The 118333-nt window shown below is 57.2% G+C and overlaps 11 protein-coding genes across 37 annotated transcripts; 9 read left to right on the forward strand and 2 right to left on the reverse strand.

The window, feature by feature from the left end:
- Positions 1-556: 556 nt before the first annotated feature.
- On the reverse strand, positions 557-1671 carry TMEM256 (transmembrane protein 256). The gene is made up of 4 exons (XM_032321426.1): positions 1535-1671; positions 1208-1239; positions 880-960; positions 557-781 (listed from the first exon to the last, which is right to left on the reverse strand). Exons 1-4 carry the CDS (start codon positions 1617-1619, stop codon positions 638-640), a joined length of 342 nt encoding a protein of 113 aa, XP_032177317.1. The 5' UTR covers positions 1620-1671; the 3' UTR covers positions 557-637.
- A 514-nt stretch (positions 1672-2185) lies between these two features.
- NLGN2 (neuroligin 2) lies at positions 2186-17372 on the forward strand. Of its 2 annotated transcripts, XM_032321421.1 has the most exons (8): positions 2186-3157; positions 5558-6259; positions 9720-9770; positions 11886-12035; positions 12208-12393; positions 12520-12712; positions 13047-13643; positions 14388-15261. In XM_032321421.1, exons 2-8 carry the CDS (start codon positions 5803-5805, stop codon positions 15259-15261), a joined length of 2508 nt encoding a protein of 835 aa, XP_032177312.1. In that variant the 5' UTR covers positions 2186-3157; positions 5558-5802. The 2 variants fall into 2 exon arrangements, with proteins under 2 accessions (XP_032177312.1, XP_032177313.1); XM_032321422.1 differs by lacking the exon at positions 2186-3157 and having other exon boundaries at positions 5803-6259; positions 14388-17372.
- Positions 17373-17813: 441 nt separating this feature from the next.
- Positions 17814-19163, forward strand: SPEM1 (spermatid maturation 1). Of its 2 annotated transcripts, none has more exons than XM_032321424.1 (3): positions 17814-18043; positions 18145-18202; positions 18397-19163. In XM_032321424.1, the coding sequence occupies exons 1-3, from the start codon at positions 17900-17902 to the stop codon at positions 19134-19136; spliced, it is 942 nt and encodes a 313-aa protein (XP_032177315.1). In that variant the 5' UTR covers positions 17814-17899; the 3' UTR covers positions 19137-19163. The 2 variants fall into 2 exon arrangements, with proteins under 2 accessions (XP_032177315.1, XP_032177316.1); XM_032321425.1 differs by having other exon boundaries at positions 17814-18034.
- Positions 19164-20972: 1809 nt separating this feature from the next.
- On the forward strand, positions 20973-23031 carry SPEM2 (SPEM family member 2). The gene is made up of 3 exons (XM_032321423.1): positions 20973-21223; positions 21390-21447; positions 21600-23031. Exons 1-3 carry the CDS (start codon positions 21086-21088, stop codon positions 22943-22945), a joined length of 1542 nt encoding a protein of 513 aa, XP_032177314.1. The 5' UTR covers positions 20973-21085; the 3' UTR covers positions 22946-23031.
- Positions 23032-23569: 538 nt separating this feature from the next.
- SPEM3 (SPEM family member 3) lies at positions 23570-28113 on the forward strand. Of its 8 annotated transcripts, none has more exons than XM_032321416.1 (5): positions 23570-23791; positions 23934-23991; positions 24090-24808; positions 24905-25128; positions 25174-28113. In XM_032321416.1, the coding sequence occupies exons 1-5, from the start codon at positions 23654-23656 to the stop codon at positions 27953-27955; spliced, it is 3921 nt and encodes a 1306-aa protein (XP_032177307.1). In that variant the 5' UTR covers positions 23570-23653; the 3' UTR covers positions 27956-28113. The 8 variants fall into 8 exon arrangements, with proteins under 8 accessions (XP_032177307.1, XP_032177306.1, XP_032177308.1 ...); XM_032321415.1 differs by having other exon boundaries at positions 24905-25044; positions 25090-28112; XM_032321417.1 differs by having other exon boundaries at positions 24090-24667; positions 24716-24787; positions 24884-28112.
- Positions 28114-29866: 1753 nt separating this feature from the next.
- Positions 29867-32707, forward strand: TMEM102 (transmembrane protein 102). Its single transcript, XM_032321372.1, has 2 exons — positions 29867-30638; positions 30741-32707. The coding sequence occupies exons 1-2, from the start codon at positions 30425-30427 to the stop codon at positions 32054-32056; spliced, it is 1530 nt and encodes a 509-aa protein (XP_032177263.1). The 5' UTR covers positions 29867-30424; the 3' UTR covers positions 32057-32707.
- Positions 32708-32997: 290 nt separating this feature from the next.
- FGF11 (fibroblast growth factor 11) lies at positions 32998-38949 on the forward strand. 3 transcript variants are annotated; one of them, XM_032321373.1, is made up of 5 exons: positions 32998-34301; positions 35983-36093; positions 36295-36398; positions 36668-36866; positions 37152-38949. In XM_032321373.1, exons 1-5 carry the CDS (start codon positions 34109-34111, stop codon positions 37220-37222), a joined length of 678 nt encoding a protein of 225 aa, XP_032177264.1. In that variant the 5' UTR covers positions 32998-34108; the 3' UTR covers positions 37223-38949. The 3 variants fall into 3 exon arrangements, with proteins under 3 accessions (XP_032177264.1, XP_032177265.1, XP_032177266.1); XM_032321374.1 differs by lacking the exon at positions 32998-34301 and adding an exon at positions 34315-35049; XM_032321375.1 differs by lacking the exon at positions 32998-34301 and adding an exon at positions 35224-35434.
- A 110-nt stretch (positions 38950-39059) lies between these two features.
- Positions 39060-48436, forward strand: CHRNB1 (cholinergic receptor nicotinic beta 1 subunit). 9 transcript variants are annotated; one of them, XM_032321367.1, is made up of 11 exons: positions 39060-39195; positions 39284-39423; positions 40054-40098; positions 40584-40726; positions 40843-40951; positions 41249-41396; positions 41720-41929; positions 44989-45146; positions 45576-45757; positions 46079-46226; positions 46517-48436. In XM_032321367.1, the coding sequence occupies exons 1-11, from the start codon at positions 39135-39137 to the stop codon at positions 46655-46657; spliced, it is 1485 nt and encodes a 494-aa protein (XP_032177258.1). In that variant the 5' UTR covers positions 39060-39134; the 3' UTR covers positions 46658-48436. The 9 variants fall into 9 exon arrangements, with proteins under 9 accessions (XP_032177258.1, XP_032177256.1, XP_032177254.1 ...); XM_032321365.1 differs by having other exon boundaries at positions 41276-41396; positions 44923-45146; XM_032321363.1 differs by having other exon boundaries at positions 39061-39195; positions 44923-45146.
- Positions 48129-66982, reverse strand: ZBTB4 (zinc finger and BTB domain containing 4). Of its 8 annotated transcripts, XM_032321357.1 has the most exons (6): positions 63041-63167; positions 60613-60661; positions 55241-55331; positions 54922-54991; positions 53391-54478; positions 48129-52727 (listed from the first exon to the last, which is right to left on the reverse strand). In XM_032321357.1, the coding sequence occupies exons 5-6, from the start codon at positions 54467-54469 to the stop codon at positions 50768-50770; spliced, it is 3039 nt and encodes a 1012-aa protein (XP_032177248.1). In that variant the 5' UTR covers positions 54470-54478; positions 54922-54991; positions 55241-55331; positions 60613-60661; positions 63041-63167; the 3' UTR covers positions 48129-50767. The 8 variants fall into 8 exon arrangements, with proteins under 8 accessions (XP_032177248.1, XP_032177250.1, XP_032177249.1 ...); XM_032321359.1 differs by lacking the exons at positions 60613-60661; positions 63041-63167 and adding an exon at positions 66874-66982; XM_032321358.1 differs by lacking the exons at positions 60613-60661; positions 63041-63167 and adding an exon at positions 66682-66769.
- On the forward strand, positions 61278-68166 carry SLC35G6 (solute carrier family 35 member G6). Its single transcript, XM_032321674.1, has 4 exons — positions 61278-61309; positions 64170-64335; positions 64819-67741; positions 68047-68166. The coding sequence occupies exons 1-3, from the start codon at positions 61278-61280 to the stop codon at positions 65830-65832; spliced, it is 1212 nt and encodes a 403-aa protein (XP_032177565.1). The 3' UTR covers positions 65833-67741; positions 68047-68166.
- POLR2A (RNA polymerase II subunit A) lies at positions 67629-89869 on the forward strand. Its single transcript, XM_032321353.1, has 29 exons — positions 67629-67741; positions 75479-75611; positions 75752-75888; positions 75981-76154; positions 76244-76525; positions 76752-76913; positions 77009-77229; positions 77387-77519; positions 77938-78062; positions 78156-78366; positions 79294-79503; positions 79590-79758; positions 79943-80037; positions 80172-80375; positions 80492-80714; positions 81084-81267; positions 81668-81839; positions 81928-82033; positions 82127-82332; positions 84968-85192; positions 85336-85582; positions 85783-85883; positions 86546-86650; positions 86735-86917; positions 87161-87364; positions 87509-87695; positions 87803-87916; positions 88065-88214; positions 88313-89869. The coding sequence occupies exons 1-29, from the start codon at positions 67649-67651 to the stop codon at positions 89467-89469; spliced, it is 5913 nt and encodes a 1970-aa protein (XP_032177244.1). The 5' UTR covers positions 67629-67648; the 3' UTR covers positions 89470-89869.
- The last annotated feature ends 28464 nt before the right edge of the window (positions 89870-118333 follow it).

A 118333-nucleotide genomic window follows, 5' to 3' on the forward strand; every position in this document is an offset into this window, starting at 1 on the left:
TCCCTACCTACCGTGGGTGCCGCGACAGCCTGCCTGGCCACCTTTTCTCACTCTCCTGCCTCAGAAATTCCGCCCACCCACAATGAGAGCGGAGAAGCTCGTTACTCTTCCCTTCCCCACCTCTGCTTGGGCACCGTGAAGCATTTCCCGACTGCCCCCCCAGACATGATGATCTGCCCCTGTGGTGAACCCCAAAGTATTTTATAACTAATGGCCGTCCACCTGTGTGTCCTGACTGCTAGAGTGAGGGCTCCATAAATCTGTGGGCTGCCAGGGCTGAAAACCACCACCCTAAAGTCATCTTCAAGTTCCCGTGAGCATCGGAACCACAGGATGAGCTTATCGGAACACAGAATCCCAGGTGCCAGAGAACACTCCAGTAAGACTCTGCATAGCTTCTAGCACTTTACAGCTCCGATGCCCTCCGGTCTAAGAACCTTGTAACAAGTCAACTTGAACAGAAGCCCCAGACCCAAGACTCAGTCTTAGGAAAGGGAGTGAGTCCAGAGGCCGACAATCCCTACCCTTCTTCCTCCAAGATGAACCAAGACTCAAGTGACTTTATTTGCCTTTCTCTTTTAATCCCCTCCCTACTCCAACTCTCAGAGAAGGACCCAGAAAGCAAACACACGGAAGCTCAAAGAGCCAAGGCAAGCCAGCCCAAGATAAGCAGGCTCCCTCCCACCGGGGCCAAAGTCTGGATGCCGGGGTCTCCACTCAGGGCCTGGTAGTAAAAGCTGGTGCAGAATAAGGCGGTTCCCGAGGCCAGCAGTAACCCGGCCTGAAGGAGATAAAAGAAGAACACAGGCCAGTAAGAGATGGTCAGACCGAGCGGGAGCAGGTGGGGTTTGGTCGAGGTTAGGCGCGGGGTCAGATTACCCAGAGGGGTTTTCTGCAGTGGGGCACCCCTAACAGGGCCAGGCTGTGTATGAAGTGGTGTTTGTTGGCCTTGTCAAACAGCTGTAAGGAAAAGAGGAAGGTGGTTGGGGGTGGGTGCCATTTCCCCAGCAACGCGGGAGCCTGGATCCCATTCGGCCCCCAACTCGAGTCGGGCTGGCCTCCCGCGCAGGCACCCACGGCTCAGGCCGGCCGCCCTCTGCGCTCCAGGACCCCGCGCCCCGCCCCTCCGCGGCCCCCCCGCGGCGGCTCCCGACTCTGGGCGCCCGGAGACCCGGAGGCGGGGAGTCCTAGCGCGCGGGTGCTTCACCTCCTTTCCGTAGGCATCCGGAAACTGGGCGCCTGTAGAGAGAGAGGCAGAGGTTACCCGTCGGAGCGCCGGCCTCGCCCGCCCCAGCTCCCGGCAGGACCCAGGGGTACCCTGGCGACAAGGAGTGTCTCCAGGACGCCTCTGATTGGTGGAAGCACGCACGGGCACTGCTGGGAACCAAACCGGGCCCGGCTGGAGGGGCTGTAAAAGGGTCGGGGCTCCGAGGGCTGTCTGGCACTTCCCCCAGGCCCCTCCCCTGCACTAGACGCCCCCACATCCCCCCCCGCAACGGGCGTCACAGTGTGTGCTGCGTCCCCAGCCCCTGACCGTGCGCCCCGTAGGAGGCCAAGCCCAAGGCCCCGGCTCCGGACAAGGCGCCCAAGCGGCGGAAAGCAACACCCGGCCCGGCCATGGCAGTGGACGGTCACGCGCCGGACGAACACCGCCCAGGCCACCCGAGATGCCAGCCAATCCCGGTCTCCCATGCAAATGAGGCCCATAGGTGCCCAATCCAAGCCGTGTTCATTTCAGCGCCCGGGTCCTCACCCGGGTACTTGAGCCTTTGTAAAACCTCTGCTGAGTGGCGAAGCCGTCTGGCGGGCGGAGAAACGGGAACCAATTAGCGGCGGAGGAGCCGAGCGCTGAGGGGCGGGGCTGGAAGGCGGGACTAGAGGATTTGCGTCACGGATTGGCCCACTTTCAAAGTTGATCGCTTCTTCTAACATCTACCCCCCAGCCTCCGGCCAATTTCCAAAGATCCCGGTCCCCACGCAAAGTTCCGCCCCTTTCCCCACTGGCTCCTCCTTTCCAGCTTTAAACCAGACCCACTCCCAAAAAGAGGCGGTGGCTCGGATAGCCAAGCCCCACCCATCGCCGTCAAACCCCGCCCACTGTCGAGATGGTTCCTCCCACAGATGCAAGGCTCCGCCTTCTTCACATGATGCTCCGCCCCCTATAGTCTACCTCCCCACCCCCGCGTCCCCAACCCACCAACCCCCAGAGCCCCGAGGGTGGGAGACCTAGGGAGGGGGGATGTCTCCACCCTGCCTTGGCCCGTTTCGTCCATCCGTCGGTCTGTCCGCTCCCGCCCCCTTCCACCGTCTCCAATCCCCCCACACTCTGGAAGGCGGGCGGGCGGGCAGGCGGGTGCGAGCGAGGGGTGTGCGCCGCTCTCTCCGCAGGGGGCGGGGGAGGCGGCCGCGCGGTGACGCGCGGGGCTGCTGCGGCTGCTCCGCCGGCGGATCATCACTCTCGGGCTGGGATGGACGCGGGGCGGGTGGGCCCTGGCGCGCGGAGCCAGGAGTCCGGGCCTCCTGGCTGCTGAGCGTCCCCCGAAGCCTCCCCCTTACCCCCGCTTCCCTTCCTAGGAGCCCTGTCGACCCCCACCCTGGGGCTTCAGACTCGACTCCCGCCCTCCTCTGACTCCCTGGACCTCCCCCTCCCGCCCGCCCTCGGGATCGACTAGATCCCTCCCCCTCCCCGAGGATTCCGGCTGGATCCCGGCCCCTGCACCGCAGATCCTGAGCTCCTGGGTTCCGGGCCCCTGGGGATTGCCCTGGACACCTCCTCCCGCACCCGATCCCTTAGGATCTTCCGCCTATACCAGCTTCTGGTCCCTCGAAGACGGCCCACGGAGCCAGTGGATCCCCAATCCAGTCCTTTCTTGTTGCCCCTTCTTCGCTCCTCCGGCCCCACTGCGGGGTTCCCTGTTCTAAGGTTCCTCCTGACCCCATCCCCTACCTCTCCTTTCCCCGGGGATCGACTGGATCCCGGCCCCGCCCCCCGGGGCTGGGGCGATCCCCCTCCCCCGCCCGGTGAGGCGCTGCGGGCGGGGGCTGGGCCTGCGGGGCCGCGGGGGCTCAGAGGCCGCCGCCCCCCTCCCGAAGCCCGTCCGTCCGCCCCCTACTCGGAGCCCTGGATGGAGGCACCACGGCCCCAGGGCTGAGCCAGGTAGGAGCTAAGCCGGGCCGGGAGGAGGGGGATGCGTGGCGGTCCACTGGGGTCTCCTTTTCCCCATCTCTCTCCCTGCGCCTGGTTTCCCCCCAGCCTGCTCTGTCTGCGTGTCTCCGCCTAGGGATGCTCTCGCCGTGTCTCTGCGTCTCGGTCTCTTTGTCTCTGCCTCTCTCCAGCCCATGAATGATCCTTTGAATGGGCCCACAGACCCCGTGTGTTCCCATCTCCCCCTCCCCCTCCTTCTCCCCTTCCCGGCCAAGCCATTTTCCCCACTGCAGGAAGGGGGGGGGGCTGCGGCCTGAGCCCCCCTCCCTCAATTCTGCCTGGCTGGGGGAGTCAGGCCCGGGCAGGAATGGAGAGAGCAAGGCAGAGAGGGATAGGGAGAAGGAGGGGGAGTAAGATGTGGCAGACAGAGATGGGGAGAGAAAATGGGGGAGACAGAGGTAGGAAAGAGGGGAGAGGGAGAGAGAGAAGGGGCTTCAGGGAGAAACGTGGGGAAGAGGTTTGAAGGAGAGAGATGAGAAACGGGCGAGGAGGGAGATGTAGAGGAGAGAGATGGAAAAAGACTGAAGGGAGAAGCCAGAGCAAGCTGGAAGAGGCCGGGAAAGATGCTCTCAGGGAGCGCTATGGAGGGGAGCGATGGGGGGAGGGCTCCAGTGGGAGGGAAGAAGGGAAAGAAGCTGGAAGCCAAGAGGCCCGGGGCCCAAAGTACCTGAAGTGGTGGGGGGGACACAGAGTCAGACCGTGTTAGTAGGAGGGGGTGGGAGGGTTGGGCTATGGAAGCACAACCCAGCCCTGCACGGACAGAGGAGATCCTGAGGGAGCCAGCCCCAAGCCCCCTCCTGCTGATGGGAGACTGGAGCTTAAGAGGACCTGGAGAGGGGGAGGGCATGACTGGGTGTGTGTGGTAAGGATTCCTGTGTCCTCATCCCTGGAATAAATTGACACCTGCAGAGAGCCTGGCTCCGAAAAGCCCGCGTCAGCAAACAGCTCTGGCGGCTGCGGGGGGGGGGGGCAGGGGGGGCTTGCTGAAATGACCTGGGAGTCTGCCCCTTCGGTGGGATCTTGTCTCTCTTCCTGCCCCTGCTGTCCTGAGCATCCAGGCATCAGAACAGCAACTGTGGGGGGGCCGGCAAGGGGAAGGGGAGGTAAAGAGCTGGGATGGGACGAGAAGAAAGCCGAGGTTTGCCCCCAGGACGTGGGTCAGAATGCCCTGCGTGGAAGAGGCATCTGGGCTCCAGAGCTGTTCGAGACTGTGGCCGGGGGGAGGGGTGGAGGGGGGTCGGTGGCTGCATCTGATGCCCTCCAAACCCACCTCAGCACCCCTTCTCCCCAGCCAGAGGCCTGGTCACTAGGGCTAGGCTCTGATTGGCCGACAAGGGGCAAGAGGCGGGTCTTTAGCGTTCTCTATGCCCCAATCTCCCGCTCCCCTGAACATATACACTTCTTTCTCTCTGCTAAGGTTGGGGAAAACTCTAGCATTCTTACTCACGCCTCTGCCCTCCTGCCCTGAACGGACCCCATAACCAAGCCAGCCCCTTCCCCTCTTCCTCCAGATCCCCCTCCAGGGTTAAAGCTGCAGCCGGTTGCCGAGGTAACATTGCGGGGCAGCATCCCGTCGCCCAGCAACCGGCTGCAGGATCACGCATCTGTCCCTGGATTTGCCCCTCCAGCATCATCCCCTCCCTGCTCCAGCCCCTGCCTCCAGGCACCTTAACTTCTGATGGAAGAAATGAGGAAGACCTGGGGGGAAAGGGATCCGTCCCCTCCTCTGGTGCACAGATCCTTAGGGAACGGGGCTGTTGAAGGGAGGAGAAGGTTCTGGGACTGTGTGGCCCCAAGAATGGCCTGGAGTGGGAGTTCAGTGCCCTGAAATTACAGCTCAGGAGTAATTAACACATATAAACAAACCTGCTACTTCCTGCTAATTAATGACTTGGTATTTTTATTTTCTCTTCCTTGTCTATCTCATCCCTCCCAGGGAGGTGGGAACTGGGACTCCTGAGTCCCCGAGGAGAGCCTGCCTGGGAGGGATAAAGCAGCTGGAAAAGGGCGGGGGGGCGTGCGGGGTCCAGGGAGCTGGCCCTCCTCCTCCTCTGGTTCTGTCCTGGGCATCTATCACATCCTGACCCCATCCCCAGCCTTAGACTTTTCTATCTGGGTCCCTGCTTTGGGGATGGGGGTTGCTGGGGTTGGTGGGTGCGGCAGGGGACCTGAGGGTGGCAGAAGGGGGGCAACTTGGTCTGAATTCCAAGTCACTAACCACTTGTCTCTTGTTTCCCTGTTCCCTTCTGTCTGCCCTGTCCGATTTCCCTTCCCTTCTTCCACTTCTCTGTATTTTTCTGTCTGTCTGTCTGTCTGTCTGTCTCTTGCACACCCCGTCCCTCTGCCCTGCAGTCGGGGCCTGCCTTCACCTTCTCCCACTTCCTTCCCCTTCCCCACCCCTTGCCCCCTCCATGGAGAGGAACAGACCCTTTCTCTGTCCAGTCTAACCCAGGTCCCTCCCCACCCCCCTCCTCCCTCCTTTCCCCCGCCCCCTCCTCCCTACTGGGGCGAGGGGGGGCCTCCCTCCCTCTCCCCCCCCTTCTCTCTCTCTCCGAGGGGGGGGGTCCCGGGGAGGGAGGGGGGGTCCCCCAATCAGCATGTGGCTCCTGGCGCTGTGTCTGGTGGGGCTGGCAGGGGCTCAACGGGGGGGAGGGGGTCCCAGCAGCGGCTCCCCAGGCAGCCCAGGCCTGGGCCTCAGCAGCCTCGGGGAGGAGCGCTTCCCAGTGGTGAACACGGCCTATGGGCGAGTGCGCGGTGTGCGGCGCGAGCTCAACAACGAGATCCTGGGCCCCGTCGTGCAGTTTTTGGGCGTGCCCTACGCCACGCCACCCCTGGGTGCCCGCCGCTTCCAGCCGCCCGAGGCCCCCGCCTCGTGGCCCGGCGTGCGCAACGCCACCACCCTGCCGCCCGCCTGCCCGCAGAACCTGCACGGGGCGCTGCCCGCCATCATGCTGCCCGTGTGGTTCACCGACAACTTGGAGGCGGCCGCCACCTACGTGCAGAACCAGAGCGAAGACTGCCTGTACCTCAACCTCTACGTGCCCACCGAGGACGGTAAGGGCGCAGGCACCAGGCTGGGCACCCCGCGGACGCAGCCCACACGCATGCACGCAGACCCCCCAGCCTCGCGCCACTGGCCGAGCCCCTGCGAGAGGCCTCGGGTCCCTGCAGGCTGCGCGGGCCCTCCCAGGGTGGGGCGGGGGGCTGCCAGGCAGTCGCAGGAACGCTCCTGCAGACAGCCACCCTGGAAGGTCCTGGTGCCTGCAGGGCGATCCGCAGGTACCAAGCTGGGCTTAAAGACCCCATCCCTACCAAGGCACACACACACTGTCTCTCCACGGGAAGCGGGCATTGGAAGCATCTCGCCCTGCCTAGTCGCCCACTTTGGCCACTGCCCCACCTCCCACCCCAGGTCTGGGCTTGTCCCTGAGCAGTACCCCCTTTGGTTCCTTCTACAGCTCAGAGAGTCTCCTTTTTCCTCCCCAGGTGCACAGGCACCCTTCCATATGTTGCACCATTGCACGCCCAGCGCCACACGGAGCTTAGTCCCCTTTCCTTCCAAAGCTCTGTCCCCTGATCCCTACGCACCCCCCTCATTCACAGCACAGCCTACCCATCCTCATGAGAACATCTTTCCCTCCGGGCGCCCCCCACTCAAACCGACCAGCTCTCCTGGGGAAGGAGCTGTCCCATTCACCTCCTGCCCCCTCAGGGCTCCCAGGCCCCAGCACAACGTCCTGGAAGGTCTCCACCAGCCAACCTTCAGCCCCGGGACTGCCCACAGTACCTGCCTGTCTCCTGCCAAGGTGCTCAGCCCGACTTCAGCCGGCCCCAAGCCGAGCCTCATGAACAGTCCCATGTTATCCTTCCGACTCTCTGTATCACTACTCCAGAACACCCCAGCACCACCACAGGGACCCCCCATTCCTACAGCATCCCCCGCAGGCCGTTTTCTGCCAACTGTATGTACACACAGGCCTGGTACCCAGGAACCCCTGTATGGACACCGTAGGCCCCCACTATCCGCATGTCAGGTGCGCACATACCACAATACCCTGGGAACCGCAACTCGTCAGCACACGGGATCAGGAACCCCACCAGCCTGCACACTGACCACATGCTCCAACACCCATGTAGCCAGATGCCCAGTGCCCGCACGCAGCACACACCCCAGCGCCTCTCGGAAGCTGTGGACCCTATTGCCTGCTTAGACCCATGCTCACCAGTATCCCCCAATACAGGTCATGTGTCCTAGTAACACCCCTACAGAGACCTTGGCCCTAGTAACCTTCCATGTGGCCACTCACACCACAGCCCCAAAAGCCCTCAAGACTTCCTAAGCATCGCTTACCCCAGCTCTGCCTAGAGACCCCCTGTGTCCCAGCTCGGGCTGGGACAGCACACCCAGCAAGCTTACACCCTTCCCGCAGATCGAGCACTCAAACACCTCACTCCCAGCTCCTGGGGTATCGCCATCCACCCCCTGTTCCCCCTATCAACCGTGCACCCTAACCCAATCCCACCCCTCCCGTGGTAACCATGCCTCCACAACCCAGGCCCGCAATACACACAAGGAACCCCCTGCTCCAACCTCGTCCCCATTCCAGGCACCCTGATCCACTCTTCATCCCAATACACTCCAGACGCCCTCTCCAACACCATCATGCCCTCCACGGGAGAGCCATCCACTCCACATCCCCCTGCCCTCTCGTGGGCCCCCTGCCCCAGCAGCCTGCCCTCCACAATGGCCTCTGAATCATTTGCCCCAGGACCTCCGCACAGCCTGTCCATCTCCGTGCTCTCCACTCGAGGGCTCTCCCCACCCCGCTCCTGCCTCCTCGTAGGCTGTCCATGCCTGTGTCCCCCTCCATGGGTTATCCCTTCGCCCCTCACATGGACCATCCAGCCCAGACTTCCCACCAATGGGCTGTCCAGCCCAGCACCTCCAGACAAAATGTCCACCCTGCCCCCACACCACCTATGCCCACACCTTCTGTATTTTTAACCATCGCTTATCACAGACCTGCCTGGGTCCTGACACATGCAGGTGATCTCACTGAATCTTCACACCAGCTCTGCAAGGAAGAGGTTGACTCAGGCATGAGTGCGCGCGCACACACACACACACACACACACAGACACTCACACATTAATCTCATGCTCACACATGCCCTGCTGACTTCATCCCCATCCCCATCCTGTTGTAGAGAACAGACCCCAACCCTAATGGGTCCCTATGGGGCCCTCATCACCAGTTGAGAGAAGCCTTCCAGAGGCTGGCCTGGACCTCACTGACCCATCCCTCCCCATGCCAATGAGGAGAAGCCAATCAGCGAGGGGAACCCCCTCTGCTTTCTGGCTCCCAGCTTTTTGCCCCAACCGATTCCCCCTCCTGCAAGGAGCCTGGAACCAAACTCTGAGCCCCGCCTAGGGTCTTTCCGTGACCAGGGGCATACTTCATACCTCCCAGCACCTCCTGGCCCCTTGTGTGTCAGGGTGGCTCAGGGTGCTGTGTTTCCTGTTCCCTATTTGTGGACTGAACCACGAATTGGGGAGGGGGGCTTTCTGGCATTAGAGCAGTGATGGGCTGGGGGCTGGGTGGGCCGGGGGGGGCAGGAGGTGCTCCTGTCCCCGGTGGGGAGTTGACTGTTCTCGGTGCGGGGAGAATAGGCCTGGGTGAGGGGTGGGGTTGTGGGGTGCAGAGGGTAGAGGTGGAGAGGAGGGCAAGACCTGATGACCCCTTTCCCTGCTTTGCCACACATCGGGGAGGTGGGGTGAGAAGCCAGATCCCCGAGTGCGGATGGGAGAGGAATGCTGGCCAGGTGAGAGGCTGCGCAGGCAGACAGGCAGCCCTTGCTGACCTGGCCCCAGCACTCCAGTGGGAAGCTGAGGGCTTGAAGGGCTGTGAGCTGCAGGGGCAGGCGGCCCCCAGTCCCACCCTACGCTCTGCCTTCCAGATCTTCCAGATGGGCCCTTTCTGCTGCCGCCCCTCCCTCGCAGCCTGGGGGAGCAGGCAGGTGCTGGGCTGGCCCTGGAGAGGGCCCGGCGTGAGTGGAGGCGCTGGTGGCAAAGCTGGCCATGGCCTCCCCGGCTTGGGGCTTGGGGCTTGGGGCTTGGGGCTTGGGGCGGGCCTCCCCTCCCCACCCCACCCCCACCTCTAACACCATTTCGTTTCCAGCAATTAGCAAACACGTCTCCAAGCCAAGTCGCTATGTCTTAAAACAGGCCTCAGCCCACTCAGGCAGCCCACCCCACCCCCCAAACCCAGCCTTTTCTTTGGGGCATGACTTTTTCCGGGGAGGGGAAACAAATTTGGGTTGTAGAAAACGTTTTTCTCTTTTCTTGGTTTCTTTTTCTTGCAAACGAATTTTGCTTTTTTTGGCTTATTTTTTCTGCCCTCCACCCTCCCCTTTTCTGCTTTCTGTCCTCCCCTCCCCATCCACCACCTCCCCCCGACCCCCATCTTTCCCCACAAAATTGTCCTTTTTTCTCTGTTTTGTGTTCCCGGTCTTAGGTCCGCTCACAAAAAAACGTGACGAGGCGACGCTCAATCCGCCAGACACAGGTAGATTTAAAAACCCCGCTGCTGCATGTGGTTGCTGATTAGAGGACGCTCAAGGCCCCGCCCCTAACTAAATGCCCCTCCCACCCCCGCGGCCCTCAAGGCCCCCCCAAGTCGTTTCTCCCAACTAAAAACGAAAAAGAAAAGAAAAGAAAAATTTGTAATAATTGGAAAAAAGAATTACGAAAACCTCAAACGAAATTTGAACAATGTTGGACCCACTAGTGAACCTGCAAGCAAAGCCAAACACGGCCAAAATTTAAGTGAAAAAAGAAATTGGAATGTCAGAGGGGGAAAAAAAAAAACCACCAAAGAATTGGATAAAACGTTTAGAGTTCGGCAGCAATTCGGACTGTATGGAAATTTGCGACATGTAACATTTGAAAAAACAAAACAAAACCAACTTTAATTTGGAGTAAAACTACATTTGAAAAAAAAAATTAAGTTGGCAAATTGATGGCACAACTGAAACGTAAGAAACAAACCTAAAATTTTCAAAAGCCTGTCAGATGCAGAAAACGCAAACATTTGAAGCGCATTAAAGAATCTGGAAATTTTTGAAAACAGGGCCCAATATCTTGAAGTTTCACCACAAAATTTTGAAAAAAAAAAATGCAAAGAACTTTTTTCTTTTTTTCTTTTTTTCCAAAAAAAAAAAAAAGTGGATCTTTTTGGTTTTTTGGTTTTGGTTTTTTGGTTTTGGTTTTTTTTTCTTTTCTTGTTGAATCTGCCCCCCCGAGAGCTTCTCGCTTTTTGGTTGTTGTTGTTTTTTTCTTTCTTTCTTCTTTCTTGATCCTGTTTTTTTGTTGTTGGTTTTGAATTTCTTGTTGCCCCGGCCCCCCTCCCTGCTCCTTCCCTTTCCGACCCCCTCCTCCCCCCACACTGGGAGTGGAGGTGCAGGGTGGGGAGGAGGGGGGGAACTGAGGACTTGAAGAGAAAGGGCCTTTCAGGGAGGAGGCTCCCGCCAGAGTCTGGCTGGAAAGTCACTGAAGGTTCCAGAAGGAGGGCAAGAGCAGGGTTTGGGGAGGACACGGAGAGGGCAGAGCCCACCAGGTAGAGGGAGGTGGCAGAGAAGGTCTTAAGAGACTGGAGGCCACAAGCTGTCTGCAGGGGTGGGGGGAACCTCTCAGTGTCCTGTGGGCTCACCTTCTGGCAGGAGAAAGTTTCTATCAGGAGGACGGAGGCGAGCAGAGCTGCTGGGGACTTGGAGGCCCGGGCTAGTCAGGGATTGAGAGTGTCACGAGGGAGGAGGGCCTGTGGGCCATGGGGGACCCCAGCCGGGCGCTGTGGTGGAATCATGGGGGGCTGCTAAGAAGGGTACTTGGTATTGCCTTGGGGGCCATGGCAAGCCCTCCCAGACTCCCCCCTCTTCTGGAATCCGTCATGCCTCAGCCCAGTGATTCATGGGATCCTTTAGGGACAGGGCAAGAGAGGCGTCCAGTGCAGAAGCCAGGGTCAGGCCAGTGTTGGGGGGGGGACTAAAGAGCTGTACCCTGGCTTTATCAAGCAGGCTTTTTCCCACCCTGCCTCCTCCTGCCACGGTAATTAGGCTGGGGGTTGCCATGGTAACTGGGGAGGTGACCTAGAAAGGAATTAGGGCGGGGAGGAGACCAGGCCCCCAGGGACCCTAGGTTGGCACCCCTCACCCACAGACCGGGCTGCCACGTGGACCTGAGACCCAAGGCCTGAGTCGGAGGAACCGCCGGGACCCTCCCAGCATCTCTAGCGCTAGAGTCAGTCTCGGGAGTTTTTGCTCTTCCTCAGAGCAGGAAGGAGATTTGCTGTGTGTGTGTGGGGAGGGGGTCCCCTGCATCCAGCAGATGCCCTGGGGAGGGTCCCCCCCCACCACCTCTTAGGCTTCTTGGCAGGTCTGTCTGGCATTTGGAGAAGTGCCGTGGGGCAGGCCGGCAGGAGGTGGGGTGGGACCTTAGGCCAGGGCTCCTGGGGAGGGAGGGAGGGGAATCCGGTCTTGCCCCCCCGCAGGGACGGGAGAGACATGTCCCCTGAGCTCCGGGCTGGTCCTCTGCAGGCCCAGGAGCTGGGTAGTGTTGGGGCCGGTCTGACTGTATTCTTGTCCCCCAACCCTGGCCCACCACTGCCCGCCCCCTCCCCACGCAGATATCCGGGACTCCGGGAAGAAGCCGGTGATGCTGTTTCTGCATGGTGGCTCCTACATGGAGGGGACCGGGAACATGTTCGATGGCTCCGTCCTGGCCGCCTACGGCAACGTCATTGTAGCCACACTCAACTACCGGCTTGGGGTCCTCGGTGAGGGCGGGCAGCCCACTCGAGGGCCTGGAGTCTGGGCGGGGCGGGGGTGGGCGGTGCTCCTCTAGACCGGGCGGAAGCAGAATGGCTTCTGGGCTGGACCGAGCTTCCCAGAAAGGGGGCGAGGGTGCTCTGACACCCCCAGGAAGCCCCTTTCCTCCTGTGCTTCCAGGCTTTCTCAGCACCGGGGACCAGGCCGCCAAAGGCAACTACGGACTCCTGGACCAGATCCAGGCCCTGCGCTGGCTCAGTGAGAACATCGCCCACTTTGGGGGTGACCCTGAGCGCATCACCATCTTCGGATCAGGGGCAGGGGCCTCCTGTGTCAACCTTCTGATCCTGTCTCACCATTCAGAAGGTACGCAGCCCCCCACTACTGTGGCCTGCCCCTCCCATCCCCATTCCCACACACCCACCCCACCAGGTTCCCCGTTCCCACCCTCGGCAGAGGCAGCCCAGCCTGAAGCCCGCCCTGTCCTGCCAGGGTTGTTCCAGAAGGCCATCGCCCAGAGCGGCACGGCCATCTCCAGCTGGTCGGTCAACTACCAGCCGCTCAAGTACACGCGGCTGCTGGCGGCCAAAGTGGGCTGTGACCGGGAGGACAGCGCGGAGGCTGTGGAGTGCCTGCGCCGGAAGCCCTCAAGGGAGCTGGTGGACCAGGATGTGCAGCCCGCCCGGTATGGGGGTGGGAGCGGGCAGGGCTGGGCCTCCGTTTTCCTTGCTGGTTCCCAGGACCTTGTGGGTGAGAGGTGCCCGCGGGCGTTCGGATCAGCTTCAGGCCCCTCTGCCAGCCCAGCCTACTTCCCTCGGGAGCCCGCCCTGAGTGCAGGCGCCCAAACAGAGCGAGGGTGCATGAGGGGCCATGAGGCGCATCAGGGAAGACTCCCCGAGAGGCCACGTGCCCCGAAGGACTCAGGAGATTTCACCCGGGGCAGAAAGAAAGGCTCGGCAGGCTAGGAGCTGAGAGGAGGCCAGGGAGCAGGTGACGAGACCCTGACCGCTTCTCCCCAGCTACCACATCGCCTTTGGGCCCGTGGTGGACGGTGACGTCGTCCCCGATGACCCTGAGATCCTCATGCAGCAGGGGGAGTTCCTCAACTACGACATGCTCATTGGCGTCAACCAAGGAGAGGGTCTCAAGTTCGTAGAGGACTCCGCAGAGAGCGAGGACGGCGTGTCTGCCAGCGCCTTTGACTTCACCGTCTCCAACTTTGTGGACAACCTGTACGGCTACCCGGAGGGCAAGGATGTGCTTCGGGAGACCATCAAGTTCATGTACACGGACTGGGCCGACCGGGACAATGGCGAGATGCGGAGAAAGACCCTGCTGGCGCTCTTTACAGACCACCAGTGGGTGGCACCGGCTGTGGCCACCGCCAAGCTACATGCTGACTACCAGTCCCCTGTCTACTTTTATACCTTCTACCACCACTGCCAGGCCGAGGGCCGGCCCGAGTGGGCAGATGCAGCGCATGGGGACGAGCTGCCCTACGTCTTTGGTGTGCCCATGGTTGGTGCCACCGACCTCTTCCCCTGCAACTTCTCCAAGAATGACGTCATGCTCAGCGCTGTGGTCATGACCTACTGGACCAACTTCGCCAAGACTGGGTGAGGGCCGGTGGGGCTGGGGGGCCCCCCCTGCAGGCCAAGGCTCGCACACACCCCTGCCATCCTTAGCGTCCCGCCCCCCCCACTCCATACACAGTCATTCCTCCATCATTGCCTGGGCTTCCTTGCTGGCTTCGGCTCCGGGTTTGTCTCTCTGGGCCTCTTCCTCCCTCTCCGGGCATTCTGCTCTCCTTCTGATGCCCAGGCTTGTGTCTCTGTGTGAGAGTTTGTGTCTGTCACTATCTACCTCTCTCTCTCTTTGAATCCACTGACTCAAGCTTTTTGCTTGCTGCTCTCATCCTGGCGGGCTGTCCCCTGCCTCTGTCTCTCCATTCCTAACTGTGTCTCTCTCCCTCAGTCTCAGATTCTGCCTCTCTCGCCAGATAACTCCCTGCCCGTCTCTGGCCCTCCGTTCTCATCTCTGCCTGCCTCTGCCCCTCCAACCTCATCTCTGTCTCTGCCCCTCCAACCTCATCTCTGCCTGTCTCTGCCCCTCCGTCCTCATCTCTGTCTCTGCCCCTCTCACCTCACCTCTGCCGGTCTTCCCCTCCCACCTCACCTCTGCCTGTCTCTGGCAGTTTCTCTCTCTTCTGCCTCTGGCTTCTTGCTTCTTGGCCTTTCCTTCTGTCTCAGGGCCCTCTTGCCCCCCCTTGTCTCTGTCGGTCTCCCTGCCCACCCCTCCCCCATAGGTGCGCCCGGGCCTCCCCCTCACTCCTCCTTCGCCCTGCCCTCCTGTGCCCGCAGCGACCCCAACCAGCCTGTGCCGCAGGACACCAAGTTCATCCACACCAAGCCCAACCGCTTCGAGGAGGTGGTGTGGAGCAAGTTCAACAGCAAGGAGAAGCAGTACCTGCACATCGGCCTGAAGCCGCGCGTGCGCGACAACTACCGCGCCAACAAGGTGGCCTTCTGGCTGGAGCTCGTGCCGCACCTGCACAACCTGCACACGGAGCTCTTCACCACCACCACGCGCCTGCCCCCCTACGCCACGCGCTGGCCGCCGCGCCCGCCCCCCGGCGCCCCGGGCACGCGCCGCCCGCCGCCGCCCGCCACGCTGCCGCCCGAGCCTGAGCCTGAGCCGGGCCCCCGCGCCTACGACCGCTTCCCTGGGGACTCCCGAGACTACTCCACCGAGCTCAGCGTCACGGTGGCCGTGGGCGCCTCGCTCCTCTTCCTCAACATCCTGGCCTTCGCCGCGCTCTACTACAAGCGGGACCGGCGGCAGGAGCTGCGGTGCCGGCGGCTCAGCCCCCCCGGCGGCTCGGGCTCCGGGGTGCCGGGCGGGGGCCCCCTGCTCCCCGCCGCCGGCCGCGAGCTGCCGCCCGAGGAGGAGCTGGTGTCCCTGCAGCTGAAGCGGGCCGGGGGCGTCGGGGCGGACCCCGCCGAGGCCCTGCGCCCCGCCTGCCCGCCCGACTACACCCTAGCCCTGCGACGGGCCCCGGACGACGTACCTCTGCTGGCCCCCGGGGCCCTGACCCTGCTGCCCAGCGGCCTGGGGCCCCCGCCGCCCCCGCCGCCCCCCTCCCTGCACCCCTTCGGGCCCTTCCCACCGCCGCCCCCCACCGCTACCAGCCACAACAACACGCTACCGCACCCCCACTCCACCACTCGGGTATAGGGGGAGGCTGGCGGGGGAGGCCCCCCTCCCTAGCCCTCCCCGCCGCTGCTGCTGCCAGCGCCGCCAGCACCGTGGCCGTGGCCATGGCCGCCGCCGTCGGGGGGCAATGCGGCCAGAAGGCAGGGAAGAGGACTGGCCACAGGCTTCTCGCGCGCCGGAGATGCCCCGCGGCGGGAGCACCAGGTGGACATGGGTTTCCGCACCGGGATGCGTGTCTTTCCCATGCCGAGAGGCCCGTCCTCTTCTCTGGACCAGGGCCTCGGAACAGCCGGGGAGTTCCGGCCCCTCCATTGGGACACCAGTCTTGGGTGTGTGGAAACGTGGACATGTTTTCCCACGTGGAGGCGTGCTTTCTCACGAGGGGGTGTGTTTTCCCATGTGCAGGGTGAGGTGTTTTTTTTTTGCCGCCCTGGACACATGTTGGCCCCCTCAAAAGAATTCCTGCGGGGATTTGTACCCCAGAATCCCATTCCCTCCTGCCTTCTCCCCCCCACCCCACCTCCCTACCCAATGGAGACCCTGGAAGTGGTGTGTTCCCGGACAGTGACCCTTGGGAAGGAACCGAGGAAATCAAGTCATTCCCCCCTCAACTCCCACTGTGTGCCCCCCCCACCCGCCCCAGCGAAGCATGTTTATCCCCCGTGGCCGATGTCAGATGAAGCCCGTGCTCTGGTGGGATTCCCTGCGGGGGGAAGGGAGGAGATCCGTTCGTCCATGGGCTGCCTGGGAACTTTTCCCATGGGTCCAGGACGCATCTCTCTGAGTGGAAACATGTTCTTGCATGTGGATGTGTGTTTTCCCATGCAGACAGCCCCTTTCCCGCCAGCTTTCCCCCTGCGGCCCCCCAGACCTGAGGCCTAGCACTTAGCTCCTCCCCACCCAGTAGGTGGGAACAGACTTCAGACTGACCGAAGTGGAGTGGGGAGGCCGTACAAATCCTGGGGGCAGACCACGGCCTGTCTCCCCCACCCAAGAGCTGCCAAGTCGGGGGGGGGGGGGTGGCATGCCACCCACGGAGGCCATGCATGTTTGACCAAAGCCCTCACTGTGGTCTGAGAACAGCCTTTCCCTCAGTTCTCAGACCACTGCTCATCCGTGCCAAACTGGATTAGGTGGGTTTGTGGGGGGGAGACCCCCAAAATGTTCCAAGGATTCCCCAGGCCTGGGCCAGGGCAGGTAAATTTGGGGACAAATGGGATATGGGGGACGGAAGTGGCAGCAAAAGGGGTCTTGCCTGTGTCTCTCCTCCTTTCCTGTGTCATCCCTCCCTCTCTGCCTCAGTGTCCCTCCTCCCTTCTCCGTCTCCCTCCTTGAAGCCACCCAGTGTCAGTGTCAGAACACCTTCTCCCCTCAGCCGCCCACCCCCTTCTTTGACGAGGCCCCCTTCCCTCAGCCGGGGCTGAAGGAAAGGAGCCGCGGAAGAGGGCGCAGGGGGAAAGGCTTCATGGGACAGGCTGGGGAGAGAATGAGGTCAGCAGTGCTGAGAACAGATGGAGGGGGCCATGGGGGACGGGGCTTGGGCAGATAGCAGCAGGGCGAATCTGAAAGGTCATGTGCAGTGACCGCCCCGGAGAGGAACTGCCTGGGGAGAAAGGGTTTGGGCCTCTGGGAGAGAAGAATGGTGTCAAGTAGGGTTTTAAGGGACACCAGTGGAGGAAAGTCCTTGTCTGCTGGGGGCGGGTTCGTTAGTGCCAAACTTGAATAGGAGGTGGGGGGCTGTCTTCCACTGACACTCAAATCCGGAATCCCTGGTCTTGGCTCCCCAGAACTCTGCCTCCTGACTGTCCCTTCTCCCACCTCCCGCCATGGAAACTTAGTTCTTTTCTGACCCCTCCCCTTGCCTGGTCTAGCTCCTCTCGAAATGGCCATGCCCTCTAAATGCTAGGGACCTGGGCCCTGAACCTTGTAGACAGATGCCCCCCCAGACTGGGGCATGGGAGGGGGGCTGGGGGACCCCATGATTCAGCCACGGACTCCAATGCCCAGCCCCTCTCCCCAGAACGACCCCCAGACAATCCCACATCCCTGCCCCAACCCTTTGCGGCTCTGTACACATTTTTAAACCTGGCAAAAGATGAAGAGAATATTGTAAATATAAAAATTTAACTGTTGGTTGTGCCTGCTGTGGTGGGGTGGGGGTGCACTTCGAGGAACTAAGCCTCAGGGCTTCCACTTGCCGGTGAGGGAGAAGGAGGTGGTCTGAGCCCACAGCCCATTTCCGGGAGCAGCTCAGAGCGCAGAAAAGGGGGAGTAGGTGCTGGGGTACGGTTGCCATGGTAGTGGGGTTGTGCGGAAAGTTCCGATCGGGGCCCAGGTGTGTGCAGAGGCCTGAGGCAGGTATAGAGAAGAAAGGGTCTGGGCTCGTGGGGGCAGACCCAGACAGGCCAGGGGGCACACGGGCTGGTCCAGGCGACAGGCATGCCAGGTGAAGGGTTCGGCTTCTGCCAAGGCCTGGGCCCCGGCTGGAGGGCCACCCACGAGCCCAAGACTCTGCCTCTTGGCATATTGTGAGGGAGTGCCCCGGCATCATTGTGACCCGCTTGCCCCCAGGAGCCCCTGGGGCAGGCAGGCAGGCTGGTGGCTACTGTGGGCACAGTGGGCTGGGGGCCTAGGGGCCCCGGTGGCCCTAGGGACCCCCATGGCCATGGCTGAGCGGCCACGGCCCGGGTGGGCGTCGTATCACAGCTCCAACAGCAACAACTGTCAGGACCTGGGCAACTCCATCCTGTTGCTACTGGGTCTCGTCATCTGCATTAACATTAGCATCAACATGGTGACGCTGGTCAGGGTGGGGCCAGGCGGGTGGGTGCTGGCAGGAGGGCAGCGGCAGGAGGCCTGGTGGCCCCGGGCCCGCCCGGGGTCATTGTGTCCTCCCTCACCCAGCTCTGGCGCAGACTCCGTGGCTTCTTACACCAAGTGTTCCATATTGTTTATGAGAAAGGTAAGCGGGGGGCCAGGGGTTGGGGACGGGGGAGGGGTGGGGGGCACAGGAGAGGCAGGAACCTGGTGAGCCAGCCCTGAGCTAGAGCTGGCCCCTTCCCCTCCCACTCTCCCCTCTCAGCGGTGGAGCCTCCCCCCTGCTCCAGCATACCCGCCAGCCTCTCCACCAGCCTCCCGCCTCTCCTTGATCTACAGAAGCTTCTAAGCCATCCTCCCCGGGGAAGCCGCCCCAGCCTCCGAAGCAGAGCGCCCCTGCAGTCCACCTCCGATGTACCATGGACCCTGTGAAAATGACCGTGACCCCCCCGCCCACTCGCCGCCACCGCCACCGCCGCTCTTCAGGCCGCCGTGCCCACCGCCCGGCAGCCTGGGTCCCCGACACGGACGACGAGGAGAAGCCCCCACACCAGCACCCAGCAGTCTGCTCCCACCACTGGGATCAGCCCGCAGACTGGCAGGGCTTTCAGTCCACGCAGGGGTTCTGGGCTCCCTGGCCCCAGGACGCCGCGGAGCCCCCTCCCCAGACCATTCGCTTCCAGCAGGCCGTGGAAGGCGGGCCCCTCAAAGCGGAGATGCGCTCAGAGCTAGGTCTTGAGGCGTATGTGTACCCGGTGAACCCCCCGCCCCCCAGCCCACAGGCCCTGAGCCACAGGAACAGCGGGGTGGGGCCAGGGGCCCAGGCTGAGCCGGAGCCCTGTGCCCCTGCCCCTGCGGCCCCACCACCAGTCCTGGGCCCTGCCCATGTCCCCGACATCCCCCGGCGCCGCTCCTCGGGCCGCGTAGTATATGACGCCCGAGACGTGCGGCGGCGGCTCCGGGAGCTGACCCGTGAGGTGGAGGCCCTGTCCCACTGCTACCCCCTGGGCTCCCCGTCCAGCAACGCCGTGGAGGGGACAAACAAGGGCTGGGTGTACCGTTCTGTGACAGAGGGGTGACTGGGACGAAAATAAAAGGAAAAGAGGTGGTCCGCGGTGGTGTTGGGGAAGCCAGGGCCCCCACAGAGGCCCTGGTGACTCAGAGAAGGGTCTCCCTGGCCACAGGGGCCTCAGGAGCCCCAAGGACCCCCGTCAACCTCCTGGCTTCCCTGGGCCCTGCCCGCAGCTCTCTCTTAGCCCCTGATGAGGCAGGTTCCCACCTGCCACTCCCCTGTTTGCTTTCGTGCCCAGAGCAGCCCCCCAGGTCCCGGCCCAGATCCTTAAGCTGACCTGCACTAGAGGAGAGACCCCCATCCCTGTGGCCCTAGCCCCTCAGCAGCCTGGTTTCGGCCGGAGCCAGGGCTGGGCTGTAGCCCCCAGGTGTGATGTGTGCCCCCCCACCCCAAGCCCTAGTTTCTTTGAGTGGGGCTGCTGGGAAGGAGGGCGTCCAGGCCTCCCCACGCCCCAGTCAGGACCAGAAGCTCCTGTAGCCGCGAGCAGGCTTGGAGCCGAGGACCACACAAGGGGGACATTCTTGAGGGCTGCCCTCTGAGACCTCACTGCTGCGGTTAGCACCTGCCTGTCACCAAAGAGGAGACCGAGCCTCAGGGAGAAAAAGTGACTTATTCACGGTCACACAGAGTCAGCCTGGACCCTCAGGCTCCCACCTGCCTCAGTCAACCACAGGAACTCGTCAGAGCATCCCAACCACACGCAGCAGGGAAACGCAGGCCCTGCCCTGCTCCTAGATGGCCCGCGTTGCACACACACATGCACACGCATGCGGACATGCGGACACGCACATGGCCGCCGGTGCGCCTGGGAACCGAAGCCATGTGAGTGCTCCCCTGCCAAAGGCCGCGGACCCCACCTTCCGTAGCAGATGCGTGCGCGGAATGTGGACAGACAGGCCTTCTGAGCAACAGAGCAACAGGCCTGTTGCTCTGTTCGCTTTCAGCCGACATCATTGATCACTTTGATCCCGTTCAGTGAGTGAGTATCGAGCACCCACTACGTGTTTAGGGGCTCGAAGGGGAACGCCCACTGGATGTTGCCTTATTCCGTTCGAGTTGTTCACCCATCGTGCAGACAAATGACTCAAGGACCCCAGGGCGCCACTTCCAGGGGCCCCAGTCATGAACCTGCTTCTGAACAAGTCTCCTTTGTCAACAATGACATCTCTTTGTGCTTTGTGAATTTCGGGAGGTTTTCTTAAGGGGGCATCTAACAGTTCTCCGGCTGGGAGGTCTAGGTCAGTGGGAGGGCAATTGGTTAGGAAGCAAAAAGAGCATGGTCGGGGGGTGGTCCCTGGCAGATGAAAGCAACCGGGGCGAGTGGGAAGTCAGTCTTGCTCCGAAGCGAGGGGACCAGTGGGCTTGGTGACCACACTATGTCGGCTGCAATCCTTGGCCAGAAGGGGTGGGGGAGGGTAGGTGCTAGACGAATCATCGCAGTGAAACAGGAAGGACGGGGAGGGAACAGCACAGTGGAGTGACCCCGGGGGGACCCTTGCTGTCACCCTAGCTGCTAGCCCCAAGTAGGCATGGGTCGAGGGGACAAACTCCACAAGCTGCCATGATGTCTCATGAGGACGACGACTTGGAGGAAATTCTTTATGGACCGTTCGAGCCCTGTGAAAACCGTCTTACAACTATAGCGACCCTATTTTCAACTCACGAATCCGGTGGCGACTTAAGCAGGCCCCTGTGGGAGACAGAGACAGACTGAGCTCTGGGATATCCGGGGACAGGGGCCCCATCAAGTGGCAGCCAAGGGCGGCCATGGCCATCTAAGGGCGAGCCGTGTGGATAAGAGTGGCCACCTCTGCATTGTGACTCCCCACAATGTGCCTCATTATGACCCAGACCCCTCACCAGCTGGTAGCTGTCCCCAGGTCCCAGCATGAGTACAGTGTGGTTGGGGCTTGGGGGGGGGGGCGGTGGCCCAGGTGGCCCTAGGGCCCCCCCACCATGGAAAACCAGCTCTGGTATGACAACGTGGGGTGCTGTAATCAGTATCAGGAACATCCGCAGGATCCCGAAGATGTGCTGCTTCTGCTGGTGGGCCTTGTCATCCTGGTGAACATTGCGATCAACGTGGTGACCATGGTCAGTGCTGGCGGCGGGCCGCCCCCACAGGCAAAGAGGGTGGGGGGGGGGGGCACCTGCACCTGCAGGAGTGTGCTCTTGGCTGGGAGCCAGGTAGGAGTGTGGCAGGGCGGGGTGCGGGTAGAGAGACGCTCGGTCCTCATTCCCGCCCTCCCCCCACCCCCAGATGTGGCATGGACTCCAGAATGTCTTAGACAAGATGATCTCTTGGACTAATCAGAAAAGTAAGTATGGCAGTAAGAGAGGTCGGGGACATGGCCCCCTTCCTCCCACCCCATCGTCACCAGCCACAACCCGAGAAACCTATGCCGTCCTGTTCCCAACCCCGAGCTCTTTTGACAGTCGTCCCGACCTCACGGACTCTTGTCACCCCCAGATGAAACCTCCCAGCCTTGTGAAAGTCCCACCAAGGATCCCCCTGCCAAGCCCCAAGACGTCCACGTCCACTGCACCCTGGAGCCCATGGAAGTGAAGCTGGCCCGGCCGGTGTGCTACCCGTCCTCCTCTTACCACCATCTCCGCAGCTCCCGCTCCTGCCGCCGCCGCCCCCGCCGCCACCGCCACCGCCACCGCCCCCGCAGCCGCGGCCCTCGCCAACGCCACGGCCACGGTCACCGCCACCACCACCACCACCACCACGACTCTTGCAGCCACCAGTGGGGGCTGAAGAACCAGAAGCATTTCTGCCACAACCGCTCAGCCTTCCGCAGCCACCATCAAGGCCGCAAGATGTCCCAGCTGCGGGTGGTGCCCTCCTTCGGGGGCGACCTGGACTCCTACCTGGAGGAGGAGGACCTGGCCTTCCCACACCCCAAGTACCCACGGGGCGGCTGGGGAGGGCTTTACCCGCAGAGGGGCCTGCCCTCCAACGTGGGGCTGTGGGGCCGCCGGGGCGGGATCCTGGCCAGTCTGCCCCCGCCCTCCCTCTACCTCTCGCCCGAGCTGCGCCGCATGCCCAAGCGTGTGGAGGCCAAGTCGGAGCTGCGGCTGCAGTCCTGCGGGCCCCACTGCTCCCAGTCCCGAGTCTGGGGCAGCATGGAGGTAGAGCAGTGGGCCTCACCTCCACCGCCCCTCCGCCGGCTGCCCCCCAATCCCTCCTGGGTCCCCGCAGGGTTCAGCCCTTACCCCTCGAGCGGCCAGCTCCTCTATGACTCCTGGGACCAGCGGCGGCGGGGTCTGGAGGGCTCTGAGCCGCCGCCCGCCCTGGTGCCCCGGGGCTCCCGGCCCGAGGCCCGTGAGCACTGCTCCCCCCAGGCGCACCGGCGGAGCGTCCCCGGCCACACTTACAGCCAGCCCAGCCGCAGCCCGCACCCGTCCACGGGCCACCTGAGCTACAATGCCCGCGAGCCCCACGAGGTCCGGCGTCGGGCGGCCGAGTGGGCTGAGGCACTGCCGGCTCGGCACCCTCTGACGACTTCCACCTCCCTCACCATGCTGGGCGAGACCACCTACCAACGGGCCCCAGCCCCCTGCTCGGCCCTGCTCCCCCATTCCTCCCAGCCCCTGCCTGAAGCCCAGGTCCCCGAGCCCCCCCAGCCCCAGCCCACCTTCCTGCCGCTCAGCAGGAACCCGGGGGGCACTGCCAGCTGCCAGGTCTACGACAGCCTGGAGCTAAAGCGGCAGGTGCAGGAGAGCCGAGCGCGGGCCAACTCGCTGCCCCCGCCCTCCGCCTCGGCCTCGAGGCCATCGCTGCACCGGAGCCGGACCGGGAAGCTTCACTGACCCGCAGCAACAGGGGGGGTGCCACACAGAGAGGCAGGAATAAAGAGCAACAGAGTTCGGAAAGCACTGTGGTGTGTTCTGCGGCTGGGAAGGGTCCCTCCTCCTGTCAGCCTGCGTCCCCGTGGCTGTGGCCTCCGTCCCCCCTGGTAGGACCCTGGTTCCACCCCGTGCTGCCCTACGGGGCCCTTGCAGCCAGGAGACTGGGAGACCTCCACCAGCTCTGGGCGGCTGCTCTCCCTGGTCCGTAAGTGGGCTCTGCGGCTCAGCCCCACACGACACCCAGAAGGTCAGATTCCAGGCCCGTGCGTCCTACGTCCGCTTAGATCCAGGGCCACTGCCCCATGGAGGGCAGGGAGAAGGCCAAGGCTCTGAAGCCAAGGTCTTCCCAGCCTCGAGAGTGGCCGAGGGGACGGATTGCGTGAGTGTTCGAGGGAGCAAGGTAGGGCAGTGAGGGAACAGAGGAGGAATGAGGGCCCCAGGGCAGGGCGCTGGCTTTCAGTCCCGCTGGACTTTGGGGACTCAGGTGAGGAGAACCTGGTACCAGAGCAGGCCGTCCTAGGCCCTCCATTTCCTCACCTCCCTCATTGTGACCCAACACCTGCCCCATTGTGACCCAGTCCCTCACCCCCTCCCCCAAGACAGGAGTCTGGCTCCTAGTGAGTATGTGGGGGCCACGGGGGGGCCCAGGTAGTCCTGGGACCCCCGGCCATGGGTGAGCGAGCCCACCACGGAGCTCAAGTGTGCTCTGGCACCAACCCCAGGAAGTGCCAGGACCTCGGAGACTCTATTCTTCTGATTCTGGGCAGTGTCATTTTGCTCAACGTGGGGATCAACGTGGTGACTCTGGTCAGGGCGGGGACAACAGGGTTGGGGGAGCCCCGTGGTGGGAAGGGGCCGAGGTGGGTGGGCTGCCGGGATGGGGCTGAGCACGGGCTGGGCGGCAGGGCTCACCGCATGTCCGGGCTCCCCCCTCCCCTGCTCCCCTCAGCTCTGGAGGCATTTGAAGAGCTCCCTGCGGATCCTTTTCCATCATTTTTTCCCCAAAGGTGAGTGGACCTCAGCAGGGCCTCAAGGAATGTGGGGCAATCCCCTCTCTCAGCCCCTCAGGAGCCCTGGCCTTGCCCCCTCCCCACTGTGCCCGCAGACAAGCATCCCAGCTCTGCAGGCGGCCATCCCATGTGTACCCGCTGCTCCATGGACCCCAAGAACCTGTGTTCGAGAGTCTCCTCCCGCTTCCACCGTCGCCCCGGCTTCCTGGCCGGGCACCCTAACCATCTCAACTCCTGGATTCCAGACATGAACGACGAGAAAGCTTCTGGGTGCTGCTGGGTGCCGCCTCCATGTGGACACACCGGGGCTCCTGTGGACGCTCCCTGGGGACCGTGGAAGGAGGGGGTGATGGGAGCTGGGGAAGCCTCCCAGGTCACAGCCTTAAAGGCCCAGGCCCCCTTTATCTCCAGGCACCAGACACCTTCCCAGTTCCCCAGGATGAGCACGATGGACGTGGTTCCCCTCCTCTTGCCCCATGAGAGCAAGACCAACACCCCAGACTATGACCCACCCCGTGTCCCCGCCCAGACCCACACCCACTCCCCTGCCCATACCCCTGAGCACACCACAGCCCAGACCCAGACCTCCTTCCCAGCCCATGGACCTGAGCACACCAACCCCAGGGCTCAGGCCTCCTTCCCAGCCCATGGACCTGAGCACACCACCCCCAGGGCCCAGGCCTCCTTCCCAGCCCATACCCTGGAGCACACCACCCCCAAGGCCCGTGCCTCCTCCTTAGCCCATGCCCCCGAGCACACCACCCCCCAGGCCCAGACCCTCCAAGCCCATGGACCTGAGCACACCACCCCCAGGGCCCAGACCTCCTTCCCAGCCCACACCCTGGAGCACACCACACCCAGGGCCCGTGCCTCCTCCATAGCCCATGCCCCTGAGCACACCACCCCCCAGACCCAGACCTTCCCAGCCCACAGACCTGAGCACACCACCCCCAGGGCCCAGACCTCCTTCCCAGCCCGCACTCCGGAGCACACCACCCCCAGGGCCCGTGCCTCCTCCTTAGCCCATGCCCCTGAGCACACCACCCCCCAGGCCCAGACCTTCCCAACCCATAGACCTGAGCACACCACCCCCAGGGCCCAGACCTCCTTCCCAGCCCACACCCCTGACCACACCACCCCTGGGGCCCACTCTTCCTCCCTAGCCCATGCCCCTGACCACACCCCCCAGGCACAGACCTCCTTCCCAACTCACACCCCTGAGCACACCACCCCCCAGGCCGACCCAGCTCACACCCTTGAGTATAACCCACCGCAGGCCCAGATCCATTCCCCAGCCCAAGCCCTCGAATACCACTCCCTTCAGGCCCATACCTACTCCGTAGCCCTCACCCCTGAGCACATCACCCCCCAAGCCCATGCCGCTGAACACACCCCAGCCCCAGTCCATGGCCCCGAGCACACCGCAGTCCAGGCCCATACCTACTCCCCAGGCTTTACCCCTGAGCACACACAGCCCACTCCTGCCCAGGCCCAGAACCCTGAGCACCCCTCAGCCCATCCCCTGGGTCACACCCCTGAGCATGTAATAGCCCACAGCCCAGCCTGCACTCCAGCCCATGCTCATCTAACCCACACCCATGCACCTCACCCCCTGGTGCCCTCTCCCGCCTCTGCCCCAGCCCCTCCCCCAACGACCCTTGTCGCAGCCCCTCTCCCAACCCCTGGCCCAATCTCTGTCCCAGCGCCTGGCCCAACTCTGGTCATGACCCTGACGACCACTCCTGTCCCCACTCCAGTCTCTGTCACCACCCGTACCCCCATCCTAACTCCTATTCCGTCTACACTGACTGCCTTTGGCCAAGACCTCTCCACTGGCCACGTGGTCTACGATGCCCGCAGGGTGAAGCAGAGCGTACACCATATGTGCCCCCCTCCGCCCTCTGGGTATTCCAGAAAGGACATGGGCACCCTCCGCAGGCCCCAAGAGGGGCAGGATCTGGACAGCTCTGGTACAGCGGAGCCAACAACAAAGCAACCCAACAGGGACAGTGCCAAGCACTCCACAGGCTCCGTCCTGGGCTACCTGGAGTTGGGAAATGTGGAATGGAAGATCTCGAATGATGCCAAAGACAAGTTCTTGCAGCCCAAGATCTTCCCTTATCTTAGCTTCCATCCCTGCAGTTCAGAGAGGAGACGCACAGACTCTCAGACTCCGGTCTACCCCAAATTCCTCGTCTACTCCAAGGAGGCCACACCTTCTCAGCGTTGCTTTCATTCTCCGACCACTACCCAGAGCTCAGTGAGCACCATCTCTCCCCCGTGCACTCTTTCTCTGCCCCTTATGTCCCCCAGATCCTTTGTCCCTCATCAAGCCTCCAACCACCAGCAGCTCTCCGACTCAGTGCGACCCCCCACCTTTCCCCCGACCTCCAAATCTTCTCAGTCCGTCTCCTCTTCCCAGTTCCCCATCCCTCCGCACTTCTCCAAGACTTTCCAACCTCCAATTCCACCCCAGCCCCCTAAACTTCAGGGGAGTCTGGGCCTCAACCAAGATTCTGGCCTCCAAAGGACTTCAAGCCTTTCAAAGGACTTGAGAGTTCCAAGGAACCCAGGCCTTGCTGAAGATCCAGGCCTAAACAAGCCCCCAGGCCCTACTCTAGACTCTTCTCTCTGCAAGAGTCCGAGCCCTTCTCAAGATTCTGGACTTCACAAGAATCTGGTCATTACCCAAGATTCTGGCCCCCAAAAGAGCCTAGGTCCTACTCAAAATGCAGCTATCTTTAGAAGCCCATGTCTCACCCAACCTTGTAACCTCCACAAGGACATACCATTTCCCCAAACTTCCGACACTCAGAGGAGTTCAGGCTTTATGCAAAACTCTGGCGTCTATAGGAATCTAGAACAAAACCAAGAGACTATACACCATAAAAGGCAAGATCTCTCCCAGACAACAGGCCTCCATAATAGTGCGGGACCCTCTCAAGATTCTGGAATTTACAAGAGCACAGGTCATGCTCATGAGCTGGAAGTCTCCAGGAGCCTAGGCCTTCCCCAAGATCCTTGCCCACAGAAGAGCCTATACCAAGAATCTGAAGTCAACAGGTGCTCAGGCTTGATCCAAACCTCTGGTCTCCTTAAGGGCTCAGGCCTTACCCAAGACTCCGGAGACTACAAGAGTCCAGGCCTGACACAAGCCATTGAAGTCGAAAGGAGATGTGGCCGGACACAAGACGTTGGAATTTACAGGAGCCCAGAATATACCCAAGACCCTAACTTCCACCAGTACCCAGGAATTAATCAAGATCCTGGCCCCCATAGGGGCCCAGCCTTTACGCAAGACCATATTCTCCCCAAGACTCAAAGTCTTATTAGGGAATCCAGCCTCCACAAGGATTCACCCCTTATCTCACATCCCAACCACCCCAAGAACCCAGGCCTTGCTCTAAGTACCGACTCAGAACAAGTCTTGGGCCTCCCTCAGACCCCAAAGTCCTCACTGTGCCCGAAGTCATGTGCATCCGAGCAGGCTCCCCAGAAGGAAGACCCACAACAGCGCCTTCCATGGCCGCCTGTCCCACCTAGTCAGAACTCCAGCTCACCCAAGCCCCCGGCGGTGATCTACAATGACCTGCAAACCTTCTCAGAGGTCCCTTTGCTAATTGAGCTGCAGCCATCCTCCCGGCGAGCAGGTGGCCAAGACTGGGCATACCGTCCCGTGGATCCGGTGCCTTCAGCCTCCCAGAGCTATCGCCAGATGTCTATGCCTCCCAAAGTCAACTGGAAGCCCTACTGCCCTGGGTCAGGCACCCGAGTCGGGCATGTGGTCTTCGATGCCCGCCAGAGACAGTTTGGGGTGGGCAGGGACAAGTGTGAAGCTCTGTCTCCCAGACGCAGTCGCCAAGAGGCATGCAGCAACCCCCCGGAGACCACCAAGGAGTGGGGATATCAGAGTGTGATGAGAACCTTGGAGAAAGAGGGGGCAAAGGTGCATCAGGAATAAAGAGGCAAGAGAACGATTGTGTGGTTGTTTGGGGACATCCCACCCTAGCCCTGTTCCTGATGCTGTGGCCCCCCACAGGGCCCAATGAGGGCTGCTACTCTATCCCTGCCCCTGTTTCTCCTGCATCCCTGTGTGGTGGAACCCCAAGGCCCAGAGCTGCCTCGTCCAATACAGTGGCCATGAGCCAAATATGGCTGTTAAAACATAAATTAATTAAAATTAAAAATTTAGGGGCGCCTGGGTGGCTCAGTGGGTTAAGCCGCTGCCTTTGGCTCAGGTCATGATCTCAGGGTCCTGGGATCGAGTCCCGCATCGGGCTCTCTGCTCAGCAGGGAGCCTGCTTCCCTCTCTCTCTCTGCCTGCCTCTCCATCTACTTGTGATTTCTCTCTGTCAAATAAATAAATAAATAAATAAAATTAAGAATTTAGGGGCGCCTGGCTGGCTCAGTCAGTAGAACACGTGACTCTCGATCTCAGGGTCGGGAGTTCAAGCCCCATGTTGGGCATGCATGGAGCCTACTTAAAAAAAGGAAAGAAAAAAAATTTAAAATTCCGTTCTGTCTCATTACCTACATTTTAAGTGCCTGGTAGCCATATGTGGCTACTGTATTGGATGGCACAGATTTAGAACCTTTCCACTGTCACAGAAAAACCTATCGGACAGCAATGCTTTACAGTTTACAGAAACTTTCCTTTCCCTTGTCACTCAAACCCAGCATCTTCAAAGCTTGCACAGAACCCAGAGAACTTAGTTGTTTTCAATGTGATGACAGGCCACCCTCTGGGGAGGAGGGAAGGAGTAGGGACACCCTATACCCGATTGCCCCTCAGACTGTGACAAAGACCCTAGCCTTTAGTCTTCCCCCATCTGGTCTCTCAGGTCACAACCAGGTATATGGAAACCTGCCTCCCCCATTCTGAGCTGTGTTTTGGGCCTCAAGGTTGCTGAGGGCGAAGAGATTTCTTTGTCAGGGACTCAGAACCCCTGAGATCGGGGCTCCCCAAATCAAGCTTGATTCTGAGTCCCCTTCTACGCAGCTCTTTGCTGCAGACATGGGCCGACCTCACCTTGGACATGGTCCTTCCAGGGAGGGGTGCAAAGGGAATGTCAGAAATCCTGGTCTGGTGGTGGACTGGTCTGGTCTGCGGGCCTGTCCCTGGTTCCCTGTGGTTCTGTCTTCTCATTCTGGGTCCCAGGCTCATCCTGGGCTAGAGCTGTATCTCTGGTGGCCATGGTCACTGAAAGTGATTTCCTCCGGAGAGCGTTCCACTGCCCTGCCCCAGCCTGGCTGGGATTTTCCTCTGGACTTGATTTTCAGTGCTGATAACACTTCTGTGTGGGCGCATGAGCTGGCCGATGGGAGGTGTGTTCCCTGCCAGCACTTATGGGTCCGAGGTGGGCATCGCCAATACCTATGTCCCTTCCCTGAGCCAGATGTTTTTTCCTGGGTCACCACCTGTGTGTGCTTGACTGACACTGACCCGGAAGGGATGGCTTGGCACCCAGCTGGGAGCCCCTCTCCAACACCTCTCTGGCCGCTCCCTACCACGTGCAGCCTTTATAGGCTGCAGTCTCATCTCTCAAATGAAGGTTATGATTGCGTGGACGACCCCTCCTAGATTTAAGCGACCAGGACTCCTGTACTCCCACAAGAGATGCAGAGGCCCCTATTACCCCCCAGACCCCTGGGGTACGTCCCCCTTTATTATTTGCTCTTCGGAGCCATCCTGTTCCAACCCCACGGAATGTTCACGTGGGCCTGACCTGGGCTTGAAAGTCACAGGAGTTGATCTCCACAGAAACTACAACTTCCATCAGACACTACTTCAGCGGAACAGGAAAGGATGCAGGGGCGTGGCCTCAGCGCCCGGGCAGCTCGGGAGACAAACTACAACCCCCAGCACAGCGCGAGAGCTCAGCGGCGCGGAGCGCGACTGATCTCCGGCAGGAGCCGGGGCCGGGCCGGAACTGCCCGGACGGCCTCCAGAAGGGGGCGTGGCCCCAGCTTGGGGGCGTGGCCTCGGGCTCCAGGAAGAAGATACCTGTTGAATCCTTACGTCTGCTGCCTGCCCACCCCTTGCAGCTATCCCGAAGAGGGCAGCCGCAGACCACAAGCGGCTTCCGAAAGAGAGGTAAGGGGAGGCGGACCAGGGGCGGCGGCGGCGACTATCAACATCCCGTCGGAGGGCCCAACAGCTACTTTTTACCTGCTGAGTCAGGTGAGCCTTTCCATGGGGGCGGGGACCAGCATTTGAGAAAAGGGCAACGGCGTTGGAGGTATTTATTTGTTCGGTTTCAAGACTAAATTTAGAGCCCTTCAGCTGCAAACCCTTTGACTAACTGTGTCTGGGGCACTCCGGCGGCCTCGGGAGGAGAGAAGAACGCGGGCGGCTTTTTGGCCGCAGAGGAGCGGCCCGTCTAAGCGTCCTCCCGTCCGTGTTTTCCCTGGCCCCAAACGGCTGAGCCACATGGCTTCGGCGGTCTGGGGGAGTGCGCCCTGGTGGGGCCCGCCGCCCCCAGCCCCAGCCCGGCCGCTCACCGACATAGACTTCTGCTCCGGGGCGCAGCTGCAGGAACTAACGCAGCTGATCCAGGAGCTCGGTGTGCAGGAGAGCTGGAGTGACGCGCCCAAGCCGGGACCCGATCTCCTCCGGGCCAAGGACTTCGTCTTCTCCTTGCTGGGTAAGTCACTCTCCCCGCCTCCGGCCGTTCGCAGCCTTGAGCCCCGCCCCACCCCGCCCGGGGCTTTGGGCCTTGCCCTCCCCAACCCGTCTCTTCCCGTAGGTCTCGTTCACCGTCGGGACCCCCGGTTTCCTCCCCAAGCAGAGCTCTTGCTGCTTCGTGGTGGGATTCGCGAGGGCTCCCTGGATCTGGGACCTGCACCCCTAGGTCCTTACATCCGGGGACCTCATTACGACGCCGGCTTTACACTTCTAGTGCCCGTGTTTTCGCTAGACGGCACTGGGCAGGAGTTCCAACTGGATGCGGAGTCCTGTTCCGCGTGGCTTTGCCTCCCAGAGCAGGTCCGCGGAACCTCGATCCGGGAGGCTTGGCGGGATTGCCTAGGACCTCCAGTCCCAGGAGGACGTGACTCCATCCGCCGAACCAAAAGTGAAGGAGGTCCCGAGGGCCCCCAAACCTCCATGGACCAGCACGGTTATGTCACTGAACCTGAGCCAAAGATGTCTTTGGAAAAACTCTCTAGTAACGTTTCCCAGCCCGAGCCGCCTGAGCAAAACAGAATCGATCATGGCTTTTCCACCCCACTGAAAAACCTGAATGGTGATGTCAGGAAAGCAGCCATCCTCAGCCCAGTCCCACCGCCGTCGGAGGACTGGGAGACTTGGCCCACACTTTGCCCCATCCAGGTATCTGCGTGGTTCTTTGCTTCACTGGCCGCGGTGGCTGAGTCCCTGTTCCCCGTCCCGGGTGCCCCACGCTTGGTTCACGCCGCCCGCCACGCGGGGTTCACCACCGTCCTCCTGGCCACGCCGGGGCCGCCGCGCCGCGTCCTGCTCTTCGACCTGATTCCCGTGGTGTCCGTGGCCGGCTGGCCCGATGGTGCTCGGAGCCACTCGTGGGCCGGCCCGCTGGCCCCCGAGTCGTCATCCTTCTACCTGGTGCCCGGCGGCCACACCGAGGGGCTGGGCGCCTCCGGCTGGCAGCTCTGCTTCGCCCGCCAGGAGCTGGCGCTCAAGGCGCGCATACCCGCTCCGCTGCTGCAAGCGCACGCGGCGGCCCAGGCGCTGCTGCGCCCGCTGGTGGCCGGGACTCGGGCCGCGGCGCCCTACCTCCTGCGGACGCTGCTCTACTGGGCGTGCGAGCGGCTACCCGCGCTCTATCTCGCGCGGCCCGAGAACGCGGGCGCCTGCTGCCTCGGGCTGCTGGATGAGCTGGGCCGCGTGCTCGAGGCCGGGACGCTGCCCCACTATTTTCTGAGCGGCCAGAAGCTCCGCGCGGGGGATGGCGCCGCTGTGCTGCTCGGGGCGTTGGCCCGGCTCCGCGGGGACCCAGCCCAGGCCCTGCGCGCCGCGGTGGAGGAGGCGAAGGCTGCACGCAAGGGGGGCGGCTTAGCTGGCGTGGGAGGCGGGGCCCATTAAAGACGCTGTTCCTACCCGCGTGGAAAGGTGCTTCTGTTGGCCATGGGGATGTGGCGGGGGCTGCTAGCCCCTCGCCGAGGAGAGACACTTGAGCGTCCTGAGTCCAAAGAGCACCGCAGAGAAGGCCTCGCGGTTTCCTCCCCATCCTCCTGCCCCGTCCCTGGCACCGGTCGTCCCATTTCTAGCCCAGATCTGTGGCCAGCACCCCTCCCGGCTCAGCGCATCCTCCGGCCACCATCTTCCCAATTTTTATGGTCTTTTGGGAGTCAGTAGGGAAGGAGTGGAGGTGCACATTTGCTGACAAAACGCAGCAGGAAGGTGTGGAGACCAGGGACTGACCAGTTTGGCTCCCACAAAATCGGAGAGATTAAGAAGACCAGGCCAGGTTATGCCCCGGGCTGGATCTCACCACCACCCCTCCCCTCTGCAGTTAGACCCCACTTTCCTCATTCAGTTCTGCCCTCCCAGGCTGGGCAGTAGGGTCCCTTTTTCCATTCTCCCAGCGTCCGCCATTCCATCCATCTTAAGCTGAACCTCTCCTCCCCATCCAGGGTTCCGTTCAGTGCAGTCACCTCCTTGTCTCTCCTCCTCTGAACCCCAAGACGTGCAGCCTTGCCTTGGCTCCGCCTGCCTCTAAGACCGTCCCCACTCCCTGCCTCCAAGGAACCCCAGGGTTCCGCCCGCCCGGCTGCACCCCCCTCTTTCCCGGCGTCTCCGCCCCCTGCCCCGCCCCCGGGCCGGCTCTCAGAGGAGGGGGAGCTGCTGTCGCCGCCGCCGCCGCCTCAGCTCCCCACTGCCGCTGCCGCTGCTGCCGCCGCCGCCGCCGCCGCTCTGCTTGGTCCAGCCGCCCGGCCCGGTGCTCTGACTTCGCCGGACCAGGGCGCTCTGCGGAGACACCCTTACCCCTTCCTGGGGTCCGGGGCGCCTAGCCCGGCGTGGGGGGAAGCTCCGCTGGCGAGGGACAGGGAGGGAGGAGCCTGGAACCGGAGCCAGCGCCACCCGTCGCCGGATCAACAAGACAGGACAGGTTGAGGGGCGTCGGGGAAGGAAGAGGGGTGCTGTAGGCTGTCCCGGGGAAGACGAGAAGCCCTGTCGCAGAAAGCCCTGATGCACTCTGACTTGTAGGGGGCCTGTTCACAGTTGGGAACCGGTGTTAACGTGGGTGCACTCCTCTCGGGGGGCTGATTGGATTGGAGGGCGTGGGATCTAAACAGCACCAGCTGTCCCCGAGGAAATTAAGGGGCAGCCCGGGGTGGGGGGGGGGGGAAACAAAACCGGATGCTCCTTATCTCGAGGTGACAGAAGCCCTCCAGACAAGCCCTAGGAAGGGCGGATTTGGAGGTGACTTCAAAAGGGGTGGAGGGTGACAAGGTGAGGAAAGGGGCACAGCAGCTGGAACCATGTACCATTAGAAATGGAGGTGACTTGGTGAAAAAAAGGTATGGCCCAGAGATAGGGTCCGGGAACCCCTAATCGCTGAACAGGGACAGCCTGGGTTTTCCCAGACAGTTTTGGGGGACTCCATTGAAAAAGTGGGGGATCCTTTCCACTTAGAGGGTGGCAAAGACACCAAGGTTGAGTTCCTCCCTGACATTGGCAGTGCCCCAGCAGGGATGGGGTTGAGTTAATACATCAACGCTAATGACCCGCACCCTTTAGGTTACAAGAGTGGATTTGGGAGGAGTGCGGGTCCCCAGAAAGGGTGGACTATTGGAAACACATCTTGCAAATTTTGAGGGTCTTGACTTTGGCCTAAGGGAAGTGAGGACAGGGACAGTGAAGAACAGGGTAGTTTCCAGTAGGGGACAAAAGTCGAGGGTGGGGTCAACAGATACACAGGGCGCTGGGGCCAGTGGAGCTAACACGGGGCCCAAGGGTGGGAGCTGGCGGCTGGGGGTTGGGGGTGCCTGGGGCTTATCCTCAGGTCCCCTGGGTGAGGCGGTGAGTTGGGACCCCAGCGTGGAGAGGATGCCCTGGTGAGCGGGCTTCTCTTGAGGAGCCCAGCGCGCTCCGGGCCCCTGCCAGTTTGGGGGTGTCTCCTCCCGGGGCGCCATGGCGGCTCTGGCCAGTAGCCTGATTCGGCAGAAGCGGGAGGTCCGTGAGCCCGGGGGCAGCCGGCCCGTGTCGGCGCAGCGGCGCGTGTGTCCCCGCGGCACCAAGTCCCTTTGCCAGAAGCAGCTCCTCATCCTGCTGTCCAAGGTGCGACTGTGCGGGGGGCGGCCCGCGCGGCCGGACCGTGGCCCTGGTGAGTGGCTAGAGCGGGGTCTCCCGGCCTGGGGTCTCTCCGCCTGGGAGGTTGAGGCCAGGGACTCCGAAGGATGGGGCCCGACTGAGGGGGGGTTCCCCGAAAGTGGAAGGGGGTGGGCCAGGACCTCAGAGTCTCTGCCAGACGATGCCTCAGTTTCCCTTCTCTTTTGCCCATAACCCGGAGTCTCCTTGCTGTCGAGGGCAAGGGGAAGGCTTGGGGGGCTAGGTCTGGCGCTCCCAAGCCTCGGGGCTCCGGCCTGCCGCCCCCCACCCCCCACCCAACGCAGGAGTCTCCACCCCCACCGTCCACCGCCTACGTGCCGGCTCTCGCGATTCTTTCCATGCCGGGTGGAGGGGCCTGGGGGTTCCGGACGCCTGGGTCACCCCGAGGGTTTCTGCAGTTCTGGCAGCCCCGCCCCCGCCCCGGTTCTCCCGCTCCTCCACGCCTTGGCTCCGTTCCTGCTGGCCGAGCCTGTGTGGCTCGGCGCCAATCTCCCCAGCTCTCCCCCGGGTGTCCTTGCAGCTACCTCGCCGGCCCGCCCCTCTGTGCGCCCTCCTCGATGACCTGCGCCTCGAGAGGGGCGCCGGCCACTCCCCATTACCCCTACGCGGCTCCGAAAGCGGATCCCCCATGCTCGGGGGGACCCTCTGCCGCGAGGAACTCAGACCCTGTACGGGGCTAGAGACCCGCGCGGAGACTGGGGGGTCGTACCACCTCCGAGGGGGTACGGGGAAGTCGGCCGAGAGTAAGCGACCGGGCGGGAGAGTGGCGAGGGTTGGCGCGTGGTCCCCGTCCAGGCACGACTGGCAGGAGTCCCTCTGGGCCCACTCCCGCCTGCTCCCAGCTCCCCCAGGGGCAGCCCCCTCGTGCCCTCCTCCCCCCGCCGCCGGCCCTCCGCCGGCCCTCCGTAGTGGTACGGTCCGCAGCCCACCCTCTGAGTGGGACCCGGCCCCCACGTGACTCCGCCCGGCTGGCCAGCTCCCCGGCCCCCTTCCCCCATTTCCTAGGGTTTGGTACCGAATGTCCCCCACCTCAGGCGGGTTACCTGGCTGCAGGGGAGAGGCTGGGCCTCAGGGAGGGCCGGGCCCCCGCGAGACCGCGGACTGACAGACAGACAGACAGACAGATGGGTCAGTGTCAGACAGGCCGGCACTGGGCCAAGGCAAGGCCCGCGCCAAGCGAGCGGCAGCCGCAGCAGCAGGTGCTGAGTCAGCGTCGGGCCCAGTCCCACCCCCACTCCTGAGGGGGCGCCCCGACCCTGTGGTCCCCTGCCACCGCCCCACAGTTACAAACACTGGCCCTTCTGCAGTCCTGCCTGCTTCCCTCCGTCCTCTGCCTTCTGATGGCTCCCCTCTTCTTCTTCCCTCATCTCCCTTCCCCCACTTCTGGTGGAGCTGTAGAGTAGGAATTAAGCCATTTAAATAAATTTCAATAAATTAAGCCAGAAAGCTGGAGGTTAGAGGAAGCAGAAGGGACCCACACCGGGGCTTCCTCTGGAGTCAGAGAGAGATGGGAGAGAGCCTGCTTGGAGGATCAGAGAGCTGGGGCCCTGGGACCCTTGACCTCCCGGTGCATTCTCCCCTCTTTCTTTCCTCCCATCCCGCCAAGTGGAGGAATGATTCTGGGAACAGAGATGTCATTTTCGAAGATGAATCTCTCTCTCTCTCTCTCTCTCCAGAGCCTCAGCTCAAAGGCATCGTCACCAAACTGTTCTGCCGCCAAGGTTTCTACCTCCAGGCGAATCCTGATGGGAGCATTCAGGGGACCCCAGAGGACACCAGCTCCTTCAGTGAGAGGAGAGGCCAGCGGCTGGGTGGGAAGGGAGAATGTGGGGACAGGAGGGGACCATCCTATTCCCACTTCCGGTGTCGTTGTTTTCTGTCTGGCTCTTTGGCCCCCAAGGGAAGCAGTGGAACTGGGCTGGGTGTGGGGGAGGTGGGCTGCAGGCCTGAGGCCCCCAGCACTGATGCCCCCCTCTCCCCACCCCCAGCCCACTTCAACCTGATCCCTGTGGGGCTCCGTGTGGTCACCATCCAGAGTGCCAAGCTGGGTCACTACATGGCCATGAACGCTGAGGGGCTGCTGTACAGCTCGGTGAGACGGCAAGGATGAGTGGCCTGGGGTTTGCCCCCCCAGTCTAGTTTCCTTTTATTCCAGCCCCCTGCCCCCCAAATATAGGGGGCGACCAGACTCCCCCTCACCCTCCCTTTCCCCTGGTGTCTGCATGGAGTGAGAAGTGGGACCTCCCAGCCCCAAACGTGTGGATTCTGTCCTGGCTCTTGGTCTTCCCAGGGCCCCCTTCTGTCCAGTGATATGTCTTTTTGTGTCTCTTTGTGGGCCTTTCTGGGTCTCTGTCTCCTCAGCCACATTTCACAGCTGAGTGTCGCTTTAAGGAATGCGTCTTCGAGAACTACTACGTTCTGTATGCCTCCGCGCTCTACCGCCAGCGCCGCTCTGGCCGGGCCTGGTACCTGGGCCTGGACAAGGAGGGCCGAGTCATGAAGGGAAATCGAGTCAAGAAAACCAAGGCAGCTGCCCACTTTGTGCCCAAGCTCCTGGAGGGTGAGTAGGGACTGCGGAAAAGCTGGGCCACATGGGAGGGTACTGGCCTTGATGTGGACATTGAGTGACACACCAATCAGGGCCTGCGAGTATCCAGGAGGACACCTGTTATACCAAGTCAAGCCAGGAAGGCTTTGGCCTTTGGGGGTTTGGGGAGCCCTCCTCCTGTGGGCTGGGGTTCCCAGAGGATGAGTGTTGGGGAAGGGCACCCTTTCAGAGCTCTGATTCCTTCTAGCTGTCTCCGGGCCTAATTCTCCTTCCTGCTCCTCTCTCTCCCCTTCACAGTGGCCATGTACCGGGAGCCTTCTCTCCACAGTGTCCCTGAGACCTCCCCTTCCAGTCCCCCTGCCCCCTGAAATGTAGTCCGTGGACTGGAGGCTCCCTGCCCTTGCACGGAGCCGGCCACTCTCACAGCCTGTCCCCTAGCCCTGCTCCCGGCCCTGCCCCAAACCCTGCCGCCATACTCATGCCCTGAGCAGCCAAGTCCCAGCGGGTACTCTATCCTAAGGGAGCCGAGGGGCTGGCTGTGACTCCCCGCCATCCCTGACCCCAGGCTTCCAGCTCCTGGGAGGAGTTCAGAGAGGGGGATTCTGAAAATGGTCCTCGGTGATCACTTCTTTCCTTCCACACAGCCCCTCAAAGCCTTTTCCCAAGAAGGCCCAAGGGGGGATCCAAAGCCGAGAGAACAGCACCCCGGGCTCAGTCAATTCCTATAGCCCTATGCCCTCTTCATTGCCACTGAGCCATAGATTTATAGGTCCACGGGAGCTCAGGATCAGTTTCCTTTTTGCCCGACTCCACCTCCTGCCTTGTTCTGGTCGGGTTCTGGAACACCAGGCACCCTGGCCAGGGCCCTTTTTGCACTAAGGCTCTGTGCTGGAATGCTGGCATGCTGCCAGGCTCTGCTCTGGATCCAGCAGGCTTCTGTCCTTGACCCAGATGGACCCCTGGTTTCCAGGTAGAGGGAGGCTAGATTTGAGCCGTGTCCAGCTCCTGGCCTTGGCCTGAACTAGGACCAGTCTCAGATCACCACAGTTTTAACTTTCTTATCCCAAAGACACCCAATTCTAGAGCATGGGTTTCTAGACGCACATGGAGCCATAGGTCCTTCTGAATCTCAGCTCTAGGACATAGACCACGACTCTCAGCCCTTCCCTCCAGCATGGAACCGGGGCCTATACAGCCATATTAGTGCTCATAGAGACCCCCCCCTCCTACCTTCTCTAGTAACACCTATCACAGGTGAGCTCCAGAAAGAACCCAGCTCTGATTCACTAAGAACTTTGTTGATGACTCAAGAAACACTTCTGGTTTTTCCTAGATTTTCTAAAAATCCGATTCTTCCTATAGAACGCTAACCTTGTTTTTACATGCCGTTTCTAGCTCGGGCAGCTCAGCTGGGGTCTGCCAGGGAAACGGAGTCTGAGGAAGGGCAGAGGAGTGTGGGAAGGAATCTTCGCCCATAGCAGGGAAGCTGGGATGGCCAAGGGGCTAAAACCATGGCATTATTTTGGCAGTGCCTGGGTTGGGGGCACGTGAACACTTAGCTACCTCAGCAGGAATTCCTTCCAGATCCCCTTTAAAGCTGAGGTCTCTAAGGTAATGGATCTAGAATGAAAAGAACAAACAGGACACAGCGTTGCTCCCCAGTGCAGGACCTCAATTCAGCAATAAGTTCTGCCCCTCTCCCCTACAAGTCAGGCCAAGGACGGTGACGGCCCCTTGGGCTCTGAGACCTCACATAACCCCAGAGCTTCTAACTTAATAGAACTTGCTTTACCTTACAGCTTATAACTTCAGCTAAGTTTTAGGTACCCAAAAAGGGCCTGATAAGATTTTTCTGAAAAGCGTGGAGCGCTAGGGGCAGGCCTGAAAAATATCGGGAGCCCACCAGTGAACTAGGAGGGGGACTCGGAGTAGCCTCAGACCCTAAAGGGAGGGGCTCTATTTCTCGCTTGTTGCAAGAGGGGTACATACTCCCCTGGCCCGCAAGACCCCCGCTCAGGATCAACCCATCTCCTGGCTGCTCCCAGGGGACGGGGTCTCCACTCCATGCTTTCTCAATTAAAGAAGATTTATACAACTGAAGCGTCGTCTGTCGTCTGTGGGTGGCGGGCATTGGCAGTTGCTTGGGGCGGGACCAGGTCCCAGGGGCGGGGCGGGTGGGCTGGCGGCTGCCCCCCAACGACAGGTGCACATTCCTGGGCGTCTCGTCACTTCCCCTGCGCTGGCGAGCCGAGCGAACTCACTGAGCAACGCGGCCGGGCTATGACCCGAGAGGCGCTGCTGCTGCTGGTGCTGGGGGCGCTGGGGGCGCCGCTCGCCCCGGGTACGTCTGGGCCTCGGGGTGGTGGCAGTGACGGGGCCAGGGGTCATGACCGGGCACGGTGGCTTCACTTCTAGCTCTCCTCCTCCAGGCGTCCGCGGCACGGAGGCGGAGGGCCGGCTCCGCGAGAAACTCTTCTCTGGCTATGACAGCTCGGTGCGGCCGGCGCGGGAGGTGGGGGACCGTGTCGGGGTCAGCATTGGCCTCACCCTGGCGCAACTCATCAGCCTGGTGAGGGCGCACGCCGGGGTTGAGGTCCCGCCGGCCGGACCGGCTGGGGGCGTGGCTTTGGGCGGGGCGGGAGCGAGGGCCGTCTGGGGGCGGGGCATGGGGCGAGGCCGGGCCGGGAGATGGACGGGCGGTTAGCGGAGATTGGGTCGAAATCGGACCCGTAGACAAGCTGTGGGCGTGGCTGCTGGACGGGCCGCGGGTTGAGCCGGGTAGGGCGAGGAACCCTGAAGGGAAGCCGGGGTCGCGGGACTGGCTGGGGGGCGGGACTTTAGGCGGGGTCGCAGGCTGGGGCGGAGCTTGGCGCCGGATCGGCTGCGAAACAACAGCCGGAGGAGATTCAGCGCGGGGTGAGTTACGGGCTGGGGGTGGGGCCCGGGGCGGGGCCAGGGTGAGGGCCGGTCGGGGGGGGGGGCGAGCGGGCTGGCAGCCGGATTGGCTGGCGCTGTAGACCGCCGGAAGTTTCTGAGGTAGAGGCGGGGCTCAAACCAACGCAGCATCTAGCGGGAGGGGCTTGGAGCCAAGAGAGGGGGACTCTGGAAAACGGGGCTTTCCAGATAGACCTTGACCCGCCGAACCCCTTCATTTCTCTTTGCTCACGTCACCTATACCCTTTAAACTTTTCCCTTCTAGAACGAGAAGGATGAGGAGATGAGCACAAAGGTGTACTTAGACCTGGTATGCAGACCCCACGGGGTGGGAGAGGGCGTCCCGCTGCCTTCCCAATTTCCTCCCATGTCCGGCTCGGTAAGAGCAGTTCCTGCATCACGACCTCAGAAAACGGAACGGAAACGGAAGCTTCAGGAAACAATACCTATCTTTACTCTGGGAGCTGCATTCCACGCATTCCTTACTCTAATTTTTTTTTAAACACTGTTTTGGGGCCACTAATTTGATTTCTGATCCACTAAAGGGTCGCGAACTGCAGCTTCAAAACCACTATTTCAGTGGCTAGCTAGTGCAATCTCCTCATTTTTACAGACCAAAAATTTGGGGTCCAGGGCGAGGGAAGGAGAAATTAGTTGATGAGGTCCCAGCGAGTAAAGGTGCAGTCGGAACCAGAACCCCGACTTCTGAACCATAGCCCAGGCCTGACGGCTCCCCTTCCCTGCCCTCCCTCCCCGGCTTCCTGCGGACATCCCACGTCCCCTTCCGGGCTCCAGCCCCCGACAGCCCCTCAGCCTCTGCTCCCACAGGAGTGGACTGACTACAGGCTGAGCTGGGACCCCGCGCAGCACGAGGGCATCGATTCACTCCGCATCACGGCCGAATCCGTGTGGCTTCCGGACATTGTGCTCCTGAACAAGTAGGCTCTTCCCCAAGACCGGGAGGTGGGCGGGGTCTCTGGGGGCGGGGCCTGCTGAGGTTGGGGCCTCCTGAGGGCGGGGTCTGATTCCCGCTGAGAAGGTTCCTCCCCCGCAGCAATGACGGGAATTTTGATGTTGCCCTGGACGTGAACGTCGTGGTGTCTTCCAATGGTTCCGTGCGCTGGCAGCCTCCAGGACTCTACCGTAGCAGCTGCAGCATCCAGGTGCCCGGCCTTCCCCTGGGAACCCTGCTTCCCCAGCGACTCCCGTCCCTACTCCATCATCCCTCATAACCTTCCCATCGCGCCCATCCTCCTGATTGGCGTGGTTTCACCTTCTGTGCCCACGATCGCTGACCTGCAGTGTTTCTCAGTGACCTCGCTTCCGTTGCCCATAGCCTCCCTTAATAACCTTCCAATTCATCTGTGACCCTATGTCCCTGTGACCTGCCTAATGACCTCCCAAGGCCCCCAGCCGCGAACAGCTCTCTGGCAGCTGCGGTGACTCCCCGCTCCATCCAGGTCACCTACTTCCCGTTCGACTGGCAGAACTGCACCATGGTGTTCAGCTCCTACGGCTATGACAGCTCAGAGGTCAGCCTGCGGACCGGCTTGGGTCCCGACAAGCAGGAGCGGCAGGAAGTGCACATTCATGAGGGGACCTTCATTGGTGAGTGGGCATGGTTCCCCCACCCATGGGCTCTATGATTTCCAGTTTCTAAGAGGCTGATAAATACCCTCCTTTAGCAGTGCCTGCTACGACCCTGTGGGGTTGGCAAATTAAGTGGGATTCTCTACATTTCACAGATAAGGAAGTGGAGACTCATTCAAGTTCATCAGAGACGGGCTGCCCCGCCCAGTGTCCACAGCTAGTGTCTTATCCCATCAGCCACTCCCAGGTCTAGGATGTGGCAGAACAAGCCATATTGGGCGACAGTAAGGACAGGTCCCATATCTGTGTCCCTTTCTTCTCTCCCCTCTCTTTCCTCCCAGAGAATGGCCAATGGGAAATTATCCACAAGCCTTCTCGGCTAATCCAGCCTCCCACAGATCCTAAGGGAGGCTGGGAAGGACAGCGTGAAGAAGTCACTTTCTACCTCATCATTCGCCGGAAGCCTCTCTTCTACCTGGTCAACGTCATTGCCCCATGCATCCTCATCACTCTTCTGGCCATCTTCGTCTTCTACCTGCCACCAGATGCAGGTAAGGGAGGAAGAGCCCACAACCCACCTTCTTACCAGTTGCTCGGCTTCCTGTCGGAATCCAGGCAAGGTTTTTGGGCCAGCCCAAGCCATCATGGATTGTGCTGCAGCAATCTTGCCCAGGTTTTCCCTTCAGCCAGAGGCTTTTCCTGGATCAGGTTTTCCCTCCAACCTCAGGGTGGGGGTGCGGTGGGGTGGGGGGCTCTGCAGCCCAGGTCTCTCCATCTAGGAACTCCTGAACCCTTTTCTGCAGCCCAGGTCTGTCGATCTAGGAACTCCAGAACCCTATCCTCCAGAATCCTAAAATACCATCCTTGGAACCCACCAATTCCTGGGGTTACACACTTTCTCCAGTCCTGGTATCCACCCCCCACACCCCCCTGTTATTTTTCAGACACCTACTAGCCCTTTGGAGATTCCTTTAGAAATAACAGCAACATTTCTCTAGGAGGAAGCATAATGTAGTTACAGAGTAACCTTGGGCAAATTCCTTCCTATTGGTCCCCACTTAATAGGATTATTTTGAGGATTAATTGAGTTAATAGAACTATGCCTGGTACCAAGTAAATTCTATGTAAGTGTTGGTATTATTTTTACTATTTTTGAGCGCTTGCTATAAGTAGTACAATGAACATGTTACATATAACTCAATTCCTTTTTTTTAAAATTTATTTTATAAGGGGGGAGGGGCAGAGAGAGAGAATCTCAAGCAGACTCTGGGCTCAGCACAGAGCCAGACACAGGTCTCGATCTCATGACCCAGAGACCACGACCCCCCAGAAATCAAGAGTCAGTCCCTTAACCGACTGCACCAGCCAGGCACTCCTACATTAACTCAATTCTAATCTTTAGAACAACTCTGTGAGGTGAGTGCTGAATTATCTTCCCCTTTTACAGAGGAGGTCATAGTAGCTGAGACAGTTTAAGTCATTTGCCCCAGTTTCAGCTACAGTCAGAGACGGGTAGCGTCTGGATTCTAACTCTGGTTGGTGCCGGTCTGATTCCCAGACTGGAATCCTTAACTCTGTCATTTAAAGTATGCCTTCCTTCTCTCTGGCATCGAATTCTCTGTCTAGGGAAGGAAAGTGATCCAGCTCTAGAACAATCTTCCAAATGTAACTTCTACTTCCTCCCAGAGCAGGGCAAACCTTGGGGTTATATTATAGAACTTAAGTAGAGTAGACCATAAAAGTTTTTTATTTCAATGCCTTCCTTGAAGTTTGAGGTGCCTGTTTTATGTCCCGGGAATAATCAGCCACCTGACATCTCCTTATGTACTTGGCTTCATTTTTAGATCCTTCAAATTGCTATTTAGGTGCTAAAATGGGCTACAGGGGTTGGTCTGTTCATTCATGCAATGGTATTTGTTTAGTATCTGTCATGTGCTAAGCACTGGGGCTCCATCTGTGAATAAAAGAGACAAAACTACTTGCCCTTGTGGAGTTTACATTCTAGTGGGGAGACTATCAATAAAGCAAATACATCTATTAGATAGTATATTAGAAGAGGACGGGTCCTAAGGAGGAACATAAAGTAGGAAGAGTGGTAGAGAGGATGAGACTGGGAGTTTGGGTTATAATTTAAAATAAAATAGGGGGCACCTGGGCGGCCCAGTTGGTTCAGTGCTTGATTCTTGATTTCTCCTTAGGTCATACCTTGGGGTGTGAGATCAGCCCCAAGACAGGCTCCATGCTGGGTGTGGAGCCTGCTTAAGATTGTCTCTCTCTTGGGCGCCTGTGTGGCTCAGTTGGTGAAAGGACTGCCTTGGGCTCAGGTCATGATCTTGGGAGTCCCAGGATTGAGTCTCGCATTGAGTCCCGCATCGGGGTCCCAGCTCCATGGGGAGTCCGCTTCTCCCTCTGACCTTCTCAGCTCTCATGCTCTCTCTCTCACTCTCTCTTTCAAATAAATAAATAAAATCTTAAAAAAAAAAAAAAGATGATTTTCTCCCTCTCCCTCTCTAAAAAAATAAATAAATAAAATTAAAATAGAACGGTCAGGGGCCCCTGGCTGGCTCATTCGGTACAGTACATGACTCCTGATCTCAGGGCTGTGAGTTCGAGCCCTGCGCTGAGTGTAGAGATTACTTAAAATTTTAAGAAAAAAATAGAATGGCCAGCGAATGCCTCAATAAAAAGGAAATATTTGACCAATATTTGAAGGAAGAGTTGAAGGGGATGAGAGAATGGCCCTGGCAGATAGATATCTGAAGGAACATGTACCAAGCACAGTTAACAATGAATGCAAAGGCCCAGAAGTGGGAGTGAGTCTTGCATATTCAAGAGCGAGCCAGGATAACTGAATGAAGGAAGCCTGGAGAAAAACAGTAGGAGATAAAGTCAAAGAGATAATGGGAAGAAGGCCTCATCCAACACAGTCCAACACAGTCAAACACGCCGAGGTCTGGCTTTGATGCTCAGGAAGATGCAAGCCACAGGAAGGTTTGGAGAAAAGTGATACGATCTGATTTACATTTTAACAAGCTCAATCTGGCAGCTCGGTTGAGAACAGTCAGCAGGGGGAAGTAGGATGAAGCGAAGAGACCTTTATAAAAACTCAGATCTGAGTTCGTGGTGGTGTTTTGTAGGGATATATTTTGAAGGTGGAGCCAGTAGGGTTTGCTGTGGATTGGATATGGGATAAGAAAGAGTGAAGACAGTTGAGAATGACTGACAGGATTTTGGCCTGCCCCAGGATTGGTCATTCATGAAATGAGCCTGTGGGAGGGGCTGGTGATCAGGGGATTCGGTTTGGGACAGGTTTAAGATGTCTACTGGACATTCAAGTGGAGACGTTCAGTTAGCAGGTGGCTATAAATCTGGGGTTTGGAAGAGTAAGTCCGGGCTGGAGGTATAATTGTAGGAGTCATCTGCGTGCACTTGGCCCTTTCCAAAGCCTGTGCTTGTGTGGGCTGGAAACACGGGCACTGATTAGGCCACGGAAATTGCCTTCTGGCAAAGCCTGACCCTTCTGCCTTCCTCTCTGCCCCATAAGGAGAGAAGATGGGGCTCTCGATCTTTGCCCTGTTGACCCTTACCGTGTTCCTGTTGCTGCTGGCAGACAAAGTTCCTGAGACTTCCCTATCTGTCCCCATCATTATCAAGTACCTCATGTTTACCATGGTCCTCGTCACTTTCTCCGTCATCCTCAGCGTCGTTGTCCTCAACTTGCATCATCGCTCACCGCACACCCACCAAATGCCCGCTTGGGTCCGCCAGGTAAGATGGACCTCGATGTTAACCTTGGGTGCTAGCGTTCGCTGTTCTGTGCCCGTATCGCCCCTGCAGTCCTCCTACCGCCTTCAACCTCCCCTTTCTCAGACCCGAGGGAGAACTACAGCTCCTGGGGTGGAGCGTCTTGGTGCCGAGGCCTGTTGGGTGTTGAAACCTTGCGCAGTCGACACTGTCATGTCCTAGATCCCATCTTTCCTTCGTCAGCACTGCCCATCCTGGGTTCCAGAGACGCATTCCCAGGGTCTGCAACCCACTTCCGAGCTCTTGAGGCTGTGTGGCTCGCCGGGACGCGCTCACGCAGGCGCGGGGATGCGCGGGTGGATGGGGTCGACGGGCGGCTTCCCCTCGGATCTGAGACCGGGAGCGCGCCCCCCCCCCCCCCGCCTCCCGCCAACTCGCCTTTCTACTCTGCAGATCTTCATCCACAAACTCCCTCTGTACCTGGGTCTGAAGAGGCCCAAACCCGAGAGAGACCTGATGCCGGAGCCACCTCCTGTGGCCCTCCGGGATTCTCCAGGAAGTGGCTGGGGTCGGGGAACAGATGAATATTTCATCCGGAAGCCACCGAACGATTTTCTCTTCCCCAAACCCAACAGGTAGCACCTGCTCCCCGTCGCCTACAAGTAAGAGAGCGGGAACTACAGATCCCAGAAGACTGTGCAGAGGCAGACAGCTTGAGGTCCCGGAAGATGCCCTTGAGGTTCATGGGAATTGTAGTACCCCGTTCCGCCGCCTACTTTGCGGAAAGGCGGAAACTAAAGCGTAGAAAGATGGGAGGAATTGCGGAAGGCTGGAGAGGTCGCCGCTGGCTGGGAGAGCCTAACGGGCCTTCTCACGGTTTGAAAACTGACAAGAGCGTTGGAGGAGGGAGTCGGGACGGAGCCTAGAGCGTGGCCCAAATGTCCCGCCTCTTCCAGGTTCCAGCCTGAGCTGTCTGCCCCGGACCTGCGGCGACTTATCGACGGTCCGACCCGGACTGTGGGCCTGCCTCCCGAGCTACGGGAGGTCGTTTCCTCGATCGGCTACATCGCCCGCCAGCTGCAGGAACAGGAGGACCACGACGCGGTAAGCCCAATGACGGTGGAGCAGGGCAGGGCTTGGGTGGCCTTGGCTCCACCCGCAGACCGCGGCTCCGCCCCCAGCACCCGTTTTGCTTCTGATTGGAAGCTTGCCTCCCTTGGTCCCGCCCCCCTGTGTTCCGACTGGCTCCTCGCCCCATCCGTCGCCCGCAGTTTCGTTTTCCTCTGTCTTGCGGCCCGGCCCTGTCTCTGAGCGGCAGGACTAGGGCAAGGGTACAGGGCAGGCCTTCCCTGGGGGTCTGGAGCTCAGGCACAGTTTACTCTGCCTACCCCCAGCTGAAGGAAGACTGGCAGTTTGTGGCCATGGTAGTGGATCGCCTTTTCCTGTGGACCTTCATCATCTTCACGAGCGTTGGGACCCTCGTCATCTTCCTGGACGCCTCGTACCACTTGCCCCCCGCCGACCCCTTTCCTTGAGGACAGAGGGCCAAGACGCGAGTCCTCGGCTAGCTGAGCTGAGAGAGGGCAGTACTCCCAAGCTGAGAGCGGGCAGTACTGCCCCTTTCTCCCTCTCAACTCCACTAGGAATCCAGGCTTCGCATATCATTGCCTCTCTAGGGAGAGCGCCCAAGGGGGACGGGGTGGAATGAAGCCTTGGGCCCCAACAGAAATGCACTATCAGTTTATTTATTTGGTTTCTTGTAGAAGTTTCTTTGGATATCAACGCTAGGTTGCTGGGAAAATGGAACAAAGAATGAGAAGTAGATTGTACGCTCTAGGAGGGCAGGGACTGTGTCTTGTTCGCTGTAATATCTCCAGCACCTGGCACTGGGCCTGACCTATGGGATAGTAGGTGCTTCACAGTCGTTGAGTGATTAAGGATTTTTCTTTCCTGGAAGGAAGTACACCAGTTATTATCAGTGCTTATGTTTGTATGTTGAGACTAGTGTCATTCTCTTTGTTTTTACTTTTCCGTAATTTATTGTTTTGTAGTAAGTGAAAGGATGCATTTGAGGGGAGAAAAGAGCACTTTAAAAAACTTCATTCAGGTTCCAGCTTTGGTGCTCAAACTTTAGATAGGTACTAAATTGCTCTGGGCCTGAGATTCCAGGACTGTAAAATGGAGCTAAGAATAGTATCTGTCCCCAAGTCTGACGGTCATATGAGACGGGAGCTCTACCCAGTACACATCAGAGGTTGCAAACTGATGTGTTTGTGTGACCAGTGTTGTTGACCTGCACAATTTTTAGTGTGAGTTAGCTACTTTAAAAATTCGGATATTGCACAGAGAAGTTTGTATTTCTGGCTTCTCTCGAGGAAAAAAAAATTAAAACTGGTAACACCAGACCCGATTCCCCTGTTGGCAGCAATCTGCTAGGGCCATTTGAGTGTGGCTGCCCACCCTGGTCAAGGTATTTGTTCCAGAATTCCTCAAACCAGCCCCCCACCCCCACCCCCACCCCGCCCTGCCCAGTGGACCAGCTTGGCTTGTTTTACCTGCCCATCCCTCCAAAACATTAGACAAAATTAAGGGGAGGGGCATGGTGATAAGCAGTTGAAGACAATGAGAGGCCAGGAGTAGAAAAAGAAAAGGTGGTCGTATCTCACGACCATCCCTCATTTTATGCCCACTGCTTTTCGATTTGGAGAACGAGTGGTGCCAGGTGTAGCGGACAGTAGGATCCTGTGCCCAGCAGGCTGTGCGAACTGGGCTGAGTTAATGTGTCTGCCTGGAGGTCAGACCAAAGTCAGCTCGAGCACTAGCGACTGCAGCCATTACAGGGAGGTGCGTGGGGTCCCCAAGCCCTCAACCTCCTCGGCAGCTGGAGGCTGTGCTCTCAGGGATCATCCAGCCAGCTCCCAAGGGGGGACAAGGAAAGCACATCTCCGTCCAGCCCGCTGCCAGCCCCGCAAAGAACTGCACTTGGCATCTCACTGCGGAGCACAGTTTGTCTGTCTTGTTGGTTTATTGGCCTAGAGAGTTGGACACACACACAGATGCGGAGATAAATATTGGTCAGTTTCTCTAAATCTGGGTCCTCACTACATATAGAACTACAGTCTGTAGGATTCTAAACCTTGCGTGCTGTGGCACAGAGCCAGTGGCCTTTCCACTCCACCATCACCCTTTTCCCCAGGGAGCACCGGGAAAGAGGGCACAAACTGACAAGACTTGAATCATTTTCCAAAGACGAAATTGCAAAATCCCAAATTTCCAATGTCTGAAATTCACAATATTAAGTTCCCCAGCTCGGATACACGTATTTTGATCTCCAATTTGCCACAACCTCATTTGTTGCCCAGAACCACCAAATTCTGTAAGCTAGTTTCCTAAATCATATTTGCCAAAAAAATAAATGCCTGCAATCTCAGTTCTCCCCAAAATGTCCGTGGTTTTGGAATTTTGACCTGTTCTGAAACGCAAATCCCCCGGTCCGTCCTCAACTCCTTCCGTTTCCTGTGCCTTTTTGCCTCAGAGGAGTGCAGGTTAAGGATAGAGGGGAGCTGTCATCGCGTCTGCCCCCTGCCTCCAAGGCTTCTGTCTCTCTTGTGGTTCCGCTGTGTGTGTGTGCGTGTGTGTATGTGTGTGTGTATATATGTGTGTGTGTGTGTGTATATATATATATATAAAATTTGTGTGTAGATATATATATATATGTATTATTATGTTTTTTTCGCAGTTTTTCTAAAGTGCCAGAAACGAGATTTGTGGGAACTTTTTAGTGATTTTTTTTTTTTTTGCATTTTCCCATTTTAAGCATTTTACCCCCTTAAAAATTGGAACTTGGTACATTCAGTAGGAAACTCCACTCGGACTGTGGCCAAGACCAGGAAAAGTGCAAAGAGACAGAGGAGGAGAGAAGGAATGACACTCCTCCATGGTTAACATTCAGGAGCCTGTCAAAAACCTCCCCCTTCCTATAGACTCGGAGGATAAGACGAGGCAGGAGGATGCTCCTGGTCCTTCCCCCAAGCTCACCTCCCTCCAAAAGCCATGATCTTGCCCTTTTAGCCGAGAAAGAGGGCAGCCATCTTGGCCCCGGAAAACAGTAGCTAGGATAAAGCTCCCATCTAAATAGTGGCAGCCTTTCCCCATTTTAAACTGCACTCCTCTAATTCCCATTTACCAGATTTGCTCCCCCAAACTGGCTCTCCCCTTGTGAGCTGTTTTTTTTTTTTGGGGGGTTGGGTTGGGAAACGTTCATCCAATCACAGAGTGGGGATGCCCGGTCGTTAAAGAGAATTAGGAGCAAACATTTCTTCAACTCCCCCGCTGGAAGGAAACATATGGACCCCTGACCAGGGTTAACTAGTGCAAATTAGGGATCAGGGACTGTTTAAGGTCCCTGCACCCCATCCCTAGGCTGGGATCTTTGGGTGTGGGGAACTGAGTCAAAGATGGGGTGTAAGGTGCTATTCTGGAGGAAAAGTTGGTGGGGATACCCCAAAGCCCACCAAGGGAGTAGGATGGTTCCCCAAAAACCACCTGGAGTGAATGGTGAGGAAACGACACTGGGGAAGATGGAGGTAAAGGTAAGGATGGGAGGTCATGTGCAAATCTTGGGCTTAGCCACCCATCCAACCCCCATCACTTTTCTGGCTATTTGGTCTAGTCTGGGAGAAACCATCAGGAAGCAAAAACAAACAAACAAAAAAAAAACAAAAAAGGGAGAAAGTAGATTCCCTTCCCCATCCCATATGGAGCTCCTCCCCACCGACCCCCAAATCTGATTTAGCCCAGAAGAGGCCATAGGTAGAGGCAGGAAGAGGTGCGATCTGCTCACCTCTTTGCCTTGGAAGAATCTGGAGCTCACTGGATTTGGGGGTCAAGATAGGGCCAAGATTCATGCTGCCCTGGGCTGGGAAAGTGCTCAGCCGTGGAACAGACGTAGCCCTCCCGGCAACACCTCCTTGACCTGAATCGGAAGAGGCCATCTCCAGAGTAGGAGAGCGAGGAGCAATATGGAAGACCCAAAGGCATGGGAGCCCAGGAAGGCATGGCATCGTCACGTGAAGGAGACAGGGACACAGAAACCCACCCCTGGAGAGAATGGAACCAGAAGCCATGCTCCCAGATGGGCGGGGGTCAGGTATCACAATGGTCTGGTCCAGGCCTTGGGCCACAAAGAATGGAATGTGCTAGGAAGCGTCTAGGCAGGGGCTTAGAGAAAGCTTCAGAATGAGGGGAGGTCACTAGGTGAGAGAGATGGTTTCCCCCCGGGGTTTACGAATCAGGAGGGTGGGTTAGACATTCAGAGCTGGTGGGGGCCGTGAGTAGAGAGATTCATGTAAGTATATTGCTCAGTTGCCCCGAGGGCTGGAGAAAGGATGGGAGCTGGCCCTGCCCCTCACGGAGGCCATTCCCTGGAGGAGAACTGAGAGGGGAACCACCCAAGATCCCTTCCCAGGAGATGGGAAAACTACAATCTCACACAAAGCAGCCTGACCCCTGAGCTCCAGGGGCCCCCAAGTCCCTGCACAAGAGTGTGGAGGGGCTCCCAAGGGGCAGGGAAGCCAGGGAGCTGGTAGTGGCAGGGGGTTCAGGGAGGGTGGCATCTGGTGAAAGGGGGGAGGTGGGCCCAGAGCTCACCCCACATCTCCCTTCTGGGTTCTCTCAAGCCCTGCCCTTTCCCCTTCTCCCTTAGGGGGGACAGGTGGGGGAAGGGTCGGGGGAGGTGGGGTTGGGGGAGTAGGGGGTGCGGCTTGAGGATTGACTGCGTAGCCAAAGACCCCCGGAAGGAAGGGAAGGGCCCCCCCACCCTTCTCATCAGGTAGGACCATGTTAAGAGCAACCGGGAGAGCAGCCAGGTTGCTAAAGTTGTAAGGGTAGGCAGCAAGGAGCTGAGGGCCATATACGAGCGGGTAGGGTTCTGGGTAGAAGGTGACTTTGGCAGCCCCCATCCCCTCCACCCGGTCCCCCTCCCCAGCGCCCACCGGCCCCTCACTGCCAGCTTTGCCCCTCCCGCCGCCAGGTTCCCTGCCGCTCCCGATCAGAGCTAGGGGAAATTCCTGCACAGGCGGATAGGCATAGGTGCCCCCTCCCGCCACAAGCGGGGGCTCCTCACCCCCCGAGATGACAGGGTCCTGCAGAGAGGCGGCCTCGGGCGCTCCCTCCGCGGCAGCCGCGGCGCTCCCGCCCCCCGCCTCCCCGCTGGACGAGGACACCTGCATCTCTTGGGGGGCCTCTTCCTTGACATCCGCGGCTCTGGCGCCAGCGCTGCCCTTGGAGTAGGCGATGACGGGCGTGGGGGTGCCCCCGGGCCGCTCGGCCGCGTGCCTCTGCCCGTGGCGGCTCAGGGCGGCCGCCGTCTTGCACACCTTGGCGCAGTGCGGGCAAGCGAAGCGGCTGGAGGGCCTGCGGCCGCCGCGGGCCCCATGCGCGCTGCCGCCGTGCGCCTCCTGGTGCTTGCGCAGCTTCCGCACGGTGGCGAAGGTCTGGGCGCAGTCCCCGCAGCGGTGCCTCCGCTCGGCCCGGGCGCGCCCCGCGGGGCCCTCGGCGGCCGGCGCGTCCTCCCAGCTCCTGCGCTCCGGCTTCTGCCTCCAGCGCGGCGGCCGGCGGCCTCGGGGCAGCGCGCCGCCCCCGCCGCTGCCCGCGCCCGCCGCCCCGGCCTTGCGCTTGGGCTTGTAGGAGTAGTAGGGCCGCCAGAGCTGGTCCTCCCCGCCGGCCCGCGATTCCTCCTCGTCGTCGTCGTCGTCCTCGTCGTCGTCGTCGTCCTCGTCGTCGTCGTCGTCCTCGCTCTCCTCCACCTCCTCCCCGCTCAGCTCCCCGGGGCGCAGGTCAGTCTCTGAGATGCGGCGCTTGACAATGGCCTCCTCCCCGATGCGCACAGTGATCTGACACAGTGGAGGTGCGGCCTGGAGCTGAGAGGGGCCCCGGCCAGGCCCCGCAGGGGGACCCCCACCCCCGCCAATCCCGCCGGCTGGCTTGGCCGTGTAGGTCAGAGTCCTTCCAGCCCGTGGGTTGCGGCCCTTGGCCTCCTCCGTGGCGGTGGCCGGGCCCGCGGCGGTGGCCGGGCTGCCCGCGGTGGTGGGGCTGCTCGGCGTGGCTGCAGGTTGGGGGGGAGGCGGTGGGTACTCACGTTTTTTGGGGGGCCTCGGGGGTGCAGTGTAAGTGATGACCGAGGCGGCTTGGGCTCCCCCCGCGGTGGCCGGCCCCCCCCCTGCTCCACCACTGCTGCTACGCCCGTGAACAATGACCGAGGGAGCAGGGTGGGCAAATGCTATGACGGAGGGCGGGGGGCCGGGCTGCGGGGCGGGAGGGGGCCCGGGTGGGGGGCTGGCAGGCATGGCTACCGGGGCCGGTGTGTTGAGGCTTGGAGAGAGCGGGGCGTCAGGGGCGGCCTGGCTATAGGTCTTGTAGGGCCGCTTGGCAGCCCGCATGGGAAGCAGGCGGTACAGCTTGAGGGTATTAAGCTTGGGCTTGTAGCCTCCATTGGGTGTCTTCTCACTGGCTAAGAGCCCGGGGCTAATGCCGTGGAAGGCTCGCTGGTGGGTCTTCAGGTTATAATAAGTGACAAAGGTCTCCCAGCAGAAGATGCACTGGTACCTGGGCCGGGAGAGAAGGGAACAGGGCGGGGAGAGAGACATGGGAGTCAGGGGGCCCCGAAGCCAGGTCTCAGCTGCCCTAATCCTACGACTCCCCCACCTGGGTGCTTGCCCTCGTTTCATGCCACTGGTCCCATCCTGCCAGCCTCTCCAGAGGTACAGCCCTAGCTCGGTGACCCCACCAGCTGTGAGGTGCTGGGCCCCAGGGGGTCTGTCTGCGAACCGGGAATAATCACGCGCCTGGCCTAACCCCCGGAGCCTTCTCTGAAGCCCCGCTGACGGATGGGGGGTGTCTCACGAGCAAGGATAGGTGGGGGGAAGACACCTTACAACTCCCCGTGGTCCTGCCTGCGCCCTCCACCATCTCCTCCTACGGGGGCAGCTTCCTCTTTCCTGGCTGGGGGACCTTCCCCAGCGCACCAGCCCAGACCTCCAGACACCCAGAGGTGCCAGTGAGCATCGGGGGGAGGGAGAGCCCAGGCTGGAGGGAGGTGGCTGCACCCGCGGGGAGGAGCTGGTGACCAGGGGTGAGGGGGTGAGCAGTCAGGATTCCCACCACTTACTGGGTCCGGCTCGCACAGTAGTCTGCGGCCAGGGCCCCATCCCCACAGCCCCCCACCCTCCCCCCACCCCACCGCGCCTGGCCGCCTGGCCGGTGGCTCACCTGCGCTCCCCGGTGTGCCACACCTCGTGCTTGGTCCGGTACTCCGCCAGCGCGAACACTTTCTCGCAGTAGCGACACGGGTACTTCCTGCGCCACGAGTGCACGTTGCTGTGCCGCTTCAGGCTGGACAGCGTCACGTAGGAGCGCTCGCAGGCGGCGCACACGTACAGCACGTGGCCGCCCACCACCTTCACCACGTGCTCGGGGCCGCCGCGGAAGCCCACTGGCGTCGGCAGGGCCGAGGCATCCACGCCGGCGGGACCGCTGGGGGCTGAGCCCCCGGAGGCCAGCCCCGCAGTACCCCGGGTGCCGGCCCCACGGCGGCACTGCGCCTCATGGGTCTGCAGCCGTTTGGGATGGATGAAGCTTTTCCCGCAGCGCGGGCAGGGGAGGGGCCGACGGGACAGGGGGGCCTGCGAGTCAGAGGCCTGGGCCTCAGCCCGGTCCCCCTCCCACTCCCCGGCAGCCCTCGGCCCTGGCCCAAAGCTCTCATCTTCGGGCTGTGAGGTGGCCATGGGCGCTGGGGCAGGAGGTACCCAGGCATCGCCTCCCTCCCCCAGGCCCTGCAGGCGGGAGATGCCCAGACGCCGCCCCAGAGCTCCGATCTCTGCCACCGCTGCCCCGTCCCCTCCGCCGCCAGGTAGAGCAAGCCGGGCACTATAGATGAAGTTGAGGACATCAGAGAAGGCAGCTGCGGGGACCCCTGGCAGCTCCAGGACCCGGGGTGGGGAGGAAGTGGGGGGTGAGGCCGGAGGGGGGGAAGAGGAGGAAGAGGAAGAAGAGGAGGAGGAAGAAGAAGAGGAGGAGGAGGAGGAAGAGGAGGAGGAGGCAGCTGTGGTGGTGGCTGGGTTAGGGGCAGAGCCCCCAGTAACTGGTGGGAGGGGGAGTGGAGCTGAAGCAAGCAGGGCCTCTCTGAAGAAAGGACTGGAAGCAGCCAGGACACTGCGGTGAGCAGGGAACTTGGTGTCTCCAGCTATGAGGGTGACGTCACAGAAGAGGCCTCGGAGCCGCTGCTCATTGAGCTGACGCAGGACAGCGGGGGCATGCGACGGGTCCGTCACCTCCGCTGGAGGGGGCATGGCGCCAGCCTGGACAGGGGAGAAGAGGCCCGGGGAGGACGTCAGAGGCCCCGGGGGAGGTGGAGAGGGCCTCTGACACCAGGGAGATGACTTGGGAGGGCAGGGGGCGGGGGTCTGTTGGTCAGAGACTGAAGAAAGTGACAAACTTCCGGCCGCAGAAGGCAGGGGTTGACCTTAGCCACGCTCACCTGGCCAGCATCCAGCCCTGGCACACCAAACACCCGGGGCTGGAGGAGGCCAGGGCTGGCTCAGGTCAAGATGAAGGTCAACAGGTCAAAGGCCCCAAAGTCACAGACCAGAGGCATCAGCAGTGGTCACCTCTCTCCCTCTGGGAAGAGGATGCCGCCCCGCACACGACTACTGACCACTTTGCCGGGCTCCACAGCCTCGGAAAACTGCCCTGTGTCCAGTCCCCCCTCTTCCCCGGGCTGTGGGCCCTCACGCCGCCTCACCTGAGGGCACAGCCAACATGGAGCAGAGTGGGGGAGGCTCAGCGAGTCCCTTCTGCGGGGCCTCTTCCTTCTGGGGAGACACAAACCGTGCCCTCAGGAGCGGAGCTGGCACGGAAGGGACCCCGGGAGGAGGGGGTGGCGTAGGACGTGGGGTCAAGGACGGATGCCCGGGCTGCTGGGCTGAACCCTCCCAGGGGGGCCCATCCGGTTCTGGGTTGCCGTCTCTGGCCTGAGCTAGAAGTCACACTCTTCAGTGGGCAGTCCTGTTCTGCCGGCCTGAGAAGCACCAGCACAAGACAATCTGCACGTTTCGATTCACCTCCACGCGATGCAGCAGCGTAGCGCAGTCCCACAGGTCCAGGGAAGCCTCTTGGATCGCTCTCAAGTCCCTTTGGCCCAATCTTCCGGGGCTCAAAGAAAATCAAAGATTTGCATGTTGTCTTTCATTATAATCACCTCATTTGCATATCAAAACAGATTTCCTAGAGCTTTTTTATTGGGCCCAACTGCCAGACAGTGGATCTAGCAGAGGACCTGCAGGCACGCACGCCCACACCCACACCCACACCCACACACACAAGCACACCCCAGCCCTGTGTATCCTGGAGGAGCTTTCTGGTGCCTGGGGACCAGCAGGGACCACAGACTGACTAAGACATACATACGCCAGCTTGTTCCCATCTCTGGAGGGCACTGGAAAGGCCACCAGAGCCAGCATGAAGCAGCTTGGGTCCCTCTCCTTACTCTGAACGCTGGTGGCTTTGGGATTTTGGCTTAAAAAGGAGGAAGGGAAACACAATCTCTGAGCTCAGCTCTTGCTAGAGGGCCCTCCGAAAGGAACAGCGGGCAAGCCCAATGTGAGCTGTGGCAGTCACTGCACAGAAAACCCCACACAGCCACTTCCCCGGTGGTGGGCACCCTCGGGACTCTGGGGTCTCATTTCTCATCGGAAGATGTGGGTTCCAGGGCCATACAGTCGCACACAGCTGGGAGTAACGGGGGCCTGCTGAGCACAGGCCCCTCTCGTCTACCGTCCAGGAAACCCCAGAACCCTTTCCTTCCCCATGCCCTGGGCCACATGTGCCCTCTGAGCTACCGTGCAGCGGGAGTTCCTCATAAATCCCCCCTTTCCACCAAAACCCCTCTATTAGTCATACCATCTGGGCCACAAGGCCTCCCTGCCACAACCCATGTCATGTTCCCGAAAAGATGGCTCTGATTCCTCTCCTGGAGCAGGAGGAAGGTGGTAAAGAGGGGTGCTGTTCAAAAACTCCAACACCCCAAGTGTGAGGCACACACCAGCATGGGTCAGGTGCTCCCCCAAGCTCCCCCAAGATCGCAGGTGGGCCGGGAATCCTACAGAAGCTGCCCCGCGTGCAGGCCTGTGTCCAGCTTTGGGGATAGAGTGAGGAAAGAGGGAGAGGGTTCCCCCCTTCCTGGGCCACTGGGACCCCCAAGAGCTAAGTGCTTCACTCGCAAGACCCTCTGCTCCTCATCACTACTCTAAAGGGAGTGACTCGGCTTCCCCATCGTAGAGGTTTTAAGTCATCTCCACTCCCAACATGGGGCTCCAACTCACAACCCTGAGGTCAAGAGTCGCGCGCTCCACTGACTGAGCCGGCCAGGTGCCCCAGCTTCCCATTTTAAACGGACAGCCTGGGGGGCTCAGTCGGTTGGGCGTCCGCCTTCGGTTCAGGTCATGAACCCAGGGTCCTGGGATCCCGCATTGGGCTCCCAGCTCAGCAGGGAGCCTGCTTCTCCCTCTGCCTCTACCTGCTGCTCCCCTGCTTGTGCTCACTCTCTCATGTGCTCTCATTAATAAATAAAATCTTTAAAAAAAAAAAAAGTGGGGGGAGACAGCCTGAAGCTAGAGATGCCGGGTAGCTGGCCCAAGAATGCATGACCAGCGAGTAGCCTGGCTGGGATCTGCTATGGGGAAGTCTGGCTAGGAAGCTTGTTTTCTTCACTGGAACTGTGTTCACCAGGAAGGAGGACAGGTTTCTAGCTGTGATATTATGACCCTGTAGGAAATAGGTGTATTTTGTCTGCATCCCTATTCCTGACACAGTGCTCCTAAAATTCTTATAATTTCCCAAGTGACAGAGGGGCTAGGAGCAGCTTTTGTGCTAATATCTGGTCTTTGACCCTGGTCCCTGACACAGAACTCCTAAATCCTCTGGAATTTCCTGGGTGACAGGAGCATCTTTTGTTCTCAGTGAGGTGACCTGGGTGGTCTCCCGGAGAGTTTCAGGGTGAGGGCAGTTCACCCCCAAGACCTGGCCATGTTTAGAAGCTTGGGGCTTTCAGCTCACTGCCATCCTCCGTGGAGGGGCCAGGGGCCGGGGACCGAGTTCATAACTGACCACGCCTACGTGCTGAAGCCTCCACCACGGGGTTTGGAGAGCGTCTGGGTCAGTGGCCGCATTCACCTGCCAGGAGGGTGGTGTACCCTAACTGGCAGAGACAGGAGGGCCTGAGCTCAGGACCTTTCCAGACTTCAGCATTTGTAGCTTGTTATTTGGCTACAATATTATCATGCAATTTTCATGCAGTAAACCAGTCAACCCAAGTAAGCATCTCCCCCAGTTCTACCGGCCATTCTAGCAAATTCTTGAAGCTGAAGAGAGGGTCATGGGGAACCCCGACGTATAGCTGGCCGGCCAGAAGTATGGGAGGCCCAGACTCATGGTTGACATCTGGAGTGGGCCGGCTCAGGGGACTGAGTCCTTCATCTGCGGGATCGGACTATACCTCTAGGGAGACAGTGTCAGAATTGAGTCAAATTGTGGGACCCCCAGCTGGCGTCCAAGAATTGGTCCATGTGCGAAAACCCCCCCCCGTTTGTTCTCAGAAGTAGAGAAGTAGTTCTCTAGTAGAGAACCAGTGGTGTTTCGTTTGTTTGTTTGTTTAACAGCAGTCGCTATTAACCTATTTACCTGCCCATCTAGTACCTTTTGTGAAAATCAGAGGAAGGGAAAAAAATTCGAAGAGGGACCCTTTCCTCCAGAGGAGGTAGCAGGCCTGCACGAGGGCGCACAGTGGAGGCTCACCTCCAGCCCTGCACCACCGCCCCCCCCACCCCGTCGGCCAGGCCTGCCCACGTGCTCAGGCACGTGGCCTTGGCACCTACTGCCCCATGGCTGGGTACTGACAGCCAAGGTACCTGCACGAGGCCTATCAGGGCTCCTGAGAACCACGGAGGTCTGAAGCCCTCCCGGCCCTTAGAGATCCCCCAAAAACATCATCGCGGTCCCTGTACCTGTCATTTAGGAAAATCCTTGTGTGATGAGCACAGTGCAAAGCATTTTACTTCCATCGACTCATGTCAACACTCAACAGGACTCCGGACAGCCACAGTGCGGTCTGTCATCGACCCCACTGTACAGATGAGTAAACGGAGGCTTGTAGTGTGCCAAACTCCTCACCGGAAAGGGGAGAGGATGCAGTGGTGGGGCCATCTGACACCCCCACCCCATCTCCCTGCTAACCAAGCCGGGGTCAGGACCCAGCTCGCCAGAGTTCAACTGCCCATCGCTGACAACTACCCTACGGGGTTTTATGGGAGGTGAAGACAGGAGTTTTGTGAGCCTGGGCAAGTTCCCTAACCTCTCCCTCTCTCTCAGGTTCTTTGTCTGTAAGGTGGAATAATGCGTTGTTCGCTTCGGAGGGCTGTCTGTAGAGATCAAGCGAGCTCCTGACGGGGAGTACCTAGTACAGTACTTGGTACTCGGTTAAGTGCTCAGCAAACGCTATAGCTCTTATTATTATCTTGGAACTCAGTCCCGGAAAGTAGTGGGGGGATGTGGTAAAGAAGAGGAGGGAGAAATCAAGCTCAGGGCAGGTTGGTGGCTCTGTGGTTTTTTGTTTTTTATTTGTTTTCACGGTTTCCCCGTTCTTGACTGGCTATGTGACCTGAGAGGTGTGACGGAGGGGGTGTCTGAGCGCCTCCTGCTGTTCCCTCTGCCTGAAATGTTCTTCCTCGGATAGCCCCACGCCTCGCTGCCCCACCTCCTTGAAGCCTTGCCCCAAGTCCCCTTCTCCAGGAGGCCTTCCTGGCCGCCCACACCTCCCTACACTTCCTAGCCCTCTCCTCTCCTTCCCTCCTTGGCACTTAGTGAAACATACTGCTCGTTTCTCTCTGGAACGTAAGCTCCGAGGGAGGGAGGCGTCCCCTACTTGCTCACTGCTGTCTCTGCGGCTGAGACCGGGGCCCGTGTGTAATGGGAGAATTCAAAAACATTTGGGGGAATGAATGGATCTGTCTTTTTCAAAGTCATCCCAGGGTCTTTCTGCCCTCCGGGAGGACACCAGCCTCAGTGCAGACCGACCAGCCAGCAGCTGGAGAGGAGGAGGACGACACCACCACGATCGGGGCACGTACACTTTGCCCGATATGCTCCCAGGGTTTTTGCGTGGATTGTCGCACCGCACGATTTCCTCTAAGGTTGGTATTTACATCATCCCAATTTTACAGATCCGAAAACTGAGACTCGTGGGGCGCGGGGGTTGGGAAGGCCCAGCTGAAGGTCATGAAGCACACGAGCACCAGAGTCAAAATCCAGACCCGGGCTCATGTGAACTCGGACACAAGCTCTTTCCCCTCTGCCAGCCCACCAGATCCTGCTCTGAAGGGCCTACGGGCGGCCAGCGGGTGACAGACATCACCACTAAGGTCTCACGTGCTAAGCCCTAACTGTGTCACATCTGACTCCGCCCTTTCCTTGGCTCCCCGCGTCCAGCCCTCACCAGGCTGGGGAATGGCTCTGGAAGCCTTCCCTTCCACCACCTCTGGCCCCAGGACTAGCTCAGGCCCAAGGTTACTCCCCTGCCTCCAGGCCTACCTCCTGGCATCCAGCCCTCCTCTTGCTAAGGGTCCCTGTCCCCAGCCGGCTCAGGCCCTATGGACCCTGGGCTCGGAAACCTTCACTGGCCCCCACTCACTGGGGGATAAAATTCAGACGGCTCAGCCAGCCATTCAAGGGTCCAGTTCCAATCTTCCTCTCCAATCCTGCCTTGTATTAAGACTCCCTTCAGGCGGGGCGCCTGGGTGGCTCAGTGGTTTAAGCCGCTGCCTTCGGCTCAGGTCATGATCTCAGGGTCCTGGGATCGGGTCCCGCATCGGGCTCTCTGCTCGGCGGGGAGCCTGCTTCCCTCTCTCTCTCTCTCTCTACCTGCCTCTCCATCTACTTGTAATCTCTCTCTGTCAAATAAATAAAATATTAAAAAAAAAAAAAGACTCCCTTCAGGGCACCCAGGGTGCTCTCCCACCTAACGTGGCCCCTGGCTCCCCATCTTTGCCTGCACTGGCTCTCCTGCCAGAGACAAAACCTCTCTCAACCTCTTCCCGAAGCCCACCAAAATGTAATTCAAATGTCACTTCCATCGTGGCCCTCCCTGACCCATAGGCCAAGATAGTCTCTCCTGTGCCTACCTCATCAACACGGGGTACCCCTGTGGCCAGCACTCAGCACCCAACTGTAGGTCCTCACTGCCTGGGCTGGGACCCCCCACATCACTGTCAAAACACGCTGGTCTTCTAAGCTGGCCTAGTACAGGTGCTAGGTTCTTCAGAAACGGGGGAGAAGTGTGTGTGGGGGGGGTGGCGCACAGAGAGGCCCGCAGAAAGCTTCATTCAGAAAGGCAGCAGAGAATGGCCTGAAAGAGCACAGAATCTAGAGCTTTCTCTCTTACCAGCAAGGTGGCTTTGAGCAAATGACTTAACTTCTCTGGGTTCAGCTGTCTTCATTGGAAAAAGGGAGATGATTCGAACACCTCCTTCCACGGGGTGTTGCAAAGAGTACATGAATGAAGACGTGGAAAAGCACGGAGAGCAGGGCCCGGGACACTGTGCATGCTCGATCCGAGTTCACTTCCACTGCTATGGGCCCGGCCCTGAGAAGGGGGGCTGGCACGGGCAGAGCCCCCAGACTGGAGCTGCCGTCCAGGCACTTTCCCATGTGCCACTTATGTCCCCATTAGAAGACCAGGGCAGGGATCGAGTCCCATTTTACTTATGAGGAACCGAGGCTCCCTCAAGGCCAGAACTCTTCACATCTAGTGCAGACCCCCCTCCCCTCCAGCAGGCCATAATGGACCCGCTGTGTCTGCCTCCCACAGTGGCCAGCAGACCCCCACTCCCATGGCACCAAAGGGCCTGGCTCCAGTGCCCTCCTCACCCACTCTCTGCGCAGTACGTAAGCGCACCACCCCCCCCAGCCAGGCCAGGCGCAGCACACACACCTCTCACTCCTACACACACACACACACACACAGAGGTGAGGAAAACCTGTTCTGAGCAATCTGCCTCGTGAGTGAATTCCATTCCCAGACCCCTCCACAGGGGCAGGAGCGGCCCCATGTGCGTCACAGAAGAGCAGGAAAAGCAGAGGTACCGGGGGGGAGGGGGTAGAGAGGAGGGTGAAGCCAGAGGAGGGGACTGAAAACTTCGTGTTTCTTTTTTCCATGTCAGTGACAAGAGTCACACCCGGCCTTTACGTAAACACGGCCAAGAAGCCACCCGGGGCCAAGCTTAGTTTCCTTGCCACAGCCCTGCCTCTCCTCCCGGTGACCCTGACACGGACCCCGCACAAAGACCGGCCGGGCCACCCCAACAACACCCAGGCCTCCCACCCGCTGCCCTTGCTCTGCCCCATATTTATCTCGCTCCCTCCTTCATAACAGATCCCCACAGCAGCCCCACACGGCCGCTCAGCCACACGGAAGGCAGGCACGCACACACGGCTCGCGCCTGATCTCCTGGGGCTGAGGCCCACATTGCCCTTGTCACGCCACCTCCCTCCCCACAAGTGTTTTCTGACCGGCTCGCCTCCCAGCCCCACAGCACAGACAGGCTCCCACAAACAACGTCACAAAAGAATCCCATAGAGAATGTTACAGACACACAACCTTGCCCTTGCCTGGCTGCCCACAATCCCATAAACACAACCTGTACGTTCCCCCAGCCCGGGGTCCACGGCCCCACAAGTACCTAGACATACCCTGGGGGCTTCTCACTTGCCACCCAGATCCTGGGGACCTGAGTTCTAGACCTGCTTCCCCCCACCGTGCAACTCACTCAACACGCAGACCCACAAACCCTGCGGGCGGGCCATCCTCGCCAACACAGGGCCACACCTCAGCAGGGCACAGAAAGGGGACCCGGACATGACACCTTCTGACCCAGAGGTACACAACAGCCCCCTCCAGACAGGCACATACCCGCCGCCCGCAGGTGCCCTCCACAGCACATACCCTAACCACGCCAGCTGCGCAGAAAACAACAGTTCATAAATAGTTCATGTGTGCGAGAAAACACATGCCAGCAGCAAACATACATAAAACCACACATCTGACAAAACTCCGCATGGATTGTGCCCTGCTTTCCTATGCGGACCTGTCACGCAGAGCCACAGGGCCACCTCTTGTAATTCTGCCCCACACCCCTGGACACCCTTCCACCAGGCTCTCTGTCCCCGTGGCTCAGGCAGGGCCCTACCCGGACCCCTGGCCGCCGGACCAGCAAACGGTGGCGCCCGGGGAGAGGTTTACCTTGCCCCACAACACAGCAGGAGACACACAATCTCCGGGACTCACAGTCACAACCCTGCCCCGACGGCACAGCGGCTGCGGGGCCCCTGCTCGCCCTGCGCACCCCGCACACCCCAACTCCGGGGCGCTGGGCGGCCCACCCCTCCCCCTCTCTGCCTGGCTCCTACGCCATCGCCCTCCCAGCAGCTTGCAGCGCCGGCCCGGGCTCACACCCGCCCCACCCCACCCCCAACCTGCCCCACGGAGGGGTGGGGGGCGCCAGGCTGCAAAATTAACCCTTCGGGAGGGGAGGGAGCGCGACCCCCTCCCCGGCCCCGGGCGATCGCGCCCCCCGGCCGTAGCCGGGTCGGACGCCGCACCGGGGCCCCCTTAGTCGCCCCCCAGCGCCGCGCGCGCCTGGAGGCGGGGCCAGACTCAGCCCCCGACCCCTGAGCCCCCAGGTCAACTCCAGAGGGGAGCGGTCGCGGCGCGGGGCGCGGCCCGGGCCCCCGCGGCGCCGGGCAGGCGGGGAGGGGGCCCGGCTGTTGGCTCCGGTCCGCCCTGGCCCTGCCCGGTTCGCCCCGGGGCCCACCTGACTGCGATGGCGCCGCGTCCGCCAGGCCCGGCTCATCCCCGTGGCCGCCCCCGGCCGCTCCGGTTTCGCCCGCCTCCAGCTCCGGCTCCGGCTCCGGCCCCGGCCCCCCCAGCGCCCGGCCCCGGCCCGGCCCCGCCGCCGCCGCCGCCGCCGCCGCCGCCGCTGACATCATCGGCTCCCCCCGCCCCGGTCCTACCCCCACCCCCACCCCCGGAAACAGTACCCCCCCAGCGCCGCCGCCGCCGAGAGGAGGCCGGCGCAGCGCAGCCGACACCGACGCAGGGCTCCCGGCTCAGGCTCCGGGGAGAGCGCGCCCGACGGCCTCGGCCGGGAAGGATCCCGGGACTGAAACGGCGCCGCGCCGGGCCGCCGGACGGGTGGACCCCAAGCGGGCGCGGGTCTGGCCGCGGCACCCCCGCGGGCCCGCACGACCACCCACGCCCTGGCAAAGGGACGCCCCCCCACCCTCACACGCGCCCTGCACGCCCTTCACTCGGCGGGGCCCAGTGCCCAGGGCACGCACACCCTCTCCGCACACACACAACATGGCAGGCTCGCGATCCGGCCCAGTGGGACCCACAGACCCAGGCTCAGCACACTCACGGCCCTGGACACACGCACTTGCCCACCCCCCTCCCCAGAAAGGCACAGAGCCCCCCATCAGGCTGCAGGCCAGGCAGGCCCCAGCCCAACAGAAGTGACTACCGGTGCAGATGAACACGCAGCTCGAATTTTGTCCCCACCGGCAGAAACCTCCACATCTATACACTCGTGCATAAATGCAGAGGCCTTGGTGTGCGCCTCCTGGGACACCACCACCAACACACCAGGTGCGAGCACACACAGAACAAACACGCATTCCTGAAACTTCAGAGGGACAGTCCCAGAGACTCCTCCCTGGCCTTTAAAAATTCGGAGCTGGGGAGACCCTGGAGCCAGCCCTCAGAGCTCCTTCCCGCAAAACCTTTCTGAAACAAGGTGAGACATACATAAAGTTACATAAAGCCAAAGAAGTCTCATCACAGGGCTACTCAGAAGGAGGGAAAGAAAAAAAAAAAAGGAATGAGACAATCTTGGGAGTCAGACAGACATACAGCCAGCCGGGTTGGAAACAATGAGAAACTAGGCCCACCCCCACCTCAGGAAGGTTCCAGGGAAGAACCTCCCCCCCCCCTTCAGGAAGGTTCCAGGGAAGAACCCCACTCCCACTCCAGCCAGGTCACAAGGGCTGGAGCTCCGAAGGGCCCAGGGCCCCTGAGCCAGGAGTAGAGGAGGAAGTCCAAGGAAAGATGGTGAGTGTGGGGGTCAGGGAGGCATGGCCCCCTTCCCGGAGCTCCTGGCTGCTCCCTTTTGTCTCTTCCCCTCAAACTTTCCCAGCTGTCCTGGAGACACCCACAAATGAAACTCACAATGGTGTACCCAGGCATCCACGGAACCTGTGACATCATACCAACGCCCAGCATCTGAGGCTGCCTTCCCGTCCCCAAATCAACAGAGCCCCCCAGGTCCTTTTTCTTCTCCTGCGAACAGCCTACCCAGAGAAACACAATACTCCGAGACCGCTTACCCCCTGCTTCCTGCTTTAGAGGCCCCAGGCCTGTACTGTACCCCCTCATCCAGTTTCGGGCCCTTTCTAGCTCCTGAGGGTTCTCAGCAAGACAGCCCGACCCCACTACTGTCCTGTGAGGTCCCAGACCCCACCCTGGCATTCACCCCACCCCCTGCTCCCCGGGGCCACGGCTGCCCTAATGCCCCAGCTCCTTTCTCCCCCACAGGCTGGCAATCACCCTTACTTCAACCTGCCCGACTTCACCCAGCCATCGCCGCCCTCCACTCCGGCCAGCCTCCCCCCGCACCAGCGCTGCCGGCCCTCCGATGCCACCAAGGGTCTGCTCGTGGCCCTGCTGGGTGGGGGCCTGCCTGCTGGCTTTGTGGGCCCCTTCTCCCGCATGGCTTACCAGGCCTCTCGCTTACCCTCGCTGGAGCTGCTCATCTGTCGCTGTCTCTTTCACCTCCCCATTGCGCTGCTACTGAAAGTGCGTGGTGACCCCCTGTTGGGACCTCCCGATGTCCGGGGCCGGGCCTGCCTCCATGCCCTGCTCAACGTCCTCAGCATTGGGTGCGCCTACAGCGCGGTTCAGGTGGTGCCTGCTGGCAATGCAGCCACGGTCCGTAAGGGCTCATCCACCGTCTGCTCTGCCCTCCTCGCCCTCTGCCTCGAGAGCCAGGGTCTCAGCGGCTACGACTGGTGTGGTCTGTTGGGCAGCACCCTGGGACTCATCATCATTGTGGGACCTGGACTAGGGACGCTGCAGGAGGGGACCACGGGCCTCTACACCGCCCTGGGCTACGTGCTTGCATTCCTGGGCGGCCTGGCACTGTCGCTGGGGCTCCTGGTCTATCGTTCCCTGGATTTCCCCTCTTGCCTGCCGACAGTGGCCTTCCTGTTTGGCTTGGTGGGGCTGGTGGGCTCGGTGCCAGGCCTCTTCATACTGCAGACCCCTGTGCTGCCCAGCGATCCTCTGAGTTGGAGCTGTGTGGGGGCCGTGGGGATCCTCGCCCTGGTCTCCTTTGTGTGCGTGAGCTATGCAGTCACGAAAGCCCACCCCGCCTTGGTGTGCGCTGTCCTGCACTCCGAGGTGGTGGTGGCCTTGATGCTGCAGTATTACGTGCTCTATGAGACCGTGGCGCCTTCTGACATCATGGGGGCAGGGGTGGTGTTGGGCAGCATCGCCATCATCACCGCCCAGAACCTCAGCTGTGAGAGGGAGGGGCAGGTGGAGGAGTGAGATCCAACCGGAGAGCCTGGGGGTTGGGGGGGCAGGGGGAAATAGAAGGAGGAGAGACTGGAATACAAACATGGGAGAAGCAGCGACCAGAAAAGAGCTGATACCGGAGAGGGACACCCCTTGGAGTCAAGGGTGGAGAGGGGCTCTGCCTCTGGAACAAGCGTGGGGACCAAAACATGTGATGTCTAGGCTGGGGCTTGGGGATCAGGGCATAACTACAGGGCAAGTGAGGTCGGAGGAGCCAACGGAGGGGCTGAGAGGCAGGCCCGCCATGAGCCATGGGGAGGATTTTTCCCTCAGCAGCAGAGAGAAGAGCGAGCATTAGGGCTGGAGTGTTTGGGGGTGTTTTCAGGCAAAGGGACAGAGCAAGCAGCTGGGGTCAGGGAGTGTGCCTCCCCAGCCCCCACGAGACACGGTTTCCTTCCCTCATGGTTATGCCTCCTCCCCCCGGGGGGTGACGTGACACTGACATCAAACAAGGATCACTCTGAATGTGGCTGTGCAGTTGGTGTCATCTCTGCTTTGGAAGGAGAGTGAAAGTCCTACTCCGCTCTCATTGGAGAATCCCTTGGGATCCCTGCCCCCCCCCCGCCCCCGCCAATCTGGTTTCTGAAATATTCTGGAAGGGGATAGGATTTCCTAACGTTCAGACGCCTTGACCCTGAATCCCCCAGGACTTCTGTGTCCCGCCCCGTGGCTAATCTGCTTTTCCTGAATTGTCGCGGTCCCATGATCTCTCCCGGACAGTGGCCAGCCTCCTTCCAGAGAAGGCCCCCTGAGCGGCTCGGGCCGGGGGCTCCCGGGCCAGAGTTCCGTATTGCACTCCTTGGGAGGCCAGGAGGTACCCACCCGTCCCAGGAGGCCGCTCGACAAATACCAGCTACTTCCGGACAAGCGATTGGCCTCGCCATCTTGATCGGTTCATGCATATTCAGCGTGGCTACTGCATATTCATGAGCAAGGACGGCCCCCGGCGCTCCACACCCTCCCCCTCCCGGAACCCTCTTGGAAGGATCCGACCGGCCCCGCCTCCTTCATTACCGATTCGCAGAACAGACCATTTTCCAGCGGAGGGAAGGGGGGTAAATATTCATGGGAGACTTTTGCTGAGGACGAAAGCACAGTCCAACCTAGAATAAAAGCGGCCTGTATTCCACCTCGGTTCTTTAAACTTAAATCTCAGGGCGGGAGGGAGCAGAGCGGGCAGGCGGCGGGGTAAAACACGTTCCCCTCGCCCGCGTCCCTTCTAAAGGTCACCCAACCAGGGAGCCGGGGAGGGCCGACCAACGACTCGGGCGCGCGCTCCGTGCAGGCCGGCGCAGTCGACCCCGTAGCGCAAGGGAGGGCGGGAAAGGAAGGGGCGGGGATGTAGGGGCGAGTCTATAAAGGGCGTCATTCGGCCAGTTCGCTCCTCAGAAGCGCCGAGAGCGCGGCCGGGACGGTTGGAGAAGAAGGCGGCTCCCGGAAGGGGGAGAGACAAACTGCCGTAACCTCTGCCGTTCAGGAGCCCGGTTACTTATTTATTCGTTACCCTTTTTCTCCTTCCTCCCCCCCGAAACCTTTTCCTTCCCCCCCTTTCTTTTTTTTCCTTTTTGGGAGACGAAAAATCTCCGGAAAGGGGGAGGAGAGCTCCTTTCGCTCCTTTTTCACTTCCCCGCCTCCTTCCCTCCCCCACCTCTCCCTCCTCCGGCTTTTTCCTCCCAACTCGGGGAGGTCCTTCCCGGCGGCCGCCCCGACGGGGTCTGAGCACCTAGGCGGAGGCGGCGCAGGGTTTTTGTAGAGAGGTTTGCGCCTGCGCAGCGCGCCGGCCTCCGCGATGCACGGGGGTGGCCCCCCCTCCGGGGACAGCGCATGCCCGCTGCGCACCATCAAGCGAGTGCAATTCGGAGTCCTCAGTCCGGATGAACTGGTAAGCGGCGGTGCCCTCTACTCCCTGCCGTGGCGCGGGCGGGGCCCGACGGTGGCCGCCAGGGGGACGGGCCGCCGGAGCCGAGTGTCGCGAGGGTGTGAGCGAGCTCGGCGCTGGGTCCGGGATGGGGGCCGGGACGCCGCCGCTGGCGGGGGGCAGATCGGGTCCCCGACGCCGAACGACGGTTGATCATCCCGGGGCTGGGGTGGCGGGGCGCTGAGCAAGTTCGGATGCGAAGCTGGACCCCACATCTTTGTTCCCCCGCCCTCTTCCACACTATTCACTGGACGCCCGCTGTGTGATAGATGCGACAGATACTGAGGTCGTGAAGCCAGAGGAGACGCAGGAGGACCCTGCCTTCCACTGGCAGTGTCCGTGGGAGGGGGCGGCCAACCGTCAACATACAAATAAAGGAGCAAACCAGACAGCTGAGTTCTTGTCTAGTGCTTTGGATGGAGGGAAGGGGAGTTACCGAGGAGTGAGGCTTCTGTGGGCCGGGTGATGTCAGGGTGCGGGAAGCCCCCTCTGGGGAGGTGGTGCTTCCTGGATGAAGAGGCAGCCAGTTCTCTGGGCCACAGATCCCAGACCGAGAGCTTGTCAGACGGAGGAGACAGCAGGTGCAAAGGGCCCGGGGGAGCCATGAACTTGGTGTGTCCCAGGGGCGGGAAGAAGTGCCAGTGCGACTGGGGTTTAGAAGGGTGAGGAGAGTTAGTAAAACGGGCTGGAGAGACATGAGGGTGGGCAGGCCTGGTGGGATGTTGTAAGTCATAGTAAGGAACCTGAGTTTAATTTCATTTTGAAGAGGAAGCCTTTGGAGAATTGTAAGCCGGAGAGTGACCTCAAGTTTACATTCAAAACAAAACTAGTAGTGCTTTGGTTGCCCTCTGAAAAGCTGATTGTGGGGGAGGGCTAAGGAGGAGGGTGGGAGAGATCAGGGCGGAGGGGGTTTTGGGGGAGAGCTGCTGGTGACTCGGACTCCTTTGTGGAGTGAGCTGGCGGGAGCCAGGTGGCTGGGGAGAATGGCCCGCGTTTGTGGATGGAGACCTTTTTGCTGGAGGACAAGGCATAGCTGCTTGAGAATTAGTCAGGAGTTAGAGCCTCCTGAGCTCACATCATACCAAACCATAAATTCCAGATGCAGTTAAGCTTTAACTCCAAAAAGCAAAACTGCAGAGCTCCAGCGCAGTAGAGAAGGCTTGTGGGGGCTGATTCCAGGGGCAGAACCCCTTCGTGGTAATGAATGAATGAATTAGCGGTAAATTTTGAGTGCCTGTCATGTGGCCAGGCACTGAGCGAAGCGTTTTTTCTTTTAAGATTTTAAGTGATCTCTGCACCATAACAAGGGCCCAAACTCACAACGCAGAGATCAGGAGTCACATGCCCCTCCGACTGAGCCAGTCAGAAGCCCCAGCATTTTGTATACAAGGAAGAACAGGGCATGTTTCACTGTGTAAAAATAAGAGCCACTTGTCTTTTTCAGGGGCACCACGGACACCTAAGAGACAGTTTGGGAAACGATATTTGCACTGTGGTAGTCAAGGTTTGGTTTCTTGATACACAGGGACCACTTACAAATCAGTAGGAAAAGCACACACCTACACAAACAGATAAAGGATACAAATCAGCAGCTCCCAGAAGTTACAAATGGCCAATAAAAAGATACTAATAAAGACATGCAAATTAAAGTTTTTTCCTTTATCTGATCTTTCTCTGCTGGCCAGTATTGGGAAGTAGGCATGCTTACATATGGTTGGTAGCAGGATAAACTGTTAACAGCCTTTTTAGGGGACAGTCTGACAGTTCTGTCCATCGTTTGATGTTTGTTCTTTGGTCCAGCATTACCACTTCTAAAATTTTGTCCTTAAAGAAAAAGCTCTGAGTTTCTCTTCTCAAGCATGCCCTTCCCCGGGTCTTGCCTGGTTTAGCAAGCACACAGTGGCCATACCATTTCCCTGCTAACTCAGGCCAGACACCTGAAAGGCATCTTTGCTACTTCTCCTCACAACTTCCCCTTGGTCCGCCTGTCAGTCTATCAGCTTTGCCTTTCAAACGTGCCTGGAATCTGGCCATTTATGACCATCTCCATCTGGACCACCTTGTCCCAGCCCACCATCCTCTTTCCCATGAGCTCTGCAGTAGCCCTACCCCTTCTCTGTTCTTTCCGCTGTTCTCAGAGCTGCCAGAGAGCTCTTTTTTTATCATGTCTCCCCCGCACGGAATCCTCTGAGAGGATCCACACTGCTTACTCGGAGCTGTAGTGAGGTCCTGGCTAGTCTGGCCCCGCCTGCCTCTCCAGCCCATTACCAACCAGACTCCTCTTTGGGTCTTTAAGCACAAGGACCTGCCTGTTCTTCCAACACCGCGAGTTCAGTTCTCCCTCAAGGGCTTTATTACTCCCTGTTCCTGCTGCTTAGCATAGCATTGCCCAGACCTACCCAGGCTTACTCCTTTCTGTCCTGTCGTTAGCACGACTGTCCTGAGCACCCTGTTTAAATAGCATCCCCCCTGCATCCTGTAACCCCTGGTCTTAATTTTAAGTAATCTCTACACCATGTTGGGTTCCAATTTACAACCCCAGAATCAAGAGTTGCATGCTTGGGGCGCCTGGGTGGCTCCATCGTTAAGCCTCTGTCTTCAGCTCAGGTCATGGTCCCAGGGTCCTGGGATCCGTCCTGCATCAGGCTCCTGCTCAGCAGGATGCCTACTTCTCCCTCTCCCACTCCCCCTGCTTGTGTTCCCTCTCTCGCTCTCTCTGTCAAATAAATTAAAAGTCTTAAAAAAAAAAAAAAAGTTGCGTGCTCTTCTGCCCGAGCCCATGGGGAGACCTCTGACGCCAGTCTTGACTTTATTTTACTGTGTAGTTTGGCATTGTCTGAGAGGATCTGTTTTTCTGTTTCTTGCTCTCTCAGGAGAATATAAATTTCACGAGGGACCCTGTGCTCGCCTTTGTAATTTCAGGATTTCAAAGTGTGCCTGGTACATAATCATGGTGTAATGAGAATGAGTTAAATTAGTGAGTGAAGGAAGTAATTGGAAAGGACACAAAGAAATGTGTAGAAGGGTTTTCATTACAACATTGTTTGGATATGATACTGCTTGAAATTATAAATTGTTTCCATATTTACCGATAGGAGTTCTGTGGAGTTACCTCGGGGTGTGCTCTTAGACTAGAACAGATCTTCCCAACAGGCTAAGTCCCCTGTTCCCAGACCGTGCTGTGCTCCCGCAGCAGGCTGTTGACCCAGTGAGAGATTGTAAGTTTTCAAGAGAAGTACAAGGTGAGCTACAGTCCGCTGTCCTGGGAACTGGGAGTTCCTGATAGTCTCCTTTCGACATTAGGTGGCGCCAAACCCCTTTCGGTGACGTCATTATCGCGGGGAAGCTGGGTCTTTAGCAGTTCCCAAACTCAGGCCAAAAAAATCAGGGTGGTGCTGTCCCCTCGGATTCCAAGATCTGCCAGGTTGTACCCGGCTCAACAGGTGTCAGAGTGTCATTGTGGTTATTTGGGAAATAAAAGCAATATTTCTTTAACATTGAAATCTCTATTTACGGGTGTTTTTGTAGATGGCTACAAAGTGGTAGGGGACATAGGTATTTGTTAAGTCGTCTGGGCCTGGACCCTGGGAGTGCTGGGCAAGTTGCTGACGCACTTGAGCCCCCAAGGGCACTGTGAACCAAAGTTCAGGGATCTGAGAAGGAAGTTACCAGGATGCAAAGTGAGGCCGTGTTCTTGGAAGAGTGAGAACGTGTCTGCATTTTACAAACCCCATGGCTGACTGTTCACAAAACAGAGTTCGCCTCTGGTGGGGGCGCAGGGTGGGGGGGGGGCTTTAATTTCTCCCTGTGGTGTTCGCAGCTGGGACAGTGCTCCTGTGTCTGAGGAAGAGTAGATCGCTCCGCTGGGCATAGGAGGGTTGGTAAGGGGCCTCTTGTGGTACAGGCAGTGTTTAAGAGTCGTGCGTTCTAGAAGTCGTGGGGAAGGTGTATGTCAAGTCCTGAGGGCTCTTGGAATTCGCTGCGAGGCAGAGCTGTGGCCTCTGCCGTTATGTGGTTTGGATGTTGCGGAGTCCTGAGGTGGAGGCAGCCCTGGAGGGTCCTGCGCTCAGGCTCTCTGCAGAGCTGCTAGGAAGTCAGCAGAGCAGGGAGTCAGCCACGCTGGAAGAAGTTGGCTCCTGTTCGTTACAGCAATTGTCTACTGTGAATAGCACCAGATTATTTATTTATGCCCCAGTTTATTCCAAGAAGAATTTAGAACATACTATACCCTTCTAGATGTGCCCTATGTTGGTGGACCAGAAGCTTATTCTTGTCTTCAAGTTATTTATAATCCCGGGGTGAGGGTGCCTGGGGGTCTCGGTCGTTTAAGCGACTGCCTTCGGCTCAGGTCATGTTCCTAGGGTTGTGGGATTAAGTCCCTCATTGGGCTTCTTGTTCAGAAGGGAGCCTGCTTCAACCTCTGCCTGCTGCTCCCCCTGCCTGCATCATCTCTCTCTCTCTTTCTCAAACAGATAAATAAATCTTTTTAAAAGCGGGGGGGGGGGGGCGCCTGGGTGGCTCAGTGGTTTAAAGCCTCTGCCTTCGGCTCAGGTCATGATCCCAGGGTCCTTGGGATCGAGCCACGTATCGGGCTCTCTGCTCAGCAGGGAGCCTGCTTCCCCCCCCCTCTCTCTCTGCCTGCCTCTCTGTCTGCCAAATAAATAAATAAAATCTTAAAAAAATAAAAAGGGATTAAGGGTGGGATTTCCTGCACACTGTACAAGTGTTTACTGGCCCGTGCTAGGTGCTGACAGAAAGCAAAGGAAACCTGATCCTTGCCCTCGAGGGTTGCAGTCCAGTGGGAGAATCAGATGAGTAAATAGGAACGGATGGTGGGGCCGAGAGCCCTGCTGGCGTGTGGGGTGGGACGGACTCCATCCCAGGACCCTGGGTTGTGCCTTGCACCAGAGGCACACCCTTATCTGAGCCACGCCCGGGTGCCCTTAAGATTTTATTCTTCAGTAATCTCTACGTCCAGCGTGGGGCTTGGACTCAGGACTCCAAAGTCAAATCACATGCTCCACCCCTGAGCCAGCCAGGTGCCCCTTAAGAGAAAGAATATTTGCTGGGGATCTGCGGCAGGCATCTGTCCTGCGGTCTTGGGCAGCTCCTGGGAGCAGCCACCCCTCAGAACGCTAAATAACCCTTGTCAGACGACACCGGGTGCCTGACCCCTCTCACATAGGTAGCGAGAAGAAGGGTTGGGGGCTAACGTGGTTTGTATATAATCCAAAGTGACAGTTTGTTACCTTGTGGTAGGGAGAGAGTCCAGAACCTTCCAAGACATCTCCTGGCCCCATCTTGATGCTTGGAAGCAGAAGAGTCCTTAGCAGGTGGGTGGCTTGGTGGGCACAGCAGTCCGTCTTTTCTCCAGGCTCTCTGAAGGCACTTCCAGCAGCCGGGGGCCCTGGCAGTTGAGATCAGTGTAACAGACAGTCACCAGGAGCCGTGGGACCCAGGAGGACAGAGAGATGCTGGCCGCTGGGAGATGCTGGTACTCTCCAGGGAGGCAGCGGTAGGGGGTTAGAGAAGTGCAGAGGCGCTCATTTCTGTCCTGCTGCCCTGCCGAGCTCTCGGATGTCATGCCGAGCGCAGGAGGGTGTGAAGACTGGATTTCGGTGTAGAAGGCGTCCCAGCTGTGGGGGTGGGTGGAGAGAGGCAGGCTGGCCACCTGGGGAGCCCCTGATGCCAACCCACAGGAAGGCCCAGCCTGAGGCAGTGGCTGGAGGCTCCGAGGCTGGTGGGAGGTGCAGACAGCCGTGCCAGATGCTGGGGCAAGATCGGATCAGGGCGGGTGTTTTCCTGAGCGCCTGCCTCGTCCTGGGCTTAAGCAGGTCCAAGACATTACTTGGTCCCGCGTGACAGAGCCGGGAGGCGGACCAGAGGCCTCCTGCTCCAGCCCACACCTGGGTAACCAGTCTGTCTGTTAGAGCCTGCGAGAGCGAGGAGGGAGTGCAAGTGCGGGAGAGGGAGAAGCAGAGCCCCTGCTGAGGAGGGAGCCTGTCGCGGGGCTCCATCCCAGGACCTGCAGATGATGACCTGAGCTGAAGGCAGACGCTCAACTGACTGAGCCCCCCAGGCGCCCCTTGATTCAGTAGATAGTTTGATATATGAATCTGGAGTTTAGGAGAAAGGGGAGGCGGAGATCCGGGCGTCATTGGGGTAGAGGGAGCGCTGGGGATGGCAGGCCCGCTGCCTCGAGGGTGTGGATGAGCTGAAACCTGGGGACAGAGCTGAGTTTGAGAGGCAGTGGGAAGCAGAGGAGCCGGGGAAGGAGATGAAGGTGGAAGGGCGGCAGGGGCTCCCATGCATGCGGTCCCCGCGTCTTAGGTGGACGAGCTCTGAGTGGGACAGTGTGTGGGGCAGGGGGCCGCTCCTCAGTCTGTTGGGCCTGCTTTCAGGGCTGCGGCGCTGGCGGGGGGCGGGCATGGATCACTACTGTGGGCCGGCAGGGGCTCCCTTCCCTTTGCCGCCCCCCACCCACCCACCCCCACCCCCGTGATGCCGTGGAAACAATGCACAGCGATCCTGGCTCTGCCGCTTTCTAGTTGCCTGTCCTTCAACCTCTGGTGTCGTCATCTGTGAGATGCGGACAGTGATGCGTGTTTTACCAGTTAGCTGTGCAGAGCAGACGAGTCCCCTAGTGCTGCGCTGGTCCCCAGAAGGCGAGTCCCAGGGAGGCAAGCATGGTGTCGGCGTCGCAGCTCGGAGTAGCAGGACGGTTGTGTATTGGGCGGACAGGGTTGGGTTTGAGTCCTGGCCCCCGGAGGTGGAGGCCTTGGACAAGTCAGTTGACGCAGCCTCAGCCTCCTCCTGTGCGAGCGACAGGACCTCATTCCCAGAAGGTGAGCCGATCAGCGTAGAGAAACAAGCTGCGCAGAGGGCTGTTGGCCCGGCACGAGGGGGACACGCAGGTCGAAGCTTTTCTTAAGTTTAAGTTTGTCTCTTTGGAAGTTTAGTAGGTCAGACCCAGCTAATGTCAAAGTCCTTGGCTTTCAGTGTGCGAGAACTAAGGCTTCCTCAGCCCACCTCTTGTCCAGACCTGCTTCTGAGCCCCTCTGTCACCTGCTCCAGTCCCAGCCTCCCTCCCCCAAGGGGTCCCTCAAGTCACATGTCCCGGGGCACCCTTCTGCTCCAGCACCTGCCTCCCCCATCTCATCCCAGGATCTCCAGCTGAGCAAGGATGGGGTCGGGCTGCTGGGGCCTCGGGAAGGAGGTGATGAGGACAGGGGCGAGCAGTGGCGGGCTTCAGGAGCTGAAGCTAAGGGCCAGTCGTGTCTTGGCAGGCTGCAGCACTGTCCCCTGCCAGGGACCGGATTCAGGGCTTGATTTCAGCTTTGGGGAAGAAGCAAGGCATTGATTTTTTTTTTTTTTTAAACTCCTCCTTGAAACAACTTACTTCTTTTGGGGGGTAAATCCTATGGATGTCAGCGATCTGGCATTGAACCAGAGGGGTGTGTGGGGTTTGAGGCAGGGAGATTGGCAGCTTATATGGAGGCCAGGGTTGGCTGCACACAAGTCCTTAGCACCCTCGCCCACCCGGACAGAGACCAGGACCCCCGATACTCGGCGCTGGCACCCCCAGAGGAGCGGACCCACTCATGCGCCCTCCTCCTTTGAGGCCTTTGTATGTGAAGGCTGGAAACCAGGAATCCTATTTAGTTGTCACTGTTTTTTGTTGTTTTTTTTTTTTTTCTGTAGAAACGAATGTCTGTGACAGAGGGCGGTATCAAATACCCCGAGACCACAGAGGGAGGCCGCCCCAAGCTTGGGGGGCTGATGGACCCGAGGCAGGGGGTGATCGAGCGGACCGGCCGCTGCCAGACCTGTGCGGGTGAGTGCTGGGGGCTGGCGGGGGGTCTCCATGGGACGGCGGGAAGCTTGGGTCCTTGACCACCAGGCCCAGGGGCGGGGACCCCTGGGGACCTCTGAGGTGCCAGCCAGGATGAGGGTCTGAGGTGTGTGTCCCCGCAGGAAACATGACGGAGTGTCCTGGCCACTTCGGCCACATCGAGCTGGCCAAGCCCGTATTCCACGTGGGCTTCCTGGTGAAGACGATGAAAGTGTTGCGCTGCGTCTGCTTCTTCTGCTCCAAGCTGCTCGTGGACTCTGTGAGTGGAGTTGGGCTCTGGCCTGGAGGAGGGGTAGCTCCGTGAGGGGACCGAGGCGCAGCCCGGCCGACCCTCCTCTGCTCTGTCCCCAGAACAACCCAAAGATCAAGGACATCCTGGCCAAGTCCAAGGGGCAGCCCAAGAAGCGGCTGACGCACGTGTATGACCTGTGCAAGGGCAAGAACATCTGCGAGGGCGGTGAGGAGATGGACAACAAGTTCGGGGTGGAGCAGCCGGAGGGCGACGAGGATCTGACCAAAGAGAAGGTAGCGGCCGGCGGGATCACCAGGGCGGGGGGCAGGCTGGCTGAGGGCCGGTGAGGTCTCGGCGCTCACGGCCCCTCTGTCCCTGACAGGGCCATGGTGGCTGCGGGCGGTACCAGCCCCGGATCCGGCGCTCGGGCCTGGAGCTGTACGCGGAGTGGAAGCACGTCAACGAGGACTCCCAGGAGAAGAAGATCCTGCTGAGTCCTGAGCGAGTGCATGAGATCTTCAAGCGCATCTCGGACGAGGAGTGCTTCGTGCTGGGCATGGAGCCCCGCTATGCGCGGCCCGAGTGGATGATCGTCACCGTGCTGCCTGTGCCCCCGCTGTCCGTGCGGCCCGCCGTGGTGATGCAGGGTTCTGCCCGCAACCAGGTCAGCGGCTCCCGGACTGCGCCTCTCCGTGGGGTGGCCGGCCCCAGTGGCGGGAGGCCCTGGGTTGTGGGCAGGCGCAGGCAAGAGCCCCAGGGTGGAGTGCGGGGGCCCAGGTGACCGAGCCACCTGACGGCCCTGTGCGTTGGCATGAGGCCCATGGTGTGGCTGGAGGTCATGGCAGTGCTTCCGTGTGCGGGTCGGTGACCGCGCGGACCTCTGGCCACAGGACGACCTAACGCACAAGCTGGCGGACATTGTGAAGATCAACAACCAGCTGCGGCGCAACGAGCAGAACGGCGCGGCAGCGCACGTCATCGCCGAGGACGTGAAGCTCCTGCAGTTCCACGTGGCCACCATGGTGGACAACGAGCTGCCCGGCCTGCCCCGCGTGAGTCCCTGCACCGCCCACGCTGCGCCCGAGTGGGAGGCGGCATGGGGGTGTCCGGGCTGACTGCGCGGTGCGCCCACCCCGTCTCCTCACAGGCCATGCAGAAGTCGGGGCGCCCCCTCAAGTCCTTGAAGCAGCGGCTGAAGGGCAAGGAAGGCCGGGTCCGAGGGAACCTCATGGGCAAGCGCGTGGACTTCTCGGCGCGCACTGTCATCACCCCCGACCCCAACCTCTCCATCGACCAGGTGGGCGTGCCTCGCTCCATCGCTGCCAACATGACCTTCGCAGAGATTGTCACGCCCTTCAACATCGACAGGTGGGCTTGGCCTCCAGCTGGGATGGGGCAGAGGGGCGTGGCCAGGGGGACACAGGTGGAGAGCTGGGAGCCCGGAGCAGAGAGCGCTTTCACTGGGGTGCGGGCGGCAATAGGGCTTCGGGGAGCTCTGTGCTCAGCGCACCTCTGCTCTCTGTAGACTCCAGGAGCTGGTACGCAGGGGGAACAGCCAGTACCCAGGGGCCAAGTACATTATTCGGGACAATGGCGACCGTATCGACCTGCGTTTCCACCCGAAGCCCAGTGACCTTCACTTGCAGACCGGCTACAAGGCACGTGGCAGAGCGGGGGCCTCTGAGGCTGTCCTGTTCCTTAGGGTTCAGGCCTGGGGTGTCTCTAAAAGACCCCTGCTGTCCTCAGCAATCTGCGGTGGCTGGGGCGGGGAGTGCGCTGGCCCGAGTGTGGTGCCCTGGGTGTATATGGCCGGGCCAGGGAGGCGCGGAGCAGAAGGCTCCAAGTGCAGAGTGTCTGGGTATCCGCCACCACCACCCCCGCCCCGGCACCAGAGATCCTTGAGGCTGGGCAATGCTGTCCTTTGTTCAGTGGCGTCCGGCCCAGAGGGCTCGTCACTGTGTGTTCCACATGAAATTGCGCCCTTCCATCTTCTCTTTCCAGCTGCAGAGCATTTCTGGCCCACGGCCTCTTGCTTGTAGCAAGCCCCCTCCTCTGAGCCTCCACTTGCCTCCCTAGGTGGAGCGGCACATGTGTGACGGAGACATCGTCATCTTCAACCGCCAGCCGACTTTGCACAAAATGTCCATGATGGGGCATCGGGTCCGCATCCTCCCCTGGTCTACTTTCCGCTTAAATCTGAGGTCCGTCCCCTGGCCTTGGGCGGCGGGTGGGGCCGAGCGGCTGCCTGACACTTCCCTGCGCAGTTCCGAGCCTGCTTCTCTCGGTCACTGCAGTGTGACGACTCCTTACAACGCTGACTTCGACGGGGACGAGATGAACTTGCACCTGCCCCAGTCCCTGGAGACGCGGGCGGAGATCCAGGAGCTGGCCATGGTGCCACGCATGATCGTCACCCCCCAGAGCAATCGGCCGGTCATGGGCATCGTGCAGGACACGCTCACGGCCGTGCGCAAATTCACCAAGAGAGACGTCTTTCTGGAACGGGTGTGTGCTCCTGTGGAGGGGGCCCGGCTCGGACGGGCGCTGTGACCGGGGTGGTGAGGGGACATTGGGGAGGAAGAGCTGGGACGTGTGCGTTGACCTGCCCCACACCAACCTCTGTGCCCGGCAGGGGAGGGGAGGCAGTTAGGATGGTCAGGGGCCAGAAACGGTTTATGGCTTTAATGCCCAATTCAGCTTTTTATTTTGTTTTTTTCCCCATTTAATTTTTTAAGATGTGTAATTTCAGGTACTGTTAGAAAACAAAGGGGAAGGAAAGCACATGATCTAGTTATAGTTTTACTTTTTATTTTTATTTTTTTAAGATTTTATTTATTTATTTGATAGATAGAGATCACAAGTAGGCAGAGAGGCAGGCAGAGAGAGAGGAGGAAGCAGGCTCCCCGCTGAGCGGAGAGCCCGATGCAGGGCTCGATCCCAGGACCCTGAGATCATGACCTGAGCCAAAGGCAGCGGCTTAATCCACTGAGCCACCCAGGGACCCTATTTCTTTCTTTTTTGTTTGATTTTTTTTCTCTCTGTTTAAGATTTTATTTATTTATTTAACAGAGATCACAAGTAGGCAGAGAAGCAGACAGAGTCAGAGAGGGAAGCAGGCTCCCTGCTCAGCAGGGAGTCTGGTGTTGGGCTCAATCTCAGGACCCTGAGATCGTGACCTGAGCCAAAGGCAGAGGCTTCACCCACTGAGCCCCCCAGGCATCCCGGTTGTTTCATAATTATTAGAAGTAGTTTATGTTTATTGTTCAAGAGAAGAGAGACGCAGAGTCTCATGGTCATAATTAATATGTCATGAGAAGTTTGGGAAACCCTCTCCCTGGCGTCTGCCTCCCCAGTCCGCTCTCACCCATGGGTTCACTACCTTCCCCAGCGCAGCCCCGGGGCTGAAAGCTGCTGTTGCTTGTCCTGGTGCAGGGGGAGGTGATGAACCTGCTGATGTTTCTGTCCACGTGGGACGGGAAGGTGCCGCAGCCAGCCATCCTGAAGCCACGGCCCTTGTGGACGGGCAAACAGATCTTCTCCCTCATCATCCCCGGCCACATCAACTGTATCCGTACCCACAGTACCCATCCAGACGACGAGGACAGCGGTCCTTACAAGCACATCTCTCCCGGGGACACCAAGGTAGGATCCGGCCTCCGCCTGTGTGGGGGCAGGATTTGGACAGGGGCACCACCGCAGGGGTCTCAAGTGGGGTGCTTTGTGCGCAGGTGGTGGTGGAGAACGGGGAGCTGATCATGGGCATCCTGTGTAAGAAGTCTCTGGGCACGTCGGCCGGCTCTCTGGTGCACATCTCTTACCTGGAGATGGGCCATGATGTCACTCGCCTTTTCTACTCCAACATTCAGACCGTCATCAACAACTGGCTGCTGATCGAGGGTGAGCGAAGAGCTCCAGTGAGCCCGCTCCTGGAGTCCAGACTCCCTCTTCTTCCCGTTCTTCTGTCCTTCGCTTTCCTGCTTGGATTTGGGGTCCCGCCGCCAAGGGTCTTGGCTGTGATTCCATTCCAGGTTTTGGTGGGGAGTGTAAGGAGGGTATTGGTGATGCCACTCCATATTCCTAGGTCACACCATTGGCATTGGGGACTCCATTGCCGACTCCAAGACCTACCAGGACATCCAAAACACTATTAAGAAGGCCAAGCAAGATGTGATAGAGGTGAGTAGGAAGGCCGGCCGAGACCCAGTGACAGTCACTCCGACACGTGAAGGGGATGTCGGCGACAGCCGGGTAGGTATGCGGGGAGGGGGAGCAGAACGGACGCCAAGCCCTGCCGCCTCCCTCTCACCCAGGTCATCGAGAAAGCTCATAACAACGAGCTGGAGCCCACCCCGGGGAACACCCTGCGGCAGACCTTCGAGAACCAGGTGAACCGCATTCTCAACGACGCCCGAGACAAGACTGGCTCCTCTGCCCAGAAGTCCCTGTCTGAGTACAACAACTTCAAGTCTATGGTCGTGTCTGGGGCCAAAGGTTCCAAGATCAACATCTCCCAGGTGGGGAGCCTTGGCCTTCCCAATGCGGGCCGCGGGGGAGGTGTGACGGGTCAGCGTGCTAGGAACGTGGGCTCTTCAAGCAGAGGGAGTCAGGGGCATCCCCCGTCTTTCCCCAGGTCATTGCCGTCGTCGGACAGCAGAACGTGGAAGGGAAACGGATCCCGTTTGGGTTCAAGCACAGGACCTTGCCTCACTTCATCAAGGACGACTACGGGCCCGAGAGCCGCGGCTTCGTGGAGAACTCTTACCTGGCCGGCCTTACGCCCACCGAGTTCTTCTTCCATGCCATGGGGGGTCGCGAGGGGCTCATCGACACAGCCGTCAAGACTGCTGAGACTGGTGAGGCCTTCTGGCCCGGCTACTGCTGGGGGACCCCTGGGGTGGGCGTGGGGGAGTTCCTGGGCTGGGGATTTTGTCTCTCAAGGAAAGAGTAGCAGATGGAAGTCAGGAGCCAGGAAGGCGGCCCACGGGACACGCACAGCCCCCCGCAGCACTCCCTGGTGCAGGGACAGGGCCCAAGGTCTCTCACGACTTGTCCCCTGGGTGCTGGTTCCCGGGGCCCCCCTCTAGGCCCTGCCTCCAGCAGGTGGTGGGCGCAGCGTTCATGGAGGGTCGGGGGTGCCGGGGGGATGCTGTCTCTCGTGAGGGTCAGTGGGTGGAGGCGTTGGCACCTTCTGCACACGCGCCCATACCCCTCCCCCCGCGCAGGGTACATCCAGCGGCGGCTCATCAAGTCCATGGAGTCAGTGATGGTGAAGTATGACGCCACCGTGCGCAACTCCATCAACCAGGTGGTGCAGCTGCGCTACGGTGAGGACGGCCTGGCTGGCGAGAGCGTCGAGTTCCAGAACCTGGCCACCCTGAAGCCATCGCACAAGGCTTTCGAGAAGAAGTGAGGAGGCTGTGGTGGGCGGGTCCTGGCCGTGGGGCTCTCAGCTGGCCTCCTAGGACACCCCTCCCTTCACGCAGAGATGCTGCTGGCCCAACGTGTGCCTTGCGGCCACCTGCCCTCTTAGGACCCTTTGTCCCTCCTGGTGATGGCAAGTGCATGGTGGGGGCCGACCTGTGCCCAGTGGCATCCTAGTGCCCAATGGTGTCCTAGCAAGCTCAGGTGGCCTGGCCCCAGCTCGGGTCCTGCTGGCAGCCCTGGGGCCTAGACCTTGGATTTCTCTGCCCCGGACACTTTGCCGTGGATCCCCGTTCTGCAGGACGTGCGGCTCAGAGCCTCGCAGTGCTCTTTGCAGGGATTGGGCCTGGGCTCGCCTGCTCCTGACCCCTCCTGCTGCCCGCAGATTCCGCTTTGACTACACGAATGAGAGGGCGCTGCGGCGCACCCTGCAGGAGGACTTGGTGAAGGACGTGCTGAGCAACGCGCACATCCAGAACGAGCTGGAGCGGGAGTTCGAGCGCATGCGCGAGGACCGGGAGGTGCTCAGGGTCATCTTCCCCACCGGTGACAGCAAGGTGCGCGAGACGGGTAGGCGGGGCCGGGGCGCTACTGGCGTTGTGTGGCTGTGCCCTGCTCGTGACACCCCTTGCCGCCCCTCTTCAGGTGGTGCTGCCCTGTAACCTGCTGCGCATGATCTGGAACGCTCAGAAAATCTTCCACATAAACCCCCGTCTGCCATCCGACCTGCACCCCATCAAGGTCGTAGAGGGTGAGTAGCGGCCTGGGGACCCCTGGGCCAGGCTGCAGGACCGGAGTGAGCCGGGCTGCGGTCTACCCTCTTTTGACCTCCGTTGGCCACCAGGAGTCAAGGAGTTGAGCAAGAAGCTGGTGATCGTGAACGGGGACGACCCCCTGAGCCGGCAAGCACAGGAGAACGCCACGCTCCTCTTCAACATCCACCTGCGCTCCACGCTCTGCTCCCGCCGCATGGCCGAGGAGTTCCGGCTCAGCGGGGAGGCCTTCGACTGGCTGCTCGGGGAGATTGAGTCCAAGTTCAACCAAGCCATTGTAAGTGGTGGTCTCAGCCCAGCCTCGCTTTCCTCTCCTCTGACCTGTGCACTCACCTGGGCTCTGAGCGCAGCCTGCCTTCGCCCACCAGCGCCTGGGGGTGGCTCTTGGTCACTGAGGGTCTGTGCTTTGCCAAGTCCCACTTGGGGGGCTTTGTGCCTCCTTCCCTGGCGGGCTGTTTCCATGACGCAGACACAGACACTGGGCCTTGGACAGATGGGTGACGACTCCAGGATGGGCAATCCTACCGGAAAGAAGCCATGTGGCTGGGATGGGAAATGGGAGGGTCGTTCTTTCTTTTCTGAAAGTGCCTGGTGTGTGCAGAATTCTGGTGTAGGTGGAGGTAAGGGACTGGGGGAGTGAGCAGGAAAGAGATTCAGACATACTGGGAGAGACCATCACTGTCTCTAAGGGAGGTTTTTACAGGGCAGTGGGAAGACAGAAATGTCTTACAGGCTTGGCTCTGAATACATGCACGATAATCCGGTTTTATAAATGAAATAATTAAAACGCATCAGGAAACACTATAGAACGTGATTGAAAGAAGGAAGGCTTAAGTGAGCAGAAGGACATCGGGTGTTTGAGGATTACAAGATTTGTGCTGCTAAATGGCCATAATCCCCAAAGTGATCTACAGACTCAGCACTGTCTCTGTCAGAGCCCAGCTGCCTTTTTTACAGAGATGTATAAGCTGATCCTAAAATTTATAGGGAATTGCAGAGGATTCAGAGTAGCCAGACAGTTTGGGAAAACAACAAGATTGGAGGACTCCCACTTTCCGATTTCATATATCCCCGTAGAGCTGCACATCTCAGAAACGCGCGGTGCTCACATGAGGTTGTAGAGACATGCACGGAACTCAAGTTGACGGCTTGCAAGTTAAACTGTCACGTTTACAGTTGTTGGTTTTTTTTTTTTTAAGATTTTATTTATTTATTTGACAGATAAAGACAGCAAGAGAGGGAACACAAGCAGGGGGAGTGGGAGAGGGAGAAGCAGGCTTCCCACTGAGCAGGGAGCCCAATGCGAGGCTCGATCCCAGAACCCTGGCATCATGACCTGAGCTGAAAGCAAACGCTCAACGACTGAGCCACCCAGGGGCCCCTACAGTTGTTACATTTTTGCGGAGGGTGCCAAGTCTTTGCACGGGAGAAAATAAGTCTTTTCAACAAATGATATTGGGGGCCTCACTGGGTTCTTCAGTCCATTAATCCAATTCTTGGTTTCAGCTCAGGTCATGGTCTCAGGGGCTGTGAGATCAAGCCCCATGTTGGGCTCTACACTCAGCTCGGGGGATGGGGGGGCTCTGCTTGGGATTCTCTTGCCTTGCCCTCCCCCATGCATGCTCCATTTCTTTCTCAAATAAATTTTAAAAAGTAGTAGTGCTGGGACAGCTAGGCATACACGGGCAAAATGCTGAAGTTGGATCCTTACCTCGCGCTGTGTAGAAAAATTGCTTCAAAATACGTTGAAGATCTACGTGTAAGAGCTCAAGCTATAAAAAGTTCTAGAAGAAAACGTGGAGTAAATTTTCATGATCTTCGATTAGACAGCGGAGTCTTTGGTTGGACACCGAAAGCATCTGGCTAAAGAGCACCAAACAAGACAGATGGGGCTTTGGCTACATGAAAATCCTGTGCTTCAGAGAACACCAGCAAGAGAGTGAGAAGATGATCCAGAACAGCAGGGTAAGCTTTGCCATCATCCTGCATGAAGAATACACAAAGGACTGCTGTGAGTCAGCAGCAACAAAGAGAGCTTAAGCCTTGGATAGACACCTTCCTACAAAGAATATACCTAAGTGACCAGTAAATGCATGAGAAGAATTGGTCAGCGTCATGAGTCTCCCAGGAAACGCAGCTGCAGCCCAGTGAGCCACCACATCGTGCCCCTCGAATTAGGATGGAAAGAGGCTCTGGGTGAAGCCATGGAGCCGTGAAAATTTTCCTGGGCCGCTGCTGCAGGCGGTGCAGCCACTGCGGGACTGCTGGGTGTCACGGGCCGCTGATCCTCTGAAGAGTGGACATGGGTACTGTTTGAACCAGCAGATCCACTCCTAGGAACATACCCAAGACTGGACAGCATGTGCACAAAAACGGAGCACACAGACGATCGTGGTTCGCTCATAACAGCCACGCTGTGGAAACAGCCAGAACATCTGTCCGTGGACGGGTAAGCAGGACTGCCAGCACCGTACAGAGGAGCGTCCTGTGGTCGGAGCAGCGAGGTGCGGAGCCGGAAGACAGCGATGAGCCTCCGGTTGCCGTGTGCGCGGAGGCCGTGTGCACTAGGACTCTCGTGGGAAGGTGGCTGATGGCAGTTAGAGCTGATGGCGTGTGGTCGTGACCTCAGTGAACAGAAACTTTGGGGAGCCCCCCACTTGGAGCACTGATGTGACCTGGTGTGCAGCCCGTGACTTGAGCACACTCTAGAAGTTAGGGTCTCAGGTGGCCCAGGGCCGCCCCCCAGGCGTGTGGAGCGGAAGGTGAGGAGGAAGGGGCACGTGAATCCGACTCGCTGTGTCAGGTTCCTGTCCTGTCCCAGCACCCATGTCACTGTGCTGACTGTAGCTTGTCGTCCCTCGCCGGAAGGGAGGTGCTCACTTTCTGTGATGCCAGCTTTTCTTCTTCCGTAGGCCCATCCTGGGGAGATGGTGGGTGCCCTGGCCGCACAGTCCCTTGGAGAACCTGCCACCCAGATGACCTTGAACACCTTTCACTACGCCGGTGTGTCTGCCAAGAACGTGACCCTGGGTGTGCCCCGTCTCAAGGAGCTCATCAACATCTCCAAGAAGCCGAAGACGCCTTCGCTCACTGTCTTCCTGCTGGGCCAGTCCGCTCGAGACGCTGAGAGGGCCAAGGTAGAGACTGGGTAGCTCGGCTTCTGGCGGGAGGAGGAGGGGGAGTGCTCTCGCCCTTGAACGCCTTCTCTCTGCAGCGAGGGCTTGCAGAAGCCTTCAGAGCCCCCTACATGTCTTATGTCCCCAATCCCTCTTGTTCCCAGGACATTCTGTGCCGTCTGGAGCATACGACACTGAGGAAGGTGACCGCCAACACAGCCATCTACTACGACCCCAACCCCCAGAGCACGGTGGTGGCAGAGGATCAGGAATGGGTGAATGTCTACTACGAGATGCCTGACTTTGACGTGGCCCGCATCTCCCCCTGGCTTTTGCGGGTGGAGCTGGACCGGAAGCACATGACCGACCGGAAGCTGACCATGGAGCAGATTGCCGAGAAGATCAATGCGGGTAAGACTACCCAGGCTTCGCATCTGTCCCGGCACCGCCTGCTGGTCCCCAGTGAGCCCCCCACCCTCCGCCTTCCGTGGGCCTGCTCCGTGTTACCCTTTCTTCTAGAGGGTTCTGGGAGGGGCAGGGGAAGCTGGGAGAGCGCCATCGGGGAGAGTCCCCCGGCCACCGTCCTTCTCACGGTCCCTCCTCTGCACCAGGTTTCGGCGACGACTTGAACTGCATCTTTAACGACGACAACGCGGAAAAGCTGGTGTTGCGCATCCGGATCATGAATAGCGACGAGAACAAGATGCAAGAGGTGAGGAGGCCGGGGGCCGCGGACGGTGCCGGGCGGCCTCTCTGGCGACCAGAGGCATGAAAGCGGCGTGGAGGCTGGCTGGGATTTCCAAAACTTGTAGCAGCAAAATCATTTGAAAGTTGAGGTAGCAGCTGTGTGGCCCCGACAGATGGCGTTGAAGCAGGGGCCTGTCCCCCTGCGAGGCTCCCCCGTGAGGGCGGAGAGCAGGGCTAGCGCATCTTGCGGAAGGCAGGTGATAGCAGGTGCCGCGGACCCGGGGAGTGTGCCGGAGCGGTGTCTTCAGTCCTGGGCACGAACACACGCTGAACTGTGGGAGAGTAGATCCAGAGATCTGATAGGAGAGGCCGGCTGCCCACGGGAGCCCTTTGCTGCCCAGGTGGTGGTCACCGCAAGCTGGGAGGGGGGCCGCAGGCGCCCTCGGGACCCTTGGAGTGTGCGAGCTTCTGAAAGCCTGTCGGGAAGGCGGGTTGTGGGAGCCTTCCCTGGGTCTCTCTCAGGATCGCGAAAACCGGCTAAAAAGTAACATCAGGGGGACCACGGAGGGCAGAGTCGGGCCTGACGTGGCTCTCAGGCCCCCCCAGGGCGGCTGTGGTCTGGGGTGAGGGTGGGGAGAGAGGAGGAGGGTAGAGGGTTCCAGGCCCTGGGCCTCGCTCTCGCTGCAGGAGGAGGAAGTGGTAGACAAGATGGATGACGACGTTTTCCTGCGCTGCATCGAGTCCAACATGCTGACTGACATGACCCTGCAGGGCATCGAGCAGATCAGCAAGGTCAGCGCACCCCTCCCGCCAGCGCCCCCCCCCCGCCCCCTCTCTGCCACCCCTTCACCCCGCCGCTCACACCCTCCCCTGCAGGTGTACATGCACCTGCCGCAGACAGACAATAAGAAGAAGATCATCATCACGGAGGACGGGGAGTTCAAGGCCCTGCAGGAGTGGATCCTGGAGACGGACGGCGTGAGCCTGATGCGGGTGCTGAGCGAGAAGGACGTGGACCCCGTGCGCACCACGTCCAACGACATCGTGGAGATCTTCACGGTGAGCCCCCAACGCGCCACTGCCCCGCTCTCTTCCCGGGATCCTGCATGTCCAACAGGAAGCAGCCCCCGCCTTCTCTCTGGGCGTTCACTTGCTCACGTTTGTCCAAAGCTGAGCCCAGGGTTGAGTGTGGGCAGCTGCGACCCGTGATTGTCCCTCTGCGGGTCCAGGTGGCAGGAGGAGCTGGGGGAGAGCAGAGCTCCTCGGTCTTGTCCCGTCACTCTGACCCCCACTGCCGGCCAGGTGCTGGGCATTGAAGCCGTGCGGAAGGCTCTGGAGCGGGAGCTGTACCACGTCATCTCCTTTGACGGTTCCTACGTCAATTACCGCCACTTGGCTCTGCTGTGTGACACCATGACCTGTCGAGGCCACCTGATGGCCATCACCCGACATGGGGTCAACCGCCAGGATACCGGGCCTCTCATGAAATGCTCCTTTGAGGAAACGGTAACGACAGAGCAGGGGGGTAGATGGAGAGGGGGCGGGGAGCACTGTAGGAAGACGGGGTGCACCAGAGTGACCTGGGCAGCAGCCCCTCGGAGCACGGGGTGTGGAGCTGTCTCACGGGCCCCCCGTCGGCTGGTCATGCAGGTGGACGTGCTGATGGAGGCCGCCGCACATGGAGAAAGCGACCCCATGAAGGGGGTGTCGGAGAACATCATGCTGGGCCAGCTCGCCCCAGCCGGCACCGGATGCTTTGACCTCCTGCTTGATGCCGAGAAGTGCAAGTACGGCATGGAGATCCCCACCAACATCCCCGGCTTGGGGGCCGCCGGACGTGAGTAGCTGGACCCCCGCTGCCCAGACCTGGCCGGGGGGCAGGGGTGGGAGTGGGAAGGCTGGTCTCTGGGCGTGGTGCTCAGGAGTTCCCCTGCTTCTCCACAGCCACTGGCATGTTCTTCGGCTCAGCGCCCAGCCCCATGGGAGGGATTTCTCCGGCCATGACGCCCTGGAACCAGGGTGCAACCCCGGCCTATGGTGCCTGGTCCCCTAGTGTCGGTGAGTGACCCAGCCCGCAAGGAAGGGCCCCTGTCCGGGTCGTCAGAGGCGGGTAGGCTGTGGGGGTGAGGTGGTGCCTTACCGGGGGGCACTGGGGGGCACACTGCTGAGTTCCAACTCTGGTTTGAATTCCTGTTGTGCTTGGCAGGGAGTGGAATGACCCCGGGGGCAGCCGGCTTCTCCCCCAGCGCCGCCTCCGACGCCAGCGGCTTCAGCCCTGGCTACTCGCCTGCCTGGTCTCCCACGCCGGGCTCCCCAGGCTCGCCCGGCCCCTCCAGCCCGTACATCCCCTCGCCAGGTGAGCTGTCCCTGTCGGTTGGGGCCAAGTTCCTTCCTCCCCAATCCTTCCTTCGGGGTAACTTTCCATCGCTGAACTCTTGGCTTTTTCCCCCACAGGTGGTGCTATGTCTCCCAGCTACTCCCCAACATCACCCGCCTATGAGCCTCGCTCCCCTGGAGGCTATACACCTCAGAGTCCCTCTTACTCCCCTACCTCACCTTCCTACTCCCCCACCTCTCCATCCTACTCTCCAACCAGTCCCAACTACAGCCCCACGTCACCTAGCTACTCCCCGACCTCGCCCAGCTACTCCCCGACTTCGCCCAGCTACTCCCCGACTTCTCCCAGCTACTCCCCAACCTCTCCCAGCTATTCTCCAACTTCCCCGAGCTACTCTCCCACTTCTCCGAGCTACTCTCCAACCTCTCCCAGCTACTCCCCGACCTCTCCCAGCTACTCCCCCACCTCTCCCAGCTATTCCCCCACCTCTCCTAGCTACTCGCCAACGTCCCCAAGCTACTCTCCCACGTCCCCAAGCTACTCTCCCACGTCCCCAAGCTACTCGCCAACATCCCCAAGCTACTCACCAACCAGCCCTAACTATTCTCCAACCAGTCCCAATTACACCCCGACGTCTCCTAGCTACAGTCCGACGTCACCAAGCTACTCCCCGACTAGTCCCAACTACACGCCCACGAGCCCTAACTACAGCCCAACCTCTCCAAGTTACTCTCCAACTTCACCCAGCTACTCCCCGACCTCGCCAAGCTATTCCCCGTCAAGCCCACGATACACACCACAGTCTCCGACCTATACCCCGAGCTCCCCCAGCTACAGCCCCAGCTCCCCCAGCTACAGCCCGACCTCGCCGAAGTACACCCCCACCAGCCCCTCGTACAGCCCCAGCTCCCCAGAGTACACCCCAACCTCTCCCAAGTACTCACCTACCAGCCCGAAGTATTCGCCCACCTCCCCCAAGTACTCACCCACTAGCCCTACCTATTCGCCCACCACCCCAAAGTACTCCCCAACATCTCCTACTTACTCGCCGACCTCTCCGGTCTATACCCCGACCTCCCCCAAGTACTCGCCCACCAGCCCTACCTACTCGCCCACCTCCCCCAAGTACTCACCCACCAGCCCCACCTACTCACCTACCTCCCCCAAAGGCTCTACCTACTCACCCACTTCCCCGGGCTACTCGCCCACCAGCCCCACCTACAGCCTCACCAGTCCGGCCATCAGCCCGGACGACAGCGATGAGGAGAACTGAGGGTGCGCGGGGTGCAGGGCAGCCCGAGCGGTGCCCTCGTGGGGCGCAGGCCCCTGGCCTGCTTCCCTTGTACATAGCGCCTGTGACAGAGTTCTTCGTTGATGTTCTGGTCCCGTTTCCGCTGGGGCTTCTTGTCTTGTTCTCCACCTGTGCTGACTCAGAACCCACTCCTGGCTCTGGTGGTCTCCTTCCTGCCCCACCCACCCCAGGCCTGTCCCCACATCAAGGCTCCCTCCTTGCCTGTGGCTTGATTGGGGGTAGAGGGGATGTTAACTTCTTAGGGGTAGTTCCTGCTGTGGGTCGTTCTAGCTGATCCTCGGGAAGAACAAAGCTAAAGCTGCCTTTTGTCTGTTATTTTATTTTTTGAAGTTTAAATAAAGTTTACTAATTTTGGCCAAAAGTGCATCACACGGAATGTGTCATTGTGGGCAGCACACCTGGGCCACCGCCTGCCCAGGCCACTCCCTGCCACCAAGAGGCGGGCAGCCCAAGCTGATGGCTCTTCACTCTCTGAACAAGCACCTGCCACGGGCCACGTGCTGCTTTCTGCCAGCGTTACGGTCCCCCAGGGGGTGGCCCTTGCCCTCCATTAAGGCACTGCTGGACGTAACAGCTTTTTAACCTTTGATTATCGTGATTTGGAAAAGTCCAGAAAGGTCCATGTGCTGTAGAAGCGGAAGTGTCCCCATCCTCCACACCACCACCAGGAGGCACATTTTCTTCCGGTATTTCTCCTGCGTTTCTCAAGTCCCTTCTAATCACTTTTTGTTTTGGTCTCAAAGCAACAATGAGAAGGTTCTGGGTCCTGTAATAGCTTTGAAAGTGGCTGTGAAAGGATTCAGAGATAATTTGTTACTTTTGGCCACTCCATATTTTCTTCCATTAGTTTCCTGTTAATGCATGTATCAGCTTCCTCCATTCCCTGCTAGATTATTTCTGCTTTGCTTTGGATATATTTTTTTTTTTAAAGATTTTATTTATCTGACAGACAAAGATCATAAGTAAGCAGAGAGGCAGGCAGAGAGAGGGGAAGGGAAGCAGGCTCCCTGCTGAGCAGAGAGCCTGATGCAGGGCTCAATCCCAGGACCCTGGGATCACGATCTGAGCCGAAGGCAGAGGCTTTAACCCACTGAGCCACCCAGGCTTTGGATATTTTAAATTAATTTTTTTTTTAATCAGAATATTTCAGAGAACAGTATAGAACGTTAAGCCCAAAATCTAATTTGATCACTGAGGTTACAGGTTATAGATGCCATTTTGCCGTATTTAACCCCAATCTTAAATTGTTTCTAAAAGAAGAATATATATTTGTTATAAAAGATCCAAGCACCACAGAAAGAAAGAAACATCAAGTCTTCCCAAATCCCACCACTGAGGAGCATGAGCACCACCATGGTGAACGGAATTCCAGGCATCTCCTGCTCCATCGCAGAGTGATAGAAGGTTAGAAATTGTTGAAGGGGAATGGGATTGCTTGAGTTTGGGCTGTGAGGGTACCATGGACTGCCTTACAAACGGCCAGTATTTCTCACCACTCTGGAGGCTGGGGGATCCAAGGTCAAGGCTGCTGGCTTCTTGGTTCACAGGTGGCCATCTTCTCCCTAATCGGCAGAGGGCAGAGGAGTGAGGGAGCTCTCTGGGCTCCTCTCAGGGCATTGATCCTGATCATGAGGGCTCCACCCCCATGCCCTAAGCCCCTCCCCAGGGCCCGCCCTCCAGACACTCACATTAGGGACTAGTTTCTAGCCATGGGAATTTGGGGCAGACAAACATTAAGTCCATAGCGTGTGCTATGTAATAAATTTGATAATTTTTTAAGGAGAAAAAAGTGAATTCACCAATCTGCCAAATGTCATATCGCTACTTCTCCATGAGCACCATTCCTGACAGATCCCTCACCGTTAGCGTACGTTATGAAAACAAAACGAGTAAAGGAAAAGCAGAATCAGACCCACAGATACTGAGAACAAAGTGATGATTGCGGGGGGAAGGGGAGGTCCAGGCTTCCCCTAATGGAACGAGTAGGACCTGGGGATGAAAGGCACAGCGGAGGGATGAGAGCCAGTGGGATCCTGATGGCCTCCCGAGGGGACAGGTGGCAGCCGCATGGGGGTGAGCACAGCAGCAAGTGTCAGTCATCCACTTACTACGTCACACCTCACACCGGCGTGACATTGCATGTCAACATCATAACATTTATGATAAATACATCATAAAACTATCCGCAGTTGGTAATGTTGGCTTATTTTTTTAAAACATTAGAAGTTCAGGGGCGCCTGGGTGGCTCAGTGGGTAAAGCATTTGCCTTCAGCTCAGGTCACGATCTCAGCGTCCTTCAGAATGTTAACTTAATGTATTAGAACTTCATATTAATGAAATCATAGCGTGGGTTCTTAGTGACCTGCTGCTTTTAGTCAACATTGTTTTAGAGATTCGTCCTGCTGAGGTTTTTAGCTACTCATTCTTTTTTAGTATCAGATCCACCTTCTACACTGGTCAGGTTATAGACCTCATCCTCGGGCCGCCCGGCCAGCTCGGTCAGGGGAAGCTGTGACTCCTGAGCTCAGGGTTGTGAGTTCGATCCCCACCTGGGGTGTGGAGATGACTTAAATAAATAAAACATTAAAAACATTAAAAGAGAGAAATGCATACTTATTCATTACTCTTTTCCAGTATCCTGCAGAAGTTTTATAGCTTGGGATCTCACATCTAGGTGAATTTTAATCCACTTAAAAGTGACTTGTCTTGGGCGCCTGGGTGGCTCAGTGGCTTAAGCCGCTGCCTTCGGCTCAGGTCATGATCTCAGGGTCCTGGGATCGAGTCCCGCATCAGGCTCTCTGCTCAGCAGGGAGTCTGCTTCCTCCTCTCTCTCTCTCTGCCTGCCTCTCTGCCTACTTGTGATCTCTCTCTCTGTCAAATAAATAAATAAATAAAATATTTAAAAAAAAAAAAAAGTGACTTGTCTGGTGGAAAGAAGTGGTTTCATTGTGTTCCACATAAATAATCAGTGGTCCCGGCAAAATTTGTGAAGTTGCTAACCCTGATCAAATGATGTTCTTTACCAAGGCATTTTCATAGGTACTTCCAAATGTTTCTAGATTCTTCTGTCCCTTGGGTCTATTTTCTCTTCCTCTGTTTTTTTTTTTGTTGTTGTTGTTTAATTTTCTCTTTCTCTGTTACTACCACATTATTATTAAATATATATATATATATATATATATATATATATTTTTTTTTTTTAAAGCGTGCACGCAAGTGAGGAGTAGGGGCAGAGGGAGAGGGAGAGAATCTTAAATAGATTCCATACCCCCACGCAGAGCCTGACACAGGGCTCAATCTCACGACTCTGAGAGATCACGATCTGAACCAAAATCGAGAGCCAGTCACTTGAACCGACCAAGTCACCCAGCTGCCCCTCTGACCACATTACGTTTAATTGCTATGCTTTTTTGTTAGATTTCAAACATCTGATAAAGCACCGTTCCCCCACCCTTGTTCTCCAACAATGTTTTGGGAATTTGGGACCCTTTGTTCTTCCACAAAATATTTAGGTCTAGTCCCTAATAATAACCCATCAAAGATTTGTGTTAAAGTTTCATTAAGGGGTGCCTGGGTGGCTCAGTGGGTTAAAGCCTCTGCCTTTGGCTCAGGTCATGATCTCAGGGTCCTGGGATCAAACCCCACATCGGGCTCTCTGCTTGGCAGGGGGCCTGCTTTCCTTCCTCTGTCTACTTGTGATCTCTGTCTCTGTCAAATAAATAAAATCTTTAAAAAAAAAAAAAAAGTTTCATTAAGTCCTGGGACACCTGGGTGGCTCAGTGGGTTAAAGCCTCTGCCTTCAGCTTAGGTCGTGATCCTAGGGCCCTGGGATCGAGCCCCGAGTCGGGCTCTCTACTTGGCAGGGAGCCTGCTTCCTCCTTCTCTCTCTCTGCCTGCCTCTCAGCCTACTTGTAATCTCTGTCTGTCAAATAAATAAATTAAATTAAAAAAAAAAAAAGTTTAAGTCCCTTTTTTTTTTTTTTTTAAGATTGTATTTATTTGAGAGAGAGAAGAAGCACTGGGGAGAGACAGATAGAGACGCAGACTCCCCGCTGAGCAAGGAACCCAATGCAGGGCTTGAGCCCAGGACTGAAATCATGACCTGAGCTGAAGGCAGCGGGTTAACCGACTAAGCCACCCAGTTGCCCCTTGGCCCTCTTGGAGCTCCATCCTTGAGCCACGAGATCAGGGCTTGAACCAAAACCAAGAATTGGATGCCCAACCCACTGAGCCACCCAGGTTTCCCTCTTGTCACTTTGAAACAATGAACTTCTGGCCTTGTTTATCTGAATTAATTGATTCTAATTAGTTAATTTCTGTTCTGGGCTATATTGTTCCCTCCCTTTCTACTTTCTTTGGACTTATTCACTATTCTTTTCATGGCTTCACTAACTTGGACATGCTTTTTCGCTATAAACATTGATGTGTTTTAAAGAAGTTAAGAGAGGGACGCCTGGGTGGCTCAGTTGGTTAAGCAGCTGCCTTCGGCTCAGGTCATGATCCCAGCGTCCTGGGATCGAGTCCCACATTGGGCTCCTTGCTCCGCGGGGAGCCTGCTTCTCCCTCTGCCTCTGCCTTCCACTCTGTCCGCCTGTGCTCGCTCTTGCTCGCTCTCTCTCTCTCTGACAAATAAATAAATAAAATCTTTAAAAAAAAAAAAAAAGAAGTTAAGAGAAAAATAAAGGTCTTTCATATTTACCTAGGCATTTCCTATGCCCTCTCCTTCCTAAAAGTCTGCATTTCCTCCTGGTGTCCTCCCTTCAACCTGAACAACTTCGCTCAAAATTTCTTCCAGATCCAAGCTGCAGGGCAACATGTGGTCTTAGTTTTCTTTTGTCTGCAGATGTCCATTTCATTTTCATTACTCAAGGACATCCTTATTGGGTATTAGATTCTGGCGTGAGATTTTTATTTTTATTTTAGCACTTTTTTTTTCTTTTCTCCTATTCTTCCCCCCACCCCCAGCCTCCTTGATTTTACTGAAATGCGATCGGCGTAGAGCACAGTAGAAGTTCAAAGTGTACAATATAGTAACCTGACTTACATATATTGGGAAATGATCACCATCGTAAGTTCCTTCATCATCCGTCAGCTCACACAGATTTTTGAAATGTTTCTTTTCCCTAGTCATGAAAACTCGGGATTTACTCTTTTTTTTTTTTTAATTTTATTTATTTATTTATTTGACAGAGAGAAATCATAAGTAGATGGAGAGGCAGAGAGAGAGAGGGAAGCAGGCTCCCCGCTGAGCAGACAGCCTGATGCCGGGCTTGATCCCAGGACCCTAGGATCATGACCTGAGCCGAAGGCAGCGGCTCAACCCACTGAGCCACCCAGGCTCCCCTCGGGATTTACTCTTAACAACTTCCCAGTATACAGTGCAGCAGTGTTAATGGTGAGCAATGGGTCTCAGCAGGGAGCCTGCTTCCTCCTCTCTCTGCCTGCCTCTCTGCCTACTTGTGATCTCTCTCTGTCAAATAAATAAATAAAATCTTTTTTTAAAAAAAGAGTCGCAGATGGGGGCGCTTGGGTGGCTCAGTGGGTTAAAGCCTCTGCCTTCGGCTCAGGTCATGATCCCAGGGTCCTGGGATCGAGCCCCGCATCAGGCTCTCTGCTCAGCAGGGATCCTGCTTCCTCCTCTCTCTCTGCCTGCCTCTCTGCCTTCTTGTGATCTCTGTGTTAAATAAATAAAATCTTTAAAAAAAAAAAAAAAAGTCGCAGGCTCTACTGACTGAGCCAGCCAGGTGCCCCTCTTTACTGATATTTTCTGTTTTTGTTTTTATTTTTTAAGATTTTATTTATTTATTTAACACAGAGAGAGAGAGAGAGAGAGAGAGAGAGAGAGAGAGAGAGAACACAAGCAGGGGGCGTAGGAGAGGGAGAAGCAGGCTTCCCGCCGAGCAGGGAGCCCCATGTGGAGCTCGAAGCGGGGCTCGAAGCGGGGCTCGAAGCGGGGAGTCTGGGATCGTGACCTGAGCCAAAGGCAGACGCTTAACCACTGAGCCACCCAGGCGCCCCTGATATTTTCTGTTTAATGAGACATTGTCATCATAGCTTCCTTTTACTTTTTTAAGCGTAGTTTCCTTAGGTTGCTTTGGGTTTTAACATGTTGGACGCTTTGACATCTTTTTCGGTGAAATCACACATCTGAGGCTCCCACACCCAGTTTCTGTTCCCTGCTTTTTATTCTCTGCGAATGGACCACATTTTGCCATTTCTTTGAAATCTTATAATATTGAAAACTGACATTTTAGGGAATATGTTAGCAAGCATAATCAACCTCCCGTCTCTCTGGCGAACTGTGTTGTTTTCTGGTGCCGGGACTCTGCGGGACTGCCTTTAGGGAATTCTGCTCCCACCCACTGCGAAGGCTTCGGTGTCAGTCCCCAGGGGGGCAGGGCTAGCAGTGCACACAGTCCCCGTGGGATAACAGCAGTTTTGTTTGTTTGTTTGTTTGTTTGTTTGTTACAGATTTTATTTATTTATTTGGGAGAGCGAGCGCTTGCCTGAGCGAGGCTGGGGAGGAGGCAGAGGGAGAGGCAGACGCTGGGCGTGCAGGGAGCCTGAGATCAGGACCTGAGCCCTGAGCCAATGGCAGACATGAACCCACGGAGCGCCCCCCGCCCCCGCCCCGGGCACCCCAGAACTGCAAGTTTAGCAGGGGGCCCTCTGCATCTTCCCCCAAGTTCCTGTTTAAGCAAACTACCCTGTTTGGTACCAGATCAAGTTCTTCAGCTTTACTAATCACCCATTGATTGCTGCTTTTGACCATGGCCTGGGGCATAAAACGACCCCCAGTCTGATCCAATTACATCCAAATGGCTGACCTTTGTTCCAAACCCCAGAGCTTTTGGCTGTCTTTCCCCCACCTTGATCTTGGGGTTGCGCTTAATTAAAAGAAACTACTTGCCTCCTCTTACTCCCTTTCCACCAAAACCCCTGTTGTGAGCCTTGAACTTGTGACCCTGAGATCAAGAGCCCCATACACCCCTAAATCTCCTTTTTTTGTTTTGTTTTGTTTTGTTTTTTGTTTTTTTTTAAGATTTTATGTATTTATTTGACAGACAAAGTAGGCAGAGAGGCAGGCAGGGAGAGAGAGAGAGGAGGAAGCAGGCTCCCCGCTGAGCAGAGAGCCTGATGCAGGGATTGATCCGACGACCCCAGAATCCATCCCAGGACCCCGGGATCATGACCTGAGCTGAAGGCAGAGGCTTTAACCCATTGAGCCACCCAGGCGCCCCAATCACCATTGTTTAAGAGCGTGCCCTTTGTCTTGAACTTCATGTTCTATTTCAAGTAAAGTCAGCTCCGTTGGAGAGGGGTCAGATCTCTGTCCTTAGGAGCTGCCCTGTCCACTGGGGCTGCATCTCTGAGCCACTCCTCTGGGCGCTGGGTGGTGGCGATGGCCTTTGCTCTCTCCAGCCCGCCTCCCCCCAGCACGGAGCCTCAGGGGGCCACGACAACCAGGATTCAGGGCTCCCCCTTGCCAGACGTGGGAAAAGCCTCTTTCCACTAGACACCTTGCTTGGGAGCCGAGGGGAGAGGAAATCCGTGCTTTGGGTTTGCTCATGTCTCTTCTCTCTTTTGTGTTCTGTGACTTCACCCAGTTTCTTCGGATCTGCCCTGAGAGTCACCATTTTCTTTGGATAAACTGTTCGTTTCCTCCACTGTGGTCATTTCCATTTTTACATTTTTTCCTAATTGTTAGTATTTATTTGTTTGTTTATTTTTCCATTTTCATTTCAGTGCCGTTAACATAAAGTGTTGTATGAGTTCCGGGTCCATAGCAGTGATGGAGCACATGCACCTGTGCCTCGGGCTCATCGGGACAAGCCCCTCCCCCTCTTCATCCCTTCCTCCCTCACACCTCCCCCACCTCTGCAGACCATCTTAGTCTTTCCCTTTCAGAAGTTCCATTTTGTTCTTTTTTCAAATCTGCTTGGTGAGCCTTAAATTTTTTTAAAGATATTATTTATTTATTGGAGAGATAGTGAGAGCAAGCACAAGCCAGGGGACAGAGGGGGAGGGAGAAGCAGGCTCCCGCGAGGCTCAATCCCAGGACCCCAGGATCATGACCCGAGCTGAAGGAGGGCGCTTCACCAACTTGCTCACATTCAAGCATCTCTTTTACACCTTTAAACATATCAGCCGGGCGAGGTCAGGTTATGCTGCAGTAACAAACAATCCCAACATCTACTACCTTATGCAACCAAGACTGCGCTGGTGTAGGTTGGCCGGGGGCCTCTGTTCTATATCATTGTCCTCACTCCAGGCCCTCGGATGGAACAGATCTGTGGGCCACTTTGCTGGTGGTCCTGGTAGAGGGAAGAAGAGCTGGGCGAGCTCACAGGGGCTGTAAAGGCTGCTGTTGAAATGCGATGCCTCTCACTTCCAATTGGAAGTCAAGCCCGACTTTCAGGGGGTGGCAGAGTACAGTTCTCCCTCAGCAGGAGAAACATGAAAATACTGCTCACTGGGAGCGGTGTTAACTGGCCTTTTGTTTCTGGAAATCAGAGTAAGTGAAGTCTTTGCCTCAACCATGCCCTCACTCTCCGCGGGCACAAAATATAAAGGGGCAATGGAAACTTCATATTAAGATGTAATATTGTAGTGAATTTATTTATTTATTTTTTATTATTTGTTTATTTATTTCTTTTAAAGATTCTACTTATTTATTTGACAGACAGAGATCACAAGTAGGCAGAGAGGCAGGCAGAGAAAGAGGGGAAAGCAGGCTCCCTGCTGAGCAGAGAGTCCGATGTGGGGCTCCATCCCAGGACCCCGGGATCATGACCTGAGCCGAAGACAGAGGCTTTAACCCACTGAGCCACTCAGGCACCCCTGTAGTGAATTTTTTAAAAATATTTTATTTATTTATTTGACAGACAGAGATCACAAGGAGGCAGAGAGGCAGGCAGAGAGAGAGGGAGAAGCAGGCTCCCCACTGAGCAGAGAGCCCAACTTGGGACTTGATCCCAGGACCCCAGGATCATGACCTGAGCCAAAGGCAGAAGCTTAACCCCCTGAGCTACCCAGGCATCCCTCATTAGAATTTCTCAACAAAACATTTCATGCAGGATTGTGGTCTTTTTTTTTTTTTTTTTTTTAATCATTTCTTAAGTAGGCTCCATGCCCAATGTGGGGCTTGAACTCACAACCCAGACATCAAGAGTCCCAAGCTTTACGGACTGAGCCAGCCAGGTGCCCCGGGATTGGAGTCTTTTCGATCAGGAGAATTACTTAGGATATCTAGACCACTGTATGAACCTCCTGTCTCCAGGCTGGGGCTTTTCTCTTTTTTATTATGTCAGGTTTTATGTTTTCTTTCTACAAATACCATCTGTCCAGGGATGTAGACTGAGCCATGGGCCCATGATTGTGTTTAAATGGCTTGTCTTGGAGTCCCTGGGTGGCTCAGTCGTTAAGCATCTGCCTTCGGTTCGGGTCATGATCCCAGGGTCCTGGGATCGAGGGACCCAGGGACCCCAATCCCGGGGCACCTGGCTGGCTCATGATCCCAGTGTCCCTGCTCAGCGGGGAGTCTGCTTCTCCCTCTCCCTCTGCTGCTCCCCCTGCTTATGCTCTCTTGCACACTCTCTCTGTCAAACACATAAAATCTTAATGAAAAATAAAATAAGTGTCTTATCTCTCCTCTTCTCACCACAGCTTCTCCACTGTTCTTTTTTCCCGTTGTGCCTAGTACATTTTTCAGAAAGTGTTCATTACTGCTTTGCTATATTTCTTGAATTAATTTACTTTTGAGAATATCTCCCTATAGCATTTTTTTAAGATTATATTTATTTATTTGAGAGAAAGAGCACGACAGGGGGGAAGGACAGACGATGCGGAACTCGATCCCAGGACCCTGGGATCATGATCTGAGCTGAAGACAGAGGCTTAACCCACTGAGCCCCCCAGGCGCCCCTCCTGTAGCATTTAAAATGGACCACAGCTTGACTGGGTATTTCTTTCCCCTAGAATTTTGTAGTCATTGCTTGATTACTCTGGTTGTCGGGTTCTCTGGAGAAACAGAAGACAACCAAAGCAGATTTACTGTCGGGAATTCCCTCACAAGATTATGGAGCCTGACAAATCGCACGATCTGCCATCTCCCAGCTGGAGACCAAGGAAGCCAGTGCTGTAATTTAGCTCAAGTCTAGAAGGCCTGAGAACCAGGGGAGCTGGGGGTGTCAACACCCACCTGCGGCCACAGCAGATGAGATGAACTGTCCCAGCTCAAGCCAAACAAGTGAGGGAAAAACAGGGGTGGATTTCTCCTTCCTCTGCCTTTTGTTTTGTTCAGACCTTTAGTGGCTGGGTGACACCCACACGCGCTGGGGTAGGTCGTCTTGTCTGCTCAATTCACCATTCAAAGGCTCACCCTATCCAGAAATACCCTGGCAGACACACTCAGAAATCGTGATTAGTCTGGGCCCCGTGGCCGGTCTAACTGACACAGAAATTAATCATCATAACCTTCTCCTGGCATTGAACGCTGCATAGAGAAATCGTTCCCAGAAGAAAACCCTGGGGGCACCTGGAGGGCTCAGTCCACTGGGCTGAGCCTTTGGCTCCAGATCATGATCCTGGGGTCCTGGGATGGGGACCATCTTTGTTCCTGCTCAGAGGGGAGCCGGCTTCTCCCGCTCCCTCTCCTGTTTCCCCTGCTTGTGCTCTCCAGCTCTCTCTCTCTCTACCCCGTCAAATAAATAAATAAATAAAATCTTAAAAATTAAAAAAAAAAAAAAAAAAAAAGAGGGACGCCTGGGTGACTCAGTCGGTTAAGCATCTGCCTTCAGCTCAGGTCATGATCCCAGGCTCCTGGGATAGAGCCCCACATCGGGTTCCTTGCTCTGTGGGGAGCCTGCTTCCCCTTCTCCCTCTGCCTGCTAGTGCTCTCTCTCTGTCAAATAAATAAATAAAATCTTTAAAAAAAAAAAAAAAAGAAGAAGAAAGAAGGAAGGAAAAGAAAACCCTGTACCCATTAACAGTTCCTCCTTATTCTCCTTTCTCCTGACCCCTGACAACGACGAATTTGCTTTCTATATCTATAATTAGATGTTTCTGCAGGGACTGGGACATGCTAATTCTGAAATTGATAGTGAAACGCAGAGGGCCAATGATAGCGGAGATCCTTGTGAACAGAGGAGTAAGAAAGGGGGACTTGCCCAATGAAAGATTGAGATTTATCGTATTTTTAAAAATACATATTTATTTCATTGTAAATCAGATGGCTCAGGACTCTCGGAGAGTGGGAGGCCCTCACCACTGGAGCAGAACAGAGAGGCCAGACGCTGATGGACCCGGGTGCAGATTCTGGTACATTATATTGATATGCAGGCAGATCAGTGGGGAGAGAAGGCGCTCGTCCACTAACCTTAGGGGAAGGACTCGCCAAGTGTGGAAGGAAGATGAAACCGGGTACTCCAAAAGCCAACCCCGGTTGGATTGAGGATGGAAAAGTCAAGAGAAAAAGTTGAAACTTGTAGTTAAAACAGACAATGTTTTTCTAAGGTTGGGCTAGGGAAAAACTGATTAAATGAGACACACAGAAAGTGCTAACTATAAGAGAATAAATACGTTTGAAAAAAGTAAAGTTAAGCGGCACTGGCTGGCTCAGTCAGTAGAGCGTGCAACTCTTGATCTCAGGGTCATGGGCTCAAGCCCCAAGTTGGGTGCAGAGATCACTAAAAAAAAAAATTAAAATTAAGAATATCTTTTCATTTAAATATATATATATATATATATATATATTTTTTTTTTTTCATCAAAAGACAACACAGGGGCGCCTGGGTGGCTCAGTGGGTTAAGCCGCTGCCTTCGGCTCAGGTCATGATCTCAGGGTCCTGGGATCGAGTCCCACATCGGGCTCTCTGCTCAGCAGGGAGCCTGCTTCCTCCTTTCTCTCTGCCTGCCTCTCTGCCTACTTGTGATCTCTCTCTGTCAAATAAATAAATAAAATCTTTAAAAAAAAAAAAAAAAGACAACACAGAGGGGTGCCTGGGTGGCTCAGTGGGTTAAACCTCTGCCTTCGGCTCAGGTCATGATCTCAGGGTCCTGGGATCGAGCCCACATTGGGCTCTCTGCTCAGTGGGGAGCCTGCTTCCCCCTCTCCCTCTGCCTGCCTCTCTGCCTACTTGTGATCTCTGCCTGTCAAATAAATAAATAAAAACTTAAAAAAAAAAAAAAAAGACACCACGGAGAAATGGAAAAAATAACTTGCTAAACTGGGAAGAGAGGTTTGTAACCCATGTGCTGACAAAGAATATATTAAATGTTTCTAAAAATAAGTAAGGAAAGAACCAACCCCCCGATAGAAAAGTGGACAAAACCCATGACTAGGGACTTCAGAGACAAGTAATGAGTCATGAGGAGATGTTGAACTTTCTTTATAACTAGGGAATTCAAACCAAAATTGTAGTTAACTACTACTTTACATCCAACTGATTGGCAGAATTAAGAATTTGGATATCGGGGCACCTGGGTGGCTCAGTGGGTTAAAGCTTCTGCCTTCAGCTTGGGTTGTGATCTCAGGGTCCTGGGATCGAGCCCCGCATGGGCTCTCTGCTCTGCGGCAAGCCTGCTTCCCCCTCTCTCTCTGCCTGCCTCTCTGCCTACTTGTGATCTCTGTCTGTCAAATAAATAAATAAAATCTTAAAAAAAAAAAAAAAACTTAAAAAAAAAAAAGAATTCGGGTATCAACACCAGGGTCTGTACTTTCCAAGGGAGGGAGTGTAAATTCGTACGGAAAACAGTTTAATGTTACTTCGCAAAGTTGGTTGCTGTGTACCCTGAGACCTAGCATTCCAATTCTAGCTATGGACCCAGAGAAACTTTCTTCTGGGCACCAGGAGGCACGTATAAACGTGTTCGTGGAAGCCGTGTTTACAATAGCAAAGCCATGGAAACATCTCAAATGTCTACGGGCAGGAAAATGAATACATAAAATGTGGCATATTCACAAAAAGGAATATTATACAGTCGTTTGACCTACAACAACACAGTTGAATCTTAGCAACTCTTAGCCATCCGATGTTAAATGAAAAAAAAAAAAATCTCAGAAGACTACACAATACCGTTTTTTTGTAAAACTAATATTTAACTAAAATTAAGCAATATTGTAGCACTTCACATATAGGCGGTAAAAGCAGGAGACAGTCATTCATTCCAAGTGACATCAGCAAGCTGGCAGGGGAGGGGTTTTTTATGTCATCCTCCCACAGAACATCGATTTTGAAAACCACCCAGGAATGAGCGTATCTGTGTGGGAGTCCAGAAGTCTAGAATTCTGGGAAGTTCCAGGAGGAAAACTGTTGGAAGAAAAGAAATTCAAGAGTAAATGCACTGTAGGGATGGCTGGGGGCTCAGTCAGTGAAGCGTCTGCCTTCTGCTCAGGTCACAATCTCAGGGTCCTGGGATCGAGTCCCGCATCAGGCTCTCTACTCAGCAGGGAGCCTGCTTCCCACTCTCTCTCTGTCTGCCTCTCTGCCTACTGTGATCTCTGTCTGTCAAATAAATAAATAAAATCTTTAAAAAAAAATTCAAACTCCTAGAAGCAGAGAATAGAACGGTGGCCGCCGGGGGCAGAAGGAAATGGGGAGATGTCGGCCAGAAGGTCATAAGTTTCAGTTATAAGACGGACCGATCCTGGAGACCTTGCTCAGCCTGGAGACTGTAGTTAACAATAGTGATTGTGATGTATCGTGTACTTGAAATTTGCAGAGAGAACAGGCCTCGTGCATTCTCACCACCCACGTGTGAGGATATAACTAAGTGACGTGATGGATGTGTTAATTAGCTTGATTGCGGGGATCATTTCACATTGTACACATAAATCAAATTATCACATTGCATATCTTCAACATATATAATTTTCATCTGTCAATCATCTTTTTTTTTAAGATTTTATTTATTTATTTGACAGAGACAGACACAGGGAGAGAGGGAACACAAGCAGGGGAGTGGGAGAGGGAGAAGCAGGCTCCCCGCTGAGCAGAGCTTGACCCCAGGACCATGGGGTTATGACCCGAACAAAAGGCAGACAAGTTGCTTAACCAACTGAGCCACCGAGGTGCCCCTTATTTTTGCTTATTTTTAATTTTTTTATTAACATATCATGTATTAACATATCATGTTACAGGTCTGTGAATGTTCAGTCTTATACAATTCACAGAGCTCACCATAGCACATACCCTCCCCAATGTCCATCCCCCAGCCAGCCCATCCCCCAACCCCCGCCACTCCAGCAGCCCTCAGTTTGTTTCCTGAGATTAAGAGTCTCTTATGGTTTATCTCCCTCACTGGTTTCATCTTGTTTCATTTTTCCCTCCTTTCCCCTATCATCCTCTGCCTTGGTTCTTAAATTCTGCATATCAGGGAGATCATAGGATAATTATATTTCTCTGATTGACTTATTTCATTTAGCATAATACCCCCTAGTTCCATCCACGTTGTTGCAAATGGCAAGATTTCACTTTTGATGGCTGCATAGTATTCCTGTGTGTGTGTGTGTGTGTGTGTGTGTGTGTGTGTGTGTGTGTGTGTGTGTATCTCACATCTCCTTTATCCATTCGTCTGTGGACGGACATCTAGGCTCTTTCCATAGTTTGGCTATTGTGGACATTGGTGCTATAAACATTCGGGTGCACGTGTCCCTTTAGATCACTACATTTATAACTTTGGCATAAATACCCAGTAGTATGATGACTGGGTCGTAGGGTAGCTCTATTTTCAACTTTTTGAAGAACCTCCATGCTGTTTACCAGAGTGGTCCCTCCAGCTTGCCTTCCCACCAGTGCAGGAGGGTTCCCAGTAGATGTTTTTAAAATAAAATTTTAAAATTAAAAAAAAAAGAATTAAAAAAATCACCCCAAAATAGAGTCATACACAGAACAAAAATAACAACTTGTCACAAATAATCAAATTTCATGCACCCACACCTGATGTCAAGACATAAGTTATAAAAGGGGCACCTGGGTGGCTCAGTGGGTTAAGCGTCTGCCTTCGGCTCAGGTCATGATCTCAGGGTCCTGGGATTAGCCCCACTTCAGGCTCTCTGCTCAGCGGGGGGCCTGCTTCCCCCACCCCGGCCTGCCTCTCTGCCTACTTATGATCTCTGTCTGTCAAATAAATAAATAAAATCTTGAAAAAAAAAGAAAGAAAGAAAGAATGAAAACAGAATGGAGAAACATTCTTAAGATCTGGAATAAGGCAAATATGACCTCTCCCACCGCTTTTATTCTCTGTCCCAGAAAGGAAATCTGGTCACGGTCCTCAGTGACCTTTGTGTGAATTGCATGACAGATGACAGAACACAGGACTCACACAAACTGTCCGTGCCTCCTCTGCTGGAAGGTTCTATGCAGGAGACAGGCTAGCTTCTGGCGGGTTCCCACAGAAGGCACCAAAAATGTGATCTTGCCTATCCTGTGTCCAAACTTCCCAAGTTGCGACATCACCCAGGAATCCTCATGGGACGTGGAAAGAGAGAGTCAGAGCTCCGGGTGCCGGTCACGGTTTTAAACGTTCACATCTGGGCTGTGTGAGTCTGGATCTGATGCTTGCTCTCTGTCTCTTCACACTGGTGTTTTGATTTTGTTTTAAGAATTTATTTATTTGACAGAGACAGCGAGAGAGGGAACACAAGCAGGGCGAGTGGGAGAGGGGGAAGCAGGCTCCCCACTGAGCAGAGAGCCCAATGCAGGGCTCAATCCCAGGACCCTGGGATCATGACCTGAGCCAAAGGCAGAGGCTTTAACCCACTGAGACACCCAGGCGCCCCAAGACTTCCTTTTGCTGCTCAAATAATATTCTGTTGCGTGACTCTGCCACATTCTGTGGGTTCATTCATCGGTGGACGGACATTGGGTTGTTTCTACTTTCTGTTATGAATAATGCTGTTATGTGCCACATTTTTGTGTAATCATGTTTTCAGTTTCCTCAGGAATCCGCTGGGGAGTGGACTTGCTGGGTCATATGGAAGTCTGTGTTTAACCTTTGGAGGAACTGTGCTTATTTGGCCGTTTTTATACCTTCTTTAGAGAAATGTCTATTTAAATCATTTGCCCATTTTTAAATCGGGTATTTGCCCTTTTTATGGTTGAGTTGTAAGAGAACTTTGTGTATTCTGCGTAGAAGCCCCTTATCAGACAGGAGTTGCCAATATTTTCTCCAGTTTATGAGTTGTCTTTCTACTTTCTTTGTGGTGTCCTTTTTTTTTTTTTAAATATTTATTTATTTATTTATTTGACAGCCAGAAATCACAAGTAGGCAGACAGACAGACAGGGAAGAGGGGAGCCAACTCCCCGCCGAGCAGGGAGCTCCATGCAGGGCTCGATCCCAGGACCCTGTGATCATGACCTGAGCCGAAGGCAGAGGCTCAACTGACTGAGCCACCCAGGCGTCCCCCCCTTCTTTGATTTCTTGCACGTTTGGTGTCATATCTAAGAAACCACTGTCTACTCCAAGATCACCATGATTTAGGTCCACGTATTCTTCTACGAGTGTTAGAGGGTTGGCTCTTCCATTTAGATCTGGGATCCATTTTGAGTTAACATTTGTATATGGTGTGAGATCGGGGTCCAACTTCATTCTTTACACGTGGCTACCCACTGGTCCTAGCACCGTTTGTTAAAAACATTATTCTTGGGGTTCCTGGGTGGCGCAGTGGTTTGGGGCCTCTGCCTTCTTTGGCTCGGATCATGATCTTAGAGTCCTGGGATCAAGCCCCACATGGGGCTCTCTGCTCGGTGGGGAGCCTGCTTCTCTGTCACTACCTGCCTCTCTGCCTACTTGTGATCTCTGTCTGTCAAATAAATAGATAAAATCTTCAAAAACAAAACAAAACAAAACACTATTCTTTGCCATTTGATTGACTAGGCACCCCTATCAAATATTAGTGGGGGGGGGCGCCTGGCTGGCTCAGGAAATGGAGGATTAGGTCCTCTATCTCAGGGTTCTGAGTCTGAGCCCCATGTTGGATGGAGGGATTACTTTTTTTAAAAAATAACATATACTGGTTTGTTTTAAGCTTTTATTTATTTATTTGACAGAGAGAGAGCACAAGCAGGCAGGAAGGGCAGAGGCAGAGTGAGAAGCAGACTCCTGCTGAGCAAGGAGCCGCACAGGACACTCGGTCCCAGTGTCCTGGTGCCACGACTTGAGCCAAAGGCAGACACTGAACCAGACTGAGCCAGGCAGGTGCCCCTCCCTAATCCCTTTAACAGGAGGGCTCCCTCGTGGCGTTGGTTTTGTCTGAAGGAGACCCTTTCACGGGTGACCAGCTCATTTCTGTGTGTCTAGCACGGAAAGTCCAGGCTCCCGTGAAACACGTCAGTCCCAGGCCATCCGGGTGCTTGGTTGGTCACCCTAGTCTGGGAGCTCCGGGACTGGCTTGGGTCGGGGGTTTCTGCCCAGGACTGAGTCTCCATCACGCTTTCAACTTTCCCTGCACCAGGAAGCGGAGTCCCTGCTCCACCAGCCACCAGGGGACTTCTAGGCGCCCCTGTCCCCACCTCCCCGTTGGGTCCTCAGGCTCTTAACGAGGCACAGAGGCAGGACTCCTCCCTGGGCCTCTGATAACAACGGCTGTCCGGGGGCAAAGCCGGGAGCCAAGCTGCAGATACAGAGAGTTTGGTGAGAGGTCAGGGCTCGGCCCCCACCCCCAGGGCAGCAGGATGCTTAGAAGAAAGGTCTTTTGAAGAAATGCCCCCAAGACTCTTGCTGTCCAAAGCCTAGTGAGGAAGTCATTCTTTATCCCACTCTTTGAGAAATTCCTCCGTGGCCCTCCCACTGTACAGAGCAGGAGGAGTTTTCCAGCGTGTTGTGAATGTCAGGGACCCTTGGAACTGTGACCGAGTGTCTCCTCCTCCATTAGCTTCTGGGGTGTCTGAAGCAGGTTTGTGGGGCACCCTCACACAAAGCAGTTAGGGCATCAAGGTCAAGAGTGGTGAGTTCAAGCCCCATGTTGGGCATACAGCTTACTTTAAAAAAAAAAAGGAGGGGGGGGCGCCTGGGTGGCTCAGTGGGTTAAGCCGCTGCCTTCGGCTCAGGTCATGATCTCAGAGTCCTGGGATCGAGTCCCGCATCAGGTTCTCTGCTCAGCAGGGAGTCTGTTCCCCCCCCCGCCCACCGCCGCCTGCCTCTCCATCTACTTGTGATCTCTCTCTGTCAAATAAATAAAATTAAAAAAAAAAAAAAGTCTCATGCCCAACATGCTGAGCCAGGCAGGTGCCCCTGATTTGAGTAAAGTCTTTAAAGAAGTAAGGGAGGAAGCCAGGGAAAGCTCACGGCAGGCCAGTGGTCCTCAGCCTGTGCCAATTGCACCCTCCTACCCCAGAAAGGAGACTTTTGCCCATGTCTGGAGAGAGTTTTGCTTGTCATAACCAAGGGTGGGGAGGGTCTAGTAGGGAGAGGCTCTTAATGTCCTACACGGCAGAGGACAGCGCCCACAACAAGGAATCATGTGGCCTGAAGAGTCATTACCGGCCAACTTGAGAAACTCCAGGTTCATGCAGGGAAACCATGCAAAGGGCCTGTGGTATGTGTGCCCGGTGCTCGCAGAGGCACTCAGTGCTCTGGCTGCTGGAAGGAGAGGACAAGAGCCCAGGTTGGAGGGAATGGGTCAGCTGACCCATGGCAGGGAGGCACTGTGAGGGCGGGAACTTCACTCTTGGTGACAACAAGAACCCCTGCAGGATTTGGACTGGGGGAGTGATGTGGTCTGACAGAATGTTTTAGGGGCACAGGCTGGGGGACTGGAGTGTCAGTGCAGGATCAGGGGCCACAGGGACCCAGGCTGGGACCACAGCAAGCAGGTGGCCTCCTGTTTACACTCCACTCTCCTGGGGACCTCACGCCAGTCCGCAGAATAAAACAGCAGCTGTCAGGTGGGACTCCTCCCTCCTACCCCACACCTCCGTCCTACCTGCCCGCCCTACCTGCCCGCCCTTGCCTTCCACACTTCCACACATGGCTGAGCCAGGACATCGCCCTGGGGGAGAAACAAACAGCCCAAAAAGACCAAACCCTGCTTCAACACCGGGAATCCCAGATGGGGTCCCGAGTGCCAACCTCCTGGACTGCTGATGTCCTTCATTATGAAAGATCCAGGGCACCTGGCGGGCTCCGTCCCTTAAGCGACCAGGGTCCTGGGATCCAGCCCCTGCATTGGGCTCCCTGCTCAGTGGGGAGCCTGCTTCTCCCCTGCCTGCCCCTCCCCCTTGTGCTCGCTCTCTCCCTCTCTCTCTGTCAAATAAATAAAATCTTAAAAACTAATAATAATAGTAATATTCCTAAAGATCCTAGGGTTCCCACCACCCTGTCCTGTTAACTCTCCTTCCCCAGAGCGCGCATTCCTTTGGCAAGTAAAACAAAAGGGGAGAAAGCTTCCTGTTTAACCACAACAAAATCAAGTCCACTAAGTAAGACCTCGCACGGGTCCCATTCCCCTGCCCCCCGCAGCCACCGCCCCCCACACACCTGCCGTCTCAGTCCGACGTCACCTTCTCCCCCGCGGCCTGGATGCCGCCCCCCTACCGCACCCTCCTGCTGCTCCCAGAGCTGCCCCCTTCCAGGGGTCCCACCTCGCCCCCTTGTCCCCTTACACCGCAGCCTGGGCCCCGCCCGAAACCCCGGTTGCGGGCAGGCCTCACTGCGGGGACGTGTCGCGGGCGCGGGGCCAGCAGAGCTCTTTGTCTCCAGCCCGGGAGGTCCCGGTGTCCCCGCGCGCTCGCGGCTGCGGCCGCCCCGATGCTGGTGCCGGGAGCCCCTCTTCCAATTCCTCCCGGCCGCCTGCGCCCTCTGTTCCCGTCGCGTCCCGCCCCCGGAGCATCGCCGGCCGCCCCGCCCCCCGCCCGCCATCGGCAGAGCCTCGTACCCGGCCGTGCTCCTCGCCCCCACCCGCCGAAAATATACGTGATTTAAGAATTAAATGAAAAAAAAAAAAAAGAATTAAATGACTTAATTTAATTAAATTCAATAACCAATATTTCTCATCGGTTTTGAAAGTTTTTAAATTGTGGTTAAAATACACAGAACCGGGGCGCCTGGGTGGCGCCTCTGCCTTCCGCTCAGGTCATGATCTCAGGGTCGGGGGAGGGAGCCCCGTATCAGGCTCTCTGCTCAGCAGGGGGTCTGCTTTTCTCTCTCTCTCTGCTTGCCTCTCTGCCTACTTGTGTGTGGTCTCTATCAAATAAATAAACTTTAAAAATTAAAAAAAAAATGTCCTGCATCTGGAAATTGCCTCGCACAGCTCCGTGCATGCAGGGGGAGGGCTCAGCAGGGAGCCTGCTTCCTCCTCTCTCTGACTGCCTCTCTGCCTACTTGTGATCTCTGTCTGTCAAATAAATAAAATAAATAAATAAAATCTTTAAAAAAAAATACACAGAACGTGAAACTTATCATCATTAATGGGGTTTTTTGGGTTTGGTTTTGTTTTTCCCCAATCCGGCCATCTGTTTCCAGAACGGTTCATCTTACGGTCACCGAAGCTCTCTCCCCCTTAAACACCATGGGCCCACCCCACCCCCTTCCTCCCAGCCCCTAGCACCCACCAGTCCACCCTATGTCTCCCAGGCTCAGACTCTGGGGGGCACCTCACACCTGTGGCATCGCGCAGAACGTGTGCTTCTTGTGACAGGTTGATCACTCAGCACAGTGTCCCCAGGGCTCACTCATATTGTACTGTGCTTCAGAACGTCCTCCCTTTTCATTTTTCATTATTTTATTTTTTATTATTTTAAAGAATTTATGCGGGGCTTGATCCCAGGACCCTGGGATCAAGGAGACACTTAACTGATGGAGTCAACCAGGCACCTTGTCCTTCCTCTTTAAAGCTGAATAATACTCTGTGGTGTACATGTCCTGCATTTTGTACACATACCCCCCATGCATGGACATCTCGGTCGCATCCCTCCTTCTGGCTCTTAGGCATGCTGCTTCTGTGAGCGCTGGCGTTTGCATGTCTCTCCAAGATCCTCCCCGCAATCCTCTGGGGTTTAGACCCAAGAGTGGAATGCCTGCATCATAGGAGAATTCTATTTTTAATTTGTCAGCTGCTCCATTTTCCATCCCCACCCGCTGTGCACGAGGGTCCCACCATCTCTGCATCCCGGCCCCCCGACACCTGTCATCCCGCAGGCCTTTTGTGGGTTTCCTAGTGGGGGCGAGGTGGTATCTCACTGCATTTTCCTAACGATTAGAAATCATTGCCAAGCTTTTCCCTTGCTCTTTCTTCCAAGAGTTTCATAGTTGTAGCTGGGAATGCTCAGAAACGTCTCTCTTCCTGGCTCGTTGCAGCTCTGGTTTTGCTGTGTAATGAATTTCCTTCCTGGGAGGCCGCACTCCGTTGCTCTGTGACATTTTCTTACAGCCCACACGGAACATATGCCCCTTCAGGGCCCTTGGCACAAACGTAGTGAGGTATTACCTTGGTGGACATTTATGGAGCCTCTGGTTCTTGATGTAGGACCAATGCCCATGACAGCCCGCGGAAACTTCCAGCTTCTGCACATTCTCGTTGAGTGTTGGATGGATGAGAGAGTCAAGTCAACGGGACAGACAGCCATAGGGGAAAGGAACATCTGGGTGGTCAGAAAGCGGGGAGATCTGAGCTAAGCGCGCAAGGCCAGGAAAGGTTAGGAGAGAAAAGAAGTTGGGGGAGGACTTCTGGCTGGAAGGAACAGCATATCCCCAGAGACGAGGAAGAGCAAAGCCATCTGACCTAAGTGGGTGCCCAGCCAGTCTGCAGCAAACCGCAGAGGACGGGTGGGTCCCGTTTATACTGGGCACATGAGCCTGAGCAGAAGGATGAGGGGAACCCACGAGGGCTACCACCTGTGACCTGGTAAAATGCTGCTTCCGGAAGATTCTTTGGCAGCACAGTGCAGAACGGTGTGAGTGGGGCAGGGGCTGGAGGGTCAGAGGCCAGCATGAAAACCTCTGCTCCTTTGAAATCTGAAAATCTGAGAACCGAGCTCCTGCCTTCAGCGCTGTGGCCTTTGAAGCTTTTGCTGAGCTCCTGGCTCTGGCTCCGAATGCCCCCGGGGGGCAGAGCTAAGTGGGGCGGCTCAGCTTCCTGGCGTGCACCTGTTTAGGACAGCTGGTCATGCAGGTGTACTTGCTGATGCACACACGCTGGCTTTGTCCTTGTCATCTGCCATCCCCGCCCCTCAGAGCGGGCCCCGAGCCCACTGGGCAGGTGCATGAAGGCTCTAGGGTAGGCCTCCTTTCAGCTCCCTGCAGTGTGGCGGTTTAAGGGAGAAGCCTGATAGGATTTATCAGAATAGAGCCTGGTCAGACCGAACTCAGAATATATTCCTTGTATCCAACTACAATTGCCTGTATATGGGGGCGCTTGGGGGGCTCCATTGGTGAAGCGTCTGCCTTCGGCTAAGGTCATGATCCTAGGGTCGTGGGATCGAGTCCCGCATCAGGTTCTCTGCTCAGAGGGGAGCCTGCTTTTCCTTCTCCCTCTGCCCGCTGCCCCACCCACCCCCGGCTTGTTCTCTTTCTCGCTCTGCCAAATAAATAGATAATCTTAAAAAAAATTTCCTGTGGGGCACCTGGGTGGCTCAGTGGGTTAAGCCTCTACCTTCGGCTCAGGTCGTGATCCCAGGGTCCTGGGAGGGAGCCCCGTATCAGGCTCTCTGCTCAGCAGGGGGTCTGCTTTTCTCTCTCTCTGCTTGCCTCTCTGCCTATTTGTGTGTGGTCTCTATCAAATAAATAAACTTTAAAAATTAAAAAAAAAAAAAAAGTCCTGCATCTGGAAATTGCCTCGCACAGCTCCGTGCATGCAGGGGGAGGGCTCTGTAACACCACTCTGCAAGGAACAGACTTCCTCGGTAACCATTGGCTCATTAGCGCAAGCAGGACTGAAGAACGGAAGATACAAGCAAGTCTCAGCATCTGCCAAACACCAAGGACAAAGCCACCGTCAGGGCCGACATCTAGGGTCCTTTGGCTGCCTAAGACCTAATCATCGTGTCTGGAGGGTTTCTGCCAGGGGGTATTTCGGTCCGAGGTTTGGTTTCCACCCTTGGAGGCCTCAGAAGCTGAGAGAGAGCTACTTTCCCAGCATCCCTGGCAGCTGACCGTGGGGGCGGGGGGTGGGGCATGACCCAGGCTGAGCTCCATGGACTTGAGTTTGACTTTGAGGGCCAGCGAGGCGGGGCAATGAAGCATCAGCATCACCCAGCCTGGGGCCAGCTGTGCTCCTGCTCAGGGCTGACAGGGCCAGGCCTTCCTGGCTGCGTGTGTGTGTGTGTGTGTGTGTGTGTGTGTGTGTGCCCGGGGCCCCCGAGCACGCAGCCTGTGGTGGGCGTGTCCTCTCCCGGGCAGCTCAGCGGTGAGCTTTGGCCCCTGTCCATGCTGCAGGTTCTCGACCCAGCCCTGGTTATCCAGCCTTGCTGATTCCAGCAGCGACTCACAGACACTCAATAAACTCATTTTGCGCTCGTGAATGCCAGGGGTGGGTTTTATTGTAAGAACTTGGTTGGCTGGGCCGCAGATAAGGCGGAGGCTTCAAGGCCTGCTGGTCTGAGGGCCAAGCTTCGGTTTCAGGCCCAGCCTCGGTCCAGGGGGATCCCCCCCACAGCAGGGCCTGAGCGGACCAGAAGCCGTGGGAACGGAGGCAGCGGACTCCGTCCTCAGAGCGATGGGCCCACACCAGCTGCCCGGAGTGACCTGAGGTCCCAATCTCCTTCCCAGAACTGCAGAATCAGAAACTCCAGGCTGGGGGGCATGGGCAGGAGCTGGTGTTTTAACAAGCCCTCTGGCTAATTCAGAGGCACCCTAAAATCTGCTGGCGAGCTTCAGGGAGGAGCCAGGAGTAGCTGACTCAGCAAGGTAAGGGAAATGTGCAGAAAACCAAGGAGTCAAGTGTTGCCGAGTCAGCCGTTTCCATCTACAAAATGGGCATCGTAGGATCACCAAAGGAGTCCTCTGTCTACACTTTCGTTTAATAGGATCCTTACAACAAACTCCTTTGGTGGTTAGACGAGACTGTAGACATGCGGTGCCAAGCATGATGCCTGGGACACAGCAAAGGCCCAGGAAATGTCAGCCGTCACCCTCGTGACTGCTTGTAACCTGTCCCCTTAGTGGAACAGCTGTGCAGACTGGGGCAAGGCTCCCAGCTTCTCGGCCTCGTTTTATTGTTTTATTTTGCAACATGCAGATAACAGCCCTTGCCTCCCAGCCTTCCTTGGAAAACATCAAGGAAGATAAAATAGGAAAGTGGTGTTTTCTTTGAGCTGAAACATAAAACTATGCAGCACGGAATAAAACACAATAGTTAAAAAAAATATCCAGCCCAGGGGAGCCTGCAACTCTTGGTCTGGGGCTCGTGAGTTCGAGCCCCACACTGGGTGTGGAGCCTATGTGAGAAAAAGATAAAAGGGGTGCCGGGGTGGCTCCGTCAGTCAAGCGTCTGACTCTTGGTTTTGGCTCAGGTCGGGATCTCGGGGTTCATGAGATCGAGCCCTGTAGCAGACCCTGTGTTCAGTAAATTCTAAACCATCTACCTTAGATTCTCTCTCTCCATGTACTCTTCCCCAACTCGTGCTCCCGCAAGTGCTCTCTCTCTCTCTAAGATAAATAAATAGGGCACCTGGGTGGCTCGGTTGGTTAAGCGTCTGCCTTCAGCTCAGGTCATGATCCCAGGGTTCTGGGATCAAGTCCCACATCGGGCTCCCAGCTCGGCAGGGAGCCTGCTTCCCCCTCCCTCTCTGCCTGCCTCTCTGCCTACATGTGATCTCTGTCTGTCAAATAAACAAATAAAATCTTTTAAAAAACAAACAAACAACAACGTTGGGAGCGCCTGGGTGGCTCAGTGGATTAAGCCACTGCCTTTGGCTCAGGTCATGATCTCAGGGTCCTCGGATTGAGCCCCACATTGGGCTCTCTGCTCAGCAGGGAGCCTGCTTCCCCCTTTCTCTCTGCCTGACTCTCTGTCTGCTTGTGATCTCTCTCTCTGTCAAATAAATAAATAAAATCTTAAAAAAAAATAAAAATGACCGTAATAAATAAATAAATAAATAGATCTTGTGGGGGTAGTATATGGTGAAAGTTCTCTCTCTCACCACAGACCCCCCAGATACCTGACTCATTTCCCGCCGAAGAAACTGTTGGTACCACTGATGAGGGAGCAGGAGGCTGGCTGAGGACAAAGCAAAAGCTGGCACGTTGCTCCCCCTCTCCACTCACTCCCCTCGGTAATATGTGTCACATTCCTCAGGCACCCCTGACTGCCCTAAATGAAAAACAAATAGTTAACTTGCAGAGATCACAATCCTGCAAGGCAGGAGTCTCCCTTGGTTTACAAATGTCCTTGAGATTTACAACAAAGAAGTTACCTTATCAATAGCCCAATTTCCAGAGGCACATAACTCAGTTCCTCAAGCCCTAATGTCACCCTCCCCTCCATAAACAAAACTGAAGGAGGCTGAGGTAGAAGGAAAAGTAAATAAAGTTAAATTTCTTCTAAACCCAAATCTCACTAACAAGGACGCTTGATAGCAGGAATGTAACATTCTACCAGGAGACTCCCAATTGTCTTTATGTTAGTGCCTCATTAGAGGGAAAGCAGCCTTGGCTTGATAGTAACCAGGCCTTCAATATCCTGACAGTTTTCTTTACCCCAATAACCCTTCTGAACACCCCTTTGTCCTCACCTACCCAACTCCTGTGTATATAACCAGCCCCTCTTCATATCCCCAGGGCAGCAGCTCTTTCTGCCCATGGGTCCTGTCCCCATGCTCTAATAAACCACATGTTTGCACCAAAGACATCTTAAGAATTCTTTCTTAGCCGACGGCTCCCAACCTCACCCCACCGAACCTCACCTAGGTTCTAGAACTTTATCACCACTTTCTCGTGTCTCCTTCCAGACCCATCGGCTGCGCAGGTACGGGACGTGTCTGTATGTTTCCTACTTTTGTTTTCCTCTTAACTGTGTATATTAGGGCTTGGTTCTTTTTTTTTTTTTTTAAGATTTTATTTATTTATTTGACAGAGAGAGAGAGATCATAAGTAGGCAGAGAGGCAGGCAGAGAGAGAGAGAGAGGAGGAAGCAGCCTCCCTGCTGAGCAGAGAGCCCGATGTGGGGCTCAATCCCAGGACCCAGGGATCATGACCTGAGCCAAAGACAGAGGCTTCACCCACTGGGCCACCCAGGCACCCCAGAGCTTGGTTCTTAAACGGCTGCAATGTGTGCATTAGGTTCTGTCCTGTTTTTCTGCCAGAAACATGAAAATAACACAGTGCTTTAAAGTGGGTCACGCGGTGGCCCCGACTCCACATTCCCGCAGTGTCCTGCCTCCAGCCAGGTCTCACTTTTTTTCAGCCCGTTTTCCGGTTTTTTTTTTTAACTAATTTGTGCACTTACATTTGACATCCCAGAAGGGTTTGGGGCAGCTGCCCCAAAAGTATCAGGATGTGTGTTTGCTTATACCACATTCTCTCCTGCTTAAAGGGAGGCTGGCCCGTCACAGCCAAGCTAGACCTGAATCAAGCTGCAGCTCAGGGCCCAGGTGGAGGCAGGTGCCAAGGGCCGGGGGTCAACACACCCAGGTGTGAGTTTGGGGACAGAGAACCAGTGGCGGGAGGCGGGGGGGTCCAGTGCCTACCCCATCTGAGGGTCTGGCCTGCTCCTGACACTCAGTTACCATCTGGGCTGAGTCTTTGTTCGGGGCAGGTATGAAATGGATGGAGAGCTGGGATTAAAGTAAAAATCTTGTGCCCCAGGGGTCTCAGAAATAGAAAGGTTCAGGGGCAAAGCAGCAGGTGAGGGTCAGGCTGGTGAATGTCCATGGAGCCTTGACATGCTGACCCCTCCTCCCTGTTTACCAAACCCTCCCTGGTCTTCCCAGCTAGCTCCGCTTCCCCGTCTTCTAGAAAGTAATAGAACATGGTGCGGGGGTGGGGGGGAGGTCTGAATTCTGGTTTAGAATTCAGGTTTGCATTCTGGTGCCTCTGCTTCCGGATTGTGGCATTGGAGCAAAATCATTCCTTGAGGCAAGAAATGTTTACAGAGGGGCGCCTGGGTGGCTCAGTGGGTTAAAGCCTCTGCCTTCGGCTCTGGTCATGATCCGAGGGTCCTGGGATGGAGCCCCGCATTATGCACTCTGCTCAGCAGGGAACCTGCTTCTTCCTCTCTCTCTCTCTCTGCCTGCCTCTCTGCCTACTTGTGATCTCTGTCTGTCAAATAAATAAATAAAATCTTTAAAAAAAAACAAAACCTATAATGTGTTGCTGTTACTACACGATTATAGTATATTAAAAAAAAAAAAAAAAGCCTCTGCCTTCAGCTCAGGTCATGATCCCAAGGTCCTGGGATCGAGCCCCGCATCGGGTTCTCTGCTCAGCAGGGAGCCTGCTTCCCCCACCCCCTGCCTGCCTCTCTGCCCACTGTGATCTCTGTGATCTCTGTCTGTCAAATAAATAAATAAAATCTTAAATAAAAAAAAAAAAAGAAATGTTTACAGAGTGCCTGCTTTCCCTAAGGCATTAGCTAGGTTCTGGGAAACAAAGGTAAGTGAGTCACAGTTCCTACACCTATGAAACTGACAATGGAAGAGTCGAGTGACCTGAGGGACTTGATGATGGTCAGGGTAAGCTTGGGGCAGCGAGGATGCAGAGGGAGGCCCTCGCCGGGGAGAGCCGGGCAGAGACCCTGAAAGCTCCCTTGGGAGATTTCCTGGAACCAACCAAGGAAAAGAAGCCATTCATTCATCAAATAAACAAAGTGCCTACTGTGTGCCCGGCACCAAGCAGGCCACTGGACATACAATAGGCGGGCTTAGCCTCCACACTCGGGGAATTTTACCCCAGCGAGGGGACACAGACAACAGATATAAATTATGGTCAAGGCCAGGAGGGAAACTGTCATGAACAAGAAGACAGGGGGCGGGATACAGATGTAGGAGTGGGGGGCACGGGGAGATGAGAATGAACCTTGGGGTGTCGGACCAGAATGAGAAGTAACATTACAAATTTATTCTGTAATATTTACATATCCTATCTCTGACAAAGGGCCCGAAAATCAGCACCATTTCCAGGAGTATGGGGTTCTCCTGTGACTTTGGCTTCCCAATACCCTTGTCTGTGACAAGAAAGACAAGAAACAGAGTTCCTTGCAGAAATGGTTGCTGATCCCAGGGCTGCTGCTGAGGAAGGACATAGTATGCCTGGAACATCTTATTGTGACGGAGAGACAGACATACGCAGAGACAGGGGAGGAGGAGGAGGAGGAAGGCAGGAAGTGGGGGAAAAAAAAAGCTCAGAAACCCAGGAACCAGATGGAAAAGTTTCCCGCTGGATAAATTTGGAACCATTTAAGTATTAAAATGGATAATGACTTAATGGATTATTTTACATTAAAAAAATACATACATAAGGAGTGCCTGGGTGTACTAAAAAAAAAGTAATAAATGGGGAGAACGGAAATCCCAGTAGAACGCAGTTAAGAAATGCAGAATGAAGCATCTGTTTTGAAACCGACAGCAACAGCTGATGCAGCAAAGAAGCGTTAACCAATGCTAGCATTTTTCGATGGTTGCTGGTTGGAGAACGTGGTTCTGGAGCGGGGTCTCTACAATGTCTCTCTGCAGACTGTGGGTCACAAAACCGTCACTTGAGGGTAGAGAAGCCTGGCCAAGGGCATCACGGTGAACGTTGCCAGTGATGGAATGAATTATTGTCCTGTCTCCTGCCTTGAGATGCCAGCAAGGACACAATAGCGATTCTACAGCTTCCCTGCCAAAAACGTGCAACAGGAATTTAATCATAAGAAAAACACGACGGGACCCTAGGCGGGATTGGGATTTA

This window comes from Mustela erminea, chromosome 18 (assembly GCF_009829155.1).
Source record: "Mustela erminea isolate mMusErm1 chromosome 18, mMusErm1.Pri, whole genome shotgun sequence".
NCBI lineage: Eukaryota > Metazoa > Chordata > Mammalia > Carnivora > Mustelidae > Mustela > Mustela erminea.

Bases quoted from the DNA above. Each gene is read 5' to 3' on its own strand.
- TMEM256 (XM_032321426.1), bottom strand. From the start codon at position 1,619: ATGGCCGGGCCGGGTGTTGCTTTCCGCCGCTTGGGCGCCTTGTCCGGA. The intron at 961-1,207 runs GTGAAGCACCCG...TTTTCCTTACAG, and splicing joins CGGATGCCTACGGAAAGGAG to CTGTTTGACAAGGCCAACAA. The intron at 782-879 runs GTAATCTGACCC...TATCTCCTTCAG, and splicing joins ACTGCAGAAAACCCCTCTGG to GCCGGGTTACTGCTGGCCTC.
- NLGN2 (XM_032321421.1), top strand. From the start codon at position 5,803: ATGTGGCTCCTGGCGCTGTGTCTGGTGGGGCTGGCAGGGGCTCAACGG. The intron at 12,713-13,046 runs GTATGGGGGTGG...GCTTCTCCCCAG, and splicing joins CAGGATGTGCAGCCCGCCCG to CTACCACATCGCCTTTGGGC. The intron at 13,644-14,387 runs GTGAGGGCCGGT...CTGTGCCCGCAG, and splicing joins ACCAACTTCGCCAAGACTGG to CGACCCCAACCAGCCTGTGC.
- SPEM1 (XM_032321424.1), top strand. From the start codon at position 17,900: ATGGCCATGGCTGAGCGGCCACGGCCCGGGTGGGCGTCGTATCACAGC. The intron at 18,044-18,144 runs GTCAGGGTGGGG...TCCCTCACCCAG, and splicing joins GCATCAACATGGTGACGCTG to CTCTGGCGCAGACTCCGTGG. The intron at 18,203-18,396 runs GTAAGCGGGGGG...CTTGATCTACAG, and splicing joins CCATATTGTTTATGAGAAAG to AAGCTTCTAAGCCATCCTCC.
- SPEM2 (XM_032321423.1), top strand. From the start codon at position 21,086: ATGGAAAACCAGCTCTGGTATGACAACGTGGGGTGCTGTAATCAGTAT. The intron at 21,224-21,389 runs GTCAGTGCTGGC...CCCCACCCCCAG, and splicing joins CGATCAACGTGGTGACCATG to ATGTGGCATGGACTCCAGAA. The intron at 21,448-21,599 runs GTAAGTATGGCA...TGTCACCCCCAG, and splicing joins CTCTTGGACTAATCAGAAAA to ATGAAACCTCCCAGCCTTGT.
- SPEM3 (XM_032321413.1), top strand. From the start codon at position 23,654: ATGGGTGAGCGAGCCCACCACGGAGCTCAAGTGTGCTCTGGCACCAAC. The intron at 23,792-23,933 runs GTCAGGGCGGGG...TGCTCCCCTCAG, and splicing joins GGATCAACGTGGTGACTCTG to CTCTGGAGGCATTTGAAGAG. The intron at 23,992-24,089 runs GTGAGTGGACCT...CTGTGCCCGCAG, and splicing joins CCATCATTTTTTCCCCAAAG to ACAAGCATCCCAGCTCTGCA.
- TMEM102 (XM_032321372.1), top strand. From the start codon at position 30,425: ATGGCTTCGGCGGTCTGGGGGAGTGCGCCCTGGTGGGGCCCGCCGCCC. The intron at 30,639-30,740 runs GTAAGTCACTCT...CTCTTCCCGTAG, and splicing joins CTTCGTCTTCTCCTTGCTGG to GTCTCGTTCACCGTCGGGAC.
- FGF11 (XM_032321373.1), top strand. From the start codon at position 34,109: ATGGCGGCTCTGGCCAGTAGCCTGATTCGGCAGAAGCGGGAGGTCCGT. The intron at 36,094-36,294 runs GTGAGAGGAGAG...CCCCACCCCCAG, and splicing joins AGAGGACACCAGCTCCTTCA to CCCACTTCAACCTGATCCCT. The intron at 36,867-37,151 runs GTGAGTAGGGAC...TCCCCTTCACAG, and splicing joins TGTGCCCAAGCTCCTGGAGG to TGGCCATGTACCGGGAGCCT.
- CHRNB1 (XM_032321363.1), top strand. From the start codon at position 39,135: ATGACCCGAGAGGCGCTGCTGCTGCTGGTGCTGGGGGCGCTGGGGGCG. The intron at 40,727-40,842 runs GTAGGCTCTTCC...CCTCCCCCGCAG, and splicing joins GACATTGTGCTCCTGAACAA to CAATGACGGGAATTTTGATG. The intron at 45,758-46,078 runs GTAGCACCTGCT...CGCCTCTTCCAG, and splicing joins CTCTTCCCCAAACCCAACAG to GTTCCAGCCTGAGCTGTCTG.
- ZBTB4 (XM_032321359.1), bottom strand. From the start codon at position 54,469: ATGCCCCCTCCAGCGGAGGTGACGGACCCGTCGCATGCCCCCGCTGTC. The intron at 52,728-53,390 runs GTGAGCCACCGG...CTCCCGGCCCAG, and splicing joins TGGCACACCGGGGAGCGCAG to GTACCAGTGCATCTTCTGCT.
- SLC35G6 (XM_032321674.1), top strand. From the start codon at position 61,278: ATGTGCGTCACAGAAGAGCAGGAAAAGCAGAG. The intron at 61,310-64,169 runs GTACCGGGGGGG...ATGAGAAACTAG, and splicing joins GAAGAGCAGGAAAAGCAGAG to GCCCACCCCCACCTCAGGAA. The intron at 64,336-64,818 runs GTGAGTGTGGGG...TCTCCCCCACAG, and splicing joins AGGAAGTCCAAGGAAAGATG to GCTGGCAATCACCCTTACTT.
- POLR2A (XM_032321353.1), top strand. From the start codon at position 67,649: ATGCACGGGGGTGGCCCCCCCTCCGGGGACAGCGCATGCCCGCTGCGC. The intron at 75,889-75,980 runs GTGAGTGGAGTT...CTCTGTCCCCAG, and splicing joins CCAAGCTGCTCGTGGACTCT to AACAACCCAAAGATCAAGGA. The intron at 86,651-86,734 runs GTCAGCGCACCC...CCTCCCCTGCAG, and splicing joins GCATCGAGCAGATCAGCAAG to GTGTACATGCACCTGCCGCA.